The 137509-nt window shown below is 44.8% G+C and overlaps 13 protein-coding genes across 20 annotated transcripts in view; 9 read left to right on the forward strand and 4 right to left on the reverse strand.

Annotated features, from left to right (window-relative positions):
• Nucleotides 1–991: 991 nt before the first annotated feature.
• On the reverse strand, nt 992–28068 carry LOC131269797 (ephrin type-B receptor 1). Of its 2 annotated transcripts, XM_058272314.1 has the most exons (11): nt 27636–28068; nt 15491–15570; nt 9633–10954; nt 8954–9228; nt 8816–8887; nt 8645–8749; nt 7423–7470; nt 5937–6065; nt 5390–5856; nt 4016–4795; nt 992–3851 (listed from the first exon to the last, which is right to left on the reverse strand). In XM_058272314.1, exons 1-11 carry the CDS (start codon nt 27709–27711, stop codon nt 3747–3749), a joined length of 3459 nt encoding a protein of 1152 aa, XP_058128297.1. In that variant the 5' UTR covers nt 27712–28068; the 3' UTR covers nt 992–3746. The 2 variants fall into 2 exon arrangements, with proteins under 2 accessions (XP_058128297.1, XP_058128296.1); XM_058272313.1 differs by lacking the exon at nt 7423–7470 and having other exon boundaries at nt 5937–6110.
• Nucleotides 28069–34794: 6726 nt separating this feature from the next.
• Nucleotides 34795–36057, forward strand: LOC131268712 (uncharacterized). The gene is made up of 2 exons (XM_058270971.1): nt 34795–35059; nt 35121–36057. The coding sequence occupies exons 1-2, from the start codon at nt 34795–34797 to the stop codon at nt 35507–35509; spliced, it is 654 nt and encodes a 217-aa protein (XP_058126954.1). The 3' UTR covers nt 35510–36057.
• LOC131268713 (HIG1 domain family member 2A, mitochondrial) lies at nt 35315–36110 on the reverse strand. Of its 2 annotated transcripts, XM_058270973.1 has the most exons (3): nt 36043–36110; nt 35563–35971; nt 35315–35483 (listed from the first exon to the last, which is right to left on the reverse strand). In XM_058270973.1, exon 2 carries the CDS (start codon nt 35938–35940, stop codon nt 35608–35610), a length of 333 nt encoding a protein of 110 aa, XP_058126956.1. In that variant the 5' UTR covers nt 35941–35971; nt 36043–36110; the 3' UTR covers nt 35315–35483; nt 35563–35607. The 2 variants fall into 2 exon arrangements, with proteins under 2 accessions (XP_058126956.1, XP_058126955.1); XM_058270972.1 differs by having other exon boundaries at nt 35315–35971.
• A 2137-nt stretch (nt 36111–38247) lies between these two features.
• LOC131268909 (dual specificity protein phosphatase CDC14C) lies at nt 38248–42257 on the forward strand. 2 transcript variants are annotated; one of them, XM_058271205.1, is made up of 6 exons: nt 38248–38349; nt 39315–39459; nt 39524–40321; nt 40394–41003; nt 41089–41169; nt 42065–42257. In XM_058271205.1, the coding sequence occupies exons 2-6, from the start codon at nt 39339–39341 to the stop codon at nt 42147–42149; spliced, it is 1695 nt and encodes a 564-aa protein (XP_058127188.1). In that variant the 5' UTR covers nt 38248–38349; nt 39315–39338; the 3' UTR covers nt 42150–42257. The 2 variants fall into 2 exon arrangements, with proteins under 2 accessions (XP_058127188.1, XP_058127189.1); XM_058271206.1 differs by lacking the exon at nt 42065–42257 and adding an exon at nt 41809–41823.
• LOC131268910 (uncharacterized) lies at nt 41806–44232 on the forward strand. Its single transcript, XM_058271207.1, has 7 exons — nt 41806–42281; nt 42465–42599; nt 42728–42805; nt 43040–43126; nt 43324–43403; nt 43484–43815; nt 44063–44232. The coding sequence occupies exons 1-7, from the start codon at nt 42259–42261 to the stop codon at nt 44099–44101; spliced, it is 774 nt and encodes a 257-aa protein (XP_058127190.1). The 5' UTR covers nt 41806–42258; the 3' UTR covers nt 44102–44232.
• Nucleotides 44233–46213: 1981 nt separating this feature from the next.
• On the reverse strand, nt 46214–47643 carry LOC131269231 (sodium- and chloride-dependent GABA transporter 1-like). Of its 2 annotated transcripts, none has more exons than XM_058271574.1 (3): nt 47627–47643; nt 47183–47566; nt 46214–47105 (listed from the first exon to the last, which is right to left on the reverse strand). In XM_058271574.1, exons 2-3 carry the CDS (start codon nt 47354–47356, stop codon nt 47016–47018), a joined length of 264 nt encoding a protein of 87 aa, XP_058127557.1. In that variant the 5' UTR covers nt 47357–47566; nt 47627–47643; the 3' UTR covers nt 46214–47015. The 2 variants fall into 2 exon arrangements, with proteins under 2 accessions (XP_058127557.1, XP_058127556.1); XM_058271573.1 differs by lacking the exon at nt 47627–47643 and having other exon boundaries at nt 47183–47350; nt 47456–47623.
• A 1014-nt stretch (nt 47644–48657) lies between these two features.
• On the reverse strand, nt 48658–54149 carry LOC131269361 (rho guanine nucleotide exchange factor 17-like). Its single transcript, XM_058271712.1, has 4 exons — nt 53919–54149; nt 51820–52785; nt 51458–51748; nt 48658–50040 (listed from the first exon to the last, which is right to left on the reverse strand). Exons 1-4 carry the CDS (start codon nt 54147–54149, stop codon nt 48658–48660), a joined length of 2871 nt encoding a protein of 956 aa, XP_058127695.1.
• Nucleotides 54150–79191: 25042 nt separating this feature from the next.
• LOC131269362 (rho guanine nucleotide exchange factor 10-like protein) lies at nt 79192–82653 on the forward strand. Its single transcript, XM_058271713.1, has 4 exons — nt 79192–79524; nt 79595–80551; nt 80797–81087; nt 81160–82653. The coding sequence occupies exons 1-4, from the start codon at nt 79192–79194 to the stop codon at nt 82651–82653; spliced, it is 3075 nt and encodes a 1024-aa protein (XP_058127696.1).
• A 995-nt stretch (nt 82654–83648) lies between these two features.
• Nucleotides 83649–85685, forward strand: LOC131269170 (sodium- and chloride-dependent betaine transporter-like). The gene is made up of 3 exons (XM_058271497.1): nt 83649–84830; nt 84936–85103; nt 85181–85685. The coding sequence occupies exons 1-3, from the start codon at nt 84801–84803 to the stop codon at nt 85268–85270; spliced, it is 288 nt and encodes a 95-aa protein (XP_058127480.1). The 5' UTR covers nt 83649–84800; the 3' UTR covers nt 85271–85685.
• Nucleotides 85686–97638: 11953 nt separating this feature from the next.
• On the forward strand, nt 97639–130722 carry LOC131269363 (uncharacterized). Its single transcript, XM_058271714.1, has 8 exons — nt 97639–97791; nt 110583–110631; nt 111897–112066; nt 112145–112444; nt 121097–121393; nt 121509–122067; nt 122173–123598; nt 129388–130722. Exons 1-8 carry the CDS (start codon nt 97639–97641, stop codon nt 130517–130519), a joined length of 4086 nt encoding a protein of 1361 aa, XP_058127697.1. The 3' UTR covers nt 130520–130722.
• Nucleotides 127076–129313, forward strand: LOC131268823 (uncharacterized). Of its 3 annotated transcripts, none has more exons than XR_009178981.1 (4): nt 127076–127306; nt 127384–127547; nt 128109–128206; nt 128270–128365. XR_009178981.1 is itself a non-coding variant. In XM_058271101.1 (2 exons), the coding sequence occupies exons 1-2, from the start codon at nt 127161–127163 to the stop codon at nt 128809–128811; spliced, it is 504 nt and encodes a 167-aa protein (XP_058127084.1). In that variant the 5' UTR covers nt 127076–127160; the 3' UTR covers nt 128812–129313. The 3 variants fall into 3 exon arrangements, 1 of the variants encoding a protein (XP_058127084.1); XR_009178982.1 differs by having other exon boundaries at nt 127384–127516; XM_058271101.1 differs by lacking the exons at nt 127384–127547; nt 128109–128206; nt 128270–128365 and adding an exon at nt 128454–129313.
• A 912-nt stretch (nt 130723–131634) lies between the features above and the next one.
• Nucleotides 131635–132659, forward strand: LOC131269163 (geminin). Its single transcript, XM_058271491.1, has 3 exons — nt 131635–131789; nt 131853–131959; nt 132037–132659. Exons 1-3 carry the CDS (start codon nt 131733–131735, stop codon nt 132389–132391), a joined length of 519 nt encoding a protein of 172 aa, XP_058127474.1. The 5' UTR covers nt 131635–131732; the 3' UTR covers nt 132392–132659.
• Nucleotides 132660–134213: 1554 nt separating this feature from the next.
• Nucleotides 134214–137509, forward strand: part of LOC131268740 (probable nuclear transport factor 2) — a 3314-nt gene continuing 18 nt past the window's right edge. Inside the window, exons 1-4 of one of the 2 annotated variants that reach the window (XM_058271017.1) lie at nt 134214–134520; nt 134725–134796; nt 134862–134960; nt 135649–135777. In XM_058271017.1, coding sequence (XP_058127000.1) covers nt 134413–134520; nt 134725–134796; nt 134862–134960; nt 135649–135762 — 393 coding nt within the window. In that variant the 5' untranslated portion in view covers nt 134214–134412 and the 3' untranslated portion in view covers nt 135763–135777. Of the gene's footprint in view, nt 134521–134724; nt 134797–134861; nt 134961–135648; nt 135778–137192 lie in introns of those variants that run through there. The other variant, XM_058271016.1, reaches the window with a different exon arrangement.

Here is a 137509-nt window from a genome sequence, read left to right on the forward strand (position 1 = left end):
TGGCGTATTTCTGATTCCCATTTCGCAGCATCAATTGCTTTCCATAAAACGTTTTACACTGTTTCTTTTTCCTTGCTGCAAGCGTTTGTAAGGTGCTTGTAAGGAGCCCAACAGATTTGTACTCAAAAATCGTATGTTCGTAAGACATGGCAACCGTTTTCATTTCCACAACTATTTAAAGGCGAAACTAATCTAAATAATGTAATGCTACTCGCTCGATTTCTTTTTCAACAAAGTTGTAGTCAGTATTGTAACAAGTTCGTCTCTCTTTCGGTGTTTATATAAATACCAATTGATTGAAGCAAACGCTTCCAAAAACGAGTTCAAAACCAAAATACATTAATACGTTCGTAAACAAATCAAATACCGCTCAACAATGAGCTTGTTCTGTGTGAAACAAAACACATTTGCCATTTACTCACACCGGCTACGGTTTCCTGTTGTACAAACTGCGGGCTGGAAGTACATATGCGAAGGCAGTGCGAGCTGGAAGCCACCTCGGGATCCCAGGAGGATGTATGAAAAAGCATAAAATGCACACGATTAAAAGGGCTTGGCCGGAACTGGACGAAGTTGGCGTGTTTTTTAAACGAAAAACGAAATGGAAAGGAAAAGCACGTTTCCACGGACACGATATTTGGTTCATAAAAGTTAATCGCGTTTCAGCCTACGAATGTCGGGTCATGCCACACCGTGTTATCGCGTACGTATCTTAACTCGCTAAAGGAGGCTAAAAGCGAAAAAGTATCTGCTTAAGCTGGCTCGCCGAGGACGAAAACTGTTAATAAATGCATCTAGTGTAACGGCCTGGTACTCGTACACAGTAACTACAAAGCTCGATCCAAATGACAGCACCGTTTTCCGTTTTTTCGTCCTTTTCGTTTCCCTCCTGACATACATACTTTATACTTCCTCCAACTTTACACACACTCAACGTTGGGCAAAGATAAATCGTCTTCCCATTCCGTAACATTGTTTTTCTTTATGCAACCGACGTACGCTTTTCCGAACGTGATGCTTCCGTTTGTTTCTGTTTTGTTTTTCTTTCACACACGCGAGGGCTCAGAATATTTGCTGCTGTGTTCGTTTACATTTTCCACCTTCTCCCGTTGCTTTATTTTATTTAGTTTTTTTTTTCTTTTAATGCGATATGAAACGGACTATGGACGAAAAAATTTATTGTTCTTTAATTGCAAAATTTTCCTCCCTCGATTCCTTGCCACCTTCCTGGCTTTGTTCCAGATCTCCTCCTTCCGGTACTGTGTTGGGGGTGTTTTACGCCAATGTTTTTTTCCTGTATGTGTGGGTCCTACGTGGGCATATCCTGAGGGAACGTGCACACGTACAAATGGGATCGGTCGCGCGAATCGCGCTTATTTGCCGGAAGCAGCTGCATAAACCCATACACGACACGGTCCGTTTTCGCCGCGCCCGCCTTTTAACTCTTTGTACGAATTCGTTTTTTGCCTCTCGCTTTCGTTCATCCCTTCTTATATATTCAATGTACGTAAATCAAATACATTTTGCAAATACCATTCAAGTATCAATTGTATTTACAGACACTACTGGGTTTCAATCTTGCGCACGCTTATCATCATCAATCGGCAGAAAATGCACAGGGCAATCCTTTTTGTGGTTGTTGTTGTTTTGTGTTTTTTTTTGTCTGTTTTTGCTTTTATTCGCTAAACTTGAGTCGTATATTATCCAAAGTTGTCATGTCTTTTCCTTTGTTACTATTTATTATTTATTACTATTATTAATTATTCATTAAACTATTATTATTATTACTCTTCAATCTTATCTGATGTTATTAACGAAACCACTATTATGATTGTTATTTTACACTATTGCAGTTCGTTCGTTCGCTCGTTCGTGGGTGCATTTTGTGACACGGTGTTTGTTTGTATGTGTGTGTTTGTGTATGTGTACGCAATTTTAAGGAAAAGAAATCGACTCAAAACGCATCTATTTGGGAAACGCCGGGGAGCTAGTTCGTTTGCTTGCTTGTTTATGTGTGTTGTGATGCGAATAAAACCCGGACGATGAGATTCCTCACTGGGCGCCATGTAAGTATAATAAATGCTGCTGCTAAAATCAATTATAACGTATCGAACAGATCGTAATCGAACGAAACTTAACACACATTCAAACAAGGAGACATGGCGTCGGATGTCGTCGAGTCTGCGTCGAGCACACCGTCACTGGGTAAACTAGGAAATGAAACGCCGATACCCTCTAGGGGCCAGGATGACGCGGGGGGCGGGGAACCCCACCCAAAAAAAACCCTATGCTTTTTCCCCCCGCACGACGGGAGTTATGGTAAGAGGAGGGGAGGGTTTTTTAAATTATACTACTTTCTTAAGAAAATGCTAAAACTACAACTCTGCTTTCGTTTACGTGTTTAAAAAAATAACCCGCCTGATCACTCGTCTCACTAATCGGTTCTCGCAGTACATTTGCATGCGTGTATGTATGTGTGAATGTGTACTTGTGTAAGTCTATATGTTTATAAATGCAATGATGCATCACCGTGCACGGCATCGGCGACAAACGTTATTAAAACAAAACTCTTCTATACACAACAAAAGACGACAAAACAAACAGAACAGAATGTTATAAAATAAAATGCGTCCTTCGCAATAATCTTCCTTTCTTGCGTTTTTGTTTTTCTTCCCTCGTCCGGCTTGTGTTTCTTCCCGTCTCGGACATGATCGTTTGGTAGCTCCCGACGTACACGCATCAATCGAAACGACCCGACGCGGCTTTATTTACTTGAGGGTAAAATCTGCCAAAACGAGGAGCAGCATCTCCCGGTTGGAAGGTAAAATGAGCATGATATGACTACCGCGGACCGCCCCCGTTTCCTCCCGTGGCTTGTGTGTTCTGTTCTTGCAGCTTAAAAATGATTGGTGGCGATTATGGAATATATGGAAGTTAAAAACGACGAATTACATTATTCTACAGCTTTTAACCTACTACCGGTTTGGGTAACCGAAACCGAAGCGACTTGGGGAAAGACTTGCATACAAAATTAAAAACGTAATTTAAAATAAAAAAGTATGTTGAAAAGAGTGGAATAATTATAGGAAATAAAAACGCCGGCTACCTAGTACTACAGAGTATAAAAATCACATTGTTGATGTAGCCGCCCGCACTTTTTCACCCTAACTTTCTTGCCACTATCACTCCTGTCCATTCGTCTCGCGCCCCCGGCATCATTTACCATGACCCTCTCTTTTTGTTTGTTTCCTTCTGCTCGTTCCGGTTCGCCTTCCATCACACTTCCCCCCCTCTCTCTCTCTCTCTATCATGTTAATAGTGCTCAACAGCTCATAAAATATAGTACAATTCGCACCCCGTCCAGTTTCTTCAGTCAGTAAGTCTCAGTCTCTGTCCGCGCACGCGTGTTCGTCGGGACATCGTACCCTGCCTTAATAAACATAATAAACGCAAGTTGCAACGCTTAAGTAACACCGTGAACGAACGTATCGCATTCATGTGCCGCATGAATGTTCGGTTGTGTCGCTTCGTGAAGTGGTCCGACGAACCCGATGCGAACGATTAAAATGCTACGCCCAGAGGGGGTGGGGGGACGTAGCGTTGGGGGGCTGAAACCGCCACTGGTTCTCCGCGGATCGCAGCAGCCAGGCAGCGCAGTCAAACGTAAATGAAACTGAATGGCAGCTCGTTCGCGCCCTCTGGATGCTTCAGTACAGCGGCGTCATGGTTCCGGAGCAGCCATTTATTTAGATGATGGTGTCGATCTGGCGGGCCTGATGGAGGATCTTTTTCTGGTGGCCCACCAACGTGATGCCCATGTCGGAAAGCTGCTGAGCCGTCAGCCGAGACAGCTGTTCATAGGAAGAGAAAAGAATAATCAAATTTTTAGATATCGATGAAACGAAACGGCAAACTGAAGTCAAATGTTTTGTTGTCTTTGAAATTCAAACAGAATGTTTAAACAAACAGCGAGTGCAGAAAACAACATGTCGAACTCTATTCAGCCTGTTCGTACCTGTTGTGCTGTGACAAGACCGGCTTCCTTGAAGTGCTGCGAGTACCGGGACATCTTGATGCCCTCCAGCCAGAGGTCGGTGCTGATGAAGATGCCCGGGTTGCCCGTGCCGGACATCGTGCCCGTATTGCTGAACCCACCGACCGTCGAACCGAGCGTGCTCATCGAGCCCGGCACGTTCGCGTTGCTGCCGTTGTTGAGCGTACGTTCGCTCGTGCCACCCAGCATCATTCCGGCGCGTTGTTGCTGCTGGAGCTGCTGTTGCTGCTGTTGCTGCTGCTGTTGCTGTTGTTGCTGCTGCTGTTGCTGCTGCTGCGAACTGCTGCCACCCATCCCGCTGATAGATCCGATGACGCCGCCCCCGCCGACCACGCCACCCATCATCTCCTGCGTGATGTCGTCCGCCACGCCGGCCGTGCCCATGCGGGCGACCGGATTGTCGGGCGAGTTGCGCGTCGTCAGCAGGACCTGTGGCTGCCGGGCGAGATTGTCGAGTGTTTGCGTGATGCTGGCGAAGGTGGGTCTGTGCGTGCGCTGCTTCTGCCAGCAGTCCAGCATCAGCTGGTACAGGGCCTCCGGGCAGTCCATCGGCGCCGGCAACCGGTAGCCCTTCTCGATGCTCTTGATCACGTCCTGGTTCGACCAGTTCCAGTACGGACGCTCGCCGAACGACATCACCTCCCACAGGACCACGCCGTACGACCACACGTCCGAGGCGGACGTGAACTTACGGAACGCTATCGCCTCCGGTGCCGTCCAGCGTACCGGTATCTTACCACCCTGTGGCAAAAGAAAAGCAAAACAATTAATTTTCTCACTAACAGACAAAGCAGATAAATTTAGTTATACTATCGCCTAACCCTTTATGGACATAACCTTAAGCTTCAACACAATTATGGCAAATGAACTACAAACACCTCTTTGTGAGGTCCACAAAATACTCCAGCAATTATTTGCAATAGACCGATAATGAAATATCGTATTTTCACGTGAATAACATCCGCTTTGTTAGACACCGCAGCAGTATTTTCCTCCCATTTAGCTTAATCACAGAGTTGATCTTGAATTTATAAATCCTACTTGTGTTACAAACTGATTCTCGTCTATCTTTCAAAGTATTGGCTGCAGCCCTTGGTGTTAAATAAAATAAGTACAAATATTCTTGTAAATATACTTTTTCTGAGTATAGAACAAGCCATATTTTACGATAGCAATGAAAAAGATGGTGTTACATAACATATGAAAATAGGGCACTCTAATTTGAAGAACGATTGTGCTTTGTTTCACTTCTTCGTTGACGAATCGGTTTTGTTCAGTGCTATGCTTTGGTTCGCCTGCCGGTGACAGATGAAAACATCCTGCTCCGATGCTTACCCGGGTTGTGTACGCGTCGCTTGCGTTCTCGATCTCGCGGGACAGGCCGAAGTCGGCAATCTTGCAAACCAGCAGCGAGTTCACCAGCACATTGCGCGCGGCCAGATCCCGGTGCACGTAGTTCATGTCGCTCAGGTAGGTCATGCCGGCGGCGATACCGCGCAGCATGCCGATCAGCTGTATCGTCTGGAACTTGCCGTCGTTCGCCCGCAGGAACGTATCGAGGCTGCCGTTCTCCATGTACTCGGTGATGATCATGACCGGGTTCGAGCGCGTCACCACGCCCTGCAGGAAGATCACGTTCGGGTGCTCGAACTGGCCCATGATGGACGCCTCGGTGAGGAAGTCGCACCGCGCCTTCTCCGACGAGCCGGGCTTGAGCGTCTTGATCGCGACGTCGATCTCCTGCACGAAGTTGGGCGGCACCTTCAGCCGGCCCCGACACACGTCGCCAAACTCGCCACCACCTGCGGCAAAGCGGAAACGGAAACGTTAGCACGGTCGGCGCGACCTAAACCGCCCTCCCAAAACCCCCTCCCGGACCTACCGATGATGGCCTCTATCGTGATGTAGCTGGCGTCGATCTCGCGCGCAAACTCGCGGATGGCCTGGTTCGGATCCTCGTACGTGTGCGGGTCCACGTAGCTTCTGCTGGTGCCGAACAGCGGTGTGGTCACTGCAAAATTATGACGACGTTGACGGTAATAGCCGTACGAACCACCTTCACTCGCGCGCACGATTCGGTGTCAGTATTCGAGAGTGTACGAACAGAAACAGGCCCAAGCAGCACCGAAAGAACACCGGAAGGACCCGCAAAAAACAGACAAACAAAAACCAATCCGATTCCCAGCCGATTTCCCGTACGCGATGGCGATACAAATTAGTAAACACACATTACCAAGCACCGCGGGAAGGACGATACGAGATAGCGTGAGAAGTAACCAAAAATCGAACCAAACACCAGCAATTGTGCGTTATTCATTCGAGTAGTCGGTGACAAAATGGCGATGACCATATTTGACAGACGGTCCGAGGCGGCGGGGAATTGGGAATTTTTGTTTGTATGTTGATTTGCATTTTGTAATAAACAACAAGCGGCGAGTCGATTGCAAAGTCAACCACATTACACAGGTAAGCGATAGGCAAAAGCGATAAACACAAAATAGAAACACATGCATTGCAATGAAATTCGTACGGGCAAACGGTTTAAGATACATTTTAGAGAGTCCATCCATTAGAGAGGGCGTAATCGAAATGAAAAAGGCACGGAAAGCAAAACCGAGCAGTTGGTTGTGGTAAAGGCGAGCAGTGATTGTTGTTGCAACAAACGTCACAGACGAAGCATAAATTATACGTGGGCGTTTTGTTAAAAATACAGGTGGAAAAGAAAAGAAAAAAATAAACAAAGCAAATTAGTTACAAAGCGTTTTGTTTTGTGTACTATGTTTTTTTCTGTTGTTTTTGGCAAGGATTTTGCTTGAAGTGGATTTGCATAAAGGACAAGGGACTCGAGGGTTGAGGAATGGAGCGAACGGGTTTTATCGAAAGGGTCGTATGGGACGATTTTGCGTTAGGTGCGTTTACGGACACGGAAACAGAGCCGAAAATAGTGGTAAATCACTACGAATAGTTAGCGGGAAATCAAAGAACATAAAAAGAACGCATAAAACAAACACATCCCGGTTGGTTAATTTGGTTAATTGTCGTCCAAACTGGCGACATCGCGCTGCTGGTGGCCGGAACGAAGCGTCTACGCATTAGAAATCCATTGTTGGGCGGCCAAGCGAAAGCCCTACTAGACTAGTAAGAGGTTTGCAATCGAACGAGTAGTATTAATGTTGTAAGATTAGGGCACGGGCGACATTACAGTCAATGTTCAAAATTGACCGCGTGCAGCGAAGAGGAATAGATGATGAAGGGTGAAGGTGAAGGTGAAAGACTAGAGCCATTGCCCGGCAGAAGATTCCGTTGAAAAAAACCCGAACCCCAGAAGAAAAAGAACTAGTTAAAGGAGATGCAATAACGACATTTACCATTGCTTTTCATCGTTTTGACTATCGGGGTCGTGTCCATTGCGTGAACTAAAAAAACAAACAGGTCAAACAAGAAGCGCATGGTTGGGAAATATAATTATATAAATAGCATTATTAGCAACACACGTGAACGAAATTGCAAACGTAATAAAATTGAACACAGCAACACTCGTCAACAGTGATACGCGGCAATGATGGGATGCAAACACACAACACTTACGTACAAACATTCGAACACAACAGACACACAATGAGCACACACGCACAGGAAGGAATGTGAGAAAGAGGAAATATTTAGCGAAACAAAACAGCACAATGTTTAACAGCACAAGAACCGAGCGGTGAAAAATAGATATTCTGCTTAATATTTGTAGTACGATATTTAAGAAGAATACATCGATGCTGTGCAGAAGAACTGGAAAAGTGGAGCAGTAGATTGTGGGACACATTTGGGATAAGAAGGAGAGATACGAGCAACAATTGATCGAAAACATACGGACGCCAGAGGAAAAATACGAAATACGAAAGTCACAAAACTACCTAACGAACTAGAAATGATCTCAACGCAATTGCCACAAACAATGTGATACGATGCGGAAAGGTGGCGAGTTGCGTTTCGCTCACTCTTTTTCGGTCGTGAGATGAAAGAAACGCAACTATTTTAACGCTCGTTTAAAGTAAGCCGTAAGTAAAAACAAAAAAAAACGTATACGAATGAACGGCACTCCCAACCGAACGCATCGAAATGGAAGCGTAAAAAAGAAATGTGTGTCGGAGAGTCTTGGGTCGGAACACTTACTATAGGTGACTACAAGTCCTTTTTTTATGATTCGAGGAGTGTAAGAACGTTAGTTGGGATGAATTTCGTTGAGCGTTACGCGGTCGATGATCGCGAGCAAAATGCCAAATTGTTTCGAAGGACAAGAAAGAAAGAAGGAGAGAAAGAGAAAAAGATTGGAATAACACATTTGGATAGCCTGTCTTTTGGAAGGCATCGAACATCGGGCCCACCGGCTTGTGTCCCTAGGCCTACGCGGCGTTGAATTAGACGCAGGCCAAGGACGAAGGGATCCTGTCCTTGGCCTAAATGGACTTTGCGATACTGCATTTTGTGGGTGGGTAACATTGTGGATCTTGATGGAGCTGAAGGAGTGTTCGAGGGAAGGAGAGGCAGGGGGTACACTGGGGATGGGGGACTGCAGCAGAACGGATGAACCCATACCTTCGTTGCTGGCGTAATCGAGCGGCAGCGGCAGGTGGTTGTTTGTCTTCTTGTCGATGTCGTCGTGATTCTTCGAGCGCAGGAACACTACGGTTATCACAATTACTGCAATGGTTAGAAAAGGAGTGTTAGAAAGCTTGCAAAACCACACCGGGAGAATTGCCCACTTACCCAACACTAGAATAAAGACGACGGTGACCGTCAAACCGGCAACGATTCGCATCTGGAATGAGTCGTCGTACACTGTGGAGGGAACAATCATTCAGTTAGCAAAGGGGTTCACGTTCTTGACGTTCTTTTGCGACCTACCGGGACTGACGCTCTGGTGCGTTTGGGCGTAGACGATGTTGCTGAACGTACCCCAGCCGTTGAGCGTCTTGCAGCGCACCTGAAAGCCGTACTCGGTGTTCTCGAGCAGGTCGCCGATGTGCATCTTCGACTCCTTGGTGCTCAGCACCGACTTGTTCATCGCGTCCACCTCGGACTTCGGGAACCACCGGACCTCGTAGTACTCGATCGGCGAGTCGCTGTGGATCGGTTTGTCCCACACCAGGTCGACATCCTTGTTGGTTATTTGCACCACTCTGTTACGGGTGGGGAAAAGAAAATACGTCAGTATGGGTTTCGGTCTACTTCAAGTAACATTTCCAATGCCTAATCGACTTAAAAAGTCTTATCATAGTTCTATCATGGTTGTACTAAACCTGTACTATTAAAACTATTACCAAAAAAACAAGCAATGCTTATTAAACCTTTAAGGTTGCTTTAATAATATATTTTGTTGATATTTTGTAAGGTCTCGAGAAGGTTATCTTCTAGTCTGGAAAGGGTTTTAAGGGATGGCTGTTATAACATTATGTAGAGTGGGCTCTCTTGGACTTAAAATGATTCTATCACAGCATTTAAGACTGATTACTCTTTGACGAAACTAACAACATCGTTGGAACCAAGATAAAACTTAAAATGTTACTTGGGAAAGTCTACTCACTTCACGTTAAACACCGTGCTCAGGATGGCCGATTCGGTGGTGAAGGTGATCTCGGCGTACTCGGTCTTGATGTCGTCCAGGTCGGATCCGGCCCGCACGTTCATGAGCGGCGAGGGCTCGGTCGGGTGGTAGCCGCCGTACGGTCCTCCACCGTGCCCCGGCGCGGTGCTAGCATTATCGTAGCCGGAACCGGCCCCGCCCGCCGCCCCCTCCGTGCTGATGATCGGGTAGGATACGCCATGCTGCGAGTGTATCTGCACCGTGTACGTCGTCACCGGCTCGAGGTTGGTGAGCGTCAGCTTGGTGTCGTTGAACGTCTCGCTGGACGGGTTGAAGACGACGTTGGACGTGCAGGCGGCACACTTGACGCGGAACACGATGTCGCTGCGGTACTTGGTGTCGAGCTGCTCGTCGGGTGCCCGCTGCGGCGCGTTCCACGACAGGATGGCGCTCGTCTGGTCGATGAACAGCAGCGTGAGGTTGGTGGGCAGGCTGGGCGGCTTGTAGCACGGCATGTGCTTGCCGTCGCGCGGATGCCGATAGTGGCCGCTCAGACACGGGCAGAACGGCGACCCGACCTTGTTCGTCTTCGAGTTGAGCGGACAGATCGTGCAGGCCTTCACCTCCGCCGAGCGGAACTTCCCGACCGGGCACACGTTGCACGTCTGCTTCTCGTTGTCCGGCTCGTAGCCGACCTTGCACCGACAGCCGCCGGTCAGGATCGTCCACTTGCCGTCGCCCTTGCACAGGTAGGTCGGCGTCTCGTACGCCTCCGCGTTCTCCACGCACACGCCCATCTGCTGCTCGATGATGGTCACCTCCCGCCCGGTCGGCGTCTCGTTGAAGTGCGCGAAGTTGATCGTCACCGCCGGGCAGGTGATGTAGTACACCTTCACCGCCAGCACGCTGATGCAGGCGCCCTGGTCGCGGAACGCGAAGTACACGCCCTTCTTCGTCACCGCGATGCTCTTCACCTCCACGTTGATGTCGACGTCCGAGTTCTGGTTGAAGCGGCCCTCGCCCGCCGCGATCCGCCCGATCAGCTTGTAGCTTTCCGGCTGCCACGGTGGCGGCTCGCGCGTCGCCGCATCGAACTCGTAGAACAGCAGGCTGAACGTCTCCTTGCACGACAGCGCATTGCCCGGGAACAGCGAGCAGTCGCGGATCGTGAAGTGGATCTCGATGTACAGCCGGTTGGCCGGGCCGCGGTCGATGAACGGCGACCACAGCCAGTTGTTCACGTTGTTGTACGCCACGTCGCACACCACGTAGCTGCGCCAGTTGATGCCCTTCACGAAGTTGGTGAACGACTCCTCGACCCACTGTGGACGATAACAAGGGAAGCAGAAACGCATCTTTAGTATATTTTACCTCCAGGTTGGGTAGTGTTTTAACAACAAATAAGTTCCCCTAAGTAAGATGTACAGTTAGCCAATAAAATATCTGTACAGCCACCAATTTTACTGGTATGTTGTAGTTAAACTTAACATATTGAGAAAGATCACTTCACATATTGACAAAGTTTGTTGAGGACTAAAGGTGTCCATTAAATAAGGATAGTGTGTTATGCTCTGTTGAACGAAGCATTACACTGCAACAGGACATTTTCCAATATTTTCTACGATCTCGTTTAATAGAAGATTGACAAGAAAGTCACAAAAAGAACTACATGTTTGGTTATGTTTCAAAAAAAAGGTGAGAGTCATTATGAATTCAACAATTAGAGGAAATTTGTCAAATACCACATTTTAATGTGAATAGAGTGTTTAAATAATGGAATAAAATTAAACTAAAATTAAAAACTCAAACAAATGACACCAAGAAATACATTTTTAAACATAGAACTCGGAAATTAAAACGTTAACTGTCAAGCGTTTTCCGTACGTTGTTTTTTGATAACAGTTTTTTGTCAAATTTATTCATCCGACGGCTTTCTAACATCTAAGTTCCCAAAGACTTCGTTTTTTATGTAAATATAGTTTTTATCTTGCATTTTCATTGATTTATGGGGCAAACACTTTTTGAAACTAATGACAGCTGGCTATCAAAAATGATAGTCATGGCCGTCAAAAAAGTGTTAACAAAAGCAAAACATTGTTGAATTCATTAACAATCATAACGAATTACTGATCATGATTGTTTACTTGATCATTTTGTATTAAACATTTATGCGTCATGCCGGATAATGCTATAAAACAGTTAAAGACACCTCCAAAGTCTCCAGGATTCAATAGTGAATATTGTACTAAAAAGTGTGCTAAAAACGCTTGGCAGTCAACGTGTCAATACAAACTGACCTACATGTAACTTTGCCAATACATAAAGTGCTCATTGGATAGAATAAAAGTTTATCAAAACTATAGAGTTTTAAATTATGTCCTAGATCATATATTCTCTGCTATAACAAAGCTTCAAGTTATAATCGGTGACTTTATACACTATACTGTATTGTATCTTTGAAACAACCATCACCATACTATAGGCGATTTACTTCTCGATAGGTAAAATGAAGACAAAACTCGCGCAGCCCCGGTAGGTAACAGAGGTCCGCGTTTTGGAAGTGTTGAGCCCCTCGAGTGGAATCTGAAGACCTCTAAAAGCCAGCGTGCCGTAGAAACCCCGTAAGGAGGCCCGAGATCCCGTAGACGCCAAGTGCCAACTTGGCTCCATTTTCGTTCAGCTGGACGTGAAATTCCACGGCTGGGGCGGGAGTCTCCCTACACGCTCCCTCTCTCTCTCGCTCTCGTGGCCGATTTCAGGCCTGTTCCTTCGGACAACGCGCGAGGTTAGCTTTTTCTCCCTCCTCAGCCCTGCTTTGTGCGACCGCAAAAACCCTTCTTTTCACCTGTGTGTAAGCGAGTTCCGCAGAGTCTTGCGGATGCAACCGGTTTGCGCGCGCGGCTTTTCTGCCCCCTTTCTCACGAACCACAAACACACACACACACACACACTGCGTCGCGTGCGCTCGGAGGAATCTGGTGTTTGTGCACACACACACACACACAGACACAAACAAAAGAACGCGCTCGCGTTCATGATCCATCATGCAGTCTCATAACTCCTAAATCCTTTCCTTCAAGCGTTTTATGGCACGATACCAAGCGTCTATCAGCTGCCCAGAATCCATATCGGGGAAGCTCCCGAGGTTTCTTGGACTATATTGCTCCGCTATCTATCCCAACGGCCCGGTTAGTGCCATTGCTAATTGGTAATCCGGTAATCTGGGGCTCGCTCGAGGATAGTTCCGAATCGGTGGACATAAAAATAAACTGGAGCTCACACTCACGCTTAACGGCAGTTTCGTGCGCTCGGTAGGCAGCCCGGAGTTCGAGCGCCCGGAGTTCGATAGGCGGATAAATTCTGCACCTGCCCGCGATATTCCAGGGACCGGCGGGTGTCGCGATGGTTTTTATGGCCGCGCCAGATCTCTCCGCGAGTTCGTCTTCGGCGACGCGTCTTCCCTTCTCAGCGGCCAAATTAAGCCTTCATAGCTTAATGACCCGCGACCACGCGGTCAGGATGAGAAGATAGCCGTCGTGCATCCTCGATCGGTCTCCTCCGTTCCGTTCCGGCCTCTGATCTGACTCCATTTATTCTCACTCACTTCTTTGCTTCTTTCTCTGGCTGTCTCCTCCTCGCGATATAGGGGCTTTCCGTGCGGCGCTTTCCTTTTTATCTTTGACAGAACGATTTCCCCCATCCTAAACCGACCTTCTCCCCCGCTCTTACATGCTCGATGATGTTGCTTTATAGGTTTGGCATACTGCTTCTCAAATATTTTATTGCTTCTAATTTAACTTTTTATAGACAGGGACCACCACGCACCGGGTCATCAACATCGGTTTCGGGGAGGTGTTTTGTTTATTTGTATTTATTTCTCTACCATTCCATTGGGATTTTTCATCATTTTCTCCTCAGGCCCGGGTATCAGAGGAGTACGTGCGCCCTCAAAGCTCAACCACCAAACCAACATCGTGGTGGCGATTAAAGGAAGCAAAAGAAGGTATAAAAGATACTATCCTCCTCCTCCTCCTCCGCATCCCTCTACCTCTCCGTCCCCAGGGGGTTGCAAAAAGTATTCCACTCTTGCGGTTCTCCCAGCAGAACCGGATTGCGTCGCTCCAAAGAAGGCCGCTTTTGCTCGTTTTAATACCGGCGGGTTGTCGTGCCTTTTTATTTTTTTTGTTGTATTTTGGCCACCACCAATGCATGCTACCTCTTCGTATGTAAATGTCACCGAAACCGTATATAGAGTCGGTAAAGGAAAAAAAAAACCTCCCTTCCCGTTGGCCAGCAAAGCACTCTTCTACTCTGGATCTCGCGCGATATATCTCGACAGTCTCCCGAACGCCGCCTATATGCTTTTCTATCGAACCATAATAATGCTATAAATTTCCATATGATTAGATACACCTTGATGTGCGCTCGGTCGTTGCCAAACGAGATTGAGCCTCACGGTTATCTGGACATAGATCCACGCGCTTGACAAAACGTTCGAGCTCAAACGGAGCAGGCAATAACCCAAGAATCCCCCCCCTTGCCTCCCATCCGTTTTTCCCCGGAGTCTCTTGTGGGGTGGCCATCTTTTGAAAGTTAGAAAACGAGACTTACCCCAAAACAAGTTGACGAATCAATCGAGACATCTTCCCGGGCATACATAAAGATAACCAAAGAGCGCTTATTCAGAAGCATGAGCAACCCCGGAATGAGAGACAATCATGCTTTTCATAGTTTTTAGCTCATCCGGGAGTCGGTTCGTTGGTTTCCTACCTCAACTCCTACGCAAGGATATGGTTGGGTCCTATCAGAAACGTTTTGCGATATGATATATCGGCTAATAAGTGTACCAGAAATCCATCGATGTCTGTTGTTTGGCATTGTTTAACTTAGAGTATTGAACAAAATGTGTTACAACCTACAGAGTAAAACGTACACAAATCGCTAGTTTGACATATTAATTCTAGTCGAAAGCAAATCGGAACGGACCGTGCTTGGTTCCGATAGTGAGGAAGGAATGTATCTGTCATTCGCAGTGTCGCAGTTGACAGTTAAAATTCTGGACAAAGATGACAGATAAAGTCCTCGTCTAATAAGGGTACCAAATAAACAGTAAAAATGATTACTCAGAATCAGTTGGATGTTAAATTTTAGTTCCACAAGAATGTTTGACAACTAGATAAATGTTTATCGATCGACGACTAACATTAACGTTCAAGCGTTGGAATGAAAAATTGTTGTCTACTTCGTTCACGATAGTTGTCAGTGACTCAAACCCGTCTTTAGGCAGGATGATGTTGGTGGAGCAGGTTCCCTTTAGAAAACAACGTATTTCAAATGGTTTTTCTTCTTTCGAAAATGATTTGCTTATCACTTGCGATGCCTTGAATGAAACGTTCAACTCCCATCGTGCTGGAAGGCTGCGGTTTCAGGGTTGGATCGATAGTTGCTGCCCGGGCGTGCACTGCGTTGTTTTATTTTCCTAATCAGCGCTGTACCGGGGGTTTCGAGGTCCAGAGTGGTCATATCATATTCTGCACACGTCACGACTTCTACGAACTGGCATATTTAATGCAGCCAAGCGCACTCGTTGCTGATCTCAAGCAACTTTTGCATTATCAACATGAGGTCAACGAAGGGGAAGTTCGTACCAGCTGCGATGCAAAATAGCTGCCAAGGTCGGATTCCAGCGAAGTGTGTTATGAACAATGCCATCTAGGAATTTGCATGTGTGTTCCCTCGGATTGGATGAAGCAAACACATTTTCTCTGGTGGTTTAATGCTACATAGTTTGGCAAAAACACGACCCTCAGATGCGGTAAACCCTTAGTTCTTTCACTCGTTGTGTGTGTCGTACTTACCCCGGGCGTCTGTGCCTGCGGTCCATAAGGGTATCGGGTCCACTCCAGCGTTGCCTCCTTCGTGGTGTCCAGTAATACAACTGCAAAAGTACAATCATCAAAGCAAACAATTAAGACCGGTTCAATACAGTTGTGTCCTTATAAATGGATGAACAAGGATGGTGTGATTTAGCCTGGTTACTTTGGCCTGAGTACGAGAAACACACGAGAATCAGACGTTATATGTCACGCAATACGGAGGTAGTCCTGCAGCGCATGTAGCAAGCCTCCACGGCGTTCCCCCGATAGACAGACACACCTGGTTCAATCTGGTCGTATCTGCGTTTCCGCACGCATCCCCCGCACGATGATTCACCACTTTGTTAATGAATGCGTCGAGAGTGCCGTCGTCAACGAATACCCACCTACACCGTTGCATAGTGGGTATTCGGCGCGACAAAAGAAGAAACAATTTCGCAAAAGATTCCGATATTTTTTTTTTTTTTTTGAGTTCCGATTTCGAAGTTTGCCCAAATGAAACATTGTGAACTCATTTTGTGTGACTTACAGTAATTTAAAGGAACTTGAAAAAAAAGCGCTGAAAAAGTGGGAATTGTAACTTTAAGACTGGAATATTTTGAAGAGAATCATTTATCCCCAAACACTATTACAATTTTATAGGTAACAGAAGGCGTAATAAGCAAAGTAATAATTTAATTACCGAGTTACAGAAATTCCATGCCCAAAATGGTTAACAGTTGTTATACCGCCAAAAAAGTAAACCATAACATCTAATCAAAATAGTTTTTCTAAACTTTCTTAAATTTTTCATTCATTCTATGTTTGTTCGATTGTTCCGTAAGCGAACGTTCCGAAGCGTGTTACGGACATTTTCATGAGTAAAGCTATGACAGTAAACTATGATCATATCAAATAAATTATGATGCAAATTGAAGGCACAAATTAAACTCAAAGTTGCACGGTTGCAATATGCAACATTGTGAGCGATTTTTAGCGTCATTTAAAAATTATGATATTTTTTCAATACAACACTAGCTTTTCACTAACTAACAATCTATCTATTTTTAATCAAATAAGCGTAGTGTTGAAAATTGCAGAGACAAAAACGGTTAACCATATGAAAGAAAACTAATGAACCGCTGAAATGTCATTTGAAAGAATCAAAACGATTCGTTTCACGTTTTGAGAGATTAAAATATCTTCATTAGATAACGAGTTGTAAAGGGCCAGTTGTAAAGGGCATAGTTGCGTCAAATATACGCACCTGCTTTTTAAAAAACTGCAAAATGTAGAGACTGACCACCATAACAAGTTCTTTATTTATTGGTTTTGATAAATTGAATTGTTAAGGATATATTATAAAATAAAGAGCGCATTTACGGCAAACTGACGGGCTGGCTATTTGTAATGTTCAACTCAATCAAAACTACTGCCTTCGTTTACATGTACAATAGAAAGTCCCATAAAAGCGTGGAGCAGTTCTTGATATGGACTTTTATTCTGAGAAAAGTGTAGAGGTGTTCATAGTGCACTAGAGCTTGGTCCTGCGTACGCGTCGCTTTGCTTCATGCGTCACTGGTGGAGCACACTCCCAGGACAAAACCTCGAACCAAGTCCAACGACCACCAATCAGCAGCACCAGAGAGAGCTTACGGGTCATCATTTATATTATTCATCAAAAGCGAGCACATCCCGGAGTGCATCATCCGTAGATGCGCTGCTGTTCATTGCATTGCGTTCCTCATTAATGGAAAACACTCCCTCGCTCGCTCTCTCCCCGCCCAGCTGCCTTACATTTTCGATCAGACCTGCCCGAGCAATGGATGGATGGCTGGATGAATCTAAACATTTGAACCCTTGCGTAACGACAGATCTAAACATGGTTTGATTCTAAACAAAACCCGCCTCATCCGGTAGAGCGTTCATAGCAACTGAAGAGGAGGCAACGCTGCTTCCTTTTAATGAACGAGAACGAGATTTCTTGATCAACGGTGTTGATGGTTCAGTCATATTATTTTAATTGAGTCATCTATGTTAGTTCTATTTCAGTTGTTAGTGCTTCGTTGCTAGTTTTTTCTTGTTCGATTCGTCTATTACAAGTGTTAGGATATAATTCTGTATTTAGATTTTCTAATAGTCCATAGATTCTTCTTAAGCATATTGTGAAACTATGTAATTTTTTAATTTTAATGTTCTTACTTATCATATCCCATCTCCTTCTCTAAAATCTAAAGGACGATTTAAACGGTTTAAGTTTAAGTCGATGTTGACAGTCAATCTTATAAACTCAAATTCTTATGTCACGGTGTAATGTTCCATTAGCGTATCTTTTATTACACTGTAAAGCTCGGCTTGGCTAATTACTTTTGTTGCCCTGCCACTTTTAGTTCAAACAGCTTTAAAAAGCAATCCTTATAACTTATTTCGTTCGTTATTTATACAAAAATCAATTGATGTGTTTCCATTTGACCTCAATTTGATTAAGTTCTAGTTTTTCTGGGTTGAATTGAAGCTGAGAAGTGTAAGTAATTTTCTTAAAATTTGCCCATTTGTTTTTCTCTTACAAATCGATTGAGTTGCTATTGTATTATGTTTCGTTAGTATTTACTGCCACGTTTAATTACATTTGAAGACATTCTAGAATGTTTGAGTTAAATTGAAGGGAAACTAGGGAATTATGTTTCAGAAAGATGCAACTTAAGAATTCAAAGTACAGTGAAACAAATATGATTGAAATTTAACAACAAATGACAGTTGCTTTCATTCATTTTGGAATTAAATTCGTTTTGCAATGCAACTTAAAAAGCAAAAGGAGTCACATTTGACAGAGTTTTAGTTCTAATTTACTTTAAAATATGATCCATCAGCATAGAAAGCAACGAATGGTTTTCCACTGGTTTTCCCTCTACCTGGAGGCAAAAGGCTGGAGAGGTAAAACAAATAAGGACCCCCGAAAAAGCTGCTCCCACACGACGTCCCAATGTCTCGCGGGGGCATCTCATTTTCTTACTTTTTTTTTCTATTTTTAAGTGGGTGGGCGGGTGAATGCACTCAAGCACCAGCCGAAAAACGGACGATGGTGGATTGGATGGTGAAGATCAAAAGCGAATAGCGACGCTGGCCAAAAAGGACCAGAAAAGCGAGCGTGACGTGCAACAAAACCAAAACCAAAAACACACACACACACAAGAAAGAAAGAAAAAATGCCTGGAAAACCCGAAAGTCCTCGACACAACGCGAACGACGGATAGAACGTTCATTGACCCTTTCGGTGGGGTTGGGGGGGGGGGGGGTGTGTGGGGGCGGGCGGTACGGGAAAATGCGAAAGTAAGACGGGCGCGGGGTTGGTGTGGGAAGGGTGCAGGAGAGGTGGGTGACACAACTTGCGCTTGGCAATGGTTTTCGGGGGTTGGAAAAAATCACGAATAGCCTCTACCCTCTCCATTTTCGTTTTTTTTGTTTTTCACTGCCGCTTTTCTCACGCGGGGCTTTGGAAAAACCCTTCTACGTCGCGCACAGTCGGAAGCCCCACACTTTCCATTCTCTGTCCCGCGCAAGGGCGGGGTGTGGGTGGTTTCTTTGCTCCTTGCACCCCCTCCACCAGAAGGGCGGAAAAGAAGAGGAAGCTCCCAGGCACGTCTATACACGCAAATGCATGTATTTTGCAGGACATACACACACAAACGCACACACTAAAGAACCGTAACTTCGGTACGAACTAGACCAGGGGTCGGCAAAGTCCAACACTCGGGCCCTTTTACGGCCAGTAATAACATTTTAATGCTTCATACAAAAAACCCATCATTATTCTTATCGTATTTGTTTATAATGTCAGGTTTGTACCCCCAAAATGAAGATTACAATTGTTGAACGAGTTGCTTGGGTTGGGTTAATTATTACTTTGAAAATATTAATTTCGTTTCCTCTTTAATCTTCTGGCCCTTTTTGGAAACCGTGTGCCGACCCCTGAACTAGACGGACAGTGTGTTTATTTATTTTTTGGAAATCATTTCTTCGACCCTTCGACCAGGTTAACGCTTGACATTTACACACAGTGTCCGCCAAAAGAATGGCACCTTATTTAAAACATTTAACGTGGAACATCTTTTCATCTTCCATTTTGCAAAACAAACCGCTCGTCTAATCGCGGTTAGGTGTGCACAAAAATCGCCTTTTTCCAAGCCTTCGACGCCATTCCCCTTTGCCCCTCCCCTTGCCGTCGGTCCGGCCCACGAGGAGACCGCAAATATAATTACAGTAACGACGGGGCTTGGCGTTTTTTTTTGTCGAGCGCGAAATGAAGAAGAACCAAACCCCAATCGGAGAATGAACCAAAAAAGATGAAAAAGTAAAAACACCGACAGGGGGAGATGAGGGTAGGGTGAGCAAGGATTCGAAAGGCACACACACACACCGAGGGCACACACTTAGTGCATCATCTTATGCTTCGGCTCAGGTGGTGTGGTGCCCCCGCCATACGGTGAGAGCATAATGATGAGCTTGATGACGAGACCAAGAGCGTCGTCGTCGCGCGTTTTTTTTCGTTTGCTTCTTCATTTTATTTTTGTTTCTCCCCCAAGCCCGTGGGGAATGACTCGGCGACGGCGACGACGACGACGACGACGACGTAAGTCGTTCGGTCGAGAGTGTAATCGCTCCAGGAGAAGCCAAATGAGAGGATAGAGGACCAAAAACTAAAGGACAAAGACGAAAAAGACCTACACCTACACCTACAACATCTGCAGTCATTTCCATTAGTTGTGATATGTGTGTTTGTGTGTGTGTGGGTGAAGAAAAAGGGACGATTGAAGTGGTTTTTGGATGCTGCTGCTACCGGGGACTCGTTTTTTTCACTCATTTCCAACACCTTGTTGACTCGCGGCGGTACACGAGCGCCACCAGCAACCTTCTTCATCGTCGGAAAACTCTCACCCAAGCCAACAACAACCAACGAAGAACCAAAGCTACCTCCCTTCCCTTGACGCCTGCTGCGACGGACGAAGAAAAGTTGAAAACTACTTGCCATTTGCAATTTCGTCGCTTGGCCATCGAAAGAAATGACCCAACTTGACCGAAAATGTTCGATCCAAACCGAACCCAGCTCCAATCCGGCTTGATGACTGAGACTTTCTTCTTTGTCGAAAAAGTAAACTAAAAACGAGCACTTATTCGGAGTGCCGACACCCATTACTGCCATTTGAATTTAAATTGGATTGAAAATCAAATATAACGGGCTAGTTTAGTTTGCGATGTTTAGTGCTAAAGCTATTAACACACGCTATTAACCGTTGCTGGTTTTTAAGAGCTATCTGCACTCGTTAATGAGTAAAACCACACTTCTGATGGAATTTTAACATTACCGTTTCTTAAACTTACATTCAATAATCAACAAGTTTCAGTTTCTGATATTGGGTTAAAAAGATTGCTTGACTCCTTCAAATACTACTCTTCAAAGAACCAGTGCAGCATCTAGAAACATTTGAACAAGTGATTACGAACAAATAAATCAGCGACCCCTGAAGTTTTGTTCAACCCTGCCAAGGTTAAAAATAAAAACGTCATCAACATTACGTTTCAAAATTGTTAATGCAGTTGTAAATCGACTTCACACTAAAACAGATACTAGTTTCACTACTTGCAGTTGTACACGGAATGGCATTGTTTTTGCGAAGAACTTTTATCATCATCAGGGTTGCATCAAAATAAGATGGCAGAATAAGCTGTCAAACCGGCGCATCAAACCAAGGTGGGTTCATCCCGAACAAATCGCATTGATTCATTTTGAAAAGTAAATGATATTTTTGACAATTGGTTTTGGTTTTAGTTAAGGCTTATGTTATTGAGCTGTTGCGTAAGTGAAACGTTCTTCGGGTGACAAAACGCAGAGCGATTGGCTAAATCCATTTCAATATAGGTAGCCACCTTTTAGCTTTTTTTTAAAGAATATCAAATCCCGCAAATTTGGGAAGTGGTGTGTTAATGTACAAATGCAATAGCATGCTCCATATTTCGCACCAAATGTCTTGCAATGGGGTAAAAATGAGAATATTGCTGGTCGTGTTAACTAAAAGAAGAGATAAATATACGACGAGAGTGAAATTTCGTAATGAAAATCAATCTTTCTCGCCGAAATATTCATCTGGGACAATTACACGAAACACAAACTCTAAGAATAGTCCCATTCGCAAAATCTCAGAAACAAAGGACCGTAGCAAAATTAGCAACCTGCAGCAGCAACGCCATCTTATCAACGATCAAAAGGCGCACCCCAGTCGTCTCGGTGATACTTTGGCTCGTCTTCCCCCAGCAGCTCAGTTTTCGGCAGGACAAAACTCTGCGTTCACCTTGTTGACTTCTTTTTCCGTCCCAAAACAAGAAGAAATAAAAACCGAAGAAAACCAAAAACGAAAGAGGTCTCTCACTCACCAGCCCCTAAAAACCATGCCCTTAACGACGTGGAACAAGGGCGAACTGATTAACCGGACCACTAAACGGTGCGAACAAAGAAATCTAAGGGTGGGGGAAATAAGGGGAGCGAACGGGCAAACAACCAACAACGAAAACAAAAAAACCCTAAACGAAAGCAAGACAGACGCCCGCCCATCCCGCCCTTCGTGGGAGAAAAATAAAAGTGAAACGAAGGTAAGCATAAAGCACGCCTTTTTTTTATAATGGGTAAGTAAAAGAAGTGAAATTGAGGAGTGGCAAAAGCACCAACAAAAACCACGACGATGGGAAAACAAAAATCAAAACATACACAAGGACCCTCGAGAGCGCATTGTCCTCCCAACCCCCCACCCCTCCCACCCCCTCCCACCCGAGGCTGTTATTTAAGGGGACAGCCAAAAATATCCTTCACAAGTGTCCTTCTTCTTTGGAGGGATGCAACGAAATGCTGCAGAAAACGACACGCAGGTCCAAGATGGGGAGTAAAATGAGGAAAGGGGGGGGGGGGAGGGAGGTTCAGTGAACGTTGAACATCCCTCAATCGACAGTTTCCAGTTCCCACACTCCCCCCCCTTCCCACAATTGTTGCTAAGCTTCGGCGGCGTAATTCCTTTCTTTAATACGTTTGGAAGGGAGGGAAGCTTTGGGCGGGGGGGGGGGGGAGGGGGGGGGGAGGGGGGGGGGATAAGTAAAACGGTAACCCCGTTTTTCTTTTTCGGGAGAACAAACTCCCTCCCCTCCCCTCCCTGCCCCACCGTTGGGTGGAAAAACGAACGTGCTTACCCCGACGAAGGTACGATGACCCCATCGTGGAAAGACTCTCACTTGCAAAAGGAGATATTCGCAGGAAAAGTCTGGAAACTGGCCTCTCCATCTCCCTACCCCGTTTGTGGAGGTCCACGTCTCCCCGTAAAACAGCTTCACTTTTCCCCCAATCGATACGGATTGTGCGAGAGACGGATTGACGCGCTCACTTTCGACGTTTCGGTCGTTTTGGCTTGCTTCGATATTTTCTCCTTTGCTAAAGGTGACCTTACGAATGCTCTCTGTCCTTTTCTGAACCAAAAAAAAAAACTGCAACCTCATAATTACACCGTACGTGGTTTGTAACGACGGTTTTTGAAGCCAGGAGGAGGAGGAGGTGGCAAACAGCTTTTATCTTGTAATAAAACCTAAATCAAAGAGCAAATATCCCGATTCGTGCTTTTTAGGAATAGAAATAAACTGGTAAAATACAGGAGAATACTCTCCTTGTGTTAATTAATTGTGGATCATAACATTTATTTGACCAACGGTTTTTGAAACCCAAGTAAAGACGAAGCTATCAAAAGAATACATTTTAGTAATTACTATAGCCTACTGCTTTTGTAATGCATTTCTATATTAATGTATGATTGAAGACAACCTGATAACTAAATTAAAGTGCGTGAAAACCGGCCTACAGTAACTTCGTTCGTTTTAGGAAAGTTAAACTTACAAGGAAATTTACAAGAAGAGTAACAAAGTATAAAAATAAAGCACATTTAACAAGTCAAAACACACAACAAATAAATGTTTAAAAAAGTTACATTTTCCACGACCACGTTTTAGCAATCCGGTTTGCTGTTGGACTGAAAATTAATAAATTCCTGAGTAGGTTTATGCTACCGGGTCACCTAGGGGCAACCGCAGATGGTTTAAAAACTATGGGGGTACGTTGGAAAACATCCGTCGCAGCCAAAGGAAAATCCACCGAATAATCATTCCGGCACGTCTTGCCGGCCGCACACGCTTTTCCTAAAATAAAATAATACGTCTAATCCCCGCACCGAAACCACGACGACGCGCGCTGCGTGTTCCGCCGTTGTTTACACTGGAGAATAATTCTGATCGCACGTTCAGGAACATTTTGGGGAGCGGGAGGGGTGGCTTTCGGTGGAGGAGAAGGGCCAGAAATACTAAACTATTTATGCCACACATGGGCGAGCAATTAAAAAACTCCCGCGTTTTCACCCTTGCAGCACCTCACCCCTCCCGACCGGAAGTTTCCATCCAACAACGCGCACATGAATTGGATAACCTCGCCGGAGTGTGTTGGAAGTTGTTTGAACAGGGTTGTACAAATAGTCCGGTACAAGTCAGTAAAATTCCTTTTTAGAAAATTCGATTCCATTGTGTTCACCGCGGGTGATTTTTCCTTTTTCGAACGGGTTGGGTTGTTGAACCTTACCTAACAGTGCAATAGCACAATTTGTAACATATAGACAAATATTTGTACATGGAAGACACAGTAACAAACCAATGGATATGATTTTGAAACCTTTCGCGAGGAAGTCATCTGTTCACAACAGGAAACCGTTGGATGGGAAAAGTAAGCAATTTTACATATTTCAATGTTTCATTTTTGTGTACATTTTTCTTTTGAAAGTAAAAATGTTTGTAGAAAAAATACTATTGTGAGAAACTGGCTAAGGCCTTGCATTTCCAATTTCTGTTCTTTTGATTTATCTGTTTCATCATTCTGCATTCATAAATCCTTTTTACGGTCTAGTTCTTAATTTCTTGATGTTTGTGAATTAAAATTTAAAATAATCAAAGTAAATAAACCAAACAAACATTTTGAAAAAGATAAGAAACCGAATTTTAAATTGTGCCTTTTCGATAGTAACATTTTGTGCTTGTTTTAAAACGTGACAAAATCACGTTGATTGAATGTTACTCGGAACTCAAACAATTGAATGACAATTATGCGACTTCACAGATATTAACCATTTAAAGGCATCCTTTGGGTTATTTTGTTTTTGGTTCACTTGGAAAGAAAGTCTAGCTTGTGTAAACAACCTCTACACAAGGCAGCGCCGCATGGGGGGGTGTTTTTATTTTTGAACTTCTTGGTATCGGACGCTCCAAACCGGAAGTCCGGCGGTTCTTGTGGAACGTTCTCTCGGTTCGACGCGGAAGGTCATTTCACAGCATCAATTCCGGTGTCGTATTTCCGCCTTCGGTGCAGCACGAAAGGCCACGGTGGTTTCAGCTTGCACCGGAGGTTAGTTCTCTCTCCCGCATGGATTCCGGCGTATGAGAATGGGTTTTTATTCTTTCGCCAACCGATGCACAGCGGGCCGGAACGGTGCCTCGCAGGAAGAGGAGGGCGATGAAAAAGAGTGCGTCCCTTCACTGCACCGTTTATGCAACTTTAACAGCATGCGGGGTTGTAGGATGGAGGAACGACGCTTACAGGAACGCAAGAACCGAAAACGGCAATAAATAAATCAAACGCTATTGCCAGATGAGGTTCCCGGGTTCAGTGTCAACCGACTGTTCGGGGGGGTCGAGGGTCGAGGGAGCAAAGGGACTCGCAACAGAGCACATACACACATCGACCTTCAGTCGGACAAAGAGTGTGACGGTCGGCAGGTACCTGCAGGCAGGATGAACCTTTATGCTCAGACAAAGTCGAATAAACCCAGCCTAGGACGGACAATAGGTTTGTACGCCGTCACAAAATTACCAATTTAACTGGATGAAGACTACTAAATAATTGTTCGGGAATACAACCAACACCAGAAAACTTTGTCGCAAAAGCAGATGTTACTGTTTCTAAGGCAAACGTTTTCTCTAAAGCTCATCCATTTTTGTCTCCAATGCATCTATTTTCGCTGTCGATGTTTGTGAGTTGCCGAAAACAACATAATAAATTAAGGATATTGTGGTAATTCGAGATAATTAAGCTCTAACAACAATCACCATAAACAAAATGATGCTTTAAAGCTAAGTTGCGCCCATGGCTATTCATTTTTTACCGATTTTCGAACAGTAGCGTTGAACTTGAGAACATAAACGTATTTCCATAGCTACGAAACGTCAGTGTACCTCGTTTGTTGACACTCCAGTGCTATATTTGTTTATTTCTGGACTGTATCGAACATTTTTTTGTCAAAAATTTGCATAATTATCTGCTACTTATTATATTAATCTTAATGTACACTGTACATTGGAACTTTACACAAACATGTAAGACTACGGAGGCAAAAATGGAAGCGTTGGGTTAGAGGCAAAACTAAGCGATTGTTATTAAACGGTTCCTGGGTAACAACAGTGTGTCTTGAAGGGTTAGAGTGGCAACAATGTTTCAGCAACAGGCTCTGACATCCGTAGATCATATGTACACCCCTGCACCCTGCCTCGTCCGTACTCTTCCCCGAGCCGAACTCGATCTCGTCTCCCCGGTCATGTTCAGGGCATTGGAGCATTGTTCTGCTGTTGCATCTTCTCGGAGTGTACGTCTCCCCTTTCAAGCGGCCACGGTTCAGTGAAACGAGACTCCAGCGTTTCAGCCCCCGGTCGGTGTTGTCGGTAGTGCTGAAAGCTGAGCTGCACGTGCGCCATATGATCCGGAGATCGAACCTAGCGAACCGTGGACGATGGCTTTAGGAGTCGTGCCCGACCCTCGGTGATGTAAAACCGATGTGCGAATGGCACGCATGTGTGAGGGACCAGAAGGTGGAGGAGGGGGAGGATGAAAAAACTTCTAAAACATCCTTTCCAAACCATTGTCGAAACACCACGGATCAGCTTTCCTGCTCCCGGGAGACGGGCAGGGTACCCACACAACACGAAGTCGTATTAAGTTGAAGAAATTGAATCATATATTAGTATTTTTCGAATCGGAATCGCAGTAAGCATAGACAATGTACGAGCAATGTATATTCTTTGTTCCATATGATGCCGATTAAGAATGTAATACGATTTTCTTTATGCATACGTATAGATGAACGAGCAATGTCCGGCTGATGTATATCGTAAGTCGTATATGATGCCGACTTAGAAAATATACGACTAAACATATACATTTTGAACAATGTACGGTTAGCGCCTCCACTTTTGTACGTATAGGCATTATTTTAGCATCATTTACGATTCAATCATATTGCATAGAAGTACGATTATTTCAAGTTGATATTCGATTTACATGCATATGTGTTGTGTGGGTATGCACCGCCATGTCGTACCGCTTTCTGTTCCCCGTTTTCCCCTCAACGGTCCCGGGTTTGTCAAGTTCATCACTCCAATCGCATTTTTTCACACAGCGATTTTTACCGGGAACTTCAAAGACCATATCATTTATTTGCCATTGTGATTAGAAACAGCGGTAGCACATCAATAAGATTATCGTGAATATTTCTGACAGCTTTCCGAGAAACTGCGAATTTCTCTGAAATCGCAAGTAGCTTCAAATCACATCCTTACAGCTTTTGCAGCTTTGATAGTTAAAACTTAGCGATTTCATTCATTTTTCAATTCTCTTGTTTTCTGCTGGATCTAAAAATTATTACCCAGGAGACAAATTAGTGATAGGTTACAGGCAAAAATGAATGTTTTTGACAAACGTAGATGCGTACTTTAGACAAAAAACAAAATTTCCTTGCGCCGGCTGTATGAAATGCGGAATACATTGTACAGAAGGCATGTTTGGAGAAGTTCTCTACGAAAAGAACACAGTTGGAAGGTACTCCAAACTCCCTGCTGGAACGTGTGTTACTCAGCGAAAGGTAGCTGCAGAAGTTCCCCCAACGAATTGCTTGTTGACAAAGTGAAATACTCGATTTAGAATGTTGTGCGTATCTCGTTTCGGATGTCAAGATTCTTCGGCTGGAATGTTCGTCAGCAGGTTTTTCGGCTAACAAATGTGAGGGCGTTTCTGCGCCCCGCAACGTACCTTGATCACTGACGACGCCATCGAGCCTCTGGTATAGAACGTAGCACAGCAAGAGCAGCGGCAGGTATTTATCCATATTCGAGTGTCGGTTCCACCTGGTTCCACCTGTGCTCGGGGGGTCCGTGCGTACGGTTACGCCGGAATCCCAGGGCCTCGGAGGTGTGATGTGGTGCTGATCCGAAGACGGCTCACCGGCTACAATCCGTTGTTAGATTGGTCCTGGTCCGGTACGTTGGCTCTCTTGGGCTCTCAAACACAAACCCCGTTGTACCGTGGTGGCATGGAAGGGTTGCGGAAATGAAATGAGGACGATGTTTGGTTTCCCTCCAAGCTGGAGTTGGCCAAAACTACGCGACAGTTTCTTTTACACTACGCGCGCAGGATGTGACACACGGATGCCTGATGCTCCTCCGGTTGCAGTTTGATTGATGGTATGTTATGCCGGACCGCCTGTGGGTCTTTCGCTCTCTTTCTCTATCCTGCTCACACTTTCTTACTCTTCTTCGTTCACTGGGATCACTTGGCACAAAGGGACATAAACACACACGGCACGGTCTTACCGGAGCGTGCACCGGGCGGAACATCCGGTGGCCATGGTGCCGGGGCGAGCGGTTAGCAGGCAGCTACTGGTCGGCGACGACCACCCTCGGGCGACCATCGTGGCGCGGACACCGGGACACTGGGGAACTTTTTTCTCGACACACACACACTCTCGCACACACCCACCCAGCACGTTCCGGGGCCGGGGTGTGTTGCCGCACACCGTAAAACTTTACACGAAACTGCTGCCGGTGCGGATGCTTCTCGACGACGAATGCATATTCCGGCGTAAGGCTTTCCCTGTTTCAACGCGTTCGCGGACACGCGCCCGCCCACATACACAACCGCGTACGTGTGTGCGGACCCCGGAGGAGCTCACTGGGGCACAGCACCACCCACCGCGACCCGGGACCCGGCCAGCATGACAGGAAACAGGAAGCGGCCGCGTAACCGGACACCGACGCCGTACCGGGATTCAGGGCACCGGACAACAACAATGGCGCAACAGGAGCTGGACCATCCCCCTCCTCCCCCGGAACCGCGTACGTGTGCCCACGCCTGTATGTATGTGTGTGTAGCGGTGGGAGTTTGGGGTATCACCTCCTGGGTCTTGGGTTGATTGGACCGACGGAATGTGGTTGATCGTGGCACCTCGTGTGGGAATGTGTTTCTGTATTTGTATGTCTGTATGTGAGGCGTAAGTATGCCTGTGTTGTGTGTATGTGTGTTTGTTTGTGTGTGTAGGTTTGATTGTAGACCAAAGCGCACGCGCCTTCCTCGCTCGTTCTCTCTCTCTCACACACACTCGATATTCGCTCGGATCGTTGGACTAAGTGGTCAGGCTTAGTAGTGGACGGCTAATGACGACGGTGTGTTCGGATGCATCCACACAATCCTCCACTTCCGGGACACACCTGAAGTGCCGAATCAACCGGCAGATGAGATGCTAAAACTATCCTAACACCTACGTCGACGGGCACCACACGCAGCACTGGAAGCAAAATGTAAGAAAATAAAACCGGATTAGTAACATACATTTCGTTGTTTTTGGATTAAACTTTAACTCCCTGGCCTGCTCCACTGTCCAAACAAGTATTTTAAATCTCCTTCCCACAAGCGTCACTAGGTTCCCCCCAAGTAAACAATGCTACGTCAAAACGTCAACGTTGGGGACAAAAGCAAGGATTGCTCCTTGCTGTTTCTCTCCTGTTTCCTTTGGGCCAGGGCCTTGTTCTGGTATGGAGGAGATAAACGGTGCGATCACTACCTCACCATGTCACCCCTCCCCTCAGCAGATCGGACCACCGGGTTACTAACTCCCTGGAATGGGGCACATACGAGACGGCTGTCCAACTTCAACTTTACAACAACGCGAATAAAAAAAAACAAGCTGCAGCTTTAGTTCTGGACCAACCAACGGTTGGAAACGCACACAACGATAGGAGAATATGAAAAGGCAGCACTCGAAAATGTCTTAAACTTTCATGCCGAGACCAAAGAGCTTTAACGTGAGCCTTCGCTACGGAGGAAATATGTGATAGAGAGCTGGCGAAAGACGAGCCGAAGGGAAGAGGCAACACAAGAAAGTAGGTGGCGGTCCGTATGTGCGAGCATTGGCGTAGCATAAATACACACACACACACACACAGAGCGAGGCAAGCACCGAACATAAATCTCTTCAGGAGACGAGCCAACGTGCCACGCATACCTGTGGATGCGAACGGAGATAGAATCCGCACGCAGCATCCCACCTTTTCGGTACGGGTTTCTCGTTCCCTCTCCCAAACATCTTCTTATGCTCGGCAGGTTAACCACCAAATTCCTTGCCATCTTGCTGACCTCCTCTCTCTTTCTCTTCCTCTTTCTCTCTCACCCTTAATCGTTGTCACTCTGTCTCGCACGTTGTAGCGCCCGTACACTTGCGCTGGAGCGGCCAGTAGGTGGAAAAGGTGGGTGGGTGGGCGGTGAGCGCATTGCAAGATTTTTGGGAAGCATACAAGCGCGTGCGCGCACGTTCCAACAGCGCAAATTCGGTGGAAAACGGCAAACTCGGGTCTCGACCGACGATTGGGGGAGGTTTGGGAGGGTGGGAGCCACCAACATATAAGGAGAACAAATCCCGTGTAAAAGCGCGTAATGTTTGGTGCGCGACTGGACGGGGCAAAAGGTAGCGAGAGGTAAAACGAGGGAGGGGGTTGCTGCCTCGCCGGGAAGGTGCGGAGGGCTATGGAGCTGGCCAGAAAGGTGGCCTCTTTCGCGGGGGGCCGACGTGGGCCGTGGCGCAAGTTACCAACACAAAAAAAAGGCTACGCTCCAGCCGGACGCGCTTCGGTTTGGAGTAAACAGACCAACTTTACGTACACTGGCCGACCAGTGGACATCCGGTCCACTTCAGCTGTGCCTTGCCACAGATTTTGGGCAGTTCTCTGCGCTATCAGCGATATTCCCCTCAAAGGCCATCGAGATGACAATTCGCCACCATTGATCCTTGCGAGCGTAATTTCCAGTGATTCTTAATCCATTTGGTGCCATTTTCGCGTACGATGGAATCAAAATCGTTCGATTGTTGCAAATCATCGCCTACGAATTTACCTTCCCAAGCTCAACTTGATCGCATTCATCCTAAACGGCGAATATAACCAGAAATATTCTATCTTTTAGGATAAGTTTCAGTGGATTTGTTTAATTCCTCCATCGAATGTCAAAACACGTCTACAATGCGACTCGGAGGAGCAATGACAAGATTTGCGCTACAATGATTGAGATTAATTGTACGATATTATTATATGTTTCTCATAAAGATATTATTATATGTTTCTCATGTTTCTTTCAGGCAAAGTAAATGTTTTCATTAGCTTAGGGTCTGCTAAACTTAGAACTGTGATACACGTCTGATTTGGTCAGTTCTGGCGCGGCATTTTTGGGGGAGCAGCAAGCCTACAACAACAACTTGTCTTTTTTGCAATGTTGTTACCATCCCTTCTGGATATCGCCAAAGGAAGAGGTGAACAGTCTATACCTGTGGTGTGTAATGTGCAAATTCTCAAAATCAAAGTAAGTTGATTGTAAGGTTTACATCCTGTGTTCTACTGTTTTGTTCAAGGATTAGAACGCAGTGCCGGCAAACGGCCATCCATCGGCTTGAGAAGCGCTGAAGTGGAGCATCGCGTGGAAGGTTTTACGCTGTTGGTGTTGGTACACATGGCGCTGTGGCGTGTGCAACAGCGGTAAAGGTGTTTCCGATGCACTTCAGGTTGGAAGAGAAAGGCGCACACGCTGCACGAACCGCGCTGGAAAGGATGTGGAAGCGAAAGGCAGAATGGATTCATTGAGCAGACAGCAGTAAAAGCCAACGAAACGGCCAAATGCAGCCCGTTTCGACAAACTGCCAGCTTGATCGATTGCAATCGATTATAGCTTTATAGTTCGGTGGACAATCTCCGAACCGACGGAATGAAACTCAATGAGCGAGATAGCATAACCACGCACTTGCTTGAAGAGATATATCCTGCTGCCAAGCGCGTGTGTATGGGTGTATGTTGCCATCGAACGGAACAAAGGGAGAATGCGAGATGTTATGTTGGTGGAGGAAGCGCGATGGCAAAGCACCCCGTCGCTTCCTCCGTTGCTGGAGAGGCAAAATGTTTTTAAACTATGCTTTATGCTTGATGGGAGAGTTGCAGAACTGTACCAGCAGCCACGGGAAGAATACAATCTGCAAACACGTAAAAACCCGTATTTCCACTAAAGTTTATCTTGTTAAAAATTAAAAAATTTCCTTTATGAACCAATCAGGCAAGCAACTACGCTATGCTAGACAACGCACACCTTCTTCAATCTGACACCGTGCCTCTCTTTCTCTGCTGGAACATTGCCCTTTTCCTTGCTCCGTTTACTCCTTACCATTCGCTGCCTAATGTTTTTGCTTTCTTTTTACTCCTCTTGTTTTGTTAGCATAAAACTTTTCGCTCTCTTTCTCTCTGCTCCCTTTGCTTGCACAATAATCATGTTATATGTTTCTTTTGAATTTTTTTTCGATTTTGTTTCTTTTCTCGCCGCGTGTCTGTGTATTTTTTTTTTAACTACAGAAAAACCCAAAATGCACTCCTCATGGATGTCGAATGAAGGATCTACGCCGAATGGTGAACCCGAAACTCATTTGGTAGTGTGTTCTTTCCTGAAGGATTGTGTTCTTTTTTTTTCAGTTGTTTGGTATGCGCTTGGCACGGGATAAATGGACACTTTCTCTTCCTACCCAGGCCGAAGTGCAAACCTGCAACGAATCAGTTTCGAAATGCGAAGCCGAATTATTTGTGGCCCGCAATGGTTCGCCGTACCTTTGATTTGATGGACGATACAATAAATCGGCAGAATTGGTGCACGTTATTTCAAACAGTGACAAGCCCCTGGAGGCAATACAACAGCACTGGAATGACCCTTTTTCTATGGCTTTTCCTTTTTTAATGTGGGTTTTTTTTTAAATAGTTCCGTACTGCTTGACACACAGTTAAAAAGCTAACTATATTCCAGTGTTCCAACAAAATCACTCTTTAAAAAAAAGGAAAACACGTAAAACGGCTCACCAATTCTCAGATGAATGCTTCTTGAACTGTTCTTTACTGTGGTTCCAGTGAAGAATGCTGGATTTCACGACTTCAACTCACGGCTTTTTTGCACGCACGCACTCTTGCACTTTTCACTACCAGCGTTGTAATTACTGTTTGCACGATTAATACCAAAACGGCAGTGGGAAAAAACCGCTGCACTGCGGAGCACATCAACACCGTTTATTGCCCGTCACGACAGATCGCCATCTTAAGATTTTCCGAAACGATGGAATAACGATAACGACGACAAACGACGGCGGCGACGCGACGGTGATGATGATGACAACGACAACGGCGCATACGCGTGCACGCTGAACCTGCTAAGTGTGTATGCAGTTCCGAGCACACCAACACCATCGGGGAAGTTCCGGAATCACGGTATGTCGGAGCTATAACTCCATTTATGTTGCTGGAGTAACTTTCACTGATCTATATGAATTCTACTTTTCGGTTTATGCGATGAACGTATGCTTTCATCGCCCATTTAATTGTTTAATCTGTCTATTTAATATATGGTTCAGTTCAACTAATGCCAATAATCAGCACAACAACCAGATTTGCAGTTTGCAGACTTAATCATCGCGCCAACCTGAATTTTATGCACCTTGAATAGCATTTCACACCAACACGTTGTTATGCGATGTACAAGCATATATATGCTTGGATATGTAGCGATATGGACAGGCCTACTGCACGGAGCAGTGTAGCACACGCACCACCCCAAATTGGCTTGATTGAATTAGTAGTAGTACACTCCAGAACTCCAAAATTAAGGAACGGAATCGGATTCTTTTTTGTGAAGATCATATGAATTCGAATTTCAAACTATAAAAATGTCGCTTTTCAGTCTTTTGCAATTTTTCGCAATTGCCAAAGTTATGTCTGCTCTTCCTCTTAATTATTGGTTGCAAAGCCCACGCCATTTAAACAAATAAATACTTAGTATGTTTAATGCAAATAACTCATACATACACAAAGTGCAAATATAAGGACAAATAAGTAATTTTTGGATAGCTATATTTGAAATTTCCAGTATAAAAGTCTTATTTTATGCTTTGAATCATATAAGAAAGCTCTATATCGTTGTTACTGGTAACGGGGAGCTTAATTTTATTTAAAAAAAAAAACTACTGAATGTTTAAACATACATGTACTATATAGTACAGAACGCATGAGCGTGCCAATTTGTACATTATTAACTTTGCTATTGATAGCAATTCTTAACGATTAAATTAATTTATATTTGTATATAGGAAAGCTTGAAGCATACCTGGTGGTGTGATTGATATCTTAAATTCGTGCGTTTTGACTTCAAACCCATAATTGCTAATAAACATTTTCTGAGCCCAACTATGAATATGAGCAATGTGGTAATATTATGCTAACAAACAATACATTTCAGAAAAGTTTAGAAATCAGTGTTTCATAAAATACAACCATTAACGAGTTTTCCGGCGTAGAAAAAAAGCAAAATTCAAACCTTGCTGGTTTACGATACAAAAAAACTGGCAACTGTTTGTGTAGAAAAGTTTATAATTTGTTTGGTGATTCCAAATTTTCTTGCTTTATTAGGTAGGCTGTAAGCACTTAAAAAATAAAAACCTTTATACATCTCGTTACTCTTTGCTACTTGAAAACTCACGAAGCATGTCATGCGAAACGTACTTTCTTCGTTCTATGCTTGTTTTTTATTTCATTTCATATGATAAATAGTGTTTGTGTATAAATTCAGTTTTTAAACAAGATAATAGGTTTGTTACCAATATTTACAGAAGCGTTTATGTTGCTATCTTTATCACTGTGTTGGTTTTTAGGTCAATGATCATTTTAAGATGCACCATAAAAAAATTTCCACGGCTCAAAGATCAGTGTGTGGGCTCACACGAAGTTCAGTTTAACCTTCTTCCATTCACTGTTTGACGTTTTAACACATGTATGAAAGTGCAAAACTTACATTCATTCGATTTTGATAGAACTTTTTTAAGTACTTTGGTTGTTTGGTCATCTTCGCAATGCACGGAAAAGCATTAATTAGTATGATCATACTGGCCACGGCCGGAGCCATCGATACTATTCCAAAAGAAAGTCGTCGAGTAGTTATCGAGTTTTATGACCTGAAAACAAATCTCTCTTTTAAATATCCTACTGTTTCGCTTCATACTCTACCAGAAAGTGAGGCAAGGTTTGTGTTCAACGGCAACAACTGTACGTGTGCCGATTTAAACTGCGTATGTTGCATGGGGATGCGCATAGAACAAATGAATTTCAATCGAAAATGTAAGTATATCATTGTAAAGATATTGATATTAAGGGAGATTGATTGTTTTTTGTTTTCTAGTTTGCAGTAGTTTCACTTACAAGCCGTACGATTTCGCCATTGACATGGAGGTGCTCATGAACGATACATTGATCTATTGGAATTCCCTCTCAGCTAAGAATCCTCCGCCGTTTTGTTTGCCAATTCCGATACCATACATACCACTGAATGCAAACTTGTGCTTGAAGCTGTTCGATATCTACATGCCTAGACAGAATCTTCACATGTGCCTAGATGTTGAGGCTCGAGTTTGGTCGTACCCGTTGTTGATTCTTCACTTCGAATGTATGAGGATGGGGGTGGATGGACTTTTATGGCTTAAACCTTCCGACGGAGATGGGTTCCCAGAGCCAGAGGAAATCATTGACTCCTACGATGAAGTAACTGAAGAAAAACTCGATGCACATTAGTTGGTGACATTCATACCATCTATTCAAAGCATAATAAACAGCTGATTCCTCACATAACAACAATCTGCAAACTGCTCAACTACCTCAGCGTACTTTGACTACTTCTTGGCCGGTTCCTTGCTGCCATAAGTCATGCCAACACCTATGATTAACGCAACGACTGTGAACCCTTGAGCCAAAATACGAGCGCGCATCATATACTGCGACATCTGAGATCGGCCCTTTCGAAAATTCCATAATCCTAGACCAAGGGCCGTTAGCGTTGCTACACAGCCAATTGGTACCAATGGGTTTTCATTGATCTTCCGGGCCATTTTCTCCCTGGTCGTTTCGGCGTGTACTCCGGCGAAATCTTTGCGCATCTGTATCCAGTCTAATTCGCTTTCCGCCGAGAGCTCCGAGGGAGCAGTTCCAGTTGAAACTTTTGCCATAGTTTTGTGTTGTCTGCAGAGTGTGTGTGTTCTATAGGGAAGCCAAGTTTGAGTTGCTAGTGAAACAAGGCATGAAATAAACGAACACTGTGTATAACTTACATAAAGTAAAACAAATTTCACAACGAAGACGAAATGTATTGAATTGACAACTCGGTAAACATTTGACGTTAATAACAAACGAGAAGGGCCAACGAAAACGGCTACTGTCATACAAAATAAGTGATGTTTACATATGAAGTGGGCTACTTCAAATAAATTATTCGCAGTTAAACAAACTGCCGTGCAAAGCCGTTTTACAATTGGACCAATTCACTTTAAGGCTAGATAAAATTTACATTTTGGACAGAGATTGTATGTTAGTTTAATTTAACCGCGTGACTACATTAGGCGTACCATACCAAAAACTTGGTACGGTCTAGCTCCAGCGTACCATACCAAATGCAACCCAGCACTTCTGGGTTGGCTGACGATGGTGTGCTCGAAAGAGCTCGATGAAGTACTCGACTTTTCATATTGGTAAGAACTTGTCGAGCAGTTATCAGTTAATTTGTGGAGAGCATCAACTATTTCGTTTTGGAAGAAGTTATACAGCATTCAATCCGTTGATAAAATTATTCTCATCTTTTCTAAGTCGTGAAACAATGTGGTAAAACGAATCTTATTGTTTTCATTTGCCTGTAATTACCATTTGTAACCGTAAACTGCTGGATTCAGTTTGAATACATAAGGTGAGCAGGACAAAGCATAGGGTTGGAGTGAGAGGTTTTGTGACTACACTTCCATCGCTCGATTCTGACAGAAAAATCGGTTTTTGACACTAGGAGCGTACCAGTTTTTTGGTATGGTACGCCTAATGTAGTCACGCGGTAAATGTGTATCATAGGGTAAAAGTACCCATTTTGGCCCACTTAGGGAAGGGTCCCCACAAAATAAATCTTTGCATTAATTGTATCGAACATATTACAGTAAACTGGGTATGAAAATGTAGAGTAGCTATCTAAGCATGAATTAAAATTCATATTTTTGAGTTTATTTGATGTTTTCACTGAAATATTATCAATATCCGAACACACTTTTTGTCGCTATTTTGGCCCGCTTTGCTTCTATTTTGGCCCACCTGTGTACCAGTTTTGGCCCACCTGAAAAATTACTTTTTTATGTGTTTTATGGTTTTAATAATCTTTATAATAATTTACAATCTGCTATTTACTTTTACTTTTGTTAAATAAGTAAGATAAAATGTTTAATTCGATATTTTAACTTCCACTTTTTTCCAAGATCATCGGATTTTCGTTTAGACAATTTCTGACAACCAGCTGTCAGTGTCAGAATGCATACAAATTTCGTTTCAATCGAAACCAGATTTCCTTGCATCTATTTTGGCCCACTTTTGCATCGAAATTAAAATTATTTCTCGTGCTCTAAAAATTCAAGTAATGTTTTGATAATTCCTAAAAACACTCAAAGCTTTAGAAAAACATTACTTCAGAATTTTTTACCCAGTGGTTGCTTATATCTCAAGGTGGGCGAACTATCTGCCTACGGCATGTTTTTTTGAAAAAGAGACAGCTTCGTAGTTTTAAGCGATTTTCTCGAAAAATATTGATGCAATCGCCTCCAAATTTGGTATTAAACAAGAATAAATTGACCACAACACTAAAAAAAAATGTTAGGGGGCATTTTTATTTGAAATCATTGAAATAATTGATCTACTTTCTAAGTGGGCCAAAATTACATACGTGGGCCAAAATACCCTCACTCAGCCTACTCAAACTGTGTTCACACTAGTCTCACTGATTGGTCAAGCGTCAAACGCGTATTGAAAATTGAACTTCTGTTCATATTGACGTGCTCTGATATGGCGATATGGAGATATTATTGATAAGTGAAATTGTAGCTAAGTGAACATGAGTTCGATCAGTTATTGTTCGTTAACTTTTCTATCAGTTAACTTTTCTATATCGATTTCTCCGGAGGTGTCTAGTATTATACTGTAGTACTGTTATACTATAGACACCATTAAATAACATGCAAAACATTAACATAGCTCAACACATTTTATCGTATGAATCGAGATATCATCATTATTTCCATTGGTTTATTTATATTATTTACTTTTCAATTCAAACGCCCCATCGGAGCCCAGTTTGACAGAATTTCAAAATCGGATGTCTACATACAATATGGCCGCCGTGCACAGAGGGCTTTAGTTTTTCAGTCGTCAACAGTGTGTAAACTTTACTGCTTCAGTCTTCATTTTCTGTCCGCCTTCATCTGAGCGTCCATTTTCCTGCAAACTTTTGTGCTGGTGGGAAAATTGCGTGGACTTTATTGTGATTGTGGATTAATAGAGCTAACAAAGTTTGTTGATTGATTTGTCTTCTAGTAAGAACGTATAACAAGCAGGTAAGCGGTATCCGTAGCGGTCATAGCGGCAATAGTGTATCCCCTTGTTCGTCCCTAAATGGATTTAGTAATGTTTTTCGGAGAAAGTAATAGTTTGATTTTTATTTCAATTTGATTGTTTCTTCGTCACTGTATACGCTCTGCATATAATGCGTTTCATGTATTTAGAGACTACAGCTACATTTTGAATTTACGAGCTGCTTCGATGACACAAAAACAACCCACGGAAATACATTGCTTGGTGCTCCAAGCCTACTCTTTCGTTTTGATATTTTGGTAGCTACTATGGCGGAGCAGTAAAATCAATGTAAGATGTAGCAAAAGCGTAAAAAAAATTCAATGGAATTCCGTGGGACGACTCCTTCGTTTGCTGTAAATAGGCGTTTTGCGTGGGATAAATACGAAAGACCAATTCGGCAAACTTTAATGTCAACGCGGCTGCCGAGTGAACTGATCGACCTTTTGGGGCTACGAGGTTATGAAGGGACGCTGTTATCCGTATTTGATCCTCTATTGGAAAAATGTTTTCGAGTTTAGGTATCCACATTGTGAACTCAATTTATCAATTCATTCACCACAGTCGCGAACACTCGAAATGGGTCACCCTGAAATAAGAATTACTTAAGGCTCAAGCGCTCAAAGGATGATTATTCTCCAATTTTATTGGATTACAATTCTAGTTTAATGAAAATAGTACCGCTGAAATGGTGTATTTTATACATATCTTTTACCGGCTGCGTTTGTTAAATGATAGAATATTTAAACAGCAACATCTAGTCAGCTACATTTTCAATTTAAAAGCATACGCAGAACGCCGGGCAGTAGTGTATGCTTGCGGCTAGGAAGTTTTGGACATTTGGGTTTGATTGATATTCTACTCCGCCTAGTCTCTTTTCTTGGGAAATAATCGCAAAGGTATATTCTTTAAACTGCGCAAATTACTCAACTACTAATATTTATTGCAGGTTTCCTGTGAATTGCCTCGTTACATGGATCGCAGAGATATCGTACGTTTAAGAGTGTGTGAGGATATGTTGCGGTGCATGGATCCCGACGACGATGACGCAGAAATGAAGAGACGAATTGAATCGTCGGCCCCTATTCTGTGCCGTAAGTATAGAGATGTTGCTAATGCCTGTCGATCTTCTCTCTATAGTTATCAAATGTTTTACAGATCGTTTGTACTTCGCTGTCTTGACCAGTTTTGAAGCACCCAGAGTGAAAAGCAACAAAACGTTGATGTTTACTATAGACGATACGCTTGTTTATCAAAATTTTTATATGGATTTTGGCCCACTGAATATCGCCATGGTTTATCAGTATTGCAAATCATTGCACGGAATGCTAACGGACGCAAGCTTGAGTAACTCCCGAATCGTGCACTACACGACCCCAGATAATTCGAAGTTATTGAACGCAGCATTTCTTGCGGGCTGTTATGCCATCATCTACCTCAACTACACGACAAAAAGCATTTTACAAACTCTCAAACCAGCGTTGACTAGAATAGCTGGTGTCAAGTTTTGCGATGCATCCCAACATGATCCCTGCTTTCTCACACTGACCGATTGCTTGAACGCCGTCTCAAAGGCGCACCAGAAAGGATTTTTCTATTTCGACGATTTTGATGCACACCAGTACCAGCACTACGAGCGTGTCGAGAACGGGGACCTCAATTGGATTGTGCCGGGAAAGTTTCTTGCCTTTTGTGGCCCGCAGAATGAATCCCGAATAGAGAATGGTGTTCTAATACACGGCCCGGACGCATATTTCGACTACTTTAAGCGCCACAACGTAACTGCTGTTGTACGGTTGAATATGAAGAAGTATGACGCACGATCGTTTACGGAGAAAGGATTTAGGCATTACGAGCTGTTTTTCATCGACGGTGGCACGCCGAGCGATATGATTATGCGACGATTCCTAGAGATTTGCGAAGATGAGAAGGGCGCGATCGCTGTGCATTGCAAAGGTAAGCGAGATGGTGAGGGATGAGTCATTTCGTTTCTCGTATGTAATGTACAATTATATTCGTTCTTTTTAGCTGGCTTGGGGCGAACTGGTACGCTGATTGGTGCGTATCTAATGAAGCATTATTGTTTCACCGCACTGGAAGCAATCGCTTGGTTGCGTATTTGCCGCCCTGGATCGGTTATTGGCCAACAGCAGCAATGGCTGCAGGATAAAGAACAGTGGCTGATCGCCGAAGGCAATGCATTTCGTCGTTCGAACCCCAATTTTACTCCAGCAAAGCACAAGCTTGGAATTTACAGTCTTGTTGCCGTGCGTCAGTCGGAAGCGGGTGGATCGGGACGGCAAGAGGAGTACGATCGTCGATCCCAATCGTCCCTGACAACGAAAGTGAACTCAATGAGGCTTGCGGACGAGGATGAGGTTGATGCGGAAGGTGCCAATATTATCAATAACAATAATTTGCCCAACCCGGATCGACCGAGCAGCATTTCTCAGCGGCTCCGTTCCAAGGCCATGTCCAGCATGGAGGTTCGGAGCGCGCCAGTCACATCATTACCCCAGAGCGCACGATCGAAGCCTCGATCCCGCGGTAGTCTTATAAATTTACCCTCTCGGGGGGAAAAAGTTGAATCGGGGATATCACGCCGTCGTAAGTCGACAGGAATAGTCGTTGAGCAAAGGTTTGTATCATTAAGATGATGATCGTTGGTTCCTTTTCTATATGTATATCATTTAATGTTTCTTTCTTTCTTTTTATTATTATAGCACCGGAGGAACACAGGGCGAAAATCTTAATAAGATCAAAGCAGCGCGCCGGAAGCGAATGTCAACGCTTCCAGAAACGGAGTTAGTATTTCACATTGTTTCTGAATTGATCAATTTAATCATGTGTACTTTTTTATCCAACCGTGCATTACTAATCGGTACTTGCTTAGTTGCTGTTAAACTGCTTGTGTTGCGTGTTGATTGAGTTGCGACAGAAACGACGATTACAAAAAGAGGGGAAAACTTTCACTGCACTGTTATAATGATAACATTCATCACGCTCACACTAGCTAATTTTACTCATCGGCCGGGGATGTCATACGGTTAATTTTATCAGCTGTTTTTCGTTTATCTCCAAATTGCGATGGAAGCCACAAAACTAAACGCCCATACCGTCGATGATTTTGAAATTTAATTTGTTCCATACCCCTTATCGATCGATATTTCTCTTTGTAAGAATGATGCCTCTTCCAATTCCCACGACTTCCTTCAGTATAGGATTGCACTTGTAGGAAAAACAAACTCTCCCTCTTCAGCTTCGTGGTGGTACTAACACACAGGGTGCAACTAACTCAATTTTTAACTCTTACATTCTTACAATGTCGTCACAAAAAAAAAAAACAAAACATTCATCCATCCTTGGCTCGCATCCCAAGCCTCGAGAACGCCAACGTAGACGATGTCAGTCACCCACCGACTAACCATGCTTCACCAATTCAGCTAGAAAGTGCGCCCGCGAATAACGATAATGGCGCCGGTGCGGGCGTCACACCACTAACAACGCTGCTGTCCTCCTCCGACGCACTCGAAGCGCTGAAGAGATCTCCCTCCCTTGAGACGCTTTGTCCGGGTGAGCGTCACCCACCACCGACTAACATTCCTTCGCAAGAACCTCTAAAACGTACGCCTGGGGAAGTGACAGTCGACGCACCGGACGCAACGCCACTAACCCCTCCTCTATCCTCCGATACACTAGTAGCGTTGAAGCGGTCATCCTCGCTGGAGACGCTCTTTCCGTGGGACGAAAGCAACGAAAGTGCCGAGCCTACCGAGGCGCTTAGTAAGGTGAAGATCGTCGGCGAGAATGTCATTGGCGACACCGTCGACGTACTGATTCCCGTCGTTGACGTCCACTACCTGAATGAAATTCAAATCGAGCGGCAAAGACGCATGATGAAGCTTGCAGCATTAAGGTAAATTGCTACTTCGATTCGTTAGTAATCATATTTCTCGTTTCATTTGCATTTGGATTCAGAATCTAGCCATCGACCGAAGATGCTACCGCACTGGAATTCATCCACTGATCGTAATTCATGAATTCCATGCGTCCACTAACGCTTTTCACATATTCGCATGTGTTTCTACTAAAATGGTAGCTGCATCGCCCAAAGGCTACGATCAAAATCCGTGACTTCAGGTGAAGTTCGCAGCACATCCGTCAACCAGCCAGCCAACAGAGCCCGCGTCAGTTCACGTCGTCGCAAGTCACCAGCGGCCGTTCTCGAATCAAGGTTTGTACCTTGAATGTGGGTTTTCTGTGTGTTGCTGCGAGCTACCTTGTGGAAAACATTGACGGTGCACACACCATGCCGACTCTACGATAACGATATATTTCTGTGTTTTCTCATTTCATTCGCAGCACTGGAAATACACAAGCAGAAAATATTAAAACAAAAGCAGTACGCCGCAAACGTATGACCACCATTCCGGAAACAAGGTTAGCATCTAAATCGTGAGTTTTTTTTTACAATGGACTGTAGAAATAACCTTGTAGATAATGGCGAAGATTAATCACTATTTATTTCATTCGATTCGATCATCGTGACCATTTATCATTTAAAATCAATGTTCAACGTTAACTGAGTTTTTCAACAGTTGTTAAAAGTTTTTTTTTCCATTACGTTCTGTTTGTTCATGATACCAAAAACATTTTTATCAATATCTTTGACAGCTCCGACTGTATTGCCCTACGACTCAGGTCTACAACTAGAAACCGCCCAAACCCTCCACGGCAAGAACCGGTCGTCGTTCAGCCAAGGTGAGTGCCGAAACATCCTTTATTAAACAATTTACTCGGTCTAAAATGTTGCACACTGAAAGTGTAGAATTTAACATTAGATCAGCATCTAATGCTATCATCTATTGTGCTCCAATAACTCAAAATAGTGCGTTCTTTATAAAACAAAATGCGTTTGATTGTTTATTTACGGTTTCTCTTTCAACTTTCATTCGTAGTACAAGCTCCCAAGAAGAATTAACATCACCCGCGTCTTTAAGGATAACCAACACAAAAACGGTCGCTTGGGAAGAACACGGTGAGATACTGACGCAACACGAAACGTCGTTCATAAATATAATATATCGTCTCCCCTTTTGATGGAGAAAATTAAAACAGACGGTCTGGACCATCCGTTGGGACCCTCGTTGTCTTCTGCGCTCGACAACAAAACAACTTCGCTGGAACCGCTCCGGTGGGAGGCTACCGAAAACGAGAAGTGTCTGCCAATCAACAACCTGGCCAGTGTGACAGTCTCCGAGCCAACGACGGAAGAAACAAAGACGGGTGAAGCGGGAACCTCGACGGCGTTGGCAGACACAAACACCAAGAACGAACCGGTGTACGATGACGGTGTGGATGAGGGCAGTGCGGAGTTGTCGGTAGCAGGAGACGACGGCAAAACAACCGCCGGGCTATGTCAGCCGCTCCAGCAGCCGAAGGCTAGCAAGGTAAGTCAACCGATGCAACAGCCGCAGCAGGAACACCAACCAAAACCACCACTAACAAAGCCGGTAAAGAGCCGGACGAGCAAAGAGGACAGTAGTTACTACCCTGGACAACAGATACCTGTCTACAGGCGGGGTCGTTCCCTTTCACAGGAGATCGTCCGTGTCAAAGGGTTAGTTCTGGTCCTTGGTGTGAAACTCGGAACCGTGTCGGAATTATTCTAATCGTATGTTTTGCTTTCGTTTCTAGACCCAGTACGTTACGGGCTGGAGCCGAAGTCGCCCCTAGGCTAGTGTGCGACCCTGGCAATGGCGGCGAAGGCGAAGAGGGACCCTGTAGCGGACATCTCGCTAGAAGACGGCTCCGGTTACGCTCGGAACGCCAACGCCATGAACATCAACAGCAACTCCACCGACCATGCCGATAACTGTAACGTTAAGCAATGCTAGCTTTCTCCTTGATCAGTTTTTTTTACTTTTTCATACTTATTATATCCTTTAATCTCTCTTTTAAGCGGTCGAAAGGGCAGGGCCTTTGGTTAGTGCTTGTTGGCGGTAGTCGAATATTTATTTTTGAATTATTAAGCGTGTCCTATAAACGTTTTCAAATCTCACCTTCCGCGCGCAATCAGAAGTATAATAATAAGTATAAGAGCCATAAGAGCCGTTTTGTGGACGACTTTACGGATCGAATCTGGCATTTCGCCTGCAATGGGTTAAACAATCCACAAGAAACGTATAATCAAAGAATGATCCTATTGGTACTTTTTGTGTTATGGTCTTCCAACTACTTAAAGCGTAGCAATTCGGTAAAGCATAGCTAATTTTGAATTACAACATATTCGTAAAATTTTCCAACTTAATTTTAACACTACGCTTTTGCATGTTTAAAAACATGTTTTAAGCAAAACCTTCACGCTTTACGTTAGGTTTATTGGACTATAATTTATCCGACGCTAGCCGCACCGATGTTAGAGAAATAGAACATCACACATGTTAAGAAATATATCAAACATTATCTAACAGGGGTTCCAAATGAATTAACAAGAGCACTTTAGAAAATGACCCCTACTTTTAACGTTTTGCCATGAACAATGTACAATGTTTTTTTTTTCTCTAGAAAGTAAGACTGCACGTTAAGTAACGGGGATCGTTAAGGGTGGTTCCGAGAACCTAGAACGAGCGTAACTAAAGACGAGTTTAAGCATATTAAAAATATGAAATAACACTGAAAGACAGTCATTTATATATTGTTCTGCAAAAAGGCCCACGCGCTGCGGAATTGAAGAAAAAGCAAGTAATATATTCACTTACACTGGACGTTAAGGGTGTATATTGGGGCGTATACAACAAAGCTAGAATCACATACGTTAACAGCAACTGACAGTCAAGCAATGGAAGCAAGTATTAAATGGCTTTAAACTAAACGCATCTGTATATTCCTCAACGCTTAGTAATAAGCAGCAGAAACAAAAGGCAGCCATAACAAAAAGTGCAAGTTCCGCTCGCAAGTACCTCGGTGTAAACAAAAAATTCTTTGCATTTCTCAGAGAAGACTGTCCAGTAGCTTATTAATCAAGACTAATCTTGGAGCTTGACTAATTTTATGAATCGTTTATGTTTGCCCATGAGAAACTTTCCCACAACGCGTTTAGAGAAAATTTTGGAGGATTGGTTTGTTAAAGGTTTGACGGTGTGCTAATCATAGTCGGCAAACGCACCCATCGTTGTGTTAGTAAGATTAATTTGTTTTTGTTTTTCGTCATCACCCATCTTGCATTTTGTGCAAGTTTGCATTTTATTTTACTGTGATTTAATATCCCATATCGAATGCTAGTGCGGTAAAGACCAGCAACAAGATATGTTTGTCCACACAAGTTTACCAACATTCACGTTGCAATCACAATAATCACCTCGGAAATGGTATTAATGGCGGATTCGGGTCCGGATAGGTTCTAGGTAGTTTCCTCTTCAGTATGCTATGATTTCTATGCAAACTATCAGGGGCAACACGAGAAAACCGAATGCTGCCCGCCAACATTCGAATTCTTCTACATGTTGTTTATTATTGTCAAGTAGCTCCAGCACAAGCAGAAACATCAATACCCGGGTAAATGGATACAAAGCCATCATACATTTGTTTAACAAAATAAAACCGAAACAAAGCGGTATGACAAACTATTCGAAACAATCTCCATACTTGGAATATTTGAACGCAGTTGTCCGCACTAAAGTATATTGAAATATGTAATAAAAAACTGCAACCATTTGCAACAATATTAACATTCAAAAAGCTTCCTAGTGTTATCGGTTCGAGATTATGAAAAGTACAGGAATATCACATCTAGTGTATTAAGCCTAAAGTAATATAAAACAGCGTGAAGTTTACGTTTCCACGTAAATTACTTTTTTTTATTCAAAGGAGAGGGTTGAAAATTGCAGTTTAACAAAATCTCTTTTCAGTTGAAATGAACAAGGTTCGAGTTTTATGCAGATTCGCCGTCATTCTTGTGCAATGTATGTCTGACCGGGCCTAGCGGTGAGCTGGAAAATCTAAGCTGGAGGGTGTATGTAGTATGTATTATATTTCATTGTTCATCTATTCGACTTCGGTAGTCATTTGAACTAATTTTATTCTTCTCTTTCAGCAATCTGCGAAAGTGAGTTCTGTTTTGAGCCCTATGGTTATTGTGGAGTGTTGCGTTGTTCTGTCTGTCTTCCTGATCAATCTATCTGTGTATTATGATTTTATGTATGGGATTGTCGGTAATGATCTAGCCTAGCTACAGTATTTGACATACGATACACCATATTCTTACATCTCAGTAGATGTTTCTAGTAAAATTACCTTTCAGCGCATATGCTGCTCGTGCATAACGCTGGGTTTGCGAATCTATATTTTATGTTATCTATATAATAATATTTAGAAATCAAATTACAGTGTAGATAAAAAAATCGTATAGATTAGGGTTAGCGAAGAGTGGTAGGAAGATTTCGTTTCCTGTTTGTCTGCATGCGAATGATAGTGTTTCTGTCTTAAATGAGACGGTTATAGGCGATAGGTTATGCGACATTCCGAAAAGCGAAGGTGCTTGGTGTGCTGGTTGCTGTCCTTTCCTCTTCTCGTCGTCTGGCAGATGCGTCGTTCAAACGCCGTGGAAGTGGTGCCTACTAGTTGCGGTGCGTTTTTCTTCCGCCACCAGCTACAGCTCCATGCCCTTCTCGGCGTCGGCACGCATTCTCTCCCGGAGCTGGCTGACGCTGTCCTCGATTCGAACGATCAGCCGGATTTTCTGCGGAACATAACAATCGAATATACCGATGAGCGAATGCCTATAAGCAGGAAATCTGATATCTGGCAGCTACTCACATTGGCACGGTCTCCGGGTGTGTTTCTCCACAGCCAAATCATGTAGCCGGGAATGCACAGCATCGACGACAGGGCGGTGAACCAGCCGAACGCGTGGGCCCACAGCGGGTACGAGTAGCCGAGGTACTTGATGGGCGTCCATTGCACAATGTTGAAGAAGAAAACACCCTGCATGGATGAAGATGATGAGAGGGCGGTGAATCGGATGCGCGATTGTCTTTTTGTTGCAGAACAGGCCTGGTGCGCCTGACAGGCATTCCGCTGTCAACTAACATAACACACATTCGCATGCTTCGCACTCATTCACACTCTCTAAAGGCACGTTGCTGGCGACGGAGGAAGTCTCCCGGAAAGGATACGACTATGAGGCCGGTGAAGGTGAACCTGAAATAGATAGAGATACACACGTTAGCATATTTTCTTCACGATCGGAAGAGTACGTACCTTGAACTGTGGTCACTTCTAAGCATAAAAAAAACTCCAGCCTAATACCATTGACGCTCCCAAAAGGCATATAAGGTTTCCGATTGTGCCCGTGCAATGCTGCTAACTGAAATAGCTTACTTTATTATCCAAACTTTGTAAGTCTCTCCATCAACCCGAGAGTTAAATAACGTTTAAGTTATCACGATGCTCCTAGCTTTCTTGTAAATATGAGTAAGTCCCTAAAATCCGCTGCTTAAGTCTTTCGATTCCATTGTTAATATATGGCCACTGCGTATACCACTGAGAAGTACAAGCTACGTTGAACGCTTGTTTGAACTTGTTTGTTTTGTACACTCGTAAATCAGACATTTTAGGAATATAAATAGATAGCTCAGACTACAGTGACTTATCACATGGAGTATGTTTTGGTATAGCTGGCAAAATACTTTTAGGTACCGTATAATACTTTAAGGTACATATTGTAAACAATTAAATCCACAAAGTCTACGGCCTCTTACGAAAATTTACAAATATCAATTGGTATTGTATAGCATCATTGCATAGAAAATATATACATCATTGTATAGAAAAATTTGAGGAAAGATTGATTGATTTCGTGCGCCACATTACTACACATGTTAAACTTGAACCGAGATCCATATTCATGGTAATTTCTAAATAAAAATTCTAAATTCTAGAAAAATACAAAATAGGAATACAAAATGAGGAACCTAAAATCATCTTTGATATTAAGCAAATAAAATCTAAATGCTCCTCTATAACATTTTAAAAGCTGATAAATCTTTATAGAGAGCAACTAAGTCTGAGTTCCTGAGAACACGGTGAGGAATAGAATTATAAATCTTAATGAAGATTAAACTTTATGAGTAGAATAGTCTCATCAATTTATCAAGTTATCTTCTCGTCGCGCTTTACTTTTAGTTCAACTCTCACTAAGGATAAAAACACACACTATGTAGACTAGAATGTTTTGAACTACATCTCAGGTCAAAGGTAATCAGTGTAGGGGGGATTTGAGTGATTGTGTTTCACTTTTTCATTTCCCACAGTATGATCTGGGAGTCGGTGCAGCCCAGTGAAGTGTTCGATCCGTCGGTGGAAGTGTCGCAGTGGTTGTAGCTTCCGACTGGAGCGACGCTGCTGGTCCTTCCCGCGCCGCTGTAACTACGGTAGCCTCGGCCTCCGGTGACGAACAGGATTGTTTTGGAGAGGTTCTTGCGTGTTTCCCCCGGTTTGGCTTGCTCGCCAGGTGCAACCGCTACTGGCCCCATCGGAATGGCGCTTGCGTACGGGTCGTTCTCGAGGTCCTGCGAAATTCGGCGCGAGTGTCGGTACATCGATATGTCGAATGGTCCGTACGGTTCTGTGTCGGCTTCGACAATGGGAGATGCGGCCAGTGCGAGCAGCAGGTTGACGCTATCCAGATGGCCCTGGTAGGACACGCTCCAGGCGCCACCAACGACCGGCAGGTTGGCATACGCCGGGAGGGAGAGCTTCAAGGTTATGCCGACGTTCGTGCCAACCAACAGCATGTCCCTGGTGGCCAGCATTGTGGTGATATGCAGCATGGGTGCGATAAGTACCTCGGGATCCTCGGCGTTCTGCTTGGCCGCCACGAACCGCAGCACCGGATCGCTGACGTCCAGGTCCTGCAGGTGCTTGAACGTCCCCGGATGGTAGTGCGACACGACGTGCGAGCGCTGACGCACGATCCAGATCCCGTGGATCGAGTGTTCCATCAGGTGGATGTCGATCGCAGGTAGTTTCCCGAACCGGTCGCTCAGGGGCTGCACCTGAAGATGGCGCGGTTCGCGGATGAGGCTTCCCCCGCAGAACACGGTGATGACCGTGCCGGACGCCACGTAGATATCCCTTCCGATGGCCATAATGGCGTCGATTGGGAGACACGACACGAACAACCCCAGAGGCTGGAGGAGATCCCACTTGCCGTCTACCAGCTGGAACACCAGCATCTCACCGTTCGCCAGCCCAACGGCGACGGATTCCGGGGTGTGTAGGATGTGCTTCGGTTCGCCGTGCAGCTCCACATTCGCCAACAGCTGGTCATTGAACGGATAGGCTGCGGAGTAGACGAGCATGCGCGTCCGCGTCGCTATCCACACCGTGTCGATGGACTTTTCGCGCCGATCTTCGTCGGCGTTGCAGACCGTGCCCTCCGGTACGTGCACAATGTCCTCGACGTACTCCCCCTCCAGCAAGAAGCTCGTACGCTCTGTGATGGTGTTGTCGAGCAGGTCGTGCGTGAACAGCGTCACGCAGCTCTGCTCCGGTTCGGCACCCCGGGACGAACAGACCCACAGGGTGTTGCGGTTCCGGAGCCAAGACTGCAGCTGCAGCCGGGCGTACAGTGGCGACTCTATATTCGGCGCATAATAACACGCACAGCTTATCTGCGAAAGGATAGATACGGTTACCAATTGGCTATCGCTGAGCACTATAACACTAATTATACCAGGTGCATCCATTTGACGTCAGTCGAGTAAAGAGAAAAATCCCTAAACATATTTTATAAACATTTTAAAAATCACTCAGTTCGGAGAATTGCAGTGAAATACGTCAAATGTTCACAGGAGAACTCTTCTCTTCTGTTACTGTTACTGTTACTTCACTGTCCTTTTTTGTGGGTCAAAATGGCCCAAAGCACATTTTTTCAATAAGAGAAAGCTATAGAGTTTTTATATTTAGTCAGTATCTGCAATTCAACAAAAAGGAGGATCATGTGAAGAAATTTAGTTAACCCTGAACCGGACATTTTTAAATAATATAATATGTCGAAAATTTAACACGGATGTGAAATATATAAAACCTTGATTTGGATTTGGTTTAGATTGTGAAAAAATAAAATAGTTAAGAAAGCTGTCGCTACAACCTGAATGCAAGGATTATGAATCCACTTGGCAGAAAAATCTAATGTCAACACCAGTTGTAGCTTAAACTTATGATAATGTTTGGTAATGCATAATTCATATGTTACATGTTGTTTTAACTCCGCGAGGGGTCCGCGACAGCCGAGCGGTAGCGCCGGTTAGAAAATCGGCCCATGAGCGCCGGGGCTCACGACCTCGACGGCGTGGGTTCGAATCCCAACCGAGACCGGACCCTCCCCTGTACGAGAGGACTGACTATCCACGTACAACAGGGAAACAAGTCTCGTAAGCCCTTAACGGGCGGGCATGACCAACAAGGTCGTTTACGCCAAGAAGAAGAAGATGTTGTTTTAACTGTTAAATTACAGCTTTTGGATTTCACTTAGGATGTAATAGCCATGCTTATGCACATACTTCATTTATAATTTTATTGAAAAAGATATAATTTAGCTTAAAACATGCCGATGCATTCCATAATAATTTCCCCTAACTTTTTGTGTTCGTTTGAAACTTTCTGTAGAATGAAGATATTTTCATTTTTCTATACTTTGTCCTATCATTCCATTCGTAAGTGTTCCGTTTCGTTATGCGCTTCGAATAACTATAAAAACTTGAGTTACTTTCAACCTTTGAGATTAATTTTTGGCGTCATGTTCATTGTAGCATTATGAATTTGTCTTTTGAATGTATATTGTGAAGCTGTTCAGTGGAAAGTTTTATTCTAAAGTAGCAAAGTTTGTATGAAAGTCAGAAAAATGTTCCTCTAATGTCTGGTTCTCTCCAGCCCGACCAAAGTATTTTGTCGAAAGTGATCAGAAGTCATAGAAGCAAAAGAGATAAATCGATTTGAAGAGTGTAAAAGTGCTTTTGAAAAATGAAAGTTGAACGAAAATGAATAACGGTACAGTAAGTGTAAACGTTAAGTGCTGGATGGTCCTACCTCCGCGTGCAGCAGATCCCTGGCCACCGAGCGCCGGCCGACGAACTGCGGATCGGTGATGGCAAAGTGCTGGGTGACGCCCTGCTTCCACCAACCGGACGTGTTTTCCGGCTGCAGCGCCAGCTGGGCCAGGCGCGCCATCACCCGCCATTCGCTCGTCGTGGCCGTGTTGCGCAGGCAGAACGACGAGTCGCGGAGGCGGGCCACCTCGGGTCGGCCGAACTTGGGCAGCACCTGCATCCAGCAGGGGTTGGACGGTCGCGGTCCGGCTTGCGCCTCGTTGTTCATTTGCTGCATGGGCAGAGAACGAGCATGAGCGTAAGAGGCTAACCTACAGCTAAATGGAGGGGGGGAGGTTGTACCTGGATCTCCACTTCGATGCTGTGCAGGACGGTATCCAGGTGCATCGGGTCGAGGTTGGCGACGGTATGGTTGAGGCGGGTGGAGAGCAGCCGGATCTTTTGTATGGTGTTGTAGTCGCTGCGCAGGTGCAGCATCTTGTTGCACCGGTCGACGTTGGTCGGCGGCTGGTAGGACGTTTGTCCGCCGACGAAGATGTCGACGTCCTCGAGCGGGACCATCCACTTCAAGCTGACGGCACTGTTTTCCTGGAACAGCTTGCGCAGCCGCTGACCGGAGTCCGAGTACTCGCGCAGCTTGACGCTGACTACCCGATCGCGCAACAGGTACACGCGCCGGCGCTTCAGCCGCTGCTCGTCCGGGCTCGGTTCGCCCTCGGCCTGCGGCTCGACGATGAGGTCCTCGCAGTGCAGCAGCGCTCCGGGAGTTCCCCAGCTACTCACGGTGGTCTGCAGCAGGCCCAGCACTTCGTTCCACTTGCGCAGGTTGTCCAGCTGGTCGGCGAGCTGCCTGCCACGCGCGAAGCACCGCACCAGCGGCTTGCGGTCGGGATGGGCGTTCGGCGTACACTCCAGCATCTCGCGGATGTGCTGTATCAGGCGCGTCATACGCAGCACCGGCTTCAGCAGGAACACCTCGATGTTGAGCTTCTCGACCGACTGCATCAGCGTCGCGTCCACGAAGGCCTGGAACAGCTCGTTGCCGGCCAGCTCCGCCATGAGCACGGTGCGGGCGCTCTGGAAGTTGTTGACGTACGCACGGTACAGCTGCACCAGCCCCGGCTGCTCCAGCATCGCGCCAACCAGGCCGCCCAGCATCGGACGCTCGTCCCAGCCCCGCACTACGTGATCCATCCAGCCATCGAAGTGCCGATGCAGCTCGCACAGCTCCGGCACGAAGGCGAATATTGCGCGCGCCTTCGAGCGCTGCAGCACGTTCTCGTTCTTCAGCAGCTCGTCGTGGAATTTCTGCCGAGACACACCACAAAAAAAGGCCTACATTAGAGACGTCAAACAAGCAACCCACAACGAATGGTTTGATTCCTCTTGTGTTTTCCCGGCATTCCTGTTGCGCTGGTAAACATTCTCTTATCACAAAGTGAACGAATCCTACTCGGAAGCGTCGGTTTTCTCATCTGTTCTGTTCTTTTCAAATTCTAACCTTACTGCTGATTAAAGAAATTTCAATTTATTCTTTAAAAATTTTGAGCTCGCAAAGGCAAGATATATTCTGTAGAATTTATCAACATTTCGGAATCATCTAAAGGATGGCCTTAGAATAATGAATAATTTTACTATATCTTTTAGAAATTAGTGCTTAGAACGATTACGAAACAATATATGTTGAAGAATAACGAAATAAAAATGCTTTAAAACAAATTTATTAGAAACAGGCGTGTATTGGAAACAGGCGTGTAAAACAACAAGGTTTTGGAATATATCAAGTATAGGACTGCATGAACACGTTGGAAAATTTAAACAGTTTCATCTATCTGATATCGCTGCATACTACTTCAAATGAAAAGCATTTGTTATAAAACGCGGTACGTGTTTAAACGAGTACTTTAAGAGGTTAGTAAAAGAGGAAGTATAATTACATATTTAAAAAAATCTATTTAAACAAAATTTAAAGAAAAAAAATCGAGGAGTCTGCAGAAATTTTATTGTTTGCGGGATAAAAGTAATAAACAACACTCAATTTGTTGAAAAGTATACAAAAAAGGACAAAAATGTATCATCTTTTTAAAGATTTTCACTACGATTCACTACGAGATTTTCGATTCTACGATTCACTACGAAAACTGATCAAAATCATTTAAATTTCTTTTAACCTTTCCCTCCTTCGAATAATCGATGGGAAATGAATTTCTCCAGGCATTCTAGAAGTTGTTTGTCGAGACGACAAATTAATCAAAAGTAATTAAACAATAAAACTTAAAAAATTACTCACGTAAGCCGTTTTTAAAGTAAAGGTTAAGGAAAATAACAGTCAAATAGTGACAAAAAATTGTACTAACAAATTGTTTTAAAATTGCTTGGATGTCAACCTGTTCTAAACCACGTTGACCACGTCGACTTGGATGCTCGGACGGCGTACTTACGTAGGTCAGCAATTGCAGCGCCGTGAAGTACTGGTTTTCATATGCAATGAATTCGTTGAGTATCATCCAGCGCCGCCGCCGGTGGTTGTCTGTGCGCCCGGGCGTCACTGGCCTGGCGGTTGGCGGCGCCGTCGACTTTTCCGGCAACGCGACCGAATGTTGAGGCGACCATCGACGCAGTCGGCCAGGTGGCGGCGTACCGGATTCCGATGACGAGTGTTCCGATGACATTGTAAACGCGGGACTGTCGGTTGGTTGGATTTGAGGAGCCGCAGCTCACGTGAAGCTGTTGGCCGCTGCAATGAAGCGAAATGTGAAGAGAATTGAACATCAACCAATAGAAACAACGCTTAGACCGCAAAAGAACGAATTGTACCGAGCATAATCTGTGCGACCAGTTTACCTATCTTATTTATCTCTTATTTATTCTACGAAGTGCAAGCTCTGGTCGCAAACAACATTTACTGTGCAACATTGATTTTGATGTGTGGAATTTGTATAATCATTGCCCCACTGTTCAACAAATTTAAATTAATTTCATTTCGTCACAAATAAAAGAATTTTATTTGAAAAATCTTACCTCTTCTTAAAAAAATAGAGACACAATCGTAAATGAACAAAGAAGTGCTTTTTCCGAAAACGCAAAACCTGATCATTAGTATGCTAGTTAAAATAGTTCAAACTACAAACCAAAAAAGAACAGTGTATAAGAACAGAACTGTTTTAAAAATATAAAATGAAAATGAAATGAATTAAATAGTTTTTTCAAACACTTTTACAGTGATAAACTAAAGTAAATTTGATTTTTAAATGGTTGTATGCAAACTGGCAGTTTTCAATCAATATTAATTAAATGAATAAACAATTTGCATACTAATGTTTTGACAGCTAAAGTAAAAGTTCCAATTTTGCCCCACTTAGAGAAGGGTCCCCACGAAAGAAATCTTTGCACTCATTGTATCGACCATATAACAGTAACCTTGGTATGATAAAGTAGAATGGCTATCTAACATTCATATTTTTGAGTTTATTTTGGTATTTATCAGTGTATATTTCTTCATTTTTTTTTAAACAGCAAAAATTGCAGCTAATAACAAATGGGAAATTGGGTCAGCAAGGAAACGGAAGTATAAGGTTTCACTTTCCTCCGCACGATCTAGCTTTGTTTGTTTTTGTTTCTGCTTCACTGATTATTTTCCCGCTGCTAGAAGATAGAACTATGCGACGCATGCAGGATTAAACCTAACCTTTGCCGCTCAAAAGCGCCCGAAGGCTTCGTTAGTGTAAGGAAAAAAAATCCACTAGCCAAGTGACCTTGTGCAAAAAAGTCACCGCTATTGCAGCAACGCACCCGGAAGCGGAAGCATCAAGGACAACCTATTCGATCTGCTTGACGGTAGGCAAAACAAACCATTAACAAACGACGTCGACGAGCCCCCGCATTTGACGGGCTTCGGGCGGCCGATGGAGACGCCTGGTTGCCTGTGCATTGGCTTTAGCACCGAAACAGGTGACGGCGAGCCGGTCGCCCAATTGAGTGTTTATATTTGCGATGCTATTAATCATGGCGGTAAAAGTATTTAATTGCGCGACCGATTAATTCCTCCGCGCCGACGGTTTGTTTATCCAAGTGAAGCGGTTGTTTTGAAATATTATTCCGTTGCGAACGGTTGTTTTGAAACAAATGTTATTTTATCAAACGTTATCTAGAGTCGTCAGTTTGTTTTTTATTAAAAAACAAATATTTTAAAACCCGGTCATGCTTCGATTGGAGAAACATGTTTGTTTAGACGCGTCGAACTGTAAATTGAGAACCATAATCACTGCACAAGTGTATCAGAGTCAGCCGAGGTTTGAGTCATAATATTATGAAAACAAATTCGCACACTTCCCGACGTGTTTACTTAACGCCGCGCCTCCCTTACTGGTTGATTGTTTTCACCGAAATCGGAGCGAAACTGTTAAACGCATTATTTAAATGATTTGCCAGCTGAACGATCGGCCCGGGACGGTCGCGAAAGTCTCGCCGGCGGACAGGGAAGAATAATAAAGTTCTTCGTTTTACGACCGGGTCGTAAAACCGGCCTTCGATCGTCGGCCCGTCTAGTGGAAGCGCATCTGAAGCGCATACATGTCATTCCAGCAGGATCGATCGGTTCACGCCGCGATTCGCGATGTGTGTGGAAGGGTTGGGGTAGCAGCGGGGGGCTATTTTTAGGCCGCCAAGATGCAGCTTTCGAGCGAGCGGCTTCGTGGAAGACGACAATAAGCCCCGATTGTCGCAAGGCACGTGCATCCACATGGTCATCCATGGAGTGAGAGACGAGACGAGTGCATTCCTTCGTTCTGAAAACAATTACGCCGGGCCCGGAGATAACGAAAGGCTGGCGAAGATATTTATATCGAGTCGATCACCGAGCTCAAAACAACGATCTTTGTTACACATTCATCACAAAAAATATCCAACTATGGTCACGAAAGATGACAACTGATAGCTGTATGGAATATTTTTGAAATGAATAATGCCACTGGAAATAGCTCACAGTTCGGAGAATTGGCACATAAGACAAGCAAACTAGCGAACGGCACAAACAATTGTGCATACGAACAAGTGCCGAAGCATGCCGGTGAAGTTGCTCACGCGGGGCGGGTACAGCTGTTACGCTAATAAAATCGTGGAGTGTAAACAAAATCAAGACACGCTCAACTTTTTCTACTTAACCAGATCATCGTTGAAGCAATCAATTCTTATTGATTGTTTATAAGTGTGAATGAGAATTTGAAGTTTGATTTAAGTTTTGGTTTGTTAAACACAAGATAGAAAGAAGATTGTTGCATGTTTCTTCAGTATGGATGACTGTATTGCAAAATACATAAGAATAGCGACAAAACGAGAAGATCAGTTAACAGAGATAATAGGAGGACAGTAGGACGAGCCAAACATAAAGTCACAAACGTTGTAATAAACGAAGAAGAAACTATTCGAAAGAGGTTAGTTACAAAAACATACAGTTTCATCGGAGAGCACAAAAAGGTACCTAAATACACAAACATAGTAACAAACTTTGAACAAAATAGTTAATAGAGAAAGTAACAAAAATAAACAAAAAATGTTTCTACCCAGTGCACAAAACAGTACCTAAATGCACTAAAATAATTACAAAAACAGATAGAATAATTAACAGAGTAAAGAAAAGAAACAGTTTTATCGAGTTGTTACCGGCCGCATTGGTAAATAAATTTAAATAAAAGTCTTTTTTCTATTTTTCCTTCACCCCATCATCATCCTCATCTACTCTCTACGTCTCTACTCTCTATCAGCTCTCTTAATTTCCTGTATTAGGTTAAGACGATTGTTAAACCTTAAAGGTGGACAATGTAAATCAAATAAAACAACAAATAACAATGTAACAAAACAATTGTTAACAGCGAATAATGAAGGAAGTAATAAATCCAAACAGTTTCGATCGAGAAGCATGTATGATTTGGTCTGAATTGATGACGATAACGCTCCAAAACCTTTCTGACCTGGATCACATTGGAATGCGCATCTGTATAGGGCGATATCAATGCGTGTGTAAATGTCGCGAACAGATTGCAATGATCAACCATCAAGAACCAAAGTGTTTCTTTGCATAGAGGAAGAGCCAAACACATCATCATCTAATAATAGAAGTGGACAGTAGATGAGGGATTAGTAAATAAGTAGGTAAATAAATAAATTAATGAAAGGATATAGTCACGTCCAAGTATGTGCTACATTTTCCTACATTTATTGTTCGCAACCCGCGACACGCAGATACGCACACCATAGGAGGCGTTTCGTACGACAGATTGGATTTTTGAAATTCCATCATCCCGGCATGACGTGATCTTGGCGTGAAAAACAAAGAAATCAGCGCGTGCACTAGCCTTGGTGTATTATGTTTCGAGTTGGACGAGTTTTAATGTTCTTCGCCTAGCCGCATTCTGATCTGAAACATCTAACGATGTTCTTCGGCTGCTTGGTGTGGCCAATGTTGAGGTCACCGTTAGCCTTGGCTCGATGATCGTTGCACATAATCGTTGGAACATATTTCTGACCGACCGACCGTCACATGAAGCATCGGTCCAAAGTCCAGACGTTTACGACTCTAAGCATCGATAGCAAAGAAATTAGAAAGCACGAAGAAAAGTGCTATCCAAAGAGTCTGTTTGGTTGAGCAGGGAAAAAGACATGAATGCCTTAAACATGATCCATTCTCTTTCAGTAGAGAAGAAAAGTACGTCGCAAAGAGATCAATGCATTTCGCGGAAGGGTTGGTTGTTTTTTCGTTGTTCAAATCGTTGCTCGAACGAATTCAACTTTGCATCCAAAATTGGCATCCCTCGACGCGACGAAAGCAAAACAAATTTTCCTCCACCACGACAAACTTCTCTGACACATGTAATAAAGCAATCAAAATAAAACTCATCATCACAGAGCTGCAATCCCAGGTTGCTATCAGTGCATTTGCATAAATCTGGCATCGATGCAAACCGTGTAATGAGCGTGTCCCCACGCCCTTCCCTCCCACGACTCCTCCACTCCCCTCATTTGCCATTGAAATTAATCATCTTTACGCTGCGCATAAGCAAGGGCTAGGCTAAGGTCAGCTTTAGTTCCTCACCTACGAACATCTTGTAGTAGGCAATTTTTCCTTCGAATCGTAAACTTTTCGAACCGACTGTTCGCTTGTTGGTGTTGGTAAGGGACACCTTCATCGGTGGACAAAATAAAAAGAATTGCTGGAATCCTTTTGAAATTGTTATTTCACTACGACCGCAATCAAGGAAACATTTTTCCTATTGATCTATATGTTTACTTCGTAGTGTTTTTCTTCGCTTTACGCATAATTAAATTTTAAAGTTATGTGAAAAACTCATTAGTTTGGATAACGATATTTGAACGATAATGAAATAAAGATTCTGTTCATTTTTGACACCCTTTCATCCCGGTTTATAGCTCTTATGGTCTTGGTTTTTGCATTAAAGTAAAGCTACTTGCTCATATCAATCTAATTACATCTATCCATACAGTTATTGGTTGCTACATTTGACAAATCACTCGACTTTTCTTTGTTCGTGTAACGATACAAAAGTGTAAAGTTATATCCTCTTGGAGGATGAATGCAAAAGCGTTCCCTTTCTGCAATTGAATTCCTTCACTTTCGGTGAACAATTGGGGCGAATTATCGCTTAATCGCATCCTTGTTTAAGGATGAATTAAAACACACTTCACATTAAAAGCAACCTGTCTTGCTTATGACGAAACGCTTCACTCCCAACTAATGAACCACATTTATCTCTTCCTTTTGTAGGATAATTGTGAATTGTATTCGATCTCGTTATCTTTCTTCCATGTTGGGATCAAATTTACTTCCGTGTTCAAAACAAATTCCTGCGCGTGAACGAAATGACGCGAGCCTCTCCTGAGAGAATTCTACCGCCGGTCTGTGTTTTACGGAACGCTAGAACGGATGCTGCGATGAATCTTCGCGAGCCGATGACTGATGCGCGGGTGAATAGATTGATGAGCGCTACCATCGATGGTGGTATTCAATGTTTTCATCTCTTTTGAAAGTTAACGGCCAACTCCAGTCCATCAATTTCTCATTTCTAGCTGATCGGCACAACCGGTTGTGAGGAAAGTGGGTGGGGCACAAGAGGTCGTTACCATGTTATGGCGAGGCATGGAAAGACTTTCCCTAACGTACCGATAGGTGTTTTCCAAATTCGAATCGAATGAAGAAGAGGAGAAGGTACATTTTCCGGGCATTTCAAAACCCCCGATGCATCAAATGACAAATAACAATATGTAAAACGCTGTAACACACCCATAAATACACACACACACACACAAGATCTAGATAAGGGAAGTAACCTTTGACCGGATTCAGGTCGCCATGTTCGCCCGGTTGATGGTTGATCGGTTTGAGTGTCATCCAGGATCAAGGATGGAGGTCAAAAGGATGATTGTAAACATATTGATTGCGGAACTTACGCACTCGATGAACGAATGAACGCTGGCGCTGGATTCCTGTTGTTGATTGCTGGTAGGGTGATAAGGAGGTAAAGTCTGCAACTAAGCTAACGATTTTCCACTAACAAAGTAAACAAGTAAAGGTTCTTCTCACAGAGTAAATGTTCTTTTCACAGAGTAAATGTTCTTCTCACACACTAAATGTTCTTTTCACAGAGTAAATGTTCTTCTCACACAGTAAATGTTCTTCGCACACACGTCACAATGGTCACAGGCAGAACAAAAGAACCTTTTGAGACACAAACAGAAGCGAACGTCCAGCTTCTCTGGCGGTTGACTGGAAAATGATCGGCAATCGGTAGCCGGATGATTTCGGGGCCGATCGTGTCGAGCCGATCGATGCTGTCTCGATGGCTCCTGCCACACCAACACTCACAGACGATCACTACCTTTCTAACGAAGACGGGGTGAAGGACTGGAGGGGGAGGGGAGATCGCGAAAAGCTACACAACCGATGCAGACAACTGTTGCTGGCGGCTATTGCACATACTAACCGGCACATACAGCCGTATGTTACAGCCTCACGCAAACACACACAGAGATGTACTGTGTGAAACTGTAAATGAAAACTAACGCCAACCCTTTGTTGTCCGGCCGGGATATGTGTGCCGTGGGGGGTTTTTTATGCTGGAACGAATCACCCTAACCGGCCCGAGTCACATACAGACCCCCTTCTCCAGCCCGAGGAAGTTTTCCGGACAGATGGCTCCTTACCGGATCGTTTCGGTGAAAGGTCGTTTTACGACCATATTACCATTCTTTTCCCCACGACCGCCAACGAGAAATTAATTTTCACCCACAAATCATCGTTTTACTACCACGCGAAGGGTTGGAGGCACGAGCTACGTGCCGAGACACGGTTTGAGCAAATTCGTCCAGTACGCGTCGATCATCACCGATATCATCGTCACCGATGGACGCGACATCGAAAGACCCTTGGAACACACTAGACAAACCAAAGCCATTAAAATGTACCAATTGAAATGTCAACCGTCCACCCGGGAAATCCTCACACCAGGAAAAGAAGCACCGGATGAGCGGGGGAGGGTAGCGGTAGCAGTAGTCGATAAAACTACAGCCCACTTTTTCCCCTTCGCAAGGGAAATTTTATTCACCCGGCCCATTATCACGTCCATTATTAGACGACCAATATTACTTTTATATATAATTTGTATGTCAAAGTTTGATATGAACGCTCTTCCAGAACCTATTTAGACAGTAAAATTCTGGTAGTAAAAGTCCTTGTCTAATAAGGGTATTAGGGTCCGTGACGAAGTTGATCGGTGGTTTTGAGAAAGTAATTTGAAAGTAGTTTTTGTTGAAGAAACGAGCGAAAGCGCGCCGATTGCTTGGCACCTTCAATCTGAACCGGAAGCTAACATTTACCATTCTTTTTTCGGTGCAATCAACAGCCCGATTCGATTTAAAAGAAGGAAATATATTTTGGCATTTTTCCGTTCTAATTCCGTTAAAATTAACTCTTACTCATAAAGATCGTTAAAAAGATGAGGGTCACTTTGACCCTTCTGCTTATCCCGAATGTGTTACTTACATTCGTACTACTTCTTCTTCTGATTTCTCGATACTCGACACAGAAAAATTGATAAACAAAAACCTCCAAGTTGGCGAAAAGGGTATAAAGAGACGTTCTCGGTGCATTTAGTGTATGCAGTGCGCCTTCTCATTGGCGCTACAGAAGCATGGCCGAATATGGTCAATTTGACCGGGTATTTCGAAAACGCTACCAATTTTTCGACTTCAAAGATTTATGACTACTATTCGCCACATTTGTTGATTATCTTTTTGCGTATTTGGTTTGTTTTTGAGTCATCTCTGCATCATTTCGCTAACACCGTGTCTTACGGGCGATTTTAAAATTTTACATCGTTCTTCTGCCGCATCTTTTGTTCTGTTAATTCGTGTGCAGTTTTTACGATCAAAATTTGAGCTCAAAAACACTTCATTTCATTAGTTTGTTTCCTTGTTTTCTTTTTTTATATAATTCGTTCTCGTCGCAAAATGTCTTGAATATGGTCGAACAAATATTATATATTATTATTATATTATTCAACCATTTTCGAAACATTTAAAATAAAATTTGAAGTTCGGTCAAATGGGCCGTTGTGGAACTCAAGTGTCGCCAGAGGCAATTTTGGTCGTTCTATCGAAAATGTTCGTTGCAAACATCTCAGATTCTTCAGTCTCTAGATCACTCTGACCTCATCGTAATGGGTCGAGAACCATCCCGAACCCCATGGGGAAGCAAGGGGCAAAAGTAGATCTATTTAGTTTAAAAAAATAATTGGTTTAAAATTTGAATTTTTGAAATTTGTATAAATTTTCCAATCAGACGAGTTGGCCGCTCGTTGTTCGTTCCCCTCGTCAAACCTTCGCACGGATCGGATCCTCTGCGATCCCGGACGATCCGTACGTGCGCGACCGCGCATTCTCGACACCACGGGCCGGCGAAGGGTGCACCAGTTTTACAACCATTTTGATTGACGCGCTCCGGGAGGCTTCCGTTCCGTTCCGTGCGATTCCGTACGCAACGGGCCGGTTTTAATGCGTGGTCGTAAAACATAAAATTATATAAAATAAAATGCTCTTTGTGGATAAAATCATAAAAATAATAAAAACAGTACTACCCGGACGGCGAAGGCGTGTAAGGGGGCCTACTGTGGATGCTGTGCTCGATGGACATCGATTTGCCTTATGACTCAGCGCGTCTTGGATTATTCCTACGACTTACCCTCGAACCGGCCCCCCTTCTCCATCCAGACGCACTCCAGGAACGGTGTTGTTCTGCCCGGTACAACATCCCGCCGATGGTTTGCCCTCTTCCATTTCGCTGCTCAAGGATTTGTTCTCATCTGCGAGGAATAAAAGAACGGAAAAGATTGACGAACATTAATCATTTACCACACGTTTTAAACTCTAGTCCAGGGGTATCAAACATGTGACCCGCCAGAACGTTTGACGCGACCCCTTTGAAACAATATTCAAAAAAGAAAAGTTTTAAACCTTAAGCGGAAGACATGAACAAGGGTTTAAAACATATTTTTTGAGACAAGCGAATAAATGTAATGAACTATAAGAGCTTTGTATAGTATTATAAGAAAGCAAAGCAATTGTTTTCATAAAATACACAAATATTTGTAAGCATACAATAACTACTTTGGGTCCTCCATTACGATTTATTGCTTGGAAAATTCTTGATGGGATGCTGTCCGATATTAATTTTCGAGCTTATGTTTATTACGGAGCGGGAACGTTTATCTTTTGAACACTCTATGGAAGATCAAAGAACATTTCGTACTAGAACAAATGACGCTATTGTATTTATTTCTTCGTAGAGCTAGGATTTTAATACACTACAACCACTATTGATACTAGCACTCACCCTATTCATTCTTTCGAAATACTTTTACAAGTTGGAAACTCCCAGTTGTTATGTATTAGGAATTTTTATGGTATGACCTAGAAACAAACAATTGGCATATCAATGTTTTTTTCAGTAAGATCATAAAAATAACAATTCAAGAAAAACATAAAAAAAAAATATCACTTAACAAATTGTTGGTAAGTAGTTGACGTTGTTCATTTTGTAAAACTTAATTACAATGACCACTTATTGGAAAAGATCGAGACTGTTTATGCAAAATACTTTATCGATGGAATTATTGCTTCGAAATTCAATACTGAGTAGTTGGTACTAAGAAAGAAGGAAAGGATAAAAATGATTTCTCGCATAAGATTAAATTATTGCGATCCAGTTTTTATAGCTTTGTATTCTGTACTCCGGAAGCAGTAGTCTAGCACATTATTCAAATATTTTAGAATATTTTGTCTGTTGTTTATAATTATTATATTGCTACTGAAACAACTTTCAGTGGTTAGTATATAGCACTTAGTTTAGTAAAATTCACGCCCGCACAACGTACCGGAATCAAAGAAATTGTGAAGACACGTAGAGCTTACTGTTAATCACAACTCTATTATCCTACTACAAGACACCAGAAGATGCACAGAAAAAACGGAGATCGATTCACACAAAAGTCACAAACTTTAACGACCCTAAAGCTTCCTAGACTCACGTGAACACTACACATTTTAAGGCGTGCTTCAACTGTCGCCCCGTGGAAGAGATAATCCAAACGAAGCTTGTCCATTTTCGTGGCAGCTGCGCTCGACGTCCGAATCGTAACTGAGCGCGTTTGATGAAAGCACCACAATTTTCAGCTATTCCCATATACACATCCATCGTTCCTCCGCCACTTGTAGCACAACGGGGCAGCATAATATCTTCGCTCCGGACGGTGTTCAATTATGATAACCACGTTTGCGCGGTGGGGCGACCCCATCGTTCTATGTTGTAGAATCTGTTAATATTACAGTAGGAAGCGAAGAATTTAGAGAACATCGCAAGAACACATTACTCATCCGCTTTAAAACAATAATTTTAAATTATTTAAACCAGTTAAATATACTAATAGTAGTTTGACGTAGTAGCTTGAAGAAGGTACACAAAACTCAATACATGAAAAAGCTAAAATATGTAATAGATTAAATTATTTATAAAACGCTATAGCCAATGAAAGAGAAAAGATATAGAATCCAGGAGAAAAATTATGCCAAACCAAGAGTTTAAAATTGTTAAAGCACATATCAAACAAAATAGAGAACAGTTATGGATCCCAGGAGTTAATTGATTTTAAAACGAGATTTAGAAATTACTAAAAATACCCTCAAGTATACTTAACTCGCTATCCAATACAACATACAATAACAGGGAAAAGATATGGAGCTCAAGAAGAAATAGTTAAAACAATATTTAAAAGTTATTTAAAGCAACAAAATCCTCTCGTGTTCAACTGCTAATACAACCCTCCCCTGTTGCTCGTTGATCAACCACCCTCTGTGAGTTTAGCAGCCACCACACGACGGTACAATCCCCTCCCCTTGATGATGGCCATATAAAACCAATTGACCACTTCCTGCTTAGTGGTGCGCAGGATAAGCCGAACCGAGAAAGTCGCAACATCACAGATACAAAACCAGAACCGTGGCTGACTTTGTAAGTGCGCGTCCCTATCAAAGATGCACCTCGAACGGCATCCGGATACGCACAATCGTTCCCTTTACGAGCGCAATGTGAGCGTATGGTTTTCGGCACTTACCGAGTCTTACTTTGATGTTGTATCATGTTTTTACCCTCTTCTGGATAGATTTTATGATTGTTTAATTCAATATCAATGGATTGAATATTGATTAATGTGTTTAATCCGATATGCGTGATGGATTCAAAAACTTCGAAAGTAATCTTACCAATTATTTTTACCTTGATTAGTCTTGCTTTCCGAAGAAACATAAAAAATAAATTGGATTAGAAAATAAACAATTATTCAGAAATTAGAATAATAAATTGGAAATGTTTCCGAATTGTAACTAAAATGCGTGTAAGGTAATTAAAACAAAATGTGAAAAAAAGCGAAGCGTTTCCCTTGAGCGAAAATCTCGCAATTTACTCAAGAAAAATAATCCAAACCTTCACAGATAAATTTTCTACTCGCTCTCCTACTACCAAAAACCTAATAAAACGACATTGCAAGTATCAGATTGTTAATAAACCTTAGCTTCTGAAAAGCACTTTGTTATAACGGTTAATTTAAAATTGTAGCTCAAAATGACACAGATAGTGAGGAAGAGCGCACAACTGTTGGGAATAGTTTAATTAGAGCTATTTAACGAAAATTTTCAAAACAAGGTAGATCATGTCAATATGTGTAGCTGAACGTTGAAGCACGTTACAAATATTACAATACAAATTACAAATATTTTGTTGGAATGAATTTTTCGTCATGTATTTCAATATGAGACATCGATAGTTAATTATGAGCTGCCGTAGGGAAATTTTACACGATTTCAGGCATAAATTGTTTTATCCTCTTTTGTCTGTTAAATGTTATTTTAGTGTTGTTAAAAATACAAGGGATAAATTAGACACGCCAATGAACATATTTTATCACTTTATTTTATGTTAAACAACTTAGCTATGTTAAAAAAGTACCGGAGCGTTTTCTTTCACCGAGGCATCTTGCCACACTTTCCTCTACTTGATTTCATTTCATTCTCTTATTTTCGGAAAACTTTTCCACGGCGTGGCAGGTAGAGCAAGCTCTACTTTAATTTATTTATACATCATATTCATAATTAAAGTAATTAACAATAAAAAACTCCTTGAGGATTTTTGAATACGCAAAATAATTTATTCAACCCCCAAGAGATCTTCTCAAACCGCCAAATTTTAAAAACCCCTATCTTAATTCTTTGAACACATTTGTAGGGTTCTAATCTTACCTATTCCTACTCTGCACGCGCATCACTGCAGGGTGTGTGTGTGGGAAAAAAAACGTTTAACACAGGTTTTATCTTTGTCGCTCGGTCAGTGAACCCGGCCGTAAGCATCCAGACCGCATCTCCAACGGTGGAAAACCGAAACCCCCCACCACGAACAGGACGAATGACGCTAAATGATGTTGCTTAAAACAACCGAAACGAAAAAAACAAAGAAACAAAGAAAAAGAAAAAGAAAAAAAAGAAACATCTATTCCGCCAGGATGAGACCGATTCGCACACAGGCGCAAAGGAAAACAAGTTTTGCCGGTGCGTTATCGCCTGTATGCGCGGCCGCGTGCAAGTGCGTGTTGGTGTGCGTGCGCTAATTTTTCGGGTGGCTAAGATCAATCGCGCACCGGTTCGGTATCATCGGCTGCTCATTTCGTCCTAGCAAGCCAGTCAGACGTTGTGACACGTTTCCGGGCGTTCAAGTTGTTGGGTGCTTTTGTTTTTTTGTGACAAGCAAATAGTTTACTTTTTCGTGGAAGTAAGTGTCGCCAGGTGTTTTTGTTTTACAACCTTCGTGAGTTACAATTGCCCTGCGTGCGTGCGTGCGTGTGGTTTTTGTTTTTTCCCAACCGATAGGATGATGAAGTGTCTTTGCGGTTGCGGCTCGACTGTGCTGTGGCAGTGTAAGCGGCGCTTGCGCTTTTCCCCCGCCGATGACAACTCATCGTTCGCCATGTATCAGCAGCGGATGCTGCGGTTCTTGGTGTCTCTGCCAACAACCGGGGAACCTGCCGTAGCACCGCCGGACGTACCTCAGATGGGATCGGAGGCAGCAGCTCCGGATGAGAATGATGAAGAACCGTCGGTCTTCGCGTACACCGAAATTGTATTGCTGCCCCGAAATTGCACAAGCACCGGATTCTAATGTTCTGGACGTCTTTGCAGACTGATTCGACTGGCAGCAATCGATCACGATCCGGCAATTGCGACGAAGCTCCTCCTGCAGATGCTGCTGCGGAAGCTGTTGGTTCCGACGCGGTACAATCCGCTCCAGGAACGGTCGATGCTGGACGGGATTCGCCTGCGAAGTAGATAACGATTTTACCAGTGAGTAGAAACCAATTACAAACTCCTTTCGGTATATCGTGTACTCTTTCCCGACGGCTAGCTAGTGGTTACGTTCCGTTTTTCGTTGTGTTCCGTGGAAAAACCCCGCGCGTTGTTTCAGTTTCACAATCTTCTACTCCGCTTTGTGCTACGTTTCCTAACGCTGAGTGAAGAAAAGCACTGTGCTGTTGCGCAATTTTTAAAAAGTTTTTATTTGTTACTCCGTACACTCTCTTACTTCCTGTCCGTGTGTATATGTTTGTTCTATCTGCGAACTCGTTTACAGCTTGTTACACGTTTGATACACGTGGAAATCGCGCAAGGCTTTGCCGGAACAATTGGTTGGTGTGTGGTTTGTGATGATTTGAACTCGTTTAGCCAAATCCGCTACCGAAAGCAGGAAGTGCTCAATTCAAAACCCCCGCTTCTACTCACGCTCGTTAAACCGCATTCAAGTGTCGAATAGCCGGGGGAGAAGAGTTGACAGCTATGCCGGGAGGGATTTGCTTCGAACTGTCACGATTTTTTTTTTTTCTAATCTTTCACTTTTCACGCTTCCTTCGTACGAAATGCTAATTGTTTGATTCTTTTTCTTTTTCACTTCTCCAGAGAAGACACCAATCTACAGCAGAACAACGCTTCATCAAAAATGGATTCCGCTACACAGATCCTGATCCTTCATCGACCCAATATTCATTGAATTCTTCTACTTTCAATTAGTACATCGCGATGTACTCACGAATTATCTTTGCATGACATTTTCAGTCTTCTTTTGTTGGTAAAACGTCACTATTAGATTATTCTATTGCCACTTTCCATTTCCAATATTACTTGTTTTGCCCCATCAGGACTCTTCGCATCATCATTATCTTCGATAACATCAACGAATTATCATTGTAAATGTAAATGTGTAAATGTAGTATTGATCTTGTTACAACGTCGTCGCTTTACGTATGTATTTTTCTGTATCATATTTCGTTGCTTAAACGTACTAGTTTTTCTAACGTTTTTTCTTTTTCGTTTTCTCGTTTGACAACATAGATTTGATTGCTGCATCGGAACTCTTCAGGAAACAATTATCATCGGCAAAAACCATCCATTTTTCATTTCCTTCAAAACACTGTAATGCCATTTAGCTGTAAGGTACCTGCTTGTAAATGCATCAAATCATAGTAATCATTTCATCATTATTTCTTTTGGTGCCCGCTCCTGGCAAAATAGATATGGTAGCTTCATCCTGAGGCTTCGTAATACCATTGTCGCGAAATAAATCATCGAATTCGTTTACTTCGCATTTGGAATTTTTAATTTTTCATCAAAGGAGATTGCATTACTGATTCTTCATAAAAAAACCCTAATGATGTGCATCATCGCTTGTCCGGTTTAGTTTTTGCAGGGAGTCTGGTGGATTTAAAAAAAAAGGTCCACGGTTTCCACCCCCCACTGACCATCTGTTCCACACACCACACCCCTCCCCCACTCAACGATGGTGAATGTCTATTTTTCATTCAACTTTACGTGCTTAGAAAATTATTGTGAGGGGGTGGAGAGAGGGGGGGGGGGGGTGGGTTGCAGGTGCAATATTCAGGTGGCGATCGCGACGAACACATGCGCACACACTGCACCAACCGGTGCATCGGACATACATGAACATCTTCTGTTGGGTTGTGAGCGTGTGTCGCTGATAGGGATGATTGACGAAAGGGCTGAAACGGTGTTCGGGGCCCGGGGCGGAAGATGATCCGCCGTGATATTATAGCATATCTGCGCCCGGAGCTGTCACCGTAGCCGTCAGTCTTCCTTTGGGAGCCCAACGGTGCGGTTGTCGAGTGTGTGCGAGTGTTATTCGGGTTCGGTTTTAGGTCATCTGATGGATCGGTGTGCTCTGCAGACAAAGTTCCAACAGTGCCAAAGTGTTCCGCGGTCCGAGTGCGGCCTGTACTTAATCTATTACTGTTTGGGGGAAAGGTTTTGAGAGATACAGATAAATTTGTGTGTTGAGCGAGTGAATTTATGCGAAGCGACGCCAAGTGAAAGGCTTTTCGACTAAATCTTTACGTCTGCTGATGATGTTTCTTCATTGTTCCATGGTGTTTTTCACCAGATTGTACTGTTTGAACCAATGTGTTTGTGCTGCCAAATCGAACTACGAGTGAACAGTTATTTGTATCGAGTTATTTGTACGAGCAACCGAAAGGATTAAAGTGAACAACATTTCGACAGCGTCGTCTACCAAACGGTCGCCAGGAGCAGACGGAGCCAGATAAGCTTCTCGTAAACGTAAGTCACCCATCCATCACTTTTTCCTCGTTCCGTACCGAACATACACAAACAACGGTTCAAGTTTCGAAAATCGATTTTAAAACCTCAATTGAACGACGTGCAAAAAGAAAGCCAAAAAAATTCTGTAGCCTTCGACGCTTGAAGGCTCCGAAATTTCAAACCGCCCAACATATCGGCAAAAACACAGCGTAGCATCTCGCCGACCCTGGCAGAGGCTTACCGACGGCAGAGACAGTCGTTAAAATCGGAAACACATAAAACGGTTCCGCGCCAGTTCTGCATGTCCGGCGCCGCTTCTTCTCTTCGGTGTAAGGACGCGGAAGGCAGATGATTGGTTGTTGGTGATCGTCTCGTCATACGCGACGCGCTGTCGGGCGTTTTGTGTTGGAAAGATCACTTTCGAATACCATCGAAGAAGGTATGTTCTTTTAAAACATGCTTTTTTCCATCAGTCTCAAGAGTGCCGTTGTTCGTTTCATTCACATTCAATTTAGTTTTAGTTACAAGTTCTAGCACGAGGCTAGCTATTTCCTGTTTAGGTTTTCTTATTTTCCTGCCGTATTTTCGTAAGTAACACCACCCCGATTATGTTTTTGCAAATTTTAAGTAAGACAAGTTTCTTGCATTCATTTGCACTTTCTTACAATTCAAATCCTTTTAAAGATTTTCTAATTGTAGTACTAAGCGTACTTTTTTATTCTTTCTTTTCGTTTTACGCCGAAGATTCTTTTTCTTATCACTATTTTTAACGCAAATTGTTTATATTAACCTCATGTAGGGTTCTACAAAATCTGCTTCAGTTTCGACAATTGTTTTATTTTCTAATCTTTGCGTAATTTCTTCATATATAGCCTTTCGAGCCTCTTTTTAAAGATTTTCTATGCATTTAGTAGAGTTGACCAAATTTAATTCATTCTTTCATTTCACTTTCGCCAAGGATTCTTTTTCTTATCATCTATTTTCAGCACGAAGTTTTCATTACTCAGTTATTGTTGTGTTTTACATATCTTCTACTTCAGTTTGGACTAGAAAATTGTGCTATTTTTATTTTGAATAACATTTGGGTAGTTTTTTAAACGTGTTGTAAGGCTTTAAAAGTTGAGCTCAATACTTTTTTACAAATTATTATTATGAAAACATGGAATGGAATGGAAAAAAATATAAAATGCATACATATCTCGAATGAAACAGATGAAAATACGGTGCATTTGCGAATACCTTTGCAACAGTTGGTCTTTAATGAGATTTGAGCGTGTGTCATCTGATCCAACCATACTGTAAACGTGTTTTGTGCAACTACTACTTGAGTAACTACTTGAGGTATTTGCTAACAAAACAATTGTGTTCATCCGTAAGTCGAATGAAACATTCCATCGGAGGATTGGGTAGGCCTTGACTCGCCAGTTGTGTCTGGAAGAGGTCCCATGCACCAGCGCTCCGTTTGCGCCACATGTGTTACGTAACGCCTGGGAAGCGAAAACCCTTGCCCGTTGTGTTCCTTGTGATTTTTCGTCGCTGTGCGGTGTTTGTCAAACATGTGTTCCGCCGGCGACACTTGCACGGCGGAGACCGGAATTATGCACGGATCGTAAAACCGCCGCGTGGAGAATCGGTGCTATAAATACAAGTGTACCGATCGCACCGGAGGCCTAGAGGATTCCTAATGAGCTGATCATTGCGTGCTAATGATCAATAAAGTTGGTTCCCGTTCGCGTTCTGCTTCATAGAGAAACCTAAAAGACGAACTCATTAGCTTTGACATGAAGTCGATCGAAATCCGGGGTGGCTTTAAACGTTCGAATGCGTTCCAGTAAAGAATAGCTGAAGGAGGAGGAGGAATCAAATCCCGGGATCGATTTGAAATGCACCGACCGACCGCATGGGTTCTTTGACATTGTCCTTGAAAGGCACTCACCGCCGAGCACTCCTCCGGGTTTTAGTACTCGCTCGTGGCGGACAACCGGAAACGAACCAACTTGCTGCCATATGCAACCTTACTTCACTTGACGATCGGATGTGTCTGATTGACAGCACCACCCCACCCGCTCTCTGCATCTCCTCCACCACCTTGGGTTTGGGGTCCGTAATTGGTAAATGGGGACATCACTTAATCAGCACCGGAGTTTTATGAGGGACAATTTTTCACTCAAAGCACATTTGTTGGTACCATTTGGTCGAATGGGACGGGAGGGGGGAAAGTGCACCGGAAGTAAACCACCACACTTTGACACGTTGGGAGGGACGAATGATGAATCTGACCGGCTCCGATGGGGTTAGGGTTCACGCGAAAGAGTTCCAATTTACCGAAGGGTTCGCGGAGAAGTTGATGTTTATGGCCGCTGCGACCGTTAAAATCTCCGCTCGCTGTGTTCTCCACCACCGCAACTGCATTTTGTGCCCCCTCCCGCCGTCCCGTTTCGTCCTCCCGACGGTTGCACGTGGAAAACTTGTTGAAATCACGGATGTTGTTTATTTCCACGCGACTGGGGTGCGGTTTTCCACCCCCCCGGGTTCGGAGGGGGCTGAGGGGCCGTTGGCACAGGCGGAGCTACCTACTGAGCGGACTAGGCGGCCGCCCCGTCCGGAGAAAGTAATCACCGATTTTATTTATTCTCGCCGTGGTATGCATACTTTTATTTTATTAATTTTTTTTTCATTATCGAAGTTATTTTAAATATACTTTGATATTGCTTAACCGTTGTTAATTTTCACCTTTGAAGCCTTGCAGAATATGTTTTCGTCTGTCTTCCTTCCTTCTAATCTTTACGTTTGACTTGAGAGAAAAAGTCTGCATTGTTACCCTTTTTATATTATTTTCCCCATTGATGTTCGAAAGGATAGAAAGCTATAATAATTTGAGAGCGGTTTTAACACCCAAAATCATTTTTTTACAGTAACCTAAATAAAAAAAATAACAAAAAATAAAAAAAAGAAAGCTTGCAATTTTAGGATTTGTAGGCCATAATAAACAGAACGAAAGGACTTTGTTTACCTTGTTCAGATTACTTAGTTTAGATTGATTATATTCAGATATTGATTTTTCAATATCTGATTTCCTAAAACATTCCAATTGTGCAAAAGGAAATGTAAGTTACCTATCACATTTACTGTTGATGAATTTATTGATTTATTTATTTTAACTTCTTTGCCTGATTACGCTTAATACACTTTATAAAAGAAGAAGATACACTTTATAAAAAAACATCTTTTACAACCTAAATTTGTATTTTTCTTTCAAAAAAAGAAAAGCGTGACAGTTAACGCAGAAAAGTATTAAAATTGGTTTAGCACTTGGATGCTGTAATCAACAGAACGAAAGAATTTCTTTTTAACTTGTTCAGATTGCCTAACTCAGATTGATTATATTATTATCTTGTTTACTGAAACATTGAAAAAATCACAAAACCATGCAGTTGTACAAGAGGAAGTGTAAGTTACCTATCAGATGAGTTTGTAGATGAGTTTATTAATTTATTTTTCCTATTCTTTGCCTGTTTTAACGTTTGCTATAAAATATGTAATAAAGTTATGGATAATAACGGAAATATGAGTTGAATTTATAAGAATGCTGAAAACATGTATAAAGGATAGCGAGATGTTTTAAAAACTAAGTCAAATTGTGGACATACCTACAATGGAAATGTCTAGAGAGCCACCGCTTGATGCCCCGGAATGGATTGATCCGCTTCTGAGCGTAGGGCTTAATGATTTGTTTAGGCAATAAATGATTCACTAATACATTTGTTTATTTGTTTGTTTATTAGATCGATCGGACATTGTTTATCTATATGAACACTTGATATTTAAGAGCGCCATGATCGCCATCGTCTTGCGATGTGTCGGCTCATTAAATCGGCGTGGAAAAACTATTTCCCGTTCTCCCTCATTGTGGCCTTGTGTGTGTGTGTGTGTGTGTTTATGTGCGTTTGTTGTGCAGATTTGCAACGACCCGTGCACCGAGGATCGTTCGCTCGTTTTCCCGACCGCAACGGCGGTGTTTAATAGTTTGCCGGCGTCTGCCTGACCCTCCCACTCCTCCGGTTTCACCTCTTCATCAACCCCCTGCCCCTCTCCAATCCCCCATATGCATAGAGTCCCGGGTGCATCTCGAACATTGGTCCCATTTTACGCAGCAAGTTTTTCATGGTGTGTGCGCGGGCGCGCGCAATTGTGTTCTTGCATACACTGCTCTTTCCTTCTCTCTCCCTCGGTCTCTCCCGCTCGCTTGCAAGCCGCATTGTCTCCGGGACGGCGGCAAGATCTCCCGCGGGATCTTTCATTCATTTTCCGGCGAACCATCGGCGAAGAAGAACCATTCACGCGGGCGATTTGATGCGATTTTCCACGACGCCGGCAGCTGCAGTTTCCCTTTTCGTAGTCGCGAGTCTGCGAGTGCAGTGGATCAGATCAGTTGTGAGCTCGAGAGTCCTGCCGAGAGCGTTAGGAAGTGTTTTTTGCAAAAGATTAATATTAACGTCGCAAGATAAACGGAAAACCGGCAATCTTTACGGGGGAAGAAACAGGGAAAAGCGTAAGTAACAAAAGGAGGTAAGGATTTCGATGGGGGCGGTTTTTCAAGTACTTTTTACAAACGGAAAATTTCAAACAAGTGATCAAAGAAAAACATGAAAGTCTTTTTACATCAAAGAAGTGAGGAAAATTCCAAGCAAGCTAGTGCAACTTTTGTTTTACAAAGAGTCAAAGTTTCTTTAACAATTAAACTGAAAACTTAAACCAATCCTCCACATTTCGATTTACCAGAAGATCTGGGATTTTGTTTTGTTTCCAAAGACAATTTCCACGCAGTTTTTTGTTTGGAGAATCAAGTGCCTTTATTTCCTTCGCTCGTTAGTGAAAAATAAAACACTACCAGCAGTTGTTTATTGCGGGAAAGTGTTCGCGGAAAAGTAGGAAAGGGCGTGAAAGCTGGTTTCGAAACACTTAGTTTAAATTTAGGCAAGTTTACTACTTAATAGTTTTCCTTCGAGCTTGTTTTCCCATTTGTTTTCACATAAACTTCAATAACTTCCATTTCAGATAAAAATAAATATCGTAGGAAAAAGTTCTAAATATCAAAAATGATTTTAGTTCGATCTTTTAGGTCTTTTTCTGTTCAGGATTCTATTTAGTGCATTGTTTTATTGTTTATTTAGTGTGCTACAAAATATTGCTTTTTCTACTATTTTTCCTTCGAGTGATCTTGATTTCATTGAATAGCCAATTTCCTACACACACAAAAAAAGGTTCGGTTGAGAGTTTTTTTGTCGATGTTTGAACCAATCAAACTGCCACACTATTTTCAAGGAAACCCTTTAAATGTTACTGGTTTAAAACTGAAGCGTTCAAGCTAATTTTTATTGTATTTATTTTTTAAGTTATTGAATTATAACATAGTATTTAATTTTTTAATTGTTGATTTGTGAAACATTGGTTTATGTTCATGTTTTCTAGTTTCAAAACATTTTCTTTGAACGTCAGATTTTAAGTAAAACAAAATTTACGTTGTAGTTCCAATTTGAAATACTAAAAAGATTCAGTTGGGAGTTGTTTTTACGATAGAACCAATCCCGTCTCCACAATTCATTCAAGAAACCCCCTCATTCTACCCTTATTCTTCGTGCGATCTCTTTGGAATGTCCGGTCAACCTGTTTGTAATTTCGTTCCACTGCGCGAACCTTTCACCGTCCGCAGTTGTTTGTCGCGTGTCGAATTTTTAAAATGTGAAAGCTGACAAATACATCTAAACTCTGGGCGTGCACAGAAACACAACGGCCAGTCGTGGTTTTAATTGATTTTTCCACCTCCGGGAAATATTTATCGTCAACGTAATCATCATCTGCGGCGTTCAACGTTCCACACACATTTGAAAACATCATCTCGTTCTCGCAATGGATGATGGGTTTAGCTTTGCAGCTGCATTTTCACATCTTGATAACATTCGCGAGGTTTCTTCATCGACCCTCCGCTCCCCCCTTCATGTACCATCAGTTGCTTTCACCTAACTTAACCTAAGTTTTATGTTCTTAGCTATGGCGAGGCAAAATAAATTGCAACTGCATCCTAATCGAATTGACCGAATAGCTTCATTCGGACTTGCGGTGTTTGAGACATGTTCGGTGCAATATGCAAATAGCACAATTTACTGCTCGTTTTGTCAGCGTTTTGACCGAAGACGCTCAGCGTCGGAAAACTGCGAAGTTCATTTATTTTCAACAACCACCTCCGTTGTCGGTGGGCCACTCAAATCGAATTCCCCTAATCCTTTGCTGGCATACCTTTTTGTTTTTTACGATAATTGCCAAACAGATTTGATTCCCGTTTTATTTCGTCACAGCTAACGACTAAACAAATCCCCTCAACGGTTCAACTGTGACGAAAACGGTCTTTTAACAGCAATTGGAAGATTTCTTTTAGTAGGACGACAGCCTAAAACCCTCTTTTACCTTTTCCAAGTGAAATAAAACTTGGTGCGCTTGATTGTTTAATTATTGACAGTTGGAATTTACAATTCAATTTACTCATCTAAAAAGCTCATAATTATTAGCTCTTGTCGTAGTGTGTTGTCCTATTTTAACACGTTGACTGTCGTGACTATCATTTTGGAAAGCCAGCTGTCATTAGTTAAAAAAAGTTTTTGTTCCATAAATAATTGCAACGCAACATAAAAACTAGTAACATTAAAAACTAATTCTTTGGGATGCTTTTTTCTTTGCTTGGCCTTCGAAAACCATCGGTTTAAAAAATGTTATTAACAAATGGTTGGTAAAAGAGTAAATGAGGCCGCGGGTTAGGTTCTCCTTTATTATTTCTACTTATTTTAAAGTGTTCTACACATTCCTTTGGTTCGCTTGCATTACATCGTATTTGTTTTTCTTTTCCAAAACTTCGCTGATCTTGAAAGGCATCTCTATCGACGTGACGACACGTGTTTGCAAACATGTGTTCCGTTTATTTCGGTTGCCGTTGCCAACACGTTGAGTTTTATGTTTGCTTCGCGTCTTTGTCCTTACGGTTTTCCGGACACGTGTGATACATTTTACATTCGTTGGTTTTATTCGTCCTTGCTTATCCGGGTTTTCGGTTGTTGATAAAACTGCTTTCTTCTACTTACTTCATCTATTTTATTCAGGTTTGCCGGTTGTTGTCGAGGTCGAACGAACGAAACCCGGCGAGTTTCGGGTCTACAATCAGTCGGTCGGTTTGCAATTTGCTGCGCAAATAGACGTGGGTGAGGAACGTTAAGACGCGTACCAACGTCCATCAAAAAGGCGCAATGTCAATGCCACCTCACCAATCAAACGCTCGTGGTGTCAGCACCGAAAATAGATTAAGAGAAGTTCGCAGGGATTGTAAGGTCCGAACGTCGGTGTTTACGTGTGCGGCGGTGGACAACAATCAAATGAACCTTCTATCAAAGCAGGCAGGGAATGGGAGTGGCCGAATTCCGGGTAAGCCGCCAGCCACACGTTATTGCCTTACACGGCCCGGTTTGGATGCGTTTCCTTTCTCCCGCTCCCAAGCAGCTCTAGAAGCGCCTCCAGCTCCGCTAGCTATTTTAAGAAAACTCTACCTCGGCCAATGTCAAGGGCAATCCAATTTGTTGGATGCAGGATGCAAAAGTGTACTCGTGCCGGGGCGCGCGTTTTTAATGGCTTTGTTTTGGTTTTCCGCGTCGCGTGGGGGGGCGGGAAATGGGAAAAGCTAGGAGCATTTGGATCCTGTGCTGGTTTCGCAACGGCAGCTTTACTGCCCCCGTTTCCTCCCACGCTATAAGTTGTTTTGCGAATTTAAATGCACTTCCACGTTGCATCGCACGCTGGCGAGCTTTATCATGGAGGTGATGGAAGCTTGCCTTCTTCCAATGTCTGCCATATTCAAGGTAGAGTATCACTCGAAGCGTTTGATCGCTTCTTATAGCTTACAACAGGAAACATCTTCAACGTTTAATAACACAGTTCACGCGTCTTTAAAAATGATTGGAGGAAGCAGTAAGAAGCTTAGGTTCACTTTCACAATAACTTCCTTCTACACTAACGAAGCCTTTGGGCAGCTCTGAGGCCTGTTCGGTACCATCGTTAAGTATTGTATTGTATTGTATTTTATTGTATTGTATTTCAACTCCTATTGGTGTTGACGGTGTTGCGAAAAACGGAAAGGGAACAGAAAGGGATTCAATGTATGAGGAAGAAGGATGACAAAGGTTGGCACGGAAGCTGGAGAGGGAGATGTTGAAGTCAAACAGGTCAGGGTCAGGTGCACGAAGAAGCGGGTCATTGACGCCGAACTGAGTACGACGTCTAGCCAGGGAGAGGAGAGGACGAGGTTTTAGTGAGCATGTAGGGATATAGAAACTCAAGGTGGATATAAGGAAAGGAACGTCCGAAAGTCCCCGCGACAAAGATGGCTCGGGCAACCCGCCACCTCTGTTCCAGTGGGCTCGAGGTCCAGGACCTGACAGCGGACAGCATATGAGGGGGATGCTTGGGACAAGTACTCTACTGAAAGCCCACTGAACCCTTCCAAACTTTGCAATTTTGGGAACAAATATGATACTAGCGATTTCCGGGTGAGACAGGTTGAGGTTGCTGAGGCACATGGGATCTATTAAATCAGGTGCCATGAGTCCAAGACTTTAGTAGGCCTTATCACTTTGTCTTGATGCAAGGGCGACAGCAAGCCGATCATCAACCTAGATACCAAGAACTTTCAAGACGGACACTCTAGTTAGATGCTCATTGGTACGAGGTTGGTACTCGTACTGCAGCGGGCGACCAAATCGGCAAAAGGAGATCGTAGCACACATAGGGCGGGACAGGGACAACCCGTTTGAAGACAGATCAGATAAGGCAGATACCAAATTTGACTTGATAGACTCGGTCAAATACAAATTATTCGAATCAAGCCAACATCTGGTTGTCGAATAGCAGTTCCTCAAGCTTACCCAATAGCAAATCATGAGGAAGTTTATCAAAGGTTTACGGATTTTAACGTCTGGTCGGTGTCGAATTGGAGAACGTTTAGGCAGAAAGCCATGTTGGTTGAAGAAAATGACTCTGCATGCATGGAAGAGGATATGAGAATGGATAGAAATTTCAAGGATCTTGGCACAGGGGCATAGTTTGAAGATACCACTTTATTAATAATAATAATAATAATAATAGTAATAATAATAATAATAATAATAATAATAATAATAATAACAAAAGCTCTGGAATGTGTTTCTCACGAGAATTATGAAGTACGTTCAATTGAACAGGCGTTCCTCATCCTGTGTACTGTCCAAAACAACTCCTTTAAGCATTTGGACAAAGAATAGCTATCGATCTCAGGTTCTAATCCAATTAAACTGCCTTGCTTTTGCATTTTGCAGTACTTACGGAAACGGAACTACTTAATTTTTTGGAGTACTTACTTCGCCCAACTTCATCCCATCGTCTTCGATTACCTACGAACCTCGTCGATAGCAGGTGTACGCGATGGCGCACAGGGCCAACAACAACGGCAGGGCGGAGCGGGAAGCGAACGAACCCAGAGGTCCATCGGCGCTGACCCGGTTCCTTTCGTTTCGCCTTTCGCCGGCGTCCGTGTTCCGGCGATCGCGCATCCGTGGAGGTTCGTTGCCGGGGAACCAATCTCCCGAGAACCAGGAGGTGTCCCCGCCGCAGGGCACCAATAACCGGCCAGCTGCCATCAAACTGAAGCCTTTGCCGGAGCCAACCAACGATCACCGAGGAGCGCGCTGGGCCGTCTTTAACAACTTCATAACGTACGAAAGTAACTACATGGAGACGCTGCAGTTCCTCACCTTGGTAAGTAAGGCAAGAGTGGTGCGGTTTTGCGTGAGAGATCGCTTGATCAAGCCCGGGTTTCGCACTTCAGGACTGCTATAACGAGCTGATAAAGAATGACAACACCCTACACCGCTCGAAGACGGCGGAGATATTCGCCTACCTGCCGCAGATCCGCAAGCTGCACGAGCACTTCCAGGAGTGGGTAGCCACGAGTGCCGACTGCTGGCACGTGAGGGAGATATCCGGGTGGTTCTTTGGCGCGATGCTGGAGCAGCCGGCCCTGCTGATGACGTACACGATGTTTGTGGCCAACTACAAGCGTGCGGTGGGCGTGCTGAAGCGGGAGCTGGCGCGCAACCGGACGTTCCGGAACTTCGTCGAGTCGCGGTTGATTCAGGCGAACCAGCGGCAGCACTCGCTCGAGTCGTTCCTGATGCGCCCGATCCAGCGTATGATACACTTCGAGCTGCAGATCCTGGACATGATGCAGCAGACGCCGAAGGGCCATCCCGATATGCCCCTGCTGGAGATGTGCAAGCGGCGCGTGCAGTACATCGTGTCCCAGCTGGACGCGCTGGAGGGTCACACCGGGTCGCTGGAGGGCGTACTGAAGAGCACGTTCCCGGGGCGGTTTCCCTCCGCGCCGTACGCCTGCTGCTGGCCCGAGACCCAGGTGCTGCGGTGCGAGAACCTACACCAGACGTCCACCAGCCGTGGGGGTGCGACAGTGGAAACCATCCTCCCGCTCTACCTGATGACCGACCGGGTCCTGCTCACCGTAGTCAGCGACAGTACGCGAGCCGGTCGCTTCGAGGGCAAGCTGAACCTCAAGTGGATGCTGCCGCTGCAGGAGATCGACTTTCAGACCGTCTTCTACTCCTGTGCGGACCCTCCCGAACCGTACATGGAGATGCTGCACCTGATGCTCGACTTTGCAACGATGTCCGAGATTGACACGCTCGTCGGCGGACTCCACAACTCCTTCGACGAGCTCAGTCCGGTCAGGGTCACAGGCATCCTGGACTCGTTCGGTGCGGCGATTCAGGTAAGTGTTTGGGAGTTTGGAATAACTTGCGGTTGACGTTCGAATCGGTTTGTATCGCCATTTGGGGGACTTCTACCAAATAAAAACACTTCACGTTACGCTTAAACGCAACATTTATAACATCGTTATAAAGAAACACATGAAGCGCAAAATAAAAGTAAAGTATTGAGTGGTCTTATAGCACCTGACCAGAGTGCAGATCTTTGAAAAACATTGGGGGTTTGTGTTCTACTTCCCGTTTGTAGAAATTGAACGACGACGCCAGGAAGGCCGAGGAGTCGTTCAACTCGTGCGAGCTGGTGTTGCGGACGAAGAAGGACGGTTACTACAGCGGCAGGGGGCGGAAGTACCGGCTGCAGTTCGAGGACGGCTCGGCGAAGCGGCGCTGGTTCGAGCACGCCCGGTTGGCGCAGCGGGCGATGGCGAGCTCCCTGCACTCCTCGGCCTGGTGGGTCGGACAGGACCAGCTGTTCGCCACATCCGAGCCGGTGTTTCTGGGCAAGTTCTCGCCGATGTTCCACGAAGAAACGTCCAAGGTGAGCCCCGATAGCTACCGCTTCTAGTCACACAGTCGCAGTGATAGCTGTCAAATGTCTTCCCTACTCCAGATCACCTGCGGGTGCTACTACGAGCCCAACCTTTCGGCACCGTTGTACGCCCGGCTGCCGCTGAGCGATTGGCTGCGTCACCAGAACACCCTGTGGCTGTGTTCGTTCGAGGGCGTTAACACCGTCGTGGCGTTGTACACGCACGACGTAATCGCGAACGTTCTGCGCCCACGAACGATGTTCACGCTCCCGGACGTCCTGGTGGAGAGCATCGTGCACGTACCGATCGGTATGGTGGAGGCGGACGACGACTCGACGATCGACACCGTGTGGCTTGGCATGCAGGATCAGCTGATCCTCTACTCGGCCACCTATCCGCTGATCGACGAACCGCTGCTGACCGTCCCTATCAGGGGCTACCCTCAGCATATGCTGTACGTGCAGGGTCGCGTGTACGTCGGGCTGGACGACGGCAAGCTGCTGGTGTTCCGCATTGTGGCAGAGGTCTGGAACGTGGACAGTCCGGTCGTGGTTCACGTCTCCGATGCGCCCATCTCGGCCCTCCTCAGCATCGAGGATGACGTGTACGTTGCGGCCGGGTTCACGGTAACCGTGATCGATGGCCGAACGGACCGTGTCGTGAACGTGCTCTACCCTGACGACCCCGAAAGCCCGCAGAAGCCGAGACCGATCGTGCGGATGGCGCATTCGGTGAACGGGTTGTGGCTGGTTCGCTGCAGCTCGAGCATCGTCTCGCTGTATCGCCCCCCGCCCTGGATGCACCAGGAAGGGCTGGACGTTGGCAAGCACGTGAAGCGTGCGATGCCGCACGTCTCGATGCTGTACTTCCGCGGTGGGATCTCCATCACCGCCCTCCAGCTGGTCGACGACTCGCTGTGGATCGGTACGAACGGAGGCGTCACCCTCATGGTGGTTCTGCCGGCACGCAGCAACGTCCCGCTGGTGGAGGACTTTGTGTACGCAGCGAAACACGGCCATATGCAGAGTGTGTCCTTCCTGCTGCCACTGCTGCCCGCCTCCAACAACGATGTCGGCGACGGCAACAACTACGGCGCGGCGTCCGACTTTCCACCGGACGACGAAGACTCGACCTCCTCCTACGCCACGGCACAGGCCGAAGTGGACACCGATTCGTCGGACTCCGGATTCGGACGTTCGCACACCTACACCGGCACCATCCCGAAGCAACCGAGGGCCCCGCCCGAACTCGAGCGGAAGCACCCCAGCCCTCAGTCTCCGGGTCCGTCGAAACCGAACGTGCGCCGCACGCCGAACTGGCCGGCACCGTTCGCTGATAGCTCGTCGCGGGCTCCTGCAACTCCGGGTGAAGGTCCGGCCACGGCGCTGATCATCGTCGGAGGCGAAGGCTACGCCAACTGGTACGACTGGGAGCAGATGACGGCCGGACGCACGATGTACAACTCGTTCGAGGACATGGAGCAGGAGCTGATGGACGATACCTTTCCGTCCGCGCAGGCCCTGCTCTGGGAGAAACGCCTCAACCGACCGGCCAACAGGAGTGAAACACCTTAAATGGGTTCCCCACGATCACCAAACGATGAGCTCTCGACGGTTTTACATTGACGCGTCCTGTTAACACCCGATACCAAGTGTAAACACACGCCTGGGAAAAGGCGACCAACTGTGCGTCGAGAACTTTTCGGCATTTTAAAACGGCTCCTTGTGTGTTTGTTTATTTTTTGGTTGGGGATGTTGACAGCGCACGTCGAGAAAGCCTGTCATCAGCGATACCATCCTCGCAAATGAAGATGAAACCGAAGTCCAAAGTACGCGAAATCCTAAGACGATTCCTGGCAACGATCGTGCCATACGAAAGCAACACTTTATCGTTCTTACATAAAATGTAAAACTTTCAGCAAGGTATGCTTAACGCTTAAGAATGAATTTATTTGGAACTGCATGCGGAATGCGATACTTTGCAAAACATTGAAATATCATCAGAATCACCATGTTAGGAACACTAAGATGCATGATCAAATCAAATGAAAATTAAAGAAAAAGTGTATGCAACCGAGACGATTCTCTGCGAGAGTTGCAAGCATCTAAAAGAGCTATTCATTCCAAATAATGGAGCAGACAGTTGGATTACAAGCAAAAAGTTGGAGAAACCACCAAAAACAGCAGAAAGTAGATTCTTGTGCAAACAATTGGAAAAATTGAAGCATCCATAGAAACAACCATCACATTTTCGAACATTCGTACCATCTGAACATACTTACAAGGTTTTTTTTTCTTTTACATAATTAAATCAACTTAAAGTAGTACATCAAAGTTCCTTGAATTTACCAAAATCTATTCTCTCTATTCCTATTTGCATTCATTTGTTTGTGAAATCCAATTTGAGAAGTTTTACTAAAGACTATATTTTCTTACAAAAGAATATCTCTAAACACTATCTCTATTTTACTAGGATTAAGGAGCATAGTATGTAAGAACATAATATATAGACTTCACTTGATGTTATCCGGAACAAACAAGTGCTTACCTTGCTGTCGAACTAAAACCTAAGAAAAGGTAGTATTGAATTTTCACATATCATTGTTCTCACCTGAGGAATTCTTTTGAGCTATTTGGCATCTTTTTGGGATTTTGATTCTTGAAATATAATTGATAGAGTTAAGAAATGAAGTTTTGGAATGTTGAGGAGCATATATAAATAGATATATATTTACATGATATATTAAGGAAAGCCCGGTCTGGAATGTTGAAGAAGATGATTTTAAATGGTATAAACAAGGAAAGACAGATCAGTATTGTTGAGAAGGACCGTTGGTTTACAGTAAGGATTTGAACTTGATAGACTTAAAGCTTGCCAACTGTTGATGGTGCATGTAGTAGAATGTTTATAATATCGGTGTTAGGCATGCGTGCTACAAAAGTTTACTATTTTTCTGCGCAACGAAACTGGCAGCAAACGTCAGAGAAGAGTTAAAGAACGCCAAACAAAAAAACGAAACCATATGGACTTACCTGAAATGATGTGATTTTTGCAGCCATATTTTAAAAACGCCTATTGTTTTGTCACTGAAGTACTTATCCGCTATCCGTTTGGTACCTGACGGCAAACACAAAAACCTGATACCAGTTCCTTGCGGCGATGTACAATTGAAGATTCTATTTGAGGCAGGTCAAGGAAGGTATATTTTTTATCAATAGCTTTTCATTGCACGTATACGAACTACTACAAATCAAACGCTTTGACACATATCTACGACGCATGTTGATTGGAGACCGTGTGGATTCGCAATGTATTTACTTATCATATGTAAGCCCTTAAGCTGCATATACAGATACAAACAGAACATGATGTTAAAACTAAATGCTTTCAATGGACCAATAAATATCTATCCTATCAAAAGTCCTTTAGGTTCTCGCAGTTTATCAAGTATCAGAATCGATTCAAGGTGTCGCATATTAACCAACATTAAAGGTAAGAAACGAACGAATTGGAAGGTAAGGTAGTCAACGACTTAGAGGCAGGTAGCGTCTTGTAAAATTTAACAGAAACATAGCGAAAGGTACGTAAACTCCTGCTCGAGAGGAAAGTATTCTAACGTGTGTATCTCTATCTATTTCAGGTTCACCTTCACCGGCCTCATAGTCGTATCCTTTCCGGGAGACTTCCTCGTGCCTTTAGAGAGTGCCTTTAGAGAGTGTGAATGAGTGCGAAGCATGCGAATGTGTGTTATGTTAGTTGACAGCGGAATGCCTGTCGGGCGCACCTGGCCTGTTCTGCAACAAAAAGACAATCGCGCATCCGATTCACCGCCCTCTCATCATCTTCATCCATGCAGGGTGTTTTCTTCTTCAACATTGTGCAATGGACGCCCATCAAGTACCTCGGCTACTCGTACCCGCTGTGGGCCCACGCGTTCGGCTGGTTCACCGCCCTGTCGTCGATGCTGTGCATTCCCGGCTACATGATTTGGCTGTGGAGAAACACACCCGGAGACCGTGCCAATGTGAGTAGCTGCCAGATATCAGATTTCCTGCTTATAGGCATTCGCTCATCGGTATATTCGATTGCTATGTTCCGCAGAAAATCCGGCTGATCGTTCGAATCGAGGACAGCGTCAGCCAGCTCCGGGAGAGAATGCGTGCCGACGCCGAGAAGGGCATGGAGCTGTAACTGTCGGTGGCGCAAGCGACCCACCCACATCAACACTACCTGCCATCAGGATGGAAGCGAACCAGGAGATCATAATGTCAGTTTTATAAATCTTTATTGCAAGACAATTGCGTAAAATAATTAAATTTAGCTAGATATTAACGTTCAAGCCGAAACGAAAGGAAACATATTTGCGACACCAACGCCACGGAAGCTGCAACGAGATCTCGTCTCGGCTCGACACCGTTGTCAGCACGCTCCGGTGTCGGTTAATTATTTGATTAAAAGATTTTCAACTCAAAGAGTGCGCTAGTTCCGCACCGAACCGCGTCGGCAATGATAGCTTCGCGCGTCCTGCATTGTCTGCCGACGTCGAGCGGAACTCGGTGCGGAATGTAACGCAACTCCTAAATAAACTGTATCGAATAGATTTATAAAACCGAATGTTTGCCGTTTTTGTCTGTTGCGTTTTTTAAAAACTGCTTTTGAAAGAACGAAATGTAGTTTCTTCGCTGCGCCTGAAGGTATGCAATTGGTAGTAGTCGTAGGCTATGAAGTATGTGCGCCTGAAGGTATGCAATTGGTAGTGGTAGTATGTTATGGAGTATATGCCCCTGAAGGTATGCAATAGGTTCAACATCATCACATCTTCAACGTGAAGGGAAATTTTTAACACATTTCCTAAGTGGAACGTTGGAAGGAGAATAATTGTCGTTGTTGTTAAAAGTTGTTTTGTAATTTAATACCTGTGAGGATTCATGAAAGTTGTTGTGAGACTATCAAGTTTCGAGCTTTAGGGAACAGAAAGTATTAATAACCGTAGTTATGGATGACCGACTTCGGTAAAATTTCAAATGAGTTTGCCTACTTTTTGCTCACTCTATTTATGCTTCCCGAATTCTTCTGTAAGCCTGAAAGTAAACAGCATACGATCTTCCAAAGGCCTTTATTATACATACAATTTCCTCAATCTGTTTCAACATGGTATTCTAATTGTTTCTACATTTCTCCTGCTTCTCGGAGGTTAGTCTAATTTCTTTATCACATTTTTTAACCATTGAAACGATTTGACGAACGACTTTTTCCATCGGCCACGCCAGTTTGATTTGTTCGTTATGTACCGCGCGTGTGCCTGCGTGCCATGTCCACCATGTACTCGTTATCTAAAACTACACGCGTCTGTAACCGATAAGTGTTTTTGTTGCCTGCTGTAGGTTTTGTTTCCTTCGCGTTAGTGGTTCTTATGCGTGCGCGTTATGCTTCGCACACAATTTTGCGCGGGAAAACCAACGTTAACGTAGGGTGTATGGGGGCGCATACGCTCCTTTGGGGGTAAAATAAAATAAAAAGATTACAGTTGATGAAACTAAACTATAGTTGATGAACAGTTTAATCAAAATAGCAACATTCATGTCATTGTTTCTCTTCGATTGTTACTTGTAAGTCTCTCTCACTCTTTCGCTCTCTTGGTATGGGGAACTCCAATTTGAAGGAACTAAATTCTATCCAACCTACTTGAGTTTTATTGTAAAACTCAACTCTTGCTCAAACAAAGTCACCCAAGGCACCCCGGTCTCCCCTAAGCGTGCGCATAATGTGTGTCGCGTAAAATCGATGCGTAAGCTCACCCAGTAACCGTGCGCGTGCCCACCGTAATGCAGGCCAGCAGAAGCAGCGGCCGGCTCTAAATGTTCAAAACAACATACCCACACGTCCACCTACCTTCTTCAGCCCCCTTTACTCGCTCGTTTATAACACTATCCGGAACTTGAGCAGGACTTGTTCGCACACGAAGCCGCACACAGCACGAAGCGCTTGTCACGCTCGGTCACGCGGGTGGGTGTTGGTATCGTTTTTTGGTTGTTCACTTCTTCGATTAGTGCAAGGTGGGCATAGCCGCGCTGTTTGGAGGATTTTAAAGGCATGAACCATTAGATTACTAAAGCAAACTTAACATGTTGGAGGGTGGAGGGAAAAATGGAACCCAATTTTTTGACGAAAAGATAGGCAAAGAAATAAAATCAAATTAAAATTGAACAGAGAAAAAAGTTGGATTGAAGAAATGCAATTCGCAGAGCAATATGTTACGTTGAGATCACGACTCCTATTACCACATTAATGCACTTCTGTTTAAGTGTTGTGAGTTCTGAGCAAAATTTATAAAAACTCTAGACTTGATAAGATACCTGTCTCATGAGCTCTATGATTCGCCAAGCCTTAAAGCTCTCTACTATACCCTCGTTCACCCTATCATAGAATATACCTATAGAATATGCTAAGAATATAGGACCGAGAGAATCCAGAGGATATGAAGTCACCCTATTCGACCAGCTCTTGATTCGAGCGTAGGCGTATCTCGGCTCAGACCGTTTTCATAGCAGGAGTTATCCTGAGCGAGGTTAATGCTCCTGCTTTGCTTTAATTTTGCCTTCTGTTTATGCCTTCGCAACAATATCTTATTGAACCCCGCATGTCACATGTTTATAGTCTACGCTAGAACTTAGTTTATAAGTCTTTGAATGTTAAAATGCAATGCTAAGTTCTGTGTAGCCCCAGAGAGACAGACAAAATTAGGTTAATATTATAAAATAATGTAAACATTGAACAGCGCACTATTTGCCCCACATTACTCTACGCTCAGGACTTGAAGCAGCAGTCAACGCAGGAGTCCTTCGCCCTGCGGTGGTTTGGATGCGCGACGCTTCCGGCTGGCATTGCAGAGGGCTCCGCTCGGGCAAGGGCCGCTGACGTAACAGTGTGACGCCGACGGTCGGTGGATCGCGCACACCACACCACACCACACAACGCCCGAAACGCGACGCGTACTTGTCAGTTGCGACGCGACCGCGGTGCGATTAACATGCGGGTTGTGCAAACTACGACGCTTCACACACGGTGGTAGTAGTGGCTGTCCGAGCAGTGGCAGCAGCATCAAACCTCGGCCTGGGACGAGCTCTCGAGCCCTTCCAGCCCGCGGGACGTCCATCCCGGGAAGTGTCTCCGTGTGTTCCGAGAGTGAGAGTGACAGTGTGCGAACGGTGCGCGTCTGAGCGAAAAGGTACATGATCGAAAGGTTCATCTGCAATCGACGCTACCGTGCGACGATATCAAGATATGTCACAATCAAACGCACGCCGGAGGACAAACGCTTGCTTATGTCATCGCCAAACCCGAGGAGTCGATGACAGTCGACACGTTTGTTTTCCAGTGGAGCTCATCCCATCCTCGTGAGTCATCGGCAGCCTTCGCGTGGGTCTGTGGCTGTGACCTTCGGCGCGAGGTATCGCTTGCTTACACGACGATGACCGCACTACACAGGACATCGTGAGGCAAGAAGCAGGTCTTCCGTTGCGCAAGGCAAACTCCGCGCGCAGTTCGGAAGTCGCTGCGAGCCCAACGAGCGCACACCACAGCAGCCGGTTCTCCTTGTGGCGCACCATAAGTGGACAACCTGACCCGCTTGTGGCGGGGACTCGCCGATTTGGGCATCGGTACTCGCTCGCAGGCCAGCATGGCCAACGGGAGTCCCAAATTAGGTGCGCGTCTACATCTGTGTATGTCTGCGTCGTCACACACCGATCAGCGGCGAATTGGGCCCAGATTTGTTTTTCTCATTTTGATTTCTATACACCCCGTTTGACGAACGGCTCCTGTTGGTGAACAACGAAGTATCTTGTCACGAGGCGCCTACTCGATCTACAGATTTTGACTTACCTATTCCATGTTCGCATCACTTCCAAGGTGGACAGATACTTCTTTGGAACATACCTTACGTTAAAAACACACGCATTTCAAACATATCGCTTAGGGTTTTCGGGCTGCATAGCTAGAGCATCCCCGCTGGCAAAATCATCGTTCTGTCCAATTGACAATTGATGCCGACAGAACGAGAGAGCATGATGATTTTGCCACCGGGGATGCTCGATAGTGCTTCAGGAATACTTCCTTGTTCGAACTAATGATGTAAATCATATCGATTCCAAACACTTACACCGGCGCTAGGAAGTTGGGAGCTCGCCCAGTACTACCCGTCCTGTGCTCGCTAGTATTTCACTCGGTCGCAAGAGTTCGCCTTAGGAGTTACTTAACACCTCCATGTAAGCGCACCGATTCGACAATAGGTACATATTAGCTTTGAAGTTCCCCGCGCGGACTTTTGGACTTCGGTGTCGAATAAGTCGAACTCAAGTATGGGGTCTTCTAGGCTTAAAATGTACTTGTTGGTAAACAGGAAGGAATAACCGCTTCAATCAACAAGACAGGCGTGATAACGGTATTATGCCGTTCGTCCCACAAAGCTAGATATTTAGAAGTTTCTGGAACTTGGAACTCCTTATAAGGATAAGTCAACTTTGTACCTCATTCTAACTATGATAGCAGTGGAGGCTACCTAGCAACTGTTTTTTCAGTATTGATAGCTCTATCGGTGTTTTAAACAAATACAGTTTGTTTTGGTTTTGACGCGTTCCAATTGAAAAGATCAAATTTTAATGGTTTGATGTGTTCAATCGAATCAGTTTAGGTTAGGTTAGTATTACAAGAAGGATTTGCTAGCTAGTGCTTGAATGCAGATGGAATTAGAGCATAAAAAACACCCTTGCAGAACAAAAGTTGTGTCAGAAGAACGATGTAAACATTTGGAATCGCCCGAAAGACAAGTTGTTAAGAGTGTTTTAAGCATGTTTAAAGAAAGGAAGTTAACAAACCAGACATGATAGCACAGTTGGTAATGTAAGAAGCTTGGAATTTAGGAATCCCTGGAACTTGAAGCTTCGATCCAATAGCTGGAGTTTCTTTACTAGGTTAAGTCGACTTAGTACCTAATGCTCACTTTGATAGCAACCCAGCGTAACTGTCCGGCTGTCAGTGATCTCCCTTACGGTTCGCTGGTGTTCTTCCGCCTTTGTTGTGGCTGCCCGTGGATCGAATTTCGCGTCGTTCAATGTCACTGCGGCGTCACCCGCCCACGCGCTAATGAGATGCAAACAGCGGCTCGGTGGAAGGTGCGTGACACGGTGCAGCCTCCGGCGGCCAGGGGTGGGTAACGCTCGGTAACGGCTGGCGGAGACACATTAGTGCGGCCCACAGACATCGTCGTTCCCCTTGGGGCTGTTTGCTCGCGAACACCCCGTTAGGCCAGTATGACCATATTTGACCACCTGCGCGCGCAGCCCGTAGTGTGTGCTGGTGTGTGTGTGTGCGTGTGTGACAGACGTAGACTCGGTTGGGCCTTGGGAAAGGGATGCGCGGTTGCTCCTCGGTTGGGCCTCATTCGGAGCTGTGCGCTTCCAGCGGTACGTCATGCGCGCGCGCGCCGATCCAACCGCGGGAAGGTGTTCCGGAAGTGGCAATTTTGTCCGTGTTGTTTACAGCTCTACCCACCCGCCAGGTGACGTTTCGATCAGGCCGAGTGTTATCCCTCTCTTCCCTCGCTTCTGCCAGGCATCTGTTTAGACGACACGCTTCCCGTCCGCATTCCCGGACCGGAAGTGCATGTTTGTGCCGCGAGTCCCTACCTTGCGAGCTGCGCGTGTGCGTGTCGGGTGCCAATAAGTGGTATTAATCGATTGAAAGTGCTCCAACGACAACCGAGAACCGAAAAGGAACAAGCCCCAAGAAGAAAACAAACAACGACAGCCAAACAAACAAACAAACAAACCAAAACGATAAACCAGCGACGGCAGCCTTGGTCCAGCGCAGCGTGGGCGTACCTTCTGGCCGTTGATCTGTTTGTTTCGCAACGAATCCGAAACAGGCAAGATCGGCCGCCCGGCAGTCAACCAACACACGTCAAATCAACCTTGAGCGACGCAAAGGACACGCCACGGGTAAGCTTTTCACTTCTTTTTAGTTTATTTTGGAAGTTAAAGAAAGTGTTGAATCTAGGAAACATATAACCTACCAATTTTTTTTAGATCAACAAACCTGTCTGTTATTTTAGGAATTTGTCCTAATTTATGGTTCTTGACAGTTTTGAATATTCCTTAGTCATCCATAGTTGTTTCTTAGCTTGTTTTTATCTCGTTTAGAAAAAAAGGCAAATTTCCCCATTCCTAGTGCCGCACCTGAAAGAGCACGAATAAATCACCGTGAGTCATCGGAAACGGTTCCGCAAACATTGTTTTCATACCTTGCTTGACACGCATTGGCATATGACAAATTGGCGCCCAATGTGTGTGTGTGTTTTATGTGAGTAACGTTCCGTTTCGTCGAATAGACGCGTTGCATCAAAGGGGTTCGTCGCCTGGTGGCCTTTGCTGGGGGGGTTTTCCCTCGTTTCAGCACGATCACCGCTCGAGATCGTGGTGTGTTGGGAAAGGAGTTAGAAATGGAACTGGAAAGAACGAAAAAAACGAACATCCCACCCACGTGGTACACCCTTTGATTAATGAGTGGCTTAGAGCGCTCGAAAAACACGATAGAGAGTTGGGTGGAGGGCACGCGAGCAACAGCGGTTTTTTCAACAGTTATTAATTATTGCCCCCCTTTTTTGTCGATCGGAACCGTGAACCCGCTGTCCTTAACCCACGCAAACCGGCTGATTTTTCGCGCGCCAGGGTCAGTGAACGTCACCGCGCCACCAAGAAAGACCGTTACGGGCCGGCAGGCGACGAACCCCAACCGAAAATGCGTTCGCGCGCCCCCCCCTAATTTAATCGCGCCACAGCTGTTACGCAACACACGACGGAAGCCGGCCCCATTCCGTATCTATACGACCTTCTTGACAGCGTCGTAAAGTGGCGCCCGGAACGATGGTGTTTCCGTTTTTTCCACCGAACATTTCCCAGCCCCGGTTAAGGAAGTTCGTCGTCAACGTCCGTCAATTTTTGGTGCAATAAATCATTCGGTTCGCGATTCCAATTCCGATTCAATGAAGAAGAAGGAAGTGGCGTACTTAATTTGTTTAAAGCGTTCTGATACTAATCGAAAAGATGAAAAAAAGTTTATAAATAACACTCGTTGGTAAAATTAAAGTCGTCAACTACGTTGCAAAATAATTACGCGACTAAATTAAAAAATAAATCTAAATTAGTTACAACAAAAACAACAAACAAAACAAAAACAAAACAACAAACAAATTAGAAAACAAGTGTCTCTAAGGACGAAAAAATGGTAGCGTTAAAGTATCGATTGCATTAAAAGTTTCTAAGACTTCGTTTCATTTTCTTCGCACATTACTTTAGAGTGAGAAAATGCTTGACAATCGTTTTATTTGACTTTCTAATCTATTTGTTTTAATAGTGCTTCAACTTTTCTCTCTCTTTTTGGTATAATGCATCAAGTTTCGCTTCTATATCGCTTTCATAGTCATATACTTACATATGTCTAAAACATTGATAAATTCCTGCTGTGAAAAAATGTCTGCTATCACTTGTTTTTTTTTTTGCAAATTTTCCGATTATCTTCATTTCGTTATTATTTCAAAAGAACAACATTGAAAACTGAGACAAAATTGTTTGTCTTAGAACAGGGCTCGGCAAACAATTACTAAAAAAGGGACAGATGATTAAAAAGAAACCGGAAGCGCGGTCCCGATACCTTAAATGATAATTTAATGTTTTCAATGTAGTTGAATGGATTATAAACTTTCCAAATAATAGTGACATAAAAAGGTGAGAAAATATAAAATATTAGAATGTTCGGTGAAAGGGTAAATGGGTACAACATTTTTAAACATTTTCATACCTCGTTCAACAATTTTAATCTTCTTGTTTGGCAAGTAAACAAACAAAACACTTTTTGTATGAAGCACTAAGGCTTTCTTACGGGCCAAACTTTGCCGACCCCTGCCTTCGAGGTAAAACTAAATGCGGTTTTTTTTAAAACAAATGCCTCAGAGGTAAAACTTATTGAGTAATTTCATTCATTTTTGTCTAATCATTCTTTTTAAACAATCACCACTGCTCTCTTTAAAATATTTTATGGTTTTTCTTTTTCCGGGTTTGCTATTTTCTATTGTGCAGGAAATATATGAGAATAATCTTCTGTCGACAACATTAAGGGTGACCTTAACGGCCCACGAACATACCGTCATTGCGTTTAATATTTATATAGTACATTGCGATGATTAAACCGAACAAACTATGCTTAATTTTGCACTTAAGTCACCGGCTATGAATGATTTATTGCATTCCACCTATGTATGCATTCCCACTGTATGTGTGGTCGCCCAACAGTTGTCCTTCGCACGATAAGCATTCGGTCGCACAAAGCGAACCGGGTCCGCGTTACAAAGCATAAAACGTCACGCTTCCTTCCCCCGTCCCACCCGTTCGCGCGGAAATCGGTGGCATATATATCTGATGAGGTGACGCAAATTGATCGACTACAAATCTCCATAAACCGCCGGACCGTTCCGAACGTTTGCGGAACTGGCGGAAGCGGCCATCCCCGTATTTGGCCCTTCCTGATCCGGCGCGCCGTCAATCAAACATTCCACCCGCGACGATCGGAACCACGATTGCATTAACCATTTGCGGGCGACGACGCAAAAACGACGAGAAAAATGTGCGTGTGTGTGTGTGTGTTTGCCTCTTGCAGATCTGGCTAATCGACAGCCACTCCGATCGACGCAATCAAATGCTGGATGCCGATGCTAATGGATGCTCTATTTAGTTGGCATGCGGAGGGTGGGCGATTAAGTCACTTCGCAAGGTCGCATTCCCGTGCGTGGATTCGCTCGGTTTGTGACGTAATCTTTCTGCCTTCGGTCACTCGAAGAAGAGCCCTTCAATCGTGGGTGGAAACTGGTGAAACCCCCATAAGGGTGGTATTAAAGGAAACTGCGCAAATACTAACATTGTCCCTCGGAGTTTGCATTCCATTGAACGTGGAACAGATTTAACTTTAATGGGACGATTATAAACATCGCTTGTTATTAATAATATACAGTAGGTCCCCGCTATATGGCGTTTACCGTTGTTGCTTGAGTTCTGATTGGTCAATTTTGCTTTGTTTTGGTTGAATGAAATTTTTAAAACGCAGTTTTAAACAGCCATGACTGTATAATCTTAAAGTGATAAATATGGCATCAAATAATGAAAGTAGTTGAAAGAAGTGTCCTATAACAATAACGGAAAAGATAGAAATAGTAAAGACGTCCGATTAAGGAATGATTTATGCAGCAATAGCACGGCAAATAAAACTACCAGCAATGACAATCTGCGAAATTCTGCGAACAGAGTTTGGTCACTCGGAAACGGAATGAGATTATAGAAGAAATGGAACACTTATTAGATAGTTGGATAGAAGATATGTAATCCTGCTTTAACTGTTTCTAGTTTGAAATATTCCATTTGGGATACTTCTAATAAGATTTTCAGCCGTCGACTGTTCGATATTTTCCCAGGCATTAGAAACAAAAGCTTTAAAAACCACTTGTCACTCATGTCAAACCCAACTAAGCATGTTTAAACGCAAAGTAAACAAGGAAGTATTGTTGCCCAAGTAAAATTTAACAAACGAAGCAAGACTGGAAATGTTTTTCACAGCAATGAAATTTGTTTGACAACTTGTTCAACTGACAGCTTTGAAAGGAGTCAACAGTATAAAACCATTTAGAATGATCGTTAACGAAATAAACAGTGTCATTTTTTGCAAATTTAGTTGGCTAACATGATGCTCAACGCAAAGTGTATATGAAAAAATGTACAAAGATGAAAAAATATAGCTTACAACTCTGCACAGTTTGTTTATCCACCCAAGATTGCCGGTTGACAGCTAACGTTAATTTGTAGTAATCCTTAAGATGATCTATCTGCACCTTTAAGAGGATTAACGTAAAATAGTTGTTCGCTATACATGTGATGTTTTGTATCACAAGATGCAAGAATCATAAGTCAATCACCATTTTTTCTTTATTATTTTATGCTTTTATTTTACTTTTTTTTCCTCTGTAAGATCATTTTCACATGGCATGATGATCGTGTTTCTCGAAATTTGAAGTTCTCTCTTTTTTAGTTCGACAAACTCGGCCTGCTACCGCTAGGCAGTTTTTACAATATATTTTCTGACTTTAAAAAAGTGGCACTATAGAAGTTCCAGTTCCTTCTCAAACAATTAATAAATCCTTGTTTTGGTTACCGACTTTCAAACAGAGCGTGTTTTAATCGTAGATTACATCAAGCTTGGGCATATCGAAGAAGCGATGTTATATAATTACGGCTCTTCACTTTGCAAAGCAAATAGGAAACATTCCCACAACCAGTCCACCGGCGGGTTGACAAATATATGTTTTATTTATCGACCCGAGGGACCCACGCTGCGCTGCAGATGACGCTGCGGCTGTTGCGGTGTTGGTGTAATAAATTCAATCGGAAACGAATCGGTAAGGGGGAACCGTAAAACCGCTAATCCATGCGCGCGCGGTCCCGCTTCTAATGGCATCCGCATGCCGCCGACGGTCGGGTGCATTGTCGTGTGAACTGGTGCAATTGCACCCCCTTCTCCAACCCCGCACGCCTTCACGAGCTCTGGCAAAGTGCACCGAACGTGCATTACGAGCGGCGCAATCAGCTCTCCAGGTAAAGGTCGCGATCATAACGTATGTTGGCATTGAGCAAACAGGGCGGTACATGGAGATAGATGGGGAAAAGGGTGTCGGAGGGGGAGTGAATGAGAGTTGAGAGAGTAATTGAGATGGTGCGATATGAAGTGAGGGTCTGTTGTAACCAACAAATCAAGCTGGTATTTTTCCCTTTCGATAGAAAATATGCGTTTCTGCTCAAAATGATTTTCCGCTTCGTTCTTCTTGAAATAAACATATAACTTTATTTTTACATTATTACACTTACCTTAAGCTGATGTTTTGTATAGTACCAAGCTTAAACATTAGCCCTTTTTGTAAGTAAGTGTACTAAGTCAAGAATTCTTAATTGTTAAATACCGAAAGACGTTTCTTCAAAGCTGTTTTTCCTTTAAGAAAAGGTGTTACAAAAAAATATGAGAAAGGCAGAGTTGAAAACATACGCTCTATAACAGCTATAACTCCAAAATGTTTGCGTAATCTCCTGTTTGATGTATAAAAAAAGGAAGTTAGTACAAACCAGATGCGATCGTTTAAAGTAAATATTTTTGGCTGTTAGTAACTTTTTACTAAGTGAAGATAAAGGTCTAGTTAGACTATTTTATAACTCTAAACATTTTATCATTATTTACAACATTATATATATATATTTTTTAAATAAGATCGGGTTGCAGGGATCTTTGTTTTTGATGAACACAAAGTAAATAATGAAGAATAAGCGCTGAACAAAAGCACCTTTCAAATGTCATTGGAATAATAGAAATTAGAATAGTAATTCCGATTCAGATTCATTAATCTCTCTGCTTCGTTTTTGAGATTCAGCAAACTGTTGTCGAGAGAATCCCAAAGATTCATGCATGTTAAAAGAACAGAACGCGTGGGTTCGTATCCCAACCGAGACCGGACTCCCCCCCCCCTGTACGAGAGGACTGACTATCCACGTACACATAGGGTAAAAAGTCTCGTAAGTCCTTTACAGGGCAGGCATGACCAACAACAAACAAGGTCGTTACGCCAAGAAGAAGAAGAAAAGAACAGAAAAGTAAAACTCAAACATAGAAAGAGAATCCTCTTTTATTTTTTAGAGTCGCTAGATCTACGTCAATGAAATAATCATGAAGATTCGAGAAAGATTCATGAAAGATTTATTAATGTTTCCAAAGAGTCATCGACGCTTTAAGATAGGAATTCAAAAGAAAATTATGAATCAATCTGAATTGATTTTAGCTAAAAGATTAATATGAATGAATCTCGCCTAAAGATTGATAAAGCACAACACTAGATTAGTTTCTTTCCGATCGTGATCGAATGAGATGTAAATCGTGGGTGGTTCAACCTCGCTTACCCCTCGCAAAGGGGAGTCCGGTTTCCCGCCTAGAAGGAAGGCGAAAAGCTCGCTGCGACTTGTGTGCAGATCAATGGCTGAGCCGTCCATCGGCGACGATATAAGGTGTCTTTATACCGGTTGGCGCTTGGTCCGTTTTGGTTCGGCTCACTTTACGAGCGTTTGCCACCGGGTGATGGCGATGGTGATTTAGCTTTTACGACCCTTCTACCAACCGGTCCGGACCCCTCTACACCATCGCGCTGTGGAAGGTGTTAACCGTGCGGAGATGTTTATGTGATTTCCGATTGGCAGCAATTGAGTGCCGCACCGTTTACGACCCTAATACGACTCGATCCCGATTGCCGGTGTGTCCTTGGACGCTTCACTGGCTTCACGATCGCCGGCGCGGTTTCGCGTGCTGGCGACACCGCCCGAATTATGATCGCTGTTTACTTACCGGCTAGTTATTTCGTTCTCCTCCACAGCCCCGCTCGCCTCCCCCCACCCACGGCAGGGTTCCACCCGAGCGGACGCGAGATGATTCTGAAGGATTCGGACGAGCAGCAAATGCCGGGAGCGAAGCGCTCCGTCGAGGGCGCGGAAGCGTCCGGCGTCGAGGGTGTGATCGCGGGCGAGCAACGGTTCGCCGGACTCGCCCTCGAAGGGCAGCCGACACCGAGTCAGAATTTGGTAAGCATAAGCATCCCTTTCCTCCCCCCGAAACCATATAGCTCTCTGTCCAAACAGGTGCCCGGTTGGTGTTGTTGTTTCGCATTCGAGCCGTTCAAAAAAGGGTAAGTGGGAAGCGTGCTGCCTACATTTAGGCGCCCGCGTACCGAAACGGTTTGCTTTGCACGCCGCAGGCAGCGAACTTGACACAGATACCGATCACGAAGCGGCGATGCACGATTAATTAAGTTATTACCGCTACCTTCAAATTACAAGCTACTTAAAAGCCAACTCAATTCCAGCTTTAACTGTACGCATAACAATTCTGTCAAGAACCCATGACTAGAGTGAGGATAAAACCTGTTTTTCTTATGGTCACAGATAGATTAGAGTAAGAACGATTTTAGTACAATGTAGATTAACCGTGGGAGAAATCAATAGCAATATCATTTAAGAAGGCATTTTAGTTATTAAAATTTTATGATTTAGAAATAAGAAATTCTACGTTCGAAAAAGGCAAACAACGCCAGTCACAAAGAAATTAAACCGTATTTAAAGTATATTACTTTTTATATCAAACTACTTCACACTTTCATTGGATTAAGCTAGTTTTTCTTTGTCAGCTTTGGCTTGAAAGGTAATTTGGTATTCGTTTTGAAGTGAAACCGGCAGCTTTAAACGTTTTTCATGATTTTCATGAGCATTTTCTCCAGAACTGGGCCAAAGTGTTTATAATTGAAGACACCTCTTTGGTTTAGATGTCGTGAACTGCGAGTCTAAAACTTCGGTAAAATTTACCCGTTGTCAGTTACGGACTAAATTAACTTTACGGCAGAGATTCCATCTTGTTGAAGCTCGCTAGTTTCCTCGCCATGAGCTTACTAACAAGCTTTGCTCTACTAAAAGAAACTCCACTTCATAATAATGTGCATTGGTTCTTACCCCTTGATCAAAGAGGACATCTTGTTTGCGGTACTTTAGAACCGCATGGAATGTTCTATTGATATCGGGAGAATCCTTGGACCTGTAAAGCCACAAACCGTCTTTTTGAACATGTTTTGAGAACTACAGTCCAAATTGATTTCATCGGAAGAGACAAACACTCTACTAACGGGTGACTTAATGATTAAAAAGTAAAAAATAAGTTACTCATCATAGACAATTATATTGCGGATTCTCTTGGAAAGTTATTGATGATTTCGAATGAACTAAGCCAAATAAGAACACATTCGAGTGAAACATTGAGATAAAATCTTGCAGTAAAATCTTTTGATTGCTTTTTACGAAGTTTTATAAGTTTTAAAATAAAAGAAGTATGGTGAATGTAGTGTGTATGTTTTTAGGGTCTCCAACAATTAGCTGCTTGGGGTCCCTAGAACGCCTGATCCGCCTCTGAGTAAAGGTATGACAAAAGTTTGAAGAAAGGGTATGAACTTAAAAATAGAAGAATGCGAGAAATGAATGATGGGAAACGATAAGAAAACACATAAACAACCACTAGGTTCGCCATAAAACAGGCTGGGGCAAGATAGGAAATCAGAGTCGAGGTGACAGGAAATAGTTCACACCTGCCTGAGCCTGAGTAATGGGGAGACTGATTACGAATAGTTCATGCCAAAAGGTGCCCGGGTTTCCCACTTTTAAGAACGAAAGTGAAGTGGTTCTTCAACACTGATAGCCTCCGGGTGTGAATGGAGCCACCAACACTGACCTGACCAAGATGGAAAGAACAAAGTCTTGCTCGGTGCTCCTATCCGGCAGCGGAACCTGAGACGGAGAACTCCCCGCACACACACACACATACACACGTCGCCATGCGGATCAAGTTCTTCGCTTCACGGTCCGTCTCCCGTCTCGGCATAGTTAAAAACAAACGGCTGTTTTAGACGCCCTCCTCCCTCCGTCCAAGGGCTGCACGCACTCGCGCACGGGTCCCACGGATGGACGATGTGTGTAGCAATCGCGGTTCGGTTGCCGGGAAAGGTTGCATAACCCCGCACGTAGCCGCTGCCATCCGTCCGCACGCGGCAGAGAGACCTAGTTGCGCGAAACGAAACCGTGAGATCGGCGCTGAAGAACACTGGGTTGAGGATACTGGGCCCGCATTTGCAGACCGGTCCAGTCCCGAGGCGAACCGTGGTCACGAACACCGTGCCGTCTGCTCCTCAGAGGTTCACGATGCGGCGAGCCATTCGGGAGACGCGGTCCGCGCGAGAGATCCCGAGATCAGGAGGAGAAGGAGCGTGCGTTTTGCCAAAAACACCCCAAACAGCCACAACAGTGGTGTGTCACAACACACGCCTCGTATCACCCGCGATCAGAACCCCAGGAGCGTACGATCACGAACTAACGAGCTCACGAAGCGCGAATTACTGGAGCGCACGGGTGTGTGTCATGACCGCCTGCCACAGTGATGTCGTACGTGTGTCCTTAGAGGCCCAGAGGGCTGCCGCCGTAACCGGCTTAGCACCGTCTACACCCCAAGATAGAGATAGGCAACGGCATAGTCTTCTGGAGTTCGCTGAGTCACCCGTGAGTTGAGGAATCTGAAGCGCGTGTAGGTCATGCACTCCCTGCCTGCACCCCTCCTGCGATTGTGTGTGTGTTTTTAGCACATTTCACTGGGCTCAAGTTCCCACCATCACGGCGAGGCACGTGTACCAGAACACACATCGAAGCGTGAAATGCTTGCGAACACCCAGACATAGGGAGTTCGCGGTCGCCATTGAGCCCTATTGGTTTTTCCTCATCTCCTCCTCCTCCTGCCAGAGCCCTACGCGCTGGAGGTGCGCCAAGTCCAAGCAAGACACCGCGCAACGGTGCGTTTGTGTACGTACCGAAGAGCGCGCTAGCACAGGTACCTGTTGCGGCTTAGACACTATGCGGGTCGCTGGGCTCCAATGCCCGCGACGACAGAGACCGAGCACCAACCGGGAAGGGGGGGAGCGACAGAGACGCACGGCCAAAGGAGAGCATGCGTCTACTAAAATCGGTCCGTGCGCATCGGGGCGCACTTAGTCGCTTCTTACTCCCCCATCGAGCTCGTTCGATGCGTCGGGGCTCGTTGAGAACCTCGTACGCATGTGCACGCGCGCGCGACGACGTGTGACGACCGCAGAGCAGGGCAACCATCGAGAGAGGGAGAGAGAGAGGGAGGGATAGAGAGTGTCGTAGAGTGTCACTTCGCGAGTGTGACTTCCGGAGGGAAGTCCCGTGTTTTGCGCCACGACTGGGATCGTTCATCCGGTCAGGGTAGACGATCCGGCAGGTCATAGGCCAGAACAGCCCGCGAGCCCTACACCGGTTCCGGTAGTTCGTTTGTTCTTGTCCTGTTTCAAAATCTTCAACTGCCTCCAATCAACCAACTTGGAGTCACCGAGTCTCCGCAAACACCCGGACGTGCCCACTCCACCAAAGGGGGTTTGTTGAAACAGGTGCCACGGTCGGGTACTCGCACCTAACCTCGCAACTAGATCGTGTATCGTGCATCCTCCTGTTTACCTTTACTAACCCAAGCGCCTTGTGTCTCCCTCCGTTCTGTGCACCTCAACGCCCCTTCAAGTGATGTGTCTTAAACGCGCCACCTTAAATAGACCAGAACGTGTTATCTGAGCCGTGGGCATGGCGGCGAACAAATTGAGGAAGTTTATTAGAAGTTCGTCGGAAGTGGAAATGTCTGTGCGAAAAACGGTTGTTACGATCAAACTTTTAGCGGCTACTGATACCTTCCCTTCCTGGGGTGCTTAGAGACTTCACCAGTTCACATTCTCTAGTGAAATAGAATGTCTGGAGTCAGTGTTGACAAAGTACTTTTTCGCGATCACCAGAAATATCGACAGATGGATTTCGAGGCAAGCCTGGAGTTCTGATTCTTACGCCAGTTCGGATGTGTACTAATTTTGAACGACTGGTTACATTCCCTGGCAAAGATATTTCGTAACGTTTGACAGTTGGCGTTGTAACTTCTGGCTACATCTGGGAACGAAGGTTGACTTTAAGTCCCTGCAACATTTTGTTGCGCATGCTAAAGTCCCTGGTTCCACCTTTTCCGCAGACAACCTGTTATCTTCGGTATCTCCAGCACTTTAGTCAGCTTAGAACCAGAGCCGACATTCAAGGTGTTTTCATATCCAATAGTTTGTTCTTGCGAGTTCCAATAGACGTTATTTCTGAACTACTTTGATTGTACTTACATCTGTTGTTGTTTTTGGAAGTGGAAACAAACTAGAGGCCTGCTGAGGGTGTTCCAAATTACTTATCAACCACTCCAACGAATGAAGCTTTAACTCGAGCCTAAATCAGTATGCTTGGGTTTTACCTCGACGTAACGGTGGCAGACATTGGTAGTCCATGTAACTCCTCTACACATAGTCAACTACCCTTTAGGAAGAAAGAGTGTAACCAGTGTCGGTCTATCACCCCCTTTTCCATACACGGCTGAGAAACAAACAAATGGTAATGGCCAGCCTCAGCTCATCGCAACAGGGATTGCAACAGGTGAGCTTCTGAGGGGTTCAGGTGAGAGCAAGTGCACGCTGCTCCCCTTCCCCCCGCCACCACCGTGGCGATGTTGCATCAATCGCCCGATCAACGCCAACCTCAAAAGCAGGAAGAATTTTATGCTAATGAAAAGCGGAAAAGTGAAAACCGAACCGGGCGGAGATGTTGAGCCGCTCCCGGTGTGGCAGGTTGCCAAGAAGTGTTCCGCAACACCGAAAGACACTTTCGGAAAGAGTTTGTTGCCGGGCAATCTGTCGTTTCGTGTTGAAGGGTGTCAAAATCCGTTTTATTTTGTTTTGATTAGCAGACAAAAACAAAGAGCTGTCAGTGGAATGTTACCGATTTGGACAGTCCGGGCCCGCGGATCGGGTGTTGGTGGTTTGCACAACCGGACCTCCACGGGAAGCTTCCCCTCCTCTCTCCCTTCCTCACCCAGCAACGGGTCAAAGGTCGTGGCGCAAGAAGTCGCGGCGAGAGAAAGAGAGAGCGAGAGTGAGAAGCAAAAACCCGGGAGTGTCGCTCAGTGGCGGCGAAACACATGTCCAACCCCTAGCTGCTCCAGTTTCTTGGAGTGTCCGAAGGGGCAGGGGGCAGGGGGGGGGGGGGGGGAGTGAAGGGGGAGACCTTAGGGTCTGGCATGCCCATTAACCAACCGACCGTCCGACCCGAACGAAAGTGAAACTGCGCCCCGCGAAGCTCTCGCTCTCGATCACTCGGGTCGGGGAGGGGTGGCAGGGGTTCGGTCACGAAATGTTGGCGGGTGGTATAACGGCACAAGTGCACTCCTTCCCACCCCCCTCCGAAACACCCGAGATGCAAAGCGAAAACGGTGTGAACGGGAGAAGAAAACACAAAAAACCAGACACCAGAAACAAAACCGCGAGCGCAAACGCAAACAAATGGTTTTTGTGGGCCCACCCGTAGAAGATTCTTCAGGGGGTTGGGGAGGGGGAGGGAGAAGGGGTGGAGATTCGTGAACGAGGGTGGGGGAAGATCGAAGGCATCGTCTTTTAATTGTGCCAAGCTAGGAAAAGGCATCGGTGCTCGGGAGTGAGGGAAAACAAAACAGCATAGAACTGCAGATAGCATTAGAAAAGCGCACGAGGCGGGGGGTGGGGGTAATTGAATGAGAGGGAGAGAAAATAAGAGAGAGAGAGAGAGAGAGAGAGAGAGCGCGAACGATCGAGCGAGAATTTTTCATTCAAGCGCTCGGCTTTGGCTTGCACAGATCGTGCGTGTGAAATGCCAGCGAGGGCACACGGGTGAAGGGGTTGGGGGGAAGGGGACGCTATAGGGCACGCGGGGGGGTGTGCAGGAAAACAAAACAACCACCCACCACCCACCCACCGAGGTGGCGGTTCGGTACGGCACGGCCAGCGGATCCGACGTCAGTTGCGATCGTCCATTCTTGGCCACCGGAGGGTGGCGCCTGCGTGTGTGTGTGTGTGTGTGTGTGTTGGCCATGCTTGTGTGACCAGTGTGGTCGGATGTAGTGTGCCACCGCTTTCCACCCCGCGGATTGGCTCGTGTTTTAGCGCCAAATTTTTGTTATAAAACAGTAAAACAAATTCCTCCGGGAAAGCCCCTCGCATAGAAGTGTGTGTGTGTGTGTGAGTGTGTGTTTGTTCATTTCATATCGAATCATTTATCAAAAGCGTGTTTTTGTGTGTTCTAATTACATCACAATCGAAATGATAATATTACTTAAGCACAAAACAATAAACTAAAAATAAGCGAAAGGACGTTCATTTCCCTTTGTTTGGAGTCGGAAAAACTTGTTCCCCACCCCATGGTGGTAAAACAATCAAAACCGTACACTACCTACCAACCAACCAATCAACCAACGAGCGAACGAAAACAAACACTCCAAGGTGTTTCGGGGGTTTTTCTTCACCCAACAACACTCCCAAGGACACTCGGCTCGCTCTTTCTTCGATCAACGCTCAAAAGGCGAGTCGCACGGTGGAAAATGGTGGCCAAGATCTCAAAAAAAAAAACAAAAACCAAGAGGTGAAGGGGAAACGACGCGAAAGGTTTCGCGGGGGGGGAAAACGGCAAAGTGAGCGGCACCAGAAGCCTTCGTTCGGCCGGATGGCGATTTTCTCGCTCGACATTGGCGCATCCGAAAGGTGGGTGTGTGTGTATGTGTGTGTGTGTGTGGGTGGTTGATTATTGTGCTGGACGGGTGAGGTGGTTGCCATTCCCTCGCTCCTCCGCTCCTCTTGCTTCACCTACGCCTTTCCGCAAGGTCCGGCCGGAAACCGGAAGCCAAACCAAAGTCGGAGAACGTCAATACCAAACGAGGAGGCAGCCGTAAACGTCAATTAGTAGCTTTCCACCGCTCGGGCCAGACGCGAGCGTTTGCGAAGAGCGTGGCCAGAACGCGGGCGTGAATCTCCCAGCGAATCTTAAGCCCGCAAGCCGAGTCCGAAAACCCTTTTGCCCAACAGAACAAAAAAAAAAACAAACAACAAACATATGCAGCTGTTCCGAGGCTAGAGTATTTCTGCTCGCGCGTGTGTATGTGTGTGTGTGTGTTTCGTGCTTGTGGTGAAGAATGTGCCGTCCTGTGCGGGGCCACTCCCTCGTGAAAAGCGTGGCCTGCCCTTAGCCGAGGGAGATCCTACCGTACGGTCAGCATGTACCGGTTGGCGAACCGGTGAGCACTATGGGAAAGGCAGTGGCCGGGGACGGGGGACGTGGGGTGGGGAGCAGTGCACGGAAAGAATCCGCTCGGCAGGGCATCTCCGGGGCGGGTTTTTTGCGCAACCAGCAGCAACCGGCCCTTTTCCACCATCGCACCATTGCACCCAAGTACCGGCAACACAGCGCCCAAATGTCGTGTCGGCTATTTATCTTCACCATTATTATGCTTGATGTCGCAACGGCCCATGTCACCCGCATCCGAACCGTTCCGTGCGCGTGTGTTTTATTTTTGGTTTTGTGGCCACACAAATCGGCGTCCATCGATGTTGTCAAATGTTTGTCAAACATTCGTTGCACAATGGTGCGGGGTGCCTGGTGGAGGCACGGCAAGTGGTACGCTCCCTGGAGAGCTTGCAAACGGTCTCGTACCTTATCGGTCCGAACCCTATCGATTTGACTGCCAAAACCATCACTAGAGTAGGGGAAAGTGGGGCAAGATCGGAATATGGAACTAAAATATGAAGTAATGAAATGAATTAATTGACGTGTGCAAAAATAAATAAATGAAATTGGGTCCAAAATCATGCTACATTTCTCAACCGCGATTCAATCTGTAAAGCTGTTAGAAAACAATATTTCACTGCAATCCCGCTTGACGATTTCGAGCAAATTGTCCTAAAAAACGTCCTACGCGCGAACAAACATCGAGCAGTTTTGTATGGTAAGTAGGACGAACTAGGACGACTGCTCGAAAAACGTCCTACATTTGTTTCATCCTCATACAAAAAAGTAGGACGTTTGTTGACTGTCACTTTCGATAGAAGTGTTAAATTTTTTTTTCATTTCAGAGGAAGATTACGTTCGTCTTCTAGCAGCTGAACAAGTGTTGAAATGAGTTGGTTAACTCAATATGTTGTCAATATGTGGTTGACTCAATGTGTTGTTTATAAATGATTTATTTTCGAATTCATTTAGTGAATCATACGATGATAATTTTATCGTAACATTGGGGAAGTGTTGGGGGTAAAGGTTATTCAGGTTCTCATCATTATTAATCAAAGATACTTTGAAAATATCTAATCTAAATCTCGTTTTGTGGTATTTTACGGACCACATTTTGGGTCATTGTGCCCCACTATTCCGTTAAAAATGTTGAAAATGTGGTTTTAAGTAAAAAATAACGGTTTTAAAGGTGGTTTTTGTAAGGTTTTAGTAGTAGCTTAGATGTTGGAGAATTTATCTGTAAAAATTTCGGTTTGTTATCCGAAAATAAATGTTTTTCGCTTATGCGATACATATTGCCCCACCATACCTTATGGGAACACATTGCGTTTGTACCGTCGTATCGTCCGCACGGTGTCCCACTTTGCGTCGAGCTGAAGGGTTTCGCGTTTCGTGCAGCAAATGGACGCGGGTGGACACAACAGAAAAAAAGGGCTGTCAGCTCACAGTCAAGATGTGTTTGTTTCTGTTTATTTATTTGTTTACTGTCCTTCCTAGATGTTTCGGGCGGGTGCGTGTTGTCAACGTGCTCCTCGAAAAGAGGGTGGCCCACAGTCCGGTTCCGATTTCGCCACACCAGACACTCACCATATCCACACGCACACACACACCCACCCACTCATAAGCCCTTCATTTTGGGGTGCGTCGCCGTCATTGCGACATCTTCGTGTAACCCCTTTTTTTTGGGGGGCGACGAAAGGGTTGCGATTGCGTACGAGCGTCACCCGGCGTCAAAACCGCAAACAAACACCACCGATTGACAGCAGGGTGTCCTCGGAATGTGTTAAGTGTACCTCCTCCCCCCCCCCCCCCCCCCCCCCTCATCCCCTTGGGGCACCGTGATTCGCCGGTGGAGGGCATGCGCGAGAAGATGCCCAATGCCGAGCTTCCAGTCCACTTGGGGAAAACTCGAACAAGCTGTTTGAGAAAGACAACACGACCGATGAACTTTATATTTCTTTCAAAAAACATTAGCTAATGATAATGTTTACTCTAGATTTATGTTCTTACGAAAAAATAATTTACGCGAGTCATTCACATGAACCTTTCCTCCATGATTGATTTAATAATCTTTAACAGTTCGAATTTCAAAACATAATTTATTCGTGAAATTTTCGACCTTCTTGTATCTCAACTCTAGTTTATTTCTGTGGGAGCTAAATAGAAACGTACTTTTCAATCGTTTCCCATAGAATTTAGTTAGTAATCGAAAAGAAGATTGGTAAAAGAGCCCTCAACAAGAAGCTTGCGATAAGATTCACTCACATGAATTTACTCACAGCAGTGAGATTTAAATATTATTTTTTCTCACAGAGAATCTTTTGATGGAGGAATGTCAAAATTTAATTGTATAATCAGGACGTGGTTTACGAGTGTTAAAAGAACGGAAAGCTCTTAAGAGATTGTTTAATCTTCACAAAAGATGCTAAACAGTCTGCTCAAGGCGGTTGCTTATCGGTTTCCAATTGATAATAATTAAAAAGGAGTTTCGTTCCCCGCCGTGGAATGTGTTTGAAATGAAAGTTTCACGTGCACGTTCTTCCTCTGCCGAATGGAACGGTTTGGCTCTTCACAACCTCAAGGCCACTGCGTTGAGTTGAGCTCGAAAAAAAAAAACCCCAAACCGCTGGCCGCAAATGCAAACGGTACCGGGGTGCGATATCGGGACCAAAGTGGAACCGTTTTGAGGCACACACACACACACACACACAGAGGCTAAAAAAGCGAAGCTGGAAAAAGCCTTGCGGTGGCAATTTGCTCGCCACTATCTCGCCGGTTCCAGAGACCGCGGCTCGGGGCCACCCCGTTAGCCAGCCCATTAAAAACCTATTCTCACCCATCGCAACCTTGTGGCTCTAATGGCGCACTCAGCTCGGCTGGGGAGGTAATGGTGTGCGTGGCCGAAGTCGTGTACGCTGCAAGCAATGTGACATTTTACGATCTCCATTACTTCGAGGGGGGCAAATGAAGAGGGGGGTAGTGGGCGGCCTCGCGGACATCCGTGCGCACGGAATTCTTCTTCCATCCGCGGCGTGAGAGAATCGCCGTGCGGAGGTGATTATCAGGCTTTCGGAAGGTTGGGGGGCAAGGGGGAGGGGGGGATGAGTGGAGTTTCCAGCATGATTGGTTCGTTTGGTTGCATGTTGGAAGGATGGGAAAAGTGGAAAATCTTTCAAATAAACTAAAGCTGCAAACCTCGGTCGCGATGCCAAATTTTCGTTTCACTCCAACTCAACTTTGTTACATTTGATTTAAACTTGCAAACAAAATTGCCCTTGATGTTTTAAAATCTTCTTTACAATCTTACCGTCCTATTTTAAGCAGAAGCGGAGAGGGTAAGCAACTGCGCGAGCTTTACCTGGATCCCGAAAACATCCCAAGTAACATTTCCAAGACCTATTAGACTTTAACAAGTTTTATCAATGTTTTAACATGGGTGTACCAAGTCCAATTGGTTTTATAGAGGTTTCTCAGCAGGCAAAATAGTTTTAATAATTTTGACATCCTTAAAACCTTTTGAGGATAGCTATAAAATCGCTCATTAAGTCTAAAATCTTAGCAGACTTGAAGAGTCTGTAAATACGCTGTTAAGTCCTTCTTAAAACCTTCTCTTAAAACCAATCAGTGATTTTTGGTCTAGAAAAGGTTTTAAGGGATGGTTTTGACAACGTTCTGTAGAGTGGGCCCTCTTACACTTAAAACGGGTTTATGAAGGTTTTATCACAGCCTTTAAGATATTTTACTCTTAAGATGAGACTTAATGATGAGCATGAACAACATCGTTAGAACTATGATAAAACTTAAAATGTTACTTGGGATGCTTCTTTTCCAAATTTGTGAATGTTTTGAAGTTAATTGATTTTTTAATCAAGTCTACTGATCAAACCTTGAATCATTTCGTGCATTTGTGAGAGAAGGTAAAAAGATTAATGCACTGACGTATATACAAGAGATCAGGATAAGAAAAGAAACAGGAGGAAAATACTCGAGATTGCGAGGAACACGTTACGAGTTTGCAAGTAAGCAACTTATAATGTATAAGCAACCTGTTAGAGAAACTGTTTGAAACAAGCGAATAGTAATTAAAGGGTTGGAAAAGAGTAATAACTTTTAAATTGCTGTTTATTACATTGAAAATGAAAACAAACTCTTGGACAATTGCTGATCATAGACAGACTTGTGAAACAAAATTTGATGGAATAAAATTGAGGAAAGTTTTAGTTTAATCCAACTACAGCTGATTAATTTAAACTCGCTGTTTAACACTACAATACATTGCTTTGGAATCTTGCCCGAATGCTTTTACAAATGTTATAGCTTCGTTTTTTGTTTTAGATTTTCAAATCCATAAACATCTACTTTTTAGTATATTTGATGACTGCCTTTTGATTTTCGATGCACCATCTCCATCATTCGTCCAAAAAGTTTCCATTTTATTTCCTCCAAAACGTTACAATTAAAAACATTATTTATTTAGTATTATACAACCTTTGAAAAGTAATTTCACATTTTGGCGATTACAAATGGCGCCGTCAATCGACTTTAACACAAGCTTTACAACGAGGTAGTGGAATAACGGAGAGGTGCAACAAAAAACTATAAACGCCAAAAGATAGTCAACAAATATTCTAAAAAGCAACGACTTACAGATTTGGAGAATATTAAAACATATAAAAGTTATAGCGTCTTAAAAAAGAGTGGTCAAAATGATCCCTAAAAAGCAATAACTTGTTTCTCAGAACTGGTCTAACACAAAAATCTGAAAGTTTTGTTTTTAATGTGGCTTTGGATTTTGAGAAAAGCCTTGGTTTTGTTTTTGCGAAAATATTTAATTGTTTTTGAGATATTAAACTAGCTATCAATTTGAGTTTTTGGAAAAATGTAGTGTATGTTAAAGGGAACAAATTAAGAGTTGCTTGAGACTCCTACAGCCCTCAACCCGCCTCTGCTTAGTCGTGTTTTCCTGCTGCAAAATGTCTTACAGTTAACATGCTTGATTGGAAAGTTGAAATCGAATGTGACAAAGTTGAGTTCGAATGACACCGAGTTACATCTTTGGTTCGTCTCCCGTTGTAGATTAGATAGGAAACTAGATAGTAAGCCAGGCGTCGAGTGTGCTACGGGCACACTGTGAGTGCGAGTGAGTCAGTGAGAGTACGAGAGCAGCGCGAATGGTGGTGATACTGATCGTCCTGCCAGGAGCGTGCCATCAGCATTCACATCCCCAAGCGCCGCAGCCACCATCGCACGACAATGACTTCCACTATCAGGTCCACTTCCGAGGTCGGGCGGCAGGAGCAGCCTCCCACCACCACCACCACCACCAGCAGCAGCAGCAGCAGCAGCAAGATTCCAGCACGGGATACAGACGGGCACGTCAACCGGACCCTCCGGCGCCATCTGCCGGCGTGGGCGAGCGACGGTCGGCGGCGAGGCGCCCCGGCGGTCTCGGTTCTTCCCTGCGCCGGAAGCCAGCGTCGAGGGCGGCGGGGCAGGGTCGGGGGCGGGCGCGCGGGCCGGGCGGAAGGCCTCGCCCGGACGGCGTCGATGCGAACAACAACGATCCGGCCGCACCGGATGGACACCGGCGGGAGCAAGATGGCGCACCCGGGCCCGGTCTGCGCTACCTTTCGCGAGTAATCATTTCCGACGACTTTTCGCAGGTGGAGGTGCAGGCGGACGATGCCGAGGTCGAGGCGGTCAATCGGGAAGGTAAGTGGTCAACCGAAACTCTACACGATTAGAAACTAAACACGATTGGGTGTGGTCCTGAGAAATCAATTGTAAAGTTTGATTCAACTATTTTCTCAAATATTCGCACCGAGTTGACCTTCCTTTATCAACGTTTGCTCCAATCTATAAACGGGTTTGGTTTTATTGTTGCTTTTCTTGATTTTCCATAGGTTTTTGTTCTTTTTATGCTTTGTTTGTTCTGAGTTCTACGTTATTTTGGAAATGTGTGTTACTTTCCAATTTTGCAACATTCGATTCAAAATTTTTCGTAGACAAATAACGAACTTGTATTTTAAACGAGTGTTTTCGTCTCTAATGTCCAACGTACAATTTTTTAAATAGATAATTTGGAAAATAATTAAAAATTCGATTAGTTTTTCTATGCACCGAATTGGCAGAGCGAAAGGATGCATCCAAAAACAAAAAGGACCAAAAGATAGTTAACAACTGTGCTGCAACAAAATCAGCAACCGTTTATAGATTAGCAAAGTCTTTTAAAATACCCAGCACTAGTGTGTCAGAAAAATGTAAAAACAAATATTTGGAGACAATTGTAGATTCTACAGAAAAGACTCCTTTTTGTTTGAAAAGATTCTTCAATTGTAGTTTGACACATTTGAAAAGGATAGTTAAAAGCTAATCAAAGTTTAGTATGTTTTTGCTTTTAAAAAACAAGTTCTAGTTGCTTGTTCTAGCCTACTACTTTATAAGTGCAAGTTTCTTGGCAGAATCAGAATTTCCTGTTACCTACTTTTTGGATGATTAGCAGTCAAAGTCTCTCGTAAAAGTCAATATTTGTCATTTCTTTCAGTAACACACTTCTTGAAGACCGTATGCTTTTATTATTAACATTTTACAGTCCCACTTGCTGTTATTATACACAAAATGAATAGTGTGTATTTTCATTTCGGTGTTTTTTATAATGCTTTTCTTTTGCATGTTTTGATCTTTGGAACATTGTTTACTCTTTATCGCAGATAATTGTGATTTTTAAGTATATTCATGTTGTAAGAATATTTGTCGTGGAGTTTAACTATGTGAGGAACAAATTTCCTCCCAGAATAATTAAGTTTGACGATATAATGCTAGTTTTGTTCAGTTCGCGTTCCGGTTAACGTTCTATTCGAGCTGCAGCAGCCAGTTAGACTACATTTAGGCGCCGCGTGAGGCTATTTTCGATCCGTTCGAGGTTTTAAGAATCGGTTTTTCCTTCTTTTCTTCTTACCCTCCCCTCTCCGGTGCAGAGGAAATCGTGAAGAAGCGCAAGACGGAGCTGACGACGACGCGCCAGATCGAGACGCGCGTCAAGCGCCAGCTGCTGTTCGAGGACGGGAAGGTGGTGGAGGATTCCGGCCCGATCGTGTCGACCAACACGACCGAGGACACCGACAAGCAGGAAACGGTACAAACCGAGGTATGTTTAGGAAGATTGAAGTGGTGATTTAAGGCAATGACTGTGAGACTGTTGTTACGATCTTCGGCTTTTCCGCAGCACCGTACCCTGGGCGATCCGGTGGCGGGGGCGGTGGAGGGTGAGTCCGGCATGCTGCTGGCCGGCACGGGGGCGGACGCTCAGCAGCAGCAGCAGGAGCAGGTGGGGGCCGTCGCCAGCAGGGCGGAGGAGCCGGGCGCTAGTCTAAGCAGCACCGCACCAAAGACAATCGGCATCGCCGTGGCCCGCGCCGACGGGCTGCTGCGCAACATCAAGGAGGAGGTGGTGGTGTCGCGCGAGGAAACCAAGGAGCGCACCGAGGTGACCGAGCAGAAGCACTTCGGCGACTTTACCGACGACGTAAGTACGAATTTCCCACCGCCTTCCATCCCGGAAGCGGCAGCCCATTTCAACCACATCAACTCCCGGCACGTACTCCCCGGTGGCCACTTCCTTCCGAAAATGGGCACCGTCCAACCGTGCCGGAAGTTACGCACGGCAGCTGCCCGTTTGCGAGAGGACCGTCGTTCCCGCATAAGCGGGAATGCCAGGCAACAAACAACCGCACCAAAAATAAACCCCCTTCGTTCGCCATTATGCGGATTAGCATGCGCGCTCCGTATCGTACCCTCTGAAGCGCTCTTGCGGGCGAAGACCTTGACCAAAAACCAATTTCGGTCCACAGCCGAAAGTACGCGACGCGGTAGGCATTCGCATTGCTTTTAACCAAAAGAGAAAAAGAAAAAAAACACCCCAACACTATTCACAAGCAATAGTTCTTCGACACGTTGCGTCATGTGCAGGTTCGTCGCCTGCCCCGCGAATTCCTTCACTTCTTCGAAGCGAACGCTTTCTCCCGGCGGATTCTTGTTCCTTTGTCTCTCCGGGGACGGTGTGCAAAGAGGTAAAAACGACAACACCTGAATGGCATTAAACCGCTCGGAAAAGTTATGCAAACGATGGATAATTCATTTTTCTTTTAAAACAACATCACCCTCAGAATCTCGTGAAATCGTTAAATTCGTCAACAAGTTAATCCTTGATGACAACGATTAAAATTCGAAAGGGGGTATTTAAAACCAAATATCTTAAACTAGTAAAAGTGGGACACATCGTCTTCTGTACACCATATATTTTCCGACGACGGAAAATGTGAGCGTGTGACATATTTCTCCCGCGTTTACGGTTCAGCTGGAAAAGCAGCATTTGCAACGAGGAAGACCTGTTTCGCGGGTCTTGTTAGCACCAGGTCCCGCGAGCACTGCCAGCGCAATCGCTCTTACTCTCTGGCGACTCAGGCGCTGAACGAAAGACTTCTATGCCGCCCGCAACGCCCCGACGAAGACGCTCGGACGGCAAGCGACGAACCCGGGATGGTTTTTTGTTTTGGTTTTACCCTGCAATCGTGTTGATTCCTGTCGCCTGTTGTGGCCTCCGATGAGGCTTACTCTTCTTTCTTTTTCTCTCTCATTCTCTCTGAAGACGATTTAAAATGGGGAAGAAGGGATAAAAGAAACACACATCTCCATGTTTTCTTTTACTCGCAACCTTTTCAGGGTCTTTGTCTTATCATCTCTCAGGGTACCTTAGGGCTAAGGCTCTAACTGCATGCGTCTTATTTTGTCGCCATTACGCAAAGGAAGCCAATGAGTTGATTTGAGCATAAAACGATGACCCAAATTGAATTTCCTTGATCCGGGCGTTTGGCCATCGGTTTGCCACTGTTCAGATTGTGAGGAACAGCATGTACTAAACCAATTCCAGAGTACGATCGATACGCTTTGCACAGCAGTCCATCATTGGCGCGAACATAAATCTTTGCCCCGATCAAGCAGGTTCGTCGCTTACGACTTGTGCTGCTCGTTCATTTCTTCTTCCTAACATGAAGCAAGAAACCCATTCCAATGGCATTATAACATGTTCTCGTGCTCTATCCCTCTCTCTCCTTCACACACATACCTTCAGTCGATCTCTTTCTTTCGTTCTATTGCTTGCTCACGGTCTCTCTGCCTTCACTTCTAATGCGTGTGCAAGAAAAGCGTCAACACTTCACGTACAATGTTTCTTGCCCTCGACAGGGAAGGTGGGGGGAGGGGGGGGGGGGGGCAGTCTCTTCTTGCCATAGAAATTCGGTACCTCTTCCCCCTCACCCTCGTTGCCCACGTTGCCCCTGTTTCGTGCACAACAAAGCGCGTGAAAGGTCTCTCGACTCTATCTGGCGGCGGTTGTTATGTAGCCGCATCGATTCTTCGCTCGGCTCGAGCTGACGAGCCGAACGGTTTTATAATTCGGTTCTCGAAACACTCCATGTACATAAATCCCTGCACGTTCGGACCGGGAAATTGAATGCGGTTGCGGGGGACGGTTATATCACGGTCTCGTTCGTTTCGGGCCATCATTACCATCAGCACCATCCGGGGCCGTCGCTGAACAGAACGAAGATTTCTTTAAGGGAACTTAAGATAGAGAGCGAGAGAGACTACTGTGAAGAGAATGGGAGAGCAATGGAGCCCCGGCAGGAGCCCTCGTCCGCTGAAGACAAAGACAAACAGCAGCGCTAGGAGGCTTCGCACAGTAGGCTACGAGGCGTCGGAATTAGGTTCACAGTAAAAAAACAAATCAATTTTAACTTCCAGCATATTTGAAATTGTGCAACATATGCCTATCAGGGAATCTATAGGAAAGATATATCCATTTGCCGTACTTTTCCCATTATTTTCAACAAGTATCTTTCTTTTGAACCTTCTGGCCTCGTGTGGGATTACCAATACAAAGGGTGGCGATCTTTATCTGAAATTCAAATTGGTTCAAATTGAACCAAGTATTATCGACCATTTTAAATTGATTGATGGCACCTTCTCCTTATACTTTATTTAAACTGTTACCTTGTTTTGTTAATACTGATGCGCTCATTCATCGTTATTGGCAGTTATTACAAAATTTTCATTTTTCAATTTAGCGTATTGCTCAACGTAAAGGAACGAACAAAACCTGTTTCAATCCAAACAGAACCAAAAGTAAACAAAACCCCCACTTTGAGATAACATTTCCAGGTCATAGCAGAAACAAGTCAGGTTTCAGAGGAACGATAGATAGAGGTTAGATTTTAACTTTATCTCTGTTTTGCCTTACTTCATCTCTGCGAATCTCTGCGAAATGTAAACATCGTTGCCAATAAACTTTTTCTTTAAGGGAAAGTCCATAATACCTCTTAGGGATCTGGTTTAGTAATAGCTTATTAACTTAGATCTCTAATGCACCTCTGTTTATCTCGTAGCCATCTGCGTTCGTCTAGAAGTAGGTCACAGTAAACAAACGTAACTTTATTTGTTACTTTAATTGTAGCTTGGGCAAAAGGCTTGCAAGAGTGACCGTCAGTATTGAACTTTGTAATTCTTTTCACGGTATCAATCTCACTGTTACCTTCCGTGAGATGTATTTGGACAATCGTTAGCCGATGTTTCCCGGCTCTGCTGCAAGATTCATTAAAGTCTCTGCTCTCTGCTACGACTAAGCTGGTTGGCAGCTGGACCACTGTGCAAGCTCCGATCGCTCCGCAAAGGCTGGTGACGGCATGATCTGCGCATTCCGCGAGCACACCGTGGCGCGAGCGCGTTCAACAACCTGCTCGACGGGCTCCTGAGGCGCTGGAGCCCGAGCGCGAGCCCGCTCCCGAGACGAGCAACGCGCACGCAGCCTCGGTGGGCTTTGTTCCGTGCAGCCGGACCAGTGCTTGCCTAGTGCTCCGACCGGTATGCAGAGTGGGCTCGTTTGCGCTGCCTGAAAAATCCGCTGGTCTGCAGCCAGCTAGCCAGAGCCACCCTCGACACGGTGAGAGAGAGGGAGAGGAAAAGAGAGAGAGAGCGAACAGCAAAACAACAACAACAAAATCAGGCTAGCAGAACCGAACCGAGAAGTAGGTGCATTTGCGAAGTAGTGTAGTTCACCTCCGTGCGGCCCAACGGTGGCTCTCTAGTTGTGGGCTTCGACTAAAACGAAACAGAAACAGAAACGTCCTACCCTCGAGGTCCTCGTGCGTGAAAAGTGTCCCGGTTCGTTTAATGTGATCGTTTGTTTTCTCCTGTCAGCGTTTTAAACAAAAAACAACCCCAGTGTCTCAGGGTTCCCGACCATCTCCATCTTGCAAGCACAAAGCTAACGGAATCAACAATCAACTCGAGTGCGATCGGGGCCCCAGCAATTGGCGTAACGGCTCCCCCGAAAAACTCCTCAACGCGCAAAACGGGTACGAATACCGATCAACCAACCGCAAGTCGATAGATGGACTGGGATGATGTGTGGAGTAGGAGTTGGAGGAGGGGGAACGCATAAGATGCCGAGCAAACTGTTGCGAGTGACCAAAAACCAGGCAGGACTTGTGTTCCCCGAGAACGCACGACTCCGGTAAAGAAAGCAGGAACGCAACGGGTCGGTAACGCACGGTAACGCAATGGGTAACGTGTGTGTATATAGGCTCTTCGTTGAGTACTCATACGAGTAGTATCCCGGGGTTTAATAAGACCATAATGGGGGAGACATTTTATTTGTTTTACCCGGTCCATCAACAAGAGATGTTCAACCTGTGAACAACAAAAGAAGCGTACTGTTCTCCTCTTACGGCGTAACGGCTGCCTGGAGCTATGAAGTACTCTACCAGATTAATTCCCCCACCAGATTACTTACGTTCGCAGATCCGAACACCTGGTTGGGATTTGAACCCAAGCCGCCGGGAGGGATTACCGATTTCCTAACCGGCGTAACCACTAGACCATGTCTGATCTAGGCAGTGGGCGTACTATGCACCATTCTAGAATACATGAACAGGCATGGACATTACTTGTTATCTCCCATTCCGGGATCAGAAATTGTTTTGAATTTCGGAATGGCTGTTAACACGTCGACTGCCAAACCGTTTTTAGCCAAGCGTTTTTAGTACAACCTTTTTTAATAAAATTGGTTTATAACATTTATTAAGCCACCGATTTTTGAAGGCTAAGCAAACACTTAACTTCCCAAAGAATTGATATAAAATATTATTATAAATATTATAAATATTATTAGAACTTATGACAGCTGGCTATCAAAAGCCATGGCAGTCAAAGAAAGGTTATTTCAAATAAAGCTCAGGATGTAAACCGTGTGGTGAAGTTCACGCGATGTGTTTTAGAGCATCCATTTACGTTCTTGAAAATAAACTACCCTGATCGATTAGAAACCGCCGATCGCGTCGAGATCGGCACGCACAACACAAAGCCGTTTGTTTTGTTTGGTTTGCGCCCCTAACAATGCCGCTCTCGCGCGATTTACCACCTTCAACACCCCCACCATCAAGTTTGTACCACCTGTTGGTGCGCAATGCTTCACAAATGCGTGGCTCTCTATTTTTCCGAACCGAACCAAATTTCCGGGTTCGTCGCCTACCGCCTGGCAAGGTGAAGTAGAAGTCTCTTGTCTAATTGTCGGCTACCGCCGTTCTGCACATTCCTCTTCTTAATCGTTTTTATGTTACTGTTTTTTTTTGTGTGTACACGACTTCTTAAAGCAACGGTTGGTTGGATTAATTGAACTGCTTTGATTTCCTTTCCGGTTCGTTTTCGTTCGCAAAATGTGTTGATCCGATCGAAAAGTGACTGTCACAGCAAAACACACCACGATCCTGGCCGTGGCGAAGGGAAGGTAAGCAGAGGTCAGTGAAGGTCTGAAATAATTACAACGATCCTCCGTTCTCTGAGGTTCCTTCTCCTTTTCCCTTCCCCTCTAAAGTAAGCTCCTTGCGATCTAAACTTTGGTGTTGAAGTCGGTGCCGTTCTAGATATCGGAACGGTATCGAACATAATTGGTGTTGCTTCAGTATTTACGCAAGGGAATTCATCGACCAGGGAACATTTATGATTATGATTAGCTTTATCTCACCTCATCGCCAGACCCGAGTCCGAGCCCGTTACGGGGCAGCGTTTGGTCCGCAATCAGGTGGAGGAAGTAGAATGAAACGGGTTTGCTTCCCTCCGTTGCAGCTGGAGAAGTTAATCGTTTTGCTGGCAGTGAGGATAGTTTTCCCAGCTTCCTTCGTTCCGTTCCGAAGCGAGCGAGCAAAACGGGACCTATCCTCCACCGTCCGAGTCCCTGGCCCTCCCCCCCGCTTCGTTACGGTAGTTTTGACGGTGGCCTCTAAAAGTGACTGGCAGGGCAGGGCAGAACTATTGGCGAAGAAAGTTGTACCAGCCGAACCGAACGCAAGCGTAGTTGGTGCACTCAAGGACGGGTCGCCCTGTGTGTGTTTACGTGCGAAACTTTTGCTTGTGGGGGGTGGGGGGGGGGGGTTAAAATAGTTAATAAACTTAACTACTGAAAGCCACGCCACAGTTTCCCTTCACGTCGCTACGGGTCGAGGTTAGGGCGGATTCTTGTGGGTTGAATTACTGTAGGGACCCGAACAGGGGCCGTGCGTGTTGGGCGCAGGACAAACGTCCTAGGGGAGCCGTACACTGAGAAGAGAAAGAGAGCGAGAGAGAGAGAGAGAGAGAAGAGCTTCGAGCTCGAAAATGCCGAGAGACGAGAGAATGAGAGTTGCAAATCATAGAAAGCGTGCAGGCGTGTTGCAGGCAAAGGGGGAAGTCAACCAACGCCGTGTCAAACGGCAGCTGAAGGGGTGGACCAAATGTCACCCTCAGGGGTATGGCCGGGGTTAAGGGAGCACCAGCGAGCGGAACCAGGGAGCGTACAAAGGGTTTAGAAGAAGAAATCTGCATGTGCAGGATGTCCCTCCTAGCCCGGGAGTCTTGGGCGATAGGCCGAGCAAGTGGGAGCAAAGGGAGTTGACTCGGACTGTGGTGCGAAGGGCACCCGAGGGGTGAGGAGGAGAGGGGGGGGGGGGGGGGGTGCTTCGATGGTCAGAACAGGTTTTCTGCAACTTCGGCGAGACGGGTTCATCGACGATTCCGCGGCATCGTGCATATATTTCGCCCCCCCCGAAGACGATAGCATAAAACCGGCCCCAATTTTGCCGATGTTTCGCCACTCGGGATCTCGTTCATTCTTTACCAAAGAGGTAATAAAGTTCTCGAATTCCTACGCTATCTCCTACATCATAAATTTTGTTCGGATATTCGTTTGGATATTTATCGAACGCATGAACACATTGCTTTGGTATCTTGCGATAATGCTTTTTTTCCTTTTAAGACGATATAACTTCTCTACTTTTAAAGATTTATCTGTAAATGATTGACTTTTAGCATATTTTTTAGAAGGAGTTTTGAGTTTTTTATTTGTTGATGTGTTGTTAAATGTGTTTGATGTTGTTGAATGTACTTAAATATTGTTTAATGTATTTGATTCTATTCGGATTTATATTATACATTTGTATTTTGTAAATATAAAAGGTGGAAAGAACTCAAATCGCTCTTTGGTCCTTTGCAACCAGCTAGCAGAATGATGGAAAAGTGCAACAAAAAACCATAAACGCCAAATGGGCGTCAAAAAACATTCTAAAAAGCGGCCCTTTACAGGTTTGCAAAATCTTGGAAAATAAGTTATAGTGTTTTAAAAAAGAGTGGTCAAAATGACAGCTTAGAAGCAATCCAGAAGTGGTTGAACAGACAAATCTGAAATTTCTATTTTAAATGTAGCTTCCAGTTTGAAGAAAGGCTTTTGATGGAAAAGTATACAGTCAGTTTTTCAATTTTAAATTTGAAAATTGCGTTGTGGTCTAAATGACGCCTATTTGAGGGTTAAGAATTCGTTTTTCAACATGCAAAACTACAACCTACTTAAACCTGTTTTACGCCAAATTGATGTAGAATGTTTTAGTATCCCCCAGTCACAGTCCCAAGGGTTTGACAAACCCTGCTGGTGTAACAATCCTCGTCTTGTAGGAACCTTTTTCTTGGGAACTTTATCGACCTGCATCGGCTGGTTTCTCTTCCGCGCACTTTGCACGACGTGTTGGTACGTGTTCTCACGGGCTCGAAAGAACGACCCAGTGTCCGTTCGCTTCGTCCCCACGGTGGAGTTCGGGTTTTGGATGATGCCGCGACGAGTGAGGATGCTGCTGCTTCGATGATGCAATCCGAGCGTCGGAGAAGGTCTCGGTGATCGTGACACGATAGGAATCGGGGAGAGAGGGAGAGGGAGGGAGAGGGTCCGCTTACGTAAGCGAAGCGCTGAAGAAGCTGGAACAGTTCGTGCCGGCGAAATGGCAGGTTCCAAAGAACGAGCGCACAAAAATGGCGCCCAAAATACACGAAACAGATGAAGCCTTCCGGGGGTGGGCTTCCTCCGCCATCGACAGGTTGTGCAAAATGTAAGCCCGTTTACGGTGGTTAGGTCTTGAAAGAACTCAAAAATGTCAGTCAAGTGGTCGGGTCTTCAGGGATTGGAAACATATTTGCTATCATAAGAGTCCGCTTGGTTTTCTACTGAAGTCCAAAACTAGTATAACGAACCTTCTGGTTATGCTACAGCTATTCGAAGACCCTGGTGTTCTGATGCAATGCAAGATCTCTTTGTCGTGAGTTTCCGCAATCTCGCACAACAACTTATTTCGAATCAACACTGACGCCTAGTTGACCCGCTACTTCGCTGAAGACCAGTTTTGGAAACCAGCGAGCTGCACATACGTCGGAAGACGTTGAACTAATTGCAAAACAGCAGACACTCCTCGGATCGGATAGGCGAGGTATGGCCGACGAGAGGCACTTGAGTAGGAACAACAACCGAAGCGAACCAAAACCAAACACAACGCCCATGCCATGGAGGGCACTCGGGGAGGTGACACTAACCCCCCGGGGGGGTGGAGAAGGGTCTCCATTATGCGGCTGAACAACGCATTCCCATCGGTATGCGAGGTGGTCACCCACGGTCCGACGTTACCGACGTTACCGTAGGAGGATTCGGAGACTCCGGACTGAGACACTAGTGAAACTAGTCTGAAGAGTGTGTGAGAGGAATGTGGCTGTGCGATCCCGCACGGCTTGCTCACTTCGCGTGGAGTTTTGATTCGATGATTCCTTCTAGGCGTACCTGAGGGCGATCAACAGCGGCGTAGACGACATCCGGGAGCTGCTGCTGTCGGAGAAGGCGCGCACGGAGCTATCGCCGACCGGGCCGCAGCTGGTGCAGCAGTCCATCAGCTCGCGGAAGGTTGTCGACAGCGAGGATACCGACATCCGGCACCTGGCCCGCCCGGACGGGACGCTCGTGACGGAGAAGCAGCAGACGCGCCAGCACGAGGAGCTGTATGACGACGAGCTGCCGGAGCCGACCGACGGTTACGACCACGTCGACAGCGGCGAGCGGCTGATAGACCAAAAGGTAAGCAAACACTGAACGATTCCAAGAGGCACAGATTGTGCAGGTATTAGTGGGAGTCCCTGTCCCCTAATTGCATGTCCGTTTACCCTGTACGATCTGTTTGATCCGCATGCAGTCGTCGGCGCAGCGCTACTACAAGCAGCGGGACGAGCAGCATGTGGATCTGGTGGCGGCCAACGGGGAAGTGATTGGCCACGAGATGCGCTACGCCGCGGAGCAGACGCAGATGGAGAAGGACGGGGGACGGGGCGGACCGGGCGACGCGGGCCTCCTCTCGGACTGGGACAGCCTGTCCGATCGGCTGCGGAAGGCGCGCCGCCTGAACCGCCACACGGCGAAGGAGACGGCCCTACTGGCGGGTGGTGGCGCGGTGGTGCCGGGTGCCATCCCACCGGTCGGGGCCGTACCGGCCACGCTGAACGACCGGCTCGACGCGCTCACCAAGAAGCCGCTCGACTTCGACAAGGAGGAGGAGACGCGCAAGCAGGAGACGAGCAAGTGGCTCGAGAGCCACTTCGGTAGCGAGTCGAGGTCGTCGCGGGACTCGCGCGAGGACCTGGACGAGCTGGTCGAGCCGACCAAGAAGACGTACTTCAATGTGACGATCAAGTCGGGGGAGACGGGCGGCCCACCGGCTGGAACCGGGGCCGACCTGTCGGGAGGGATGGCGACTCGCGAACGCGACCTCTACAGCTCCGTCCAGCAGCAGCACCAGCAGCAGCAACAACGTCGTCCTCCAGGGCCACCGAGGGCTCGAGAAGGGGGCCGCGAGATGGCAGCTGGATCGAAGGCGTACTACCAGGGCATCTCGGAGTGGTCGGCCGGTGGAAGCCGCAGTCAACCGTACAGCCGGGGGACGGGTGGTTCACGGGAGGATCTGCTCCTTTTGGAGGGAGGCCACGGGACCGCGAAGCATCCAGGACGGGCGATGAACGGGCTGAGCGAGCGTTCGAGCGATGGCCGCGACTACCGGGAGGATGTGGGCGACGAGTTCCATCACGAACGCCACGGAACGCATGGCTATATGCAGGGTTCGGCCTACATGACGGCTCCACGACCGCAAACGGCGAAAAATCCGGTGTCCGGTGAACGCCACTTCGCCGCACGGTACGGCGGCAGGTCCGTGTCACCCGACCGTCACTCCCTGACCGGCCACCCCGACGGTGGCCGACCGCTTGTTCCGCAACGTCGTAAGGTGCTCGAGCGACGTCAACAGCAGCAGCAGCAGCAGCAGGTGTCACCCACGCAACAGCAGCAGTACGGGGCGAGTGCGCAGTACCACGTCGGAAAAGCGATGCCACACCCGGTCGTCCACCACGGCTACCCGGGAACTCCGCGCAGCCGTTCCATCTCCCCGATCCAGATACCGCCCGTCGCCAGCACCCTGCGCAAGCCGTACCAGAAGACCCGCTTCAGCAGCATCCAGGATCTGAGCCGGCACGCCGGCAGCCAGCAGTCCCTCGGCCAGCATCAGCACCAGCAGCAGCATCAACAGCAGCAGCAACAGCGTGCCACCAGCCGGGCGCAGAGTACGCCGCCCAAGGCGAACCGCGTCGGCTCCGCCATCGGCAACTCGATCCGCAAGCTGATGGGCAAGATACGGTCGGCCAGCGCCGAGCGCAAGCACAAATCCACCAAGAGTAGCTCCAAGCAGCAGCAGCAGCAGCAGCAGCAGCAGTACCAACAGCAGCAGAGGTCCCACTCCCCGGCGTCGTCGACGCTGCTGGCAGCACAACACGCCACGCCCGGGCAGCACAAGCGCCACTCGGCCACCTACCAGCAGTACAACGTCATCGACGGTCACATCAGCAGCAACGAGTCGCCGCTGTTCGGCCAACGTCACCACGCGCAACACCTACAGCAGTACGCAGCTGGCAGCGACGAGCAGCGCTCGGTAGTCGCCGGTCCACCGGCTGTCAACAGTCACAAGCCGAACGGCGTCGGCACCAGACGCGACAGCGAACGGCCCCGCGAGCGACGCGGTTCTTCGGACATCGTCTCCGACATGACGACCGGCAGCGGTGGTGGGCCCACGCCCCGTCAGAAGTACTATCTCGGCGAAAACCCGTACGGCGGCAGCATCTTTGGCAAGGAGAATAAATACAACCCGGCGGCGGCAGCGGCGGCGGCGGCTGCAGCGGCGGCGGCGGCGGCGGCAGGGCGTGAACGCCGTGACGAGCGCAACTATTCCGCGTCCCATACAAGGTAAGTTGCTGGTGCTAACAGGACGGGTTCCGCACAGGTCTTCGCCTTCTTTGGGCAGACGTGCGCGAACCCAACACATTTGTTGTGCAAACGCAACGTTGTGGTAACGGATCCAGGCTATCAAACTGAGTTCATGGCTTCTCCGGAATTCATCCGATTAAAGGAGTCCGAGCATCAGATCCTCGTCAGGCCGAACTGCGAGCTGCATATGCACTTGCAATGGTTTGGAAGGTCACCCGATCAACACCGATAAGCCGAGTCGATGGCCAAATTAGGTTTCAGCAATAGAAAGACTCTGCGTGGCGCACCGTGGTTCTGTACCCGGTTCAGATTTGGTTCCGCCGTATGTATTAGATGTATTTCCAATGTACAATGTTGCAAAATCGCCGGATTTACTTCACAAATTTGGCTGGAGTTTGTGTGTAAACTGTACTGGAAACTGGAAAATGTTAGAATCGTCGATAGCCACTCCAATTGAATCGTTGTAGGAGTAGCAGAGCCATTAAAAATTCCCAATCCACCGCCATCAGATTCCGATATCGCATTTGCGTCTCGGACGGCTGGTCGATATTTCATTTCCACCACTCTGGCTTGCGGAGGCGGACTCAGCCCACTCATTCGCGGATGCCTTACAGCTACCGATCTACATCACCTGTTTTAGGAAATAGAAAAAAAACAGGGTTTTGTTTTTCGTAAGATTTGTCGCTGCGAATAGTGGGATGTTTGGTTTTTATTAATTTCAAGTATTCAGTCATTTTTATTTTGGAGCAAACAAACAACAGCAACGCATTGGCGAAATTGTTGGTACATAAGCGGCAAGGTGGAGGGGGAGGCGCTGGAGGAGATTAGATCTTCAAAAAAAAAATCGCTCCCAAACTTTGTCTGATTTAAGTTAGCGAAAAGGTGTAAAAGTTCTTGTCTTCAACAGCCACGGAATGTTAGTACCTCGATTGTGTGCTTATTGTACATTGCGGATATCAACTTTGTCGCAGAGCTAGGAGTTGGTAGCGAATAGAGATATTTGAGCACTTGAAATTTTGATGGAGTTTTCGGCCATGAAAAAAAAAGTTAAAGTATTCGGCCCTAAAGGTCCACCGTTTAGGACTTAAGAGAACAAATCTAAAAGGATCGATTGTTGCCTTGGATTAATGATTGAATCTCCCCGAAATATTCATGAGACACTGCTCTATTAAAATCGGGTTTCCTTTGCCTGCAGGTCCTTCAGCCAGCCGCCACAGATCGTCCACCACACGCTGGGCCGGTTCAGCAAGAGTACCAACCGCCTGCCAACGACGTCGGGTGGAGGAGGGCAGTACGAGCAAGAGCCGGGTTTGGCGTCGTACGCGAGCGAGCGACAACCGGCGAACGTCTACGCCGTCACCTCCCAGACTCTGCCGCGCAACGACCACCATCGACTTCAGCGCTCCCGACCGCTGCACTCGTCCACGATCAACGTGTCGATAGTCAACACTGTCAGCCAGGGTCCGGCACAGAAGTCGACGCCGTTGGTGAACACCGGCCCGGTGAAACCGGCGCGCACCTACAAGGCCCTCAACCGAAGCAAGTCGTTTAACGTGCACGGCCTGAACGGCACAAACGATCCTAGTCCGATCTACCTGGAGAAGCTGGGCCGCGGGCAGCCCACCTCCGGCGGTGGTGGGGGCGGGCTTTATCGCCCCTCCTTCCCGCACGAGCCGGGCTCGGGGGGACAGCCGGCCCCTAGGGACGCGTCGGTGCAGCTAAAGAGCCCCTCCATCGTGAACCTGATCAGCCGGAGTACGCGCGACCTGACGCAGGCTGGGCAGTACGAGGACGGGCTAGCGGGCAACCGGGTGCTCGAATACTATCCGGGTGGCGCCGCGGAATCACCGTCCGGCAACACGCTGGACAAGAAGAACGTATTCCTGCGTAACCTGCAGAACCGTGCCCCGGAGCTCTACCGAACGCTGCACGGTGTCGAGGCCGGCAACGGCTCTTCCTCGCCGTCGAAGGAGTACCTCGGGACGTACATCACACGCGAACAGGAGCATCTGCTCGGATCGCGCTCGCCGGCCACACTCAACAAGGACACCGCGAGCATCGCGCGCCGTGGCAGCTCCAGCACCGAGGACTACCCGGACGGGTACGGTGCTTCGCCTGCCGGCGCTTCTACCGGCACAAAGAAACACTTCTATCGGAAACCCGGCCGCGGCCTGCCGGTGGTCGAGACGGGTGAGGTACACACCACCACGACTAGTCGCTACCGAGGAGATTCGGGCCTGAAGTACCAGGATGTGCACTGTGGACCAAACATCAGTGGCAACGGTACCGTCGACGGCGTGGTCATCGAGCTGCGCAGTAACTCCTAAGTCTGGAATGCTGGCGCTCAGAATAAAAACCAACTAATCGCGGTTCTTCTGCAAAACCTTGTGCCACAAACAGCGGATGATGCCCGTTCAACACCCTCTTAACACCTCTGCATTGATTCGTATGGGTCTGCCCACGCAAGCGATACGTTTTTTTAATTTTAATCGATTACTTTTAACGCGTTTTCCTCAAAATAACAACTCTAAAGTACTGATAATCTTCGCATTTGTTTCTCTATTCATATCTCAATCTGATGACAAAAGGTTTGCAACCGATGGTTGTTCTTCCAACAAACTATTTTTCTTCTGATATTACAAATAACAAGATCAGACCTAACCACGTTCGAACATACGCTTTACGAAGTGCAAGATAAGTTTATGAAATGTCTATCAAACTGAACTGTTACTTAACGATATCCAAATAAGGTAAGAAGGACATTTGTTAAAACATCTTTGTGCAGCATTTCGCATTGGCTTGCCCTTTCCATCGGTCTCCTCCGTGACCGAAAAAGTTACGAATGCAAACGATGTAAACATGAAATTGTAAATAAAACATAGTTAGAAAGTAAAGAGAAGTAGGCTATTAAATTAAATACTGCACAGGTTTTCAAACATAAAAGGATAAAGCAAGCTGCAGGAGCATCATACGAACATGAAACTGCCAGTTTTGTAGTTACACAATATTGTAACTTTTTGTGAGAACAAAAAGCGAGTGTTCAGACCTGATCTCTTACCTGAATACTGTTTTATGACAAAATCCTTATCTCGTAAGGATCTCTTTAAATCATTAAGCTATATTAATAACACCATTGTGCGTTCACAGTCGGGAGAACCAAGATTTATTTAATGAAATCAGCTAGTAGGCAAATACATCAACCTTGGTTCGAGACCAGCAAGAAGATTAGAAGAAATCGAAATACATCAGGCTTTGTTTGTGAGTCCTTTGAACATTATTTCAATTCTCTCGGGTGGATGTCTAAAGATAACAGGCTTCACTTGACAAAAATTAAATCTAATTTTAAATTAATTTTCATCATGGGGAACAATCTGTCAACGATCACCTTAGATATAATTATCTTACGCAGGAAGGCAGCATTCCTGTCAGCATCCAGCATCAGTTGTCAATCATTTATTACGCCTACAGTTTATTGTGAAGAAACATTTGGAGGGAAAAGCACGCAGTTCTTGTATTGTCCTGTGCGGTACAATTTACCAAAATGAGTGCTTCATCGACAACCAGCATAATACCCGAGGATTCGTCGGCGGAACAAGAGAAAGGCAATCTTAAAGAACGAGGTAACAGCACACTGAAAGAAAACATGCAACACGGAAGTTTTCCTGCAAACACAAGGGAATTGCTAAAGTATGTATTTCTAGATTTATCATGGTCTTGTCGCGATGTAGCGTTAACGCGACTTATACAACTCCATTTTATTGCAGGGGATTTTACGAACCTGTGTGGAAGAAAGTTTCGTCCAAATCGACACAAACTGAAAGTCAAGACGAGGAGGACATCACAGCGGAAGGCCCCTTACAGGATTACTGGATGTCTTTAGCGGAACATCGACGAATGGTACTAGAAGAAACGTTGGCTGAAAACGCAGGTCTTCACATCACTGCATGTGAATTGCAAAGTCAAGTAGACAAAAGCAATGTCCTTAAAAGAGAACTGCAGAATGTTAATGACACGCTCATGGATTTGCTAGGGGACGATATTATGGACCCTACACGTGGTGAATGGGATCCCGTGGATGATAGTGGTGTTGTCCAAGGCAATGATTCATGCATGGAGTATTAGCTTATTTATATTTCTCTATACCCAATTACTTTGGTGCCATCATCTTACGATATTCAGTTTCATTCAAACAAAAGAATTTATAACAGCGCGTTTCCTATCGAACTAGTTATGTCAAAACGCTCTGGATTTGAACTCCCACCAACAATCATACATGATTGTCTATTCTATGCAAAGTATGCACGTTGAAATGAGCATTACTACAATACATGCTATATTTCTTTTTTTATATAATAAATAAGCGTTTGTTATACAAAGAGTCAAAGATACATCAGCCTGGTGAAGACATTGTTTATGTTAGGAACTATCGATAAACCGCTTAAAACGATATCAATCATGAAAATGCACTTCATGTTCATTATCTTTGTAGCGTTACATGGTGCATGAGACTTATTCATGTGATGCTGGATAGTATCGTACGGAAATGCGGCAGTCATAATACCCGAGGATTGGTCGGCGAAACAAGAGGTAAGCGAACCAACAGAACGCTAGGCAACAGCTTTCTTGATTGTATGCTAACACTTTTTCTAGGAAATCAAGAAAGCATCTCGTATGATGCTAAAACTATGAGGTAACAACACACTCAAGGAAAACATGCAATACGGAAGTTTTTCTGCAAACCCAAGGGCAACGCTAAAGTATGCATTTCTAGATTTATCATGGTCTTGTCGTGATGTAGCGTTAACGCGAACTGTACAAATCCATTTTATTGCAGAGGATTTTTAGAACCTATGTGGTTGAAAATTTCGTCCAAATCGACACAAACTGTCAGTCAAGCCGAGGTGGACATCACGGCGGAAGACCCCTGCCAGGATTACTGGTTGTCTTTAGCGGAACATCGACGAATAGCACTAGAACAAACGTTGGCTGAAAACGCAGGTCTTCACATCACTGCATGTGAATTGCAAAGTCAAGTAGAAAAAAACAATGTCCTTAAAAGAGAACTGCAGAATGTTAATGACACGCTCATGGATTTGCTAGGGGACGATATTATGGACCCTACACGTGGTGAATGGGATCCGGTGGATGATAGTGGTGTTGTCCAAGGCAATGATTCATGCATGGAGTATTAGCTTATTTATATTTCTCTATTCTCAATTACTTTGGTGCCATCATCTTACGATATTCAGTTTCATTCAAACAAAAGAATTTATAACAGCGCGTTTCCTATCGAACTAGTTATGTCAAAACGCTCTGGATTTGAACTCCCACCAACAATCATACATGATTGTCTATTCTATGCAAAGTATGCACGTTGAAATGAGCATTACTACAATACATGCTATATTTCTTTTTTTTATATAATAAATAAGCGTTTGTTATACAAAGAGTCAAAGATACATCAGCCTGGTGAAGACATTGTTTATGTTAGGAACTATCGATAAACCGCTTAAAACGATAGCAATCATGAAAATGCACTTCATGTTCATTATCTTTGTAGCGTTACATGGTGCATGAGACTTATTCATGTGATGCTGGATAGTATCGTACGGAAACCTACCGGAAGTATTCGGCCCTGAAGGTCCGCCGTTTAGGGCTTAAGAGAGCAAATCTAAAAGGATCGATTGTTGCCTTGGATTAACGATTGAATCTCCCCGAAATATTCATGAGACACTGCTCTATTAAAATCGGGTTTCCTTTGCCTGCAGGTCCTTCAGCCAGCCGCCACAGAACGTCCACCACACGCTGGGCCGGTTCAGCAAGAGTACCAACCGCCTGCCAACGACGTCAGGTGGAGGAGGGCAGTACGAGCAAGAGCCGGGTTCAGCGTCGTACGCGAGCGAGCGACAACCGGCGAACGTCTACGCCGTCACCTCCCAGACTCTGCCGCGCAACGACCACCATCGACTTCAGCGCTCCCGACCGCTGCACTCGTCCACGATCAACGTGTCGATAGTCAACACTGTCAGCCAGGGTCCGGCACAGAAGTCGACGCCGTTGGCGAACACCGGCCCGGTGAAACCGGCGCGCACCTACAAGGCCCTCAACCGAAGCAAGTCGTTTAACGTGCACGGCCTGAACGGCACAAACGATCCTAGTCCGATCTACCTGGAGAAGCTGGGCCGCGGGCAGCCCACCTCCGGCGGTGGTGGGGGCGGGCTTTATCGCCCCTCCTTCCCGCACGAGCCGGGCTCGGGGGGACAGCCGGCCCCTAGGGACGCGTCGGTGCAGCTAAAGAGCCCCTCCATCGTGAACCTGATCAGCCGGAGTACGCGCGACCTGACGCAGGCTGGGCAGTACGAGGACGGGCTAGCGGGCAACCGGGTGCTCGAATACTATCCGGGTGGCGCCGCGGAATCACCGTCCGGCAACACGCTGGACAAGAAGAACGTATTCCTGCGTAACCTGCAGAACCGTGCCCCGGAGCTCTACCGAACGCTGCACGGTGTCGAGGCCGGCAACGGCTCTTCCTCGCCGTCGAAGGAGTACCTCGGGACGTACATCACACGCGAACAGGAGCATCTGCTCGGATCGCGCTCGCCGGCCACACTCAACAAGGACACCGCGAGCATCGCGCGCCGTGGCAGCTCCAGCACCGAGGACTACCCGGACGGGTACGGTGCTTCGCCTGCCGGCGCTTCTACCGGCACAAAGAAACACTTCTATCGGAAACCCGGCCGCGGCCTGCCGGTGGTCGAGACGGGTGAGGTACACACCACCACGACTAGTCGCTACCGAGGAGATTCGGGCCTGAAGTACCAGGATGTGCACTGTGGACCAAACATCAGTGGCAACGGTACCGTCGACGGCGTGGTCATCGAGCTGCGCAGTAACTCCTAAGTCTGGAATGCTGGCGCTCAGAATAAAAACCAACTAATCGCGGTTCTTCTGCAAAACCTTGTGCCACAAACAGCGGATGATGCCCGTTCAACACCCTCTTAACACCTCTGCATTGATTCGTATGGGTCTGCCCACGCAAGCGATACGTTTTTTTAATTTTAATCGATTACTTTTAACGCGTTTTCCTCAAAATAACAACTCTAAAGTACTGATAATCTTCGCATTTGTTTCTCTATTCATATCTCAATCTGATGACAAAAGGTTTGCAACCGATGGTTGTTCTTCCAACAAACTATTTTTCTTCTGATATTACAAATAACAAGATCAGACCTAACCACGTTCGAACATACGCTTTACGAAGTGCAAGATAAGTTTATGAAATGTCTATCAAACTGAACTGTTACTTAACGATATCCAAATAAGGTAAGAAGGACATTTGTTAAAACATCTTTGTGCAGCATTTCGCATTGGCTTGCCCTTTCCATCGGACTCCTCCGTGACCGAAAAAGTTACAAATGCAAACAATGTAAACATGAAATTGTAAATAAAAATTAGTTAAAAAGTAAATAGAAGTATGCTTTTAAATCAAATATTGCACAGTTTTTCAAACATAAAAGGATAAAGCAAGCCGCAGGAGCATCATACGAACATGAAGCTGTAAGTTTTGTAGTTACACAATATTGTAACTTTTTGTGAGAACAAAAAGCGAGTGTTCAGACCTGATCTCTTACCTGAATACTGTTTTATGACAAAATCCTTATCTCGTAAGGATCTCTTTAAATCATTAAACTATAGTTTAATATATATATTAATAACACCATTGTGCGTTCACAGTCGGGAGAACCAAGATTTATTTAATGAAATCAGCTAGTAGGCAAAAACATACCTTGGTTCGAGACCAGCAAGAAGATTAGAAGAAATCGAAATACATCAGGCTTTGTTTGTGAGTCCTTTGAACATTATTTCAATTCTTTCGGGCTGATGTCTAAAGATAACAGGCTTTATTTAACAGAAATTAAATCTAATTTTCATCATGGCGAACAATCTGTCAACGAGCACCTTAGATATAATTATCTTACGCAGGAAGACAGCAGGCCTGTCAGTCGTGCATCAGTTGTCAACCGTATTGGACGCCGTCAGTTTATTGTGAAGAGACATTTGGAGGGAAAATCAAGCAGTTCTTGTCTTGTCCTGTGCGGTACAATTTACCAAAATGAGTGCTTCATCGACAGCCATCATAATACCCGAGGATTCGTCGGCGGAACAAGAGGTAGGCAATCTAAAAGAACGCTAGGAAACAGCTCTCTTAACTGTATGCTAACACTCTTTCTAGGAAATCAAGAAATCATCTCGTATGATGCTAAAAGAACGAGACTTTAACACACTGAAGGAAAACATGCAACACGGAAGTTTTCCTGCTAACGCAAGGTCCATCTTAAAGTATGTATTTCTAGATTTATCATGGTCTTGTCGTGATGTAGCGTTAACGTGTCCTATACAACTCCATTTTATTGCAGGGGACCTTCAGAACCTAAACGGTCGAAAATGGTGGCCTCCAAATCGACACAAACTGCCAGTCAAGCCGAGATGGACATCACAGCCGAAAACCCCAGCGAGAATTACTGGATGTCTGTAGCGGAGCAGCGACGAATAGCACTAGGAGAAGCGTTGGCTGAAAACGCAGATCTTCACATCACTGTATCTAGATTGCAAAGTGTTCTAGAAAAAACCAACACCCTTAACAGAGAGCTGCAAGAGGCTATTGACACGCTCACGGAGTTGCTAACGGACGATGAAGTTAAACGAGGTGAATCGGATCCAGTGGATGATAGTGGTGTTGTCCAAGGCAATGATTCATGCTTCGAGCATTAGCTTATTAATATTTTTCCATTCTCAATTACTTTGTTACCATCATCATCTTACGATATTCAGTTTCATTCAAACAAAAGAACTTTGCTGTTAGCGCGTTTCCTAGCGAACTAGTTATATCAAAGCGGTCTGGATTTGAACTCCCATCAACAATCATATTTGATGCTCTTTGCTTTGCAAAGTTTGCAAATTGAAATGAGCATTACTTCTATTGCTACATTCTATATTTCTTGATTTGATATAATAAATAATTGATTGTTTTTCAAATATACATCAGCCTGGTGAAGATATTGTTTATGTTAGGTACTATGTATAAAGCGATAGAAACGATAGCAATCATGAAAATGCACTTCATGTTCATTATCTTTGTAGCGTTACATGGTGCATGAGACTTATTCATGTGATGCTGGATAGTATCGTACGGAAGCCTGGCAACATGTAATTTGCAATTTCCGGTACCTTTCTTCGCTATGAAAGAATTAGTCAATACATCACTTTCGATCAGTGAGTGGCCTCGGACTGCTTTGTTGATGTGTTGTAGTTGTGAAATTGATCGGAAGTGCCTTCTTATTCTCCCAATGAATGAGAGTGAAAACAAATGGGTGGATACGAATTCATTACTTCTATCAAGCGTTCTTTGAACAACGCGGCTCTAAGCGAACTAGTTGTATTAAAGCGTTCTATGTTTAAATACCAAGGATTATTGATATAATTGATCCTATATTTCTTTATTTGATGGAATAAATAAGTGTTTGTCATTGAGAGATACATCAGCCTGATGAATGGTATAGGTTATGTTAAGAATTGTCTAGAAACCGCTTGGAACGATGGCAATCATGGTAATATTGCACTTCATCTTTACTATCTTTGTAGCGGTACATGGGGCCGTTGCAATAGAGACAACGGCAGCAAGGTTCGTGCCGTTGATTCATGTAATGCTGGATAATATCGTTCGGGAGCGAATTGCCGAATTGCGAACGACATGACAAACAATATGCAATTTCCGGTACTTTCTTCGCGATGAAGCGATTATTCACTGCATCATGCTCGGTGGCCTCGGTCTGCTTAGATGATGGATTGAAGTTGTGAATTTGATCATTATTCATCTTGCTGGTCTCTGCCTGGAAAGAGGAGCACGTAAATACATACACGTAAGACATGGAGAATCAAACAACTCATCACATCACTCTACCTTTTCACCATATTTGTGTTACGCTTGTTTAACATAATCGAAAGCCTACTGTTTCTCTCCGTTTCGAAGTTTGTGAAAACAAATGCCTCGAAAAAAAATACATTTATTAGTGCAGCTGTCAATGTCGTTTACGGGGACATGTTTGAAACATGATGTGCGATGTGCACATTTCCCAGACGGCAGTGCATGCATATCAAAGTGTTCATTCATTATCAGCGATTACAAAAAGCAAAAATATTTTCCATTTTACAAAGCATTTCTAACTAGTTAAATAGTTTCATTGTCAAATGTGCCTACCCCGACTTGTATGGGGATATATTCAGCAAACAGTTGTGTACTATATATACTGCCGGAAACTCAAGATGAATATAAAAATAGATGGTGGAATCACAGCCTCTTCTTGGCAAGGATATTGAATTGGTGGCTTTGGTATCGCTTACATAAGAAAATCCTTCACGTTTACAAAAAGCAAGAACAATTAAATACTTCTTCATGAAATGACTGTGCAAAAATTATTCGAAAAACTGCTTTTTGCCCAAGGGTCCCAGAGCAAAGTAAAACTTTGAAGGGAATATAACTTCGTTCCAGTGATCTTGACTTGACTTCTTCTCAGCCATAGTTGAACCTTGCTGCGGACTGCTAGGTAGCTTGGCTTGACTGACATTTAATGGTCAAATTTTTCAGCTCCCTGCTAAAACATACATCTTCCGGCATCAGTGGGCAGTAGCGAGAGATTCCAATCGCTAAATAGCTGTGCATTTCAGTTGATGTCGATCCGTCTGTAGAAAAAGACAGTTTTTCGGGTAGCGTTTGTTGTTGTTGAGTTTAAAACATGGCTTTAAATCCACAATACGAAGAAATCGGTAAAGGGTTCGTCACCCAATACTATGCCTTATTTGATGACTCAGCTAGTCGACCGCAATTGGTTAATTTATACAACGTAAGTTTTCAAAAATCGGTATCGTCCATCCTTCTGCTGTAGTCTGGCTCGCAAGGGGCCATCGATGCTCAGCCGAATGTTGTACGATTGCAGCCCGTACATAACCTCATATAGTTCGGTGTTGCAAAGTGGCGTGTGTTTCCTATTTCGGCTTAAAACAGTTGCTTCCGATAACTTCATTCTCAATCAATCTTCCACTCGTAGGCCGAGCTCTCCTTTATGACATTCGAAGGGCAACAAATACAAGGTGCAGCTAAAATTTTGGAAAAACTTCAGGTAAGCAACCTACGCTTCTTTCGTATATCCCTGCTTCAACGCTGCAATATTCTTATTCCATACAGAGCCTTACCTTCCAAAATATCAGCCGTGTACTGACCGCAGTGGACTCGCAACCCATGTTTGACGGAGGAATCTTAATCAATGTCCTAGGAAGATTGCAAGTAAGTATGCAAAATAACGATATCTGATGGTTTTAGAATAGTCAAGATGCACATACACGCTTGTCTCCCCCGGTCTGCCAAGACGCACCACACATGCATCTCATCTCCCTGATGCCGCAACCTTTTCATCCGCAGGGTGCCCCTCACTCGAATAGAATATTACTTTCAACTTATTTCTTCGATCAAACACATATCAAATAATGAACTGAACGTTAGTTCTTATAATCCATACCATTCCTATCACAATGTATGACATTGAATATGCTCTCAATATTCGTTAAGTGGGTGGTTGGATTGATTGGACATTCTCATCTCAAAGGAAAGTGAATCCATTTGAAAGCTATTCCAGCCTTTACGGATAGAAACGGTTTCCCAAAACAATAGGATAAATACTCTTTCAATTAGGCGCAACATTCCTGGATAACCTGGATGAAGCTAAAATTAATGTCAGGCATCGTATCCTTGCTACACGGGCCTAACACAATATTCATAAAAAAGGGCGATGAATTTTCTTATAGATTTTCATGTCTAATTATTTTCTTTTGTATTTGTCTTCACAACTTCTCTTTTCATTGTTGTGCCGGGTGCGTTCGGTGAACCGCATATCCTGCCTACATTTTGCATCACGCCGTCAAATGGAAATTGTGCCGAACCATCGACGATTGGGTTGATTTTCTTACAATCGTAGACCGATGAAGATCAACCGCTGGCTTACACACAGACTTTTGTTTTGAAACCGATCGGTACAAGCTTTTTCGTGCAGCACGATATTTTTCGGCTTGCGCTTCATGATATGGCATAGTGACGTCTTTCATTTCCTTTTGAGTTTATTTCGGAGGAACTTTTGTGTTTCTAGTTTTAATTTGATGTCAATATCTACAACAAATTGATGTTGCAACTTTAAATACTGCAACGCAGAGTGTTGTTCGTCGCACAACGATCATATGGAAATCAAAATAAATTTTACATTTTGTTGTTAAAGTAATAAAGAGACGGTTGACCATATACGTTTCAGCAATTTTATTGCAACACTCTAGCGATTTTAATGCATCAAGTCTCGCACAATATTTAACAAGAACGGCACAGTTTTTTCGTAATGATTCGATAGCAGGCACCAGTTTCCGTTGACGGTAGATGCATTTGAGACTCAATTTAAGTATTCAAGGTTGGTACCGACTGCATTTACACTGCCCTGCCTTCAGTATTTTCTATCCTAAACCCTAATGCGACAAACATGCAGCGATTGCCGTTTTCGATACAAACAGTTGCGTACATGTTTTGCTTGCCTTTGCGTCGTGTTAACGGACTACAATATTCCTTTTTGCCGATTTGCTTCCGTCACTTAACATGTATACTAATTACTAGCTCGAAGCCCCGGCGAAGCTCGGGGAGGAAAAATGTGACTAAAGTTTTTATTATTGGTTCATTTTCTATGCTACATTCAGATTGCCTACAGACATATTAGTAGCTGTAATATCGCGCGGAAATTTTCTTTCATCAATAGTCTAGGGGGCTAAGTGCATGGGTGTTGTTCCGGAGGATCGGAGTTTGAATCTAGGCTAGGAAAAACTTTTTTGTTGACGTTTGTAAAATTTTTTTTCATGGTTTTTTTTAGATATGTAATGTACTTTTTCAAATCCGATCCTATTTTGATACATAGATTTCAAATTATCATAACCATTATTAAATTAACAGCTTGGTGGTTCAATTTATTCACATAGCCATATATACCTGTATTTTCCCTACGCTATACCCTCGTACATCTGGTGTACTGGTAGTGGTGCTCGAGCCTTGTCTCAGAGGTTTGGTGTTCGAATCCCGAATGGAAAAATCTTTTATAGTACGAAATAAAAATTTTCTTCAAAATCTACGTTTGCCATTCAAGTAGCGCTATTTCCTCACTGTTTCTAACTTGTGCTATGGTTCCTCGGCAAGACTACGGCTTCGCTCTTGGTAAACCCGTGTTCGAGTCCCGTTTCCACTTAGAGTCAGATTGTAAAAAGGCATGCTTCACGTGCACTGTAAAAATGTAGGGTTTATTGCCTCATCTCATCACGGGACTTTGAAACTGAGATTTATAAAAATAAAGATTTCCGTGTATTCGTTTCGTACGTTTGGTATTACAAGCGATGCTATGTTTGGCATGGAAACGTTTATATAACTCTGCTCTGTCCCATGCGCTCACGACCGGTTGAAGTGAACTAACTTACCCGTTTGTTTTTCCTTTTCCAGTGCGACGACGATCCGCCACACGCGTACTCTCAGACGTTTGTGTTGAAACCACTCGGAACTTCGTTCTTCTGTGCGCACGATATTTTCCGCCTTAACATTCACAACACGGCATAAACGAACGGCGGGGAAGATTTAAAGCTGCCACATCATTAAATTAGTTTGGAAATTAAAATTTTGCAACTTTAAGCCCATTTACGTTAATATGAATTGAATTGAAATTGAAATGTCTAGTAGGACCCATAAATATCAGGGAATGCCGAAGACGGTTACGACACCACGATGCAGTGAGGAGCTCTTATGATTTTACAATAAACAAT

Source organism: Anopheles coustani, chromosome X, assembly GCF_943734705.1.
Source record: "Anopheles coustani chromosome X, idAnoCousDA_361_x.2, whole genome shotgun sequence".
NCBI classification, from domain to species: Eukaryota; Metazoa; Arthropoda; class Insecta; order Diptera; family Culicidae; genus Anopheles; species Anopheles coustani.

What these genes read in the sequence shown, in the direction of transcription:
- LOC131269797 (XM_058272314.1), bottom strand. Translation starts at nt 27,711, where the DNA reads ATGGATAAATACCTGCCGCTGCTCTTGCTGTGCTACGTTCTATACCAG. An exon ending in CGTCTTTATTCTAGTGTTGG is followed by an intron (nt 8,750 to 8,815) that starts GTAAGTGGGCAA and finishes TAACCATTGCAG; the next exon opens with TAATTGTGATAACCGTAGTG. An exon ending in GCGACGCGTACACAACCCGG is followed by an intron (nt 4,796 to 5,389) that starts GTAAGCATCGGA and finishes CTTTTGCCACAG; the next exon opens with GGTGGTAAGATACCGGTACG.
- LOC131268712 (XM_058270971.1), top strand. Translation starts at nt 34,795, where the DNA reads ATGCACGGAAAAGCATTAATTAGTATGATCATACTGGCCACGGCCGGA. An exon ending in AATGAATTTCAATCGAAAAT is followed by an intron (nt 35,060 to 35,120) that starts GTAAGTATATCA and finishes TTTGTTTTCTAG; the next exon opens with TTTGCAGTAGTTTCACTTAC.
- LOC131268713 (XM_058270973.1), bottom strand. Translation starts at nt 35,940, where the DNA reads ATGGCAAAAGTTTCAACTGGAACTGCTCCCTCGGAGCTCTCGGCGGAA.
- LOC131268909 (XM_058271205.1), top strand. Translation starts at nt 39,339, where the DNA reads ATGGATCGCAGAGATATCGTACGTTTAAGAGTGTGTGAGGATATGTTG. An exon ending in GTCGGCCCCTATTCTGTGCC is followed by an intron (nt 39,460 to 39,523) that starts GTAAGTATAGAG and finishes AATGTTTTACAG; the next exon opens with ATCGTTTGTACTTCGCTGTC. An exon ending in TCAACGCTTCCAGAAACGGA is followed by an intron (nt 41,170 to 42,064) that starts GTTAGTATTTCA and finishes CCGATACACTAG; the next exon opens with TAGCGTTGAAGCGGTCATCC.
- LOC131268910 (XM_058271207.1), top strand. Translation starts at nt 42,259, where the DNA reads ATGATGAAGCTTGCAGCATTAAG. An exon ending in ATGAAGCTTGCAGCATTAAG is followed by an intron (nt 42,282 to 42,464) that starts GTAAATTGCTAC and finishes CTAAAATGGTAG; the next exon opens with CTGCATCGCCCAAAGGCTAC. An exon ending in CCGGTCGTCGTTCAGCCAAG is followed by an intron (nt 43,127 to 43,323) that starts GTGAGTGCCGAA and finishes TTTCATTCGTAG; the next exon opens with TACAAGCTCCCAAGAAGAAT.
- LOC131269231 (XM_058271573.1), bottom strand. Translation starts at nt 47,485, where the DNA reads ATGAGTGCGAAGCATGCGAATGTGTGTTAT. An exon ending in AGCATGCGAATGTGTGTTAT is followed by an intron (nt 47,351 to 47,455) that starts GTTAGTTGACAG and finishes TCATCCATGCAG; the next exon opens with GGTGTTTTCTTCTTCAACAT. An exon ending in CACCCGGAGACCGTGCCAAT is followed by an intron (nt 47,106 to 47,182) that starts GTGAGTAGCTGC and finishes TATGTTCCGCAG; the next exon opens with AAAATCCGGCTGATCGTTCG.
- LOC131269361 (XM_058271712.1), bottom strand. Translation starts at nt 54,149, where the DNA reads ATGTCATCGGAACACTCGTCATCGGAATCCGGTACGCCGCCACCTGGC. An exon ending in CGCTGCAATTGCTGACCTAC is followed by an intron (nt 52,786 to 53,918) that starts GTAAGTACGCCG and finishes GTGTCTCGGCAG; the next exon opens with AAATTCCACGACGAGCTGCT. An exon ending in GGGATCTGCTGCACGCGGAG is followed by an intron (nt 50,041 to 51,457) that starts GTAGGACCATCC and finishes ATCCTTTCGCAG; the next exon opens with ATAAGCTGTGCGTGTTATTA.
- LOC131269362 (XM_058271713.1), top strand. Translation starts at nt 79,192, where the DNA reads ATGGCGCACAGGGCCAACAACAACGGCAGGGCGGAGCGGGAAGCGAAC. An exon ending in CGTTCGGTGCGGCGATTCAG is followed by an intron (nt 80,552 to 80,796) that starts GTAAGTGTTTGG and finishes TCCCGTTTGTAG; the next exon opens with AAATTGAACGACGACGCCAG. An exon ending in TCCACGAAGAAACGTCCAAG is followed by an intron (nt 81,088 to 81,159) that starts GTGAGCCCCGAT and finishes TCCCTACTCCAG; the next exon opens with ATCACCTGCGGGTGCTACTA.
- LOC131269170 (XM_058271497.1), top strand. Translation starts at nt 84,801, where the DNA reads ATGAGTGCGAAGCATGCGAATGTGTGTTAT. An exon ending in AGCATGCGAATGTGTGTTAT is followed by an intron (nt 84,831 to 84,935) that starts GTTAGTTGACAG and finishes TCATCCATGCAG; the next exon opens with GGTGTTTTCTTCTTCAACAT. An exon ending in CACCCGGAGACCGTGCCAAT is followed by an intron (nt 85,104 to 85,180) that starts GTGAGTAGCTGC and finishes TATGTTCCGCAG; the next exon opens with AAAATCCGGCTGATCGTTCG.
- LOC131269363 (XM_058271714.1), top strand. Translation starts at nt 97,639, where the DNA reads ATGATTCTGAAGGATTCGGACGAGCAGCAAATGCCGGGAGCGAAGCGC. An exon ending in AGGAAACGGTACAAACCGAG is followed by an intron (nt 112,067 to 112,144) that starts GTATGTTTAGGA and finishes GCTTTTCCGCAG; the next exon opens with CACCGTACCCTGGGCGATCC. An exon ending in AGCGGCTGATAGACCAAAAG is followed by an intron (nt 121,394 to 121,508) that starts GTAAGCAAACAC and finishes ATCCGCATGCAG; the next exon opens with TCGTCGGCGCAGCGCTACTA.
- LOC131268823 (XM_058271101.1), top strand. Translation starts at nt 127,161, where the DNA reads ATGAGTGCTTCATCGACAACCAGCATAATACCCGAGGATTCGTCGGCG. An exon ending in AACACAAGGGAATTGCTAAA is followed by an intron (nt 127,307 to 128,453) that starts GTATGTATTTCT and finishes ATTTTATTGCAG; the next exon opens with AGGATTTTTAGAACCTATGT.
- LOC131269163 (XM_058271491.1), top strand. Translation starts at nt 131,733, where the DNA reads ATGAGTGCTTCATCGACAGCCATCATAATACCCGAGGATTCGTCGGCG. An exon ending in ATTCGTCGGCGGAACAAGAG is followed by an intron (nt 131,790 to 131,852) that starts GTAGGCAATCTA and finishes CACTCTTTCTAG; the next exon opens with GAAATCAAGAAATCATCTCG. An exon ending in AACGCAAGGTCCATCTTAAA is followed by an intron (nt 131,960 to 132,036) that starts GTATGTATTTCT and finishes ATTTTATTGCAG; the next exon opens with GGGACCTTCAGAACCTAAAC.